Below are 143,172 nucleotides of genomic sequence, written 5' to 3' on the forward strand. Positions count from 1 at the left end.
ATGTTTCTTGTGGGCTCTATTGTAATCCTGTTGTAATGTTACCTCTCGTGATTGATTCCACCCGCATCGCGTGCATGCTTTGGCGTGTACGAGACGCTTGCTGGTGCGTCTCCTAAAATCGATATCGTGCGAATTTTTGGCGGATTCGCTGGGATCCTCATGGTACCGGTTTTGGGATCCTAAATTTTATTGCTGGTAATTCTGCTTTTAAATGGTTTACCTTGCCTGCTATCAAGACTGCTGGTGGGATTTTACTAGGCGTAAAGGAGGAGATCTTTGATGTTATTTCTGTTTCATATGGTCCTTCTCACATTTCTGTTATTTTACGGAATAAAAGCGATGCATTTGTTTGGAATCTTATTGCTATTTATGGTACTGCTTACGCGGACCAAAAATTAGATTTCTTTACGGAACTCCATGAGCTGTTAGAGAACAATTCCTTGCCTGTCTTACTAGGAGGGGATTTTAATCTGATTAGAAATGCTCAGGAGAAAAACAATGGGAATTTCAATCCCTTGTGGGCTTTCATGTTTAATGACTGGATTAATAAGTGGAGTTTGATTGAAATTAAAACGGCTAACCGTTTATTCACTTGGTCCAATAATCAAGTTTCCCCCATTCTTGCTACTCTTGACAGATTTTTTGTGTCTACGGACTGGGAACTCCATTTTCCTTTATCTTCTGTTAGAGCTCTTCCTAGATTGAGCGATCATACCCCTTTATTGTTAGATACTGGTAGTAAGTATACTGCTATTCCTAAGCTTTTTCGATTTGAAAAATGGTGGCTGCAACATGATGAGTTTTCTGAAATGGTTCACAAAGTTTGGAATACTAAATGTAATTGCACTACTGCAATTGACATTTGGCAGTTTAAGCTTAGGCTGTTGAGGAAAAAACTAAAAGGGCTGAATATTAACTTTGAGGCTGCTTAAAAAAAAAAAAAAAAACTCTTTTGCAAGAGTTTGACATCTTGGATGTGTTTTCAGAACAAAATCAACTTGATGCTAGCGATAAAATGAGAATGGAAGAGATTAAAGCTGAACTTGATGAGATTTGGTCCCAAGAGGAAACTAAAGCTTGGCAACGTTCTAGGGATAGGCAAGTGGTCGAAGGTGACCGTAATACTTCCTATTTTCATACGGTTGCTAACCAGAGAAGGCGTAAAAAAATCTTAGTGTCCTCATTGGCCCTAATGGACCTGTTGAAACTACTGAGGAGATGCTTGATGTAGCAGCGAATTTTTACAAAAATCTTTTTGCCAAAGAAAATAGACAAGATATTTCCTTAGACGATGGTTTTTGGGACATGGAGGATCTTCTCACTGATGAGGAGGCCTCCTCGCTTGATACCCCTTTTTCGGAAAAAGAGATACATGATGCTATCATGGGATCTTATGCGGCTGGGGCCCCTGGGCCCGATGGTTTTTCCTTTCTTTTTTACCAAAAATTTTGGGATTTGATTAAATTTGATTTCATGGCCCTTGTGAGGGATTTTGAATCCGGCACTCTTGATGTCTCTAGACTAAATTATGCCATCATTACATTAATTCCGAAGGAACATGATGCTAAAGACATGAAGAAATTTAGGCCTATTAGTCTTGGTAATTGTAGTTTGAAAGTTATAACTAAAGCTATTACAACCAGGATTGCTCCGATTAGTAATAGGATGATCGCTAATAATCAGACTGCATTTATCAAGGGTCGCTACATTCTTGAGAGTGTAGTGGCGGCTCATGAGGTTATCCACGACGTTTATTCTAAGAAGCACTCAGGTCTAGTTTTGAAACTAGATTATGAGAAGGCGTATGATCGTATTGATTGGGAGTTCCTGGATTCTATGTTGCAATCTAGGAATTTCTCTCCTAAATTTAGAATGTTGATTAAATCTGTTTTATATAAAGGTTCTTTTTGTGTTCGTATTAATGATTCTAATAGTTCTTATTTTGTTGCTGGTAAAGGCCTGAAACAGGGGGATCCCCTTTCTCCCATCCTGTTCAACTACATTGCGGATGTGTTCACAAAAATTCTTTACAAAGCAGCCAGGAACAATATTATCTCAGGGCTCCTGCCTTCTGTTGTTCCTGGTGGTGTCATCAGCCTTCAGTATGCTGATGACACCATTCTTTTTCTCGAAAAAGATGTGGAGATGGCTAGGAATTTAAAATGGCTTTTAACTTGTTTTGAACAAATGTCGGGCATGCGCATTAATTATCATAAAAGTGATCTTCTTACTATTAATGTGGAAGAAGATGAAGCTAGAGTGTTTGCTCAAATCTTTGGGGTGTCAATTAGGAGATTTCCCTTTTATCTACCTTGGTGTGCCTTTGCCTTTCTCAAAGCTAAAAAAAGAGGATTTACAACCCATCTTAGATAAGATCATTAAACGGATTGCCGGTTGGCGAGGTAAGCTGCTTTCTTACAAAGGCAGACTGATCCTTTTACAAGCATGTGTGGCTAGCATCCCTATGTACTTGTTATCTTTCCTCAAATTTCCTAAATGGGCTATTAAAGCGATTAACTCACAAATGGCTCATTTCTTTTGGAATAATGTTGGGGATTCTCATAAATATCATACGGTGAACTGGGATTTTGTATCCCGTAAAAAAGAATATGGGGGCCTTGGTATTCAAAATATGAGAGATTTTAATCTATGTCTGTTGTCGTCTTGGATTAGGAGATATCATTTTGATAACAATAAAATTTGGAAAATGATTGTGGATTATAAGTATAATCTTTCTCCTAATATCTTTAATGCTAAACCTGTACACTGCTCCCCTTTTTGGAAAGGGGTTATGTGGGCTGCTTCATCAGCTAAGGTTGGGTACAGGTGGAATGTTGGTAATGGTAAAAAAGTTCTGTTTTGGGAAGATACATGGATTGGTCATTGTTCACTTGCTATTCTTTTTTGGGATTTATATGTTATAGTTAATGAACAGCAGTGTACAATTGCTGATGCATGGGACGGTTCTAATCTGAAGTTTACCTTTAGAAGAACGGTATCCCAGGTCCTATATGATAGGTGGCTTGATTTGGTTGCCTTGGTGCAAACTGTTTCTTTTTCCGATTATGATGATTGCCCAATTTGGATGTTCCATCCCTCTGGTTCTTACTCGGTTCGATCTTTCTATGGTATTGTTAACAATGGTGGTGTGATTCCGATCCATACCCCAGCGGTTTGGAAACTTCATATTCCTCCTCGGATTCATATCTTCTTGTGGCTGCTTGCAAACGACAAACTTTTGACAAGAGATAATCTTGGAAAACGTAGACATGTGGATGATTCCACCTGCTTGTTTTGCAATGAGCTAGAATCATCTTCACATTTGTTCTTTGAGTGTGTAGTAGCTAGATACTTGTGGGAAATTATTTCTGACATATTTGGCAAGAAAATTGGGGACAATTTTGAATCTATTGCTAGATGGTGGATTAGTGAAGATAATAACTCTGTCTTAAATATCTTCTCCTCGGCTGTGCTGTGGACCTTATGGTCTATTCGTAATGATATGTGTTTCCAGGGACTGAGTTGGCCAGGTGTCAGAGAGCTACTAAGAAAAACTGCTGTGTTGATCGGAAGCTGGCGCCTGTTGTGTTTGGACAAACACTCGTCCCTTCGGATGCAAACCTCGATGCGGTTGGATCATCTTCGTGGGGAGCTCTTGCGGATAGCTTGGATATGAAATGTCTGCTTTTGGGGATGTACGGCAAAGACCTTTCAAGCCTCGACCGCCACGAGAGCCGTTCCATCTTTGGTACTAGGAGATAGCTCTGTGAGAAGTGTTTGCCATTTGGTTCCCCCGGTTATGTAATGCTCATGTGGCTATCTCCGAGATGGTGCCTCCCAGTTTTTCTTTTTAGTTTGTAAGACTATGCCTTAACTGTTGAGTTCATAGCTCGCTGGATCCTTGTGACTTTGGTTGCATTTTAATGGAACCTGGGGGTTTCACCCCTTTTTATCTAAAAAAAAGTTATAATTGTCCAAAACAGAAAGATTTCACCACAGCCCAATAAAAGCATCATCTGTGATTGGTCCCTGCAAATTAAATAAACAAGTGAGATTTTATAAACAGCTATGATCTCTACATTTGTAATATAACTATATTAACAAGATTACCGTTAATAATTGAGTGAAGCTAAGATTGGCATTGTAAACTTCAGATTCCTTCCCTTTGCCACTAGAAAGACTATCATTTGTCCCTTTGCCACTAGAAACACTATCATTTGCAACTTGCTCTTGTGCATGTGCTTGGGATTGTGCTTGTGCACTGCCACTACATGCCTCTTCCCCAACCTCTTCAATCTGTAATGGAAAAAATAGGAGGGTTATGACAGACAAAATCATAACATTGAAAATGCTCTTTTATTTAGCAACGTACCTTTTCCCTCTTTTTTCTAATCTTGTGCTTCTTATCGAGCCAAGTTCTCTTTCGTTTTGAAGTTTTTGTTTCGACCACCTTTTTCTTTAGGCGTGCATTAATTAACACGTCATCTGGTGGGCTAGCATCTGTGGGAATTGTACATGGATATCGAGGTGTGCTTGTGAATGCATTGATCTTTTCTTCAATTTGCTTACCAAGGATGTCAAGTGTGCTAGCTACCAAGACAACACATTATGGAAAGTTGGAAGCTCGATCTGCCAAATTGTGAAATTTGCGGGACATATATCTATAGCTAAGCATGGCATCCATATTTGGATTTTCGATAATATTTCTTCCCTCGTTGTCTTGTACAGTTCCACTCCGTGCTTCCCGTGTCCATCTCTTTAACACATATTGTGCTGGTAATGACTTGATATTCATTAAATCAAGAACTTTAAGAGCATGACCACACAATATCCCAATTCTATCAAATTGCCGGCAGCTGCACTCCACTGTATGTTTCGAAGGATCGCCAATAACTTTGTACTCCTCCTCAAAGGTAAAATCTCCTACTAGATATTCATGACATCCATCCAATATCTTGGTGCAAGCTGACAGTGATCTTTCATATTCACCTTGAAAAACTTCAAATATACCAGGTGTATAGAGCTTGCTAGCCTGCACCAACATAGGTGGCGGTCTCCTCATACATAGTTTAGGCAACTTTTTCCTCGAGTCAAATTCTGAATTCAGTTCGGTATTCCTTTTTCCTTGCACCACCCTGTCAAAATGCTTAAAAAACCGGTTGATATCAAAATCAGATTTGAAATGGATTTTCAAGTCGTTGTTTAGGCTCTCACTCAATTGTGTGCTTCTCATTCCTAATGTGAAGACATCCTTCATATAACATTCCGCCCATTTTTCTTTAAGCTTATATATGCTATCCAACCAAGTTTGCTTGCTCACCTTTTTCCTCATCAGGTCAAACTTTTGTTCAAATTCTGCAATATCTTCATACTCAAACATGCAAGCACTAAAATCCGTTAGAACGCTTGTTTCTTCATTCTCCTTTCTTTTCTTTTCTTCATTTTTCTCTTTCTTCTTATCTTTTTTCTTCTCCTTTTTATTATCTTCATCCTTCTCTTCATGTAGATGCTTGGCAGCATTTTGCATAATGTGAAATGTGCATAATCCATGCCATGCTTCTTTAAACACTTCTCCAACTGCCTTTCCCATTGCAGCATCTTGATCTGTATAGAATGTTTTAGGAACCTGTCCTTTATGAGCATTTAAAAAGGCCTCAAACAACCACTTGAAGGATGCAAAGGTTTCATCATACATGAGAGCAGCACCAAAAACTACGGTTTCTCTAAAGTGATTGAATCCGACAAAAACACCGAAGGGCCTGCTCTCCTTGTTTGTTCCAAAAGTCGTGTCGAAACTAACAACATCACCAAAATGTGCATAGTCCATGATCATTTTAGCATCAACCCAAAATATGTTTGCTATTTGCTCTTCACAATCCATTTGCAATGCATATTGGAATGATGGGTTTTCAACAATCTTATCTTGAAAATACTTAAGCATGCTACCTGCTTGGCCATATGCCATTTCTCGTTGGCGCTTCGTCCGCAAATAATTCTTGTGATCACGGAGGGTATAGCTAAGATTGGGCCGTCCATCAACTTGGCGACTTGCCAACTCATGTGCGGATTTTGGCCCAATACCTGCATCATCTGCCATTCCAATTTCAAAAGCTTGTAACTCTGAAATTTTCCTTTGTGACACCATTAAGTGTAAAGTTTCTGGCAGGTGTAGTGTGTGGTTGTGTTCCAAAACCACCTCTGACACTATGAGACTTCCATTCTTTCGATCCGTTTTAACATTCATGCGGACTTGGCAATCGGTTCTAGTTTCAGCTCGAGGGAACTTGGTTAAATGATCCCTTTTGTCTTCAGATCGAAGACCCTCATTTGCACAAACAAATTTACATGATGTAACCTTGCCATCGGATGGCCTTTTGTTTGTATACCTTTTCCTGACCTCAAAGCCTTTCTGCCCACTATAGCTCAGCCAAAATGCCCAAGCTTCATCTGAATTTTTAAATTCCATGCCAACATGAGGTACCAAACAAGGTAGTATCACTCTGCAATGTATAAAAATTTGATAAGCGTGAGAATTGTGCAAATGCGAAGAAAATGGTGGAAACACTAGTGTAGGATAAGGAGTTACCGATTAAAATGAGGATCATGGTCCAATGTGTGCGTCTCTTTTTCCATCTGAGTTTCTTCTTCCATGGAATATGCACCAGAGCTTCTCAAACCTGGGGAGCAAGCCACACTTAAAACTGAATCAACCTCCAAACCATCTAACAATGGCCCTTAAAATACTGTTGGACATAATCTAGTTTGGGATTAAACTGTTCCTCCACTCACCCAAATCATGCAAATGAGGTACCATTGGAAAGTTATGACAATGCACTACAACATTTATTTTGTGCCTAATTCAAAATTATGCACGGATTAAGAGCAGTTTTAGGGTTGATACTCTGTCTTTCATAATATTCTTCAGCTGGACAGAATCTTGTTTGGACATAAACTATTCCTACGCTGATCCAAATAATGAAAATTAGGTACCATTGGAAAGGTATGACGATTCACTACAACTTTTATTTTGTGCCTAAGTCAAAATTATGCACGGATTAAGAGCAGTTTTAGTTTTGATTCTCTGACTTTCATATTATTCTTCAGCTAGACAGAATCTTGTTTGGGCTTAAACTATTCCTACACTGATCCAAATCGTGTAAATAAGGAACCATTGGAAAGTTATGACCACGTACTACAACTTTTATTTTAGGCCTAAGTCAAGATCGTGCAAAGATTAGGAGCAGTTTTTAGTTTGATTCGCTTTCTTTCATGTTCTTCATACTAATTGCATCTACCTAGCACTAATCCTTTCTATTTCGTTTTCTAATCCATAGAGAGAAACGAAGAGAGGCAGGATAGTGAGATTTACCTCAGATTGATGAGGAAAGCAGCGCATTGACGAGCAGAGCCGCGCGTCTGCCCGCGATCTTCTTCTGGCGCCGTTTCTTTGCGATCAGTTTCTCGCGCGTGTTTTGGTTTTCTGGCGCCTTTTTTCTAAGCGAGCGCCCGATTTCCATCTCAGCTTTGTTAAACTGGGCCTTGGGCCGATCTCGTTGCTCCGTTTCCAACGCCGTCGCTGCGTTTTCAGAGGGTACCGTCTGATGCTCAGCGAACGAACCACAGTAATCCATGTCCCTCTGCAGTACCAAGCGAGTACGTCAGAGGATCTCGTTCCTAGGTGGGATGATGCTGAGCGTGATGACTCACAGAGATCACGAGAAATATGGGCCGATGCGGTTGAGCTGCGGGCGCACGGAACAAGGGAAGGTGAGCGATAGAGGTTTCCAGACACGCAAGGTGTCACAGCACGACACGCACTTATCATGATTGCACGACGCGCAAGGTGACCTTTACCATTGTTCTTTCTTTATAATTTCTCCCATCACTTGTTGCTTTGGTGGGATTTGAGTGCGAAGGATTTGAACATCCTTGGTGTTCTTGCTTTTCATCCTTGCATAATGTTGAGCTATCTATTACGATTAGTTCGAGTGAGAGACCGTGAGATTGTTACTTTTGGAGGGTGACCTCCTAGTTGACTTAGTGGTTGGTGTCGTGGTGACCTCTTCGTGAAGATTGTGAAGAGACTCGGGCTTTCTCTTTCCTGGATTTTGTGAAGTGGTTGTGGACCTTGTCATCTCTGAAGTGGAGGAAAAACTATCTACAATAAAAGGGCCCTCGTCTTCGTGAGGAGGCTTCACACAGTGCTTAAAAGAAACATCTCCAATAGTAGTTACTGATACCTTCGATCCAGAATACCAGATGTAGTATAGTTGCTTTTTCTCTAGAAGATCTTGGTTTATATCAATCCTTGTGAAGCAACTATTGTGGTGATTTACTCAAGCAAGGCCTTGTTAACTTGTGAAATATTCGTCTCATCGGACCTTCGAGTTTACTTGGGGTTTGTGATTCAATGGATGGAGATGGGCCAGGGCTAAGATTTTACTTGCAAGTATGCATACATAAAATGGGATAAAAGATAATAATAAGTGTAATTGTGCATAATCAATTCAGATTAAATTCTTGTGGGCGATGTGTCCTTATGTACTATATAATCCAGATGTGATGGTTATCTACATACTAATGTCCAACCCAATCACTCCAGTCGCGCTGGTTATGAAGGATTATTAAGTGCTAAGCACATACCAAAACATTGAGATTAATGACGTCATCAATTATTCCCTAATGGATCTCAAACTACCACCGTACTCCCCCTACTATCACTTGGTTTCACAAGAAGTAGCAGATTACCACTAATTTCACCTCATTGCCTTTATCAATCGTCAGGGTCTTGGGTACCTGACAAGTCCTATATTGAGGTAGGAGATAGAGATACAATCATATAAATCTTAAATGAAAATTAAGCACAACACCCATTTAAAGTTAGATGCACATGATGTTGCGAGGATAGGCCTCAACCCTTAGCCCGTGAGGACTACTCACACATGTTAAGATCAACAATCATAAATCTTGTATAGGAATTCTTAAGATCAATATCAAATAGTCTTACAATGCCACCAACTGTGATGAGATCAAGAGTACAAGTAGAATCTATGGCTAAGGAGGGGGGAGAGGGGGATGTAGATGGTGATGAAGATGAAGATGGTGATGGAGCACCAGTTCCCCTCTCACCAGATGTGATTTGGTGAAATGGATCTTAAGTGGCTTCTTTGTGTCTCTGTCTTCTGATTTATGTGTGGATCTCTGTTATGCGGTGGCTGTGATTCCCATTATATATAGGCCCCTTCAAGAAAGTTGTTTCGTTTCATGAGGGGAAGACGTTGGCGCATGGTACGGCCGTGCTGTGCGGGGCCGTCCTACCAATGCTCACCAAACTCTCGGATGCTTCACCTCATGGCCTCTTTGACTTGGGGAAATATGCAACTTGCAAATCTTCATTAATTTCCCTTCATTTTGTCCAAAAATGTCAATATCTACACACAAAGAAATAAAAGAAAGGATTTGCACATCTTTGAAATAATTAGTCATTAGTAGAAAGTTGAGAGAGGTATTTCATTAATTACTTGACTAATATCAGATTTAAACATGAATAAATATGGTTGTTTTTCACAGCCATTAGTTACCTCGAATTAGGCTTTCGCCCCGATATATTAATATAGCAACCAACCGATACAACAACACGCTAGGGACGCAACACAACCAAGCCCAAAAGGAACAAAAGAGAAAGAACAGAGAAAACAAAGCCGACACCGACAGCTCGACAAGAACGAAGATAGCTCGCAATCGCTGCACCCCCTGGAGAATTCCACCACACTCCTAGCACACCGAAGCGCCGCATATCAGGGAACACCTTCAACAAGTAACGCGACGATGATGCCGCTGCTGCCCGAACTATCCTGTAGGTGGGGGTTTCCCCCGATACGCCCCCCGGTACGCGAAAAGGATTGGAGAGGAGGAACAACCGACGCCATTCAGGAAGGCAAGGCGACACCCGCAGGCGTCACCACGTCAGTGTCGGGCACGCCGACAAGGATTTCTCCCGTCCACCAAACCCACAAACCCAGACGATTCGACGTGCTACACCTAACTTGCCGCCCACCAGCACACGCCACCGCGGTCTGCACAATCCGCAAAAATGGTTGATTCTTCACTCCACCATCGGTATCCATGTGTACATGCATCAATTGTTTCTGTATATAGCCCTGAACAAACAGGTACTCCGTACTAGTTTCCTTCAAAAGTGCAAGACGTTTCTTGTGGAGGTGGTGTTGTGGCTCATATATGCATATATGAATTTATTATAAAAAATGCAATGTTAAAAAAATTTAAAATAAAATTTCACGTATACATCCAGATATTCTATGTTCGTACACAAGTTTTTAGAAAAAAAAACAATTTATGTGGCCTATGTTGAAAAGATAAAAAAAATCAATGAATAGTGAGGTTGAAGCATCAAAATTTGTGTTTTTTTACATGAGACACAAAAATTGGTTCTGTTCTCTTTTGTAATCTGGAACAAACATAAACTAATTGGGTAGAAAAGGAGCGGAAAAAGATCTGTGGATTAGACTCCCTTTCTTTCCAGGGTTTGTATTCAAAAATACCCTGTTCTGACCATATTCACACATGAGAAAACGATGGAGGTATAGGCATCTAGTCTAGAGAGTAAATGCTGGACCTTTCAATCTCTGAAAGAACAAGCACCGTATTCAAACCCAACGACGGCAAGAGTACAAGATAAGACGTGTGGTCGACGCTCTCTTTGTCAAGCTCACATCCTCCGTGCGTAGGTTACAGCTTAGATAGCACACCTCGGTGGAGTGGAGTACAAGTCAAATTTGCAAGACAAAAAAACTTGTAGCGCGGGTAAATTGGACGAGAATGCTCACCTATATGGACACAAGTTGCACATTGTTCAGACTTCATTTTTCATGATTGTTCACATATAAAACTGTGCTTTCCGGAGTATGGTTACACAGAGCCATATTGCCTGCTACTTCGTCGTCAACCCAAAGTACAGTTTCGAGGACGGGGCTTGCCTGCTCCGCAGGTTTGCTCCCATCTGTGCTCCCTTTCCGTTCATTCACCATTGTACGGCCTAGACTAATTTCCTTGCCAACCTTTTTTTTTTCAGCAGCCGTATTTTCCTCTTCCTCCATGCGGAGCAGTGTGATCCGTTTTGGAAAGAAACAGTAACACGAAGAGACAAACACGGAGAGACGTTTGATCTTGGTGATTTACATGCAGAGCACGGATGGGAGCAAATCTGGGGAGTAGGCAAGCCCCTATATTATTGATCGCATACCTACCTAACACGAAGAGATTTAACAAATGGAGCAAAATCGCGGAGCGAAATATACCGTAAACAAATGGATGCTATGCGTGGACGATCGATCAGGATGTTGTACATGGTGTACTGAAAACGGGAAAACGGAGAGCCAGTCAGGCGATATATCTCCAATCGGCGGATCGAGCGGCCGTCACGTGCAATCTATTCCTTTGTCTAATGCATGGTTTCTTATCACGTCATCGTGTTAAAATTAACTGGTGGTTAGTTTGAGTTGGTGGCTATATATATCTCGCAACCTGGATTTGAGTCTCTTCATACGCCAGTTTACAGCTTGCGGTTCATAGTTTTTTCTATAAGAATATACCTAGCTGCTAGTCCAAACGAGTATTTTTTTTAATCACGTTATCGTGCAAGGGGAATGTGGTTCGGAGGATCATGATGCTGCTGTCATTGGAGTGGAGGGGCCCGTCTGTCTCTAGTCCAAGATCACACGTAAAATAACGCCGAGAGAAGGAGAAAATCCGTTTTAGGTTAACTCTAAATTATTAGGCCAGGCCATCTTTAGATCTTAGACGACTTAAACTTAACTAAATATCGGTCACTTGACATCATCCAAGTTTCAATTACAATCTAGTTAGTTACAATTTAGTTGCAACTCACGTGCAATTCATAGGGTAGCACAAATCTTAAAACACATTTAAAAGTATGGATTTTTTTTCTAGTTACAACTTAGTGTAACTTAAAAAATCTCAGTTGCAGCCCACATGCAAATAGGAAAATCTCAGTTACAACCCACTTACAAACAATCATATTAGCACGAATCACGAGACATATTCAATGGCTAAGAAGTAGACCCCGAGATATAATAAAAACCAGCCGCCTAATTTCTAGCAAATCGGAAATCATTCATGTCCGTTTTAGGTTAACCCTACACAAGTCTAACATGTATATTATTACCTATATAAAAGTTGAACCTCTTCGTTGCAACCTCGGCTGTTCTCATAAAACAGCACCACGTGCATGAAGTGTCTCGTATACTTTAGATCTTTAGATTTGGTCGAACAACCAAAATAGCACTATTTTTTTTTTGATACAACATTAAGAGGGCGCATTATAATAATTTTTACTAGTTATTTTATAGCGGTACAATTATCCGCAGATATTTCGCAACGATATATCTTCAAAAAAGTGACAATATTCCGCCGAATATTTTACATTTTCATGGCACAATATGAACAGTACGGTAGTTTCTCGGTTCAACATGAATAGTGCGTGCCCCTGTGATTTTCGACAAGTAATTTCCTCGTAGAAATCTTCGGCTCAAACAGTAATTCTCGACGATAGTTGCTAAGTAGTAATTCTTCAACGGCGTGCAATTATCCGATGATAATTTCACAACATTATTTCTTCATGCACAAATGGTAATTATTTGTCGGGAACATTCAGCCATTAGTAATTCGTCGGTGGTAATTAGTACCAAGCAATAGTCCTTGAACGGTGCATAATTCATTGACGTTAATTTCACAATAGTATTATTTCGCCGGTACATGAACATAGATCTCCATCAGTGATTTTTCAACGGTAACCTCCTTCTTCTATATTGGCTTTGGGGTTCTACACTACCTTTGGAGGTCTATGACAATGGTGGTCTGCGGGAGCACTCTTCACATGCGAGGAGCCTTAGATGAGCCCTTTGGTGTTTGCTCATGGGGTCAGAGGGGCAGATGCACGTTCTCAACCTTCGGGCATGACCTTACTCTCTGGCATCGTCGAGGTTCGCGAAAACGCTCATGACAGATTAGATCGATTCAACCGTGAGCACCCTCTCTGCGGAGAGCTCGGGTGCCCAACTGTGTGTCAAGTGGCTAGCCTTACCGGCGTCTTCTATGTCGTGTGGTGTTGTAGGTGTGTTTTTGCCGTTGCTTAGGGTTTCACCTTTTTTCTGTCATATAAATAGAGCAGTTCGGGTGTCTTGGCCACCTTGGGTAGGACTCCCTCCTTGAGTAGGTTTCCCACATATGGGAGGTTTTAGTGTTGGGGTCTTATTCGAAGACTTGGACTAGAACTCTTGGTGCTTCCACCTATATAATGAGGGGCATAGGAGAGGGGGCTGACCACTTCAAGCCTCAGCCTTGGCCGCACCCCTTAGAGGGCCGGCGCCCAACCCCCTCTCTCCCCAAACCCTAGCGGTCTCTCTCCTCCACCACATCCCGCACGCTTAAGCGAAGCTCCGCCGGATTTCTCCACCACCACCGACACCACGCCGTCGTGCTGTCGAATTCAAGAGGAGCTACTACTTCCGCTGCCCGCTGGAACGGGGAGGTGGACGTCGTCTTCATCAACAACCGAACGTGTGACCGAGTACGGAGGTGCTGCCCGTTCGTGGCGCCGGAACCGATCGTGATCAAGATCTTCTACGCGCTTTTGCAAGCGGCAAGTGAACGTCTACCGCAGCAACAAGAGCCTCATCTTGTAGGCTTTGGAATCTCTTCAAGGGTGAGACTCGATACCCCCTCGTTGCTACCGTCTTCTAGATTGCATCTTGGCTTGGATTGCGTGTTCGCGGTAGGAAATTTTTTGTTTTCTATGCAACGTTATCCTACAGCCGGAGCTCACTCGAGAGCGAGCCATTTTCACGCACGCCTCAACAGAACTCCTTTGTCGCAGAAACGCCACCGGAAGCCGACCACCACCGGGGGCCAACCCTCGTTGCTCACAAACCGAACAACAGCGCCAAGTAAGCTCGACAAGGGAAGGGGCGCGGATCAAGCCTTGCCGAAGATCGCCGAAGAATCACCTCCGTCACAACCATCGGAGAGCCTCGAGTTGTGGGCTCCAAGATGGTGTCTTCAAGAAGAGCACGACACCGGAGTGCCGCCACCGCCCGATCCGGGGATCTTGGGTTTTCACCCGGAGCACGAAAGGGGGCACGGAGAAGCCAGAACGACACCTTCAAGAAGGAAGCGACGTCCATGGATGCCGCCGTCGTGGCCCTAGAAGGTCCAGGGCAAGAGTTTCCTCTCGGCATGATCTCTCCACCACCCAAACATGGCAAGGGACGCCACCGAGGTGGCAGCGGCCATGCCCCCACAAACCGCAGCCCGCTAAGCACCATGACAGCCCCCTATCCATGGCCCCAGCCAACACCAGAACCTCGGGCTCGCCCGCCAACCCACAAGGTTCCCACCTTCCAGGCCCGCCCCCGGCATCCATGATCTTGCCACCGCGCAGAGAAAGGCACCACCTTGACAGGACTTGAGACACCCCCGAAGATGGCCGAGGCTAGTAGACGGCAGGTGAATGGCACTCTGACAGACACAGCCCTCCGTGCCGCCGGCCCAGCTAGCCAGCAGACCCCCCCGTGGGATGGCATGGCAACCTCCGGGCAGGTGCGGAGCATGGCAGCCAGATCCAGATCGAGCCCCCTGGCCCAGATCTGATCGGCGCGGCCGCCCATCCGCACCCTCGCGACCCACCATGAAAACATGTTGCGCCAAGGCGTTCACGTCGTCGTCTCCAGTCGTTGTCGCCGGGAGAGCCGACCGCCGCCGGGTCAGACCACGTCGGGGGAGGCACACGAGCCGCCAGCCTCCGCCCCCCACGGAGACGGCGTCCGCATCACACCCCCAGGCCGCCTCGAGACGCACGAGCCTCGCCGGCCGCTGGCCAGCCTGCCCCGGATGCGCCGAGATCCGCGCGGAAATTGCACCTCCGGCCACGCCGCCCGCGCCTATGACCAGAAGCGAGGAGAGGAAGGTCCGTTGTCGCCAGCACCGGCCGGGCTTTGCCCGGCGGCTCCAGCCGGCGGCGGCGGCGGCGGTGGGGGAAGGAGGGGGGGGGACCTAGGCGGGGGAGAGTTTAGGGTTCGCCCGAGCTCCCGCGGGAGCGCTCGAGGCGAACAGGATCTCAACAAGGTATGATTTCCATACAGAAGTCCACGCAGGGGAATTTGATATACTTGGGTTCTATCTTGTGCTGTCAATACAACATGCAAACCATCTAATTAAGCTCCTCTAGTAGCAAGCCACAGTCACATGTCAATGGTCAATCATCTCGCGACAGTGTTGGCCATGCATATATGCATGGTTCACTCCACCAACACATGCTCGAAGTAGCTCCATCAAAACATGCACCAGTATATTTAATCATCGTGAATAAACAACAAGAGAATTCCTTATTTGATGCTACTTCTAAATACGATTTCTTATATGGCCTTGGAAATTTTTGACCTCCTTATTTGCCACTAGATGTAAATTTTGACGCCTTATATGACACTTCCGTTTGTTCCGTTGCATGGTTCTGTCAGTTTTGTTTCAGGCTGGCCAAAATATGAACCGTGGCATAGTTGCTATATATCCAACAGTCTAACTCAAAAATATCCTTGCCCGATGAAACAATACTAGCCCATCCCTTCCATGTACTGACTACCGAGTTCATTCCGCTCTGAACCCTAGCACCGGCGGTGGTGGCCTACTAGCTCGCAACGGCGTCGACGTGACCTGAGGCGCCATGGACCAAGCTGCGGGTGGTTGTGCAAGCTCGGTCGAGGACGATGGCCAAGACATGGATCTCGAAGGCGACTCAGGCACGGTGGATGTCGGGCAAGGTGGGGCGGCATAGAGTGGACAACTAAGTCCCAGCGGCGCGAGGGAAAGACATGGGTGTGGAGCACCCGTCGAGGAACTCTACTGCAGCGCTCTGATCGTGGGGGCACTAGTAGAAAAGAGGGCTTTGGTTTTTTGCTCCAAAGAGCATTAGCACCGGATTTGGCACGAGCCGATGCTAAAGGGGATCATTAGCACCGGTTTGTGCGGTCTAGTTGGGCTGCAGGAGGAAGCTTGTAGTTTTTTCACGTCTCGCCCGCTTTTCCCGAATGTTTTAAGCGGTCATGCCATGAAAACGTACTTGAGAGATATCCTCGTTTCGCTGGACGCCGTACAAGACTAGAGCGTGTCGCCACCGACACCGAAGAAGCGTATTGACAAGCGCCCAGCGAGGGAGAATACACTAGTATGTTTGGCGAGGCATCTTCCTCACGTAGTCCCGCCGAACTTCCCAGGCTACGTCGGACCACTCTCTCCCCGGTTGCCCTCTCGCCCAAACTTTTTGAACACGATGTTTTACCACCGAAACTTTGGTACACCTTTCATGGGCAGTTCTCTAGAACCAATTTTTCATCCAGGTTTGGTTTCCCGCCCATTTTTGGCATGGGCTGCTACACACGTACTTCCTGCATGGGAGATGCATGCCAAACTTTAATGTTCCCGCCAAAAGTTGCACCTGCCCACCTAAGTGCCCTAACTTTTGCATACAAGCTCCTATCTGGATGATTCTGGTGGCGTTTGTTAGCTCTCGGGGAGCTAGGTTTTTCAAGGATGCATGCAATACGAGTCTGCTGCCGCTCTTGCTTCCTGGCATGGCTGGCCCTAGCTAGTCCCCCTGCTAAAATTATATCTTTGAGGAGTAGCATAATGAATTTTAAACAATTGGATAATGAACATGTTGCTCAAGCTTGGGAAAGAATGAAATCTTTGGTTAAAAATTGCCCAACCCATGGACTGACTACTTGGATGATCATCCAAACCTTCTATGCAGGACTAAATTTTTCTTCGCGGAATTTATTGGATTCAGCTGCTGGAGGTACCTTTATGTCCATCACCTTGGGGGCGGCTACAAAGCTCCTTGATAATATGATGGTTAATTACTCTGAATGGCACACGGAAAGAGCTCCACAAGGTAAGAAGGTAAATTCTGTTGAAGAATCCTCTTCCTTGAATGATAAGATTGATGCTATTATGTCTATGCTTGTGAACGGTAGGACTAATGTTGATCCTAATAATGTTCCGTTAGCTTCATTGGTTACTCAAAATTCTAGGCCATATCCTGCTAATGGTAACTCTTATGGTAGATATGTTTCACCTAATGAGGAAAAGATGTTAGAAATTGAAAGATCCACCAAGAGCTTTATGCGATCACAATATGAGCAAAATAAATTGTTTACTAAAACTATGAATGAACAATCTACCTTGTTGAAGAATATAGGAAATCAACTTGAAAATCTGAATATGGAGATTTCTGGGTTACAAACTAAACTTGCAAATGCTGAAACCCGAATCTCATACATGTCTGCGTCACAATCTTCTTTAATTAATAAAATGGCTGCTAAACCTGAGGATATTGAAAATAAAATTGTTACTACAGCAAATGCCATCCAAGTTAGAATTAATGAGAATATAAGATTAATGGATGAACTGCGTGCTAGGTGGGATAGAGAAGAAAATGAAAAACTAGCTAAAGAGAAAATTGTAGCTAAAGTTTGGACTATTACCACCACTAGCAATGCTAATGATTCACATGTTGCTGCACCTCCTACTATTAATGGTAAAATAATTGGTGTTGGCAATGTTTCTACTCCTAGTGCAAAGCGCGCAAAATTACCCGAAACTGCTAAAACTGCTGAAACTGCCTGTGATAAAACTGCTGAAATTTTTTCCAACCTTGGGGATGATAATCCCATTGCTTTAGATTGTAATGATTTAGATTTTGATGATTGCCACATCTCTGAAGTTATAAAGTTCTTACAAAAACTTGCTAAGAGTCCTAATGCTAGCGCTGTAAACTTGACTTTCACAAAACATATTACAAATGCTCTCATAAAAGCTAGAGAAGAGAAACTAAAACTTGAAACTTCTATTCCTAGAAAGCTAGATGTGCATCAAATATTATGTTCTCACTACACAAATTGGGACATGCATCAAATATTTTGTATGCTTTCTCTGCCTAATGTGCATCCCTTTTTAATACATTGCACGGATACAGATAATTATTACTTCGTGTACACCAAGAATGCTTGATTTATCCCATTTGTTGATTCATACTTCTGCATACACATTCATATTCTTAGTCACGCAATCCTCGTGTAGTTTAGCTGTTATATGACATAATTCATATTGCTAGACGTTTTCAGTTCCATGCTTGCTACTTTCGGATATTCAGGGTGCTATAACTGGCAGCTTATTTTCTGTTTATCTTTTCAGTCACCATCACCACTTACATTTTATTTTTTGATAAAAAGAAGTAATCAGCATGACAACAGCTGGGATTTATCATCCTCTCAGATCTAAATCACGAGCCATATTTGAGAAGTTAGCTCTTGATTGTGATTTATGAAACAGGCCGCTGAATCCTGGACCGTGAGATGGGAAACTTGCATCGGACAGAATGAATTCTGAAGTCACTGCTTTCAGGTTGATGTCAAAATTCCATGTTGGTCCAGTGATACTGAATTACTGATAAACCTGAAATTAGGCTATAATATAGATGTCAAGTCAAACTGATAATAGTGTGGAAGCTGAATAGCTCAGTAATTCTTCAATGCAAATGATATGGTACTTTGCTCATATAAAAGTCATTGACTGCTGGCCTTGTGTTCCTGTTTTACTTTCGGCACAATATGTTCCAGGCCAGACTGAGCCAATGTGAAAAACGAAAAAGGATCAAAGCAGTGAGTCTGAATGCTACCGGCAAGTGAAAACAATCTGGAGCAACATGATAAACAATGTGTTTAGTCTAATACCCTAACTTGTATATACGGTTTGGTAGTGTATAAACTAAACCGTATACGTGTATGCTTGTACTTGTACCCCCTATATATATTACCATACCAGCCCCTATGAGGCGCACGGTTCTTACCCTACACACATACGTTTACCCTAGTTTTCATGGTATCAGAGCGAAGGTAGATCCCTCGCGTCTTCCGCATCGCCCTACCCTAGATCGATGTCGTCTACCTCCGGCAATTCGATCTCTGGCCCGATCGCCTCCCTCACTACCTCGCTGAAGTCCGCTGCTACCGGATCGACAAGCAGAGGGGATGCTATTGCATGGACGGTACTATTGCATGGAATACATCCAGGTCATCTGATCCAACAATGGTTCACTCTGAACCACTTGACTACCGGGTTGCTCTTTCTTCTCCGCATTGGCGTGACGCAATGGAGGCTGAGTTCGAATAGAAGGAGCCCTCGCGCACTCCTCCTCCGCCCTCCCCGCCTCGGCTCGTCTCATCACGCACGTCGCGTTTCGTGACTCGAGTTCGAGTTCGAGACACACTCAAGGAAGCCTAAATTTTTGTTTGGTGCACCAACTGAGTTGGGTACATATCGACCTGCATGTGCATGTTCGCCGCGTGTCCCTGGCTTCCTACGCGTGGCAACGCGGTCGGATCGGCTCTCCTCCCAGACTATACCAGGAGACAGGTCGGATCTGGAGAAAACAGCTCTCAGAACTCTCTAGTCCGTCTCTCTCACGAAGTTCCTTTTGCGGCGGGAGGCGGCATGGTGTGATGGCCTGATGGAAGCTAGGTGAGATGATGCTGGGCGTGAGATCACGCGAAATATGGGCCGATGCGATTGAGCTGCGGGCGCACGGAACAGGGAAAGGTGAGCGACAGAGGTTTCCAGACGCACATTTACTCCATGTGACCATGTAGGCTACTGGGAGACGCTTGGTTTGAGTCACGAGAGTTCAGCTTTATCGTGGTGGTGCTATCAAATCCATCGCTGGCCCACTAAAATGGAGGCCCATGAATAAGACCGAGGCAGGCCTAGAACTTCATCCAACCTCGAGGCGTGGCCGGAAAAAAACCCAGAAAACTACCCAGATTTAGGTAGAAAACAGCCCATTTTCGTCGTGTCTAAAATACGTGCGATTTAGGCTTGTTTTGCCTGGTTTTCCAAACATGAGGCCAGAGTTTGGCAGGTCATGCCGGTTCACCCCATTGGAGGTCAGTTTCATGCCAGCTTTTCACGTTTCGAGGCCGGTTCCTAGGCAGGGGCGGTTCCGAATAGACGGCTGCATGCATGTCCGCGCTTTTTATTGGCGTGGGTCGTGTCTCGATTGCTTATTCCCTACCAGCGTTCTAATTAACCAATTCAGTTTACTTGGTACCAACTAGCTAGCTACCTATGATTTGCTTCTATTTTTTTTTGCGGAATATGATTGCTTGTATTTTGGGGCTCTCGCTTTAATTTGGAGTCGAGTATACATGTACGTTTGACTACCGCCGCTGTACACAATTCAGGACTACACACCTAGAATCGTAGACGTTTTAGAGAGACTGCTATCGTCCAACATTCGACCGTTTTTCTTATGCATCACTTGTCAGGTATAAGTATCCTTGTATACGTACACGTATATACTTAGTTACATTATAAGCACTAGCGTTGAATAAATAAATCGACCTTATGTTTGTGCTCGACTTCCTTGGGTCAACAGTATATCCTGTGAAGAGTATACTGCGCTGCGCGCCCACTGAGTTTCACATCAACAAGGTCTTCCAAGGTACACCCAGCAAACAAAATTTCGAGAGTCTAAGATGTTGTCTCTCCTTCAAATTTGAACCATTTTTAAAATGTTGAATTGCCTCGACTTTCTTGAAAGCAAACAAAGAACGGGATTCTCCCTTTATTTTGAAATGCATCTTAGATATGTTTTAAAATGTTAGAAAATTTAAAACAAAAAATTCACACGTACATGTTCACGTCCTACAGGTTCACAAAGTCGTTTCATGGAAAATCGACTTATCGTGTCGCGTGTATAAGAAAGACAAAGTTTGGTGCTAAAAATTAAAATTAGGCTTTGCACAAGATAATTTTTCTCTTTTTTACATAGAGCATAAACAATATAGGTTTTTCGCGAATTTGACGAACGCACATATATTATGGAGATTTACATGTAGAATTTTTGTCAAAAAAAAATTAAAACTTCAATTTTTTTTTTTTTGCTAGAGGAGCATATGCACCCAGAAGCCAAATTAAATATTGTAGAAAGAGCCATAAATAACACTACTGGTGTGTATATATACAAAAGCGCCATTGCATTTTTCTTTGTGACGTGTCATGATCAGCTAGCTATAGCTAGCATGGAGTTGTGAGCTGACGAAGAGTGTAATGTGGCAAGCAAGCAAGGGCTACCGCACATCGTCGAATTGATGCGGTTGTTTTCTCCCCGTGGAAACCATGCAATTCGTAACCTAACACATCTCCATGACATCATGCTGAGCTTCTTGCAGTGAAAGCCATGCAAACTCCATCTTGGTCCTTCTCTTTCATGTATTCATACACACTCACAACGCCCGCTTGCTCCGCCCTCACCGCCAACCGGCACACACGGCAAGTGTTGCAATCGTGTCGCCTCTCCGCTTCGTCCTCTCCAAAAGTTAAGTAGTTCTTCTATCCCCATGTTTAGTGAAATGAAATCATGAAGGGCCAAAGGCATGGAGGGGCAAATAGGACCAAACGGCAAGCTTGCGTCATCGGCCGAAGGCAAGGAAATCCGGCCCTAGTCACTTAGTGTTGCAGTGTTTTGATATTCATTTCAGAATAAATTCCTCTCAAATTTAAACATAGTGTTGCAGTGTTTCGAAACTCATTTCGGAATCATTTCCTCTCGAATTTTAAAAAAGTTTAATCAAAACTTTGAAATAATTAAAGTTTAGAGCTCACCAAAAATACATTGTAGTTTGAACTCTTGTAATTTTGGTTCGTACTGTGCGGGCTACAGTTCGGTGTAGTTGAGCTAGGCTGCTCAGAGAGTAGTTTTTTTTTCGAAACGGGGGCAAAAGTTTTGCTCCATTCTATCAATTAAGGAGAAGTTTAGCAAGTTTACAAAACCGATACAAGGTTTATGAATACACGAATTACTCTCCCGGCATCAAGTCTCCCAACCGTTTCGCACGCGCGCTAAAACCCAAAGCTTAGCCTCACGCCTAATCCTATCAAAGACAACATGTGTGGGTGCTTGCTTGTTGCGGAAGACCCTAGTGCTTCTTTCGCACCAAATATCCCAATTATGAGTAAAGTAAGGGAAGAAATGGCCTTGCAGTTGGGAAGACTCCCAGCCGCCATCATAATCCACCAATCTTTTATGCTTAGGCTGGTCCAAAGGGAGGTATCCACTTGGTCATCCCAAGCCATCCCACAATGAGGTTCCAAAGTCGAATGGAGAAGCGACGTACACAAAGAGGTGATCAACCGATTCGACGCATTGTTTGCTAAGGGGGAAAAGACCACAATTAGGTCAACCTCGTTTGGCTAATCAGGCGGCCGTCCAAACTCTATTTTCTGCGAAGAAATTAGCTTTGGGCGAAGCCTAAGCCTTCCATACCATGCCAAACATAGCAGACTCAGAGAGCAAAATTGGTAGACGCTTGGGAGCCAGGTTTAGCTAATAGTAGTACTCCTACGTGACTTTTCAGGGACTGACGAGTACGCTAATACTGCACGGTTACCAACACACCTCTTTTTTTTTTTTTTTTTTTTTGCTTCTCCCGCCCAGCTCTAGGAGATACTCGCTTCGTTAGGGATAAAGCTTTATTTCCATATCATCAAGTTGATCAGCATAATATGAATTGTATAACACATAAATTATATCATTAGAAAGTAGAATCTCTGAACTTTGTAATATATACCTTATGTTACGTTGGTCAATTTTACGACTTAGGAATACATGCCGGCCTTACAATCCCTAACGGAAGTAGTACATCACAATGTTCCCGCTCAAATCTGAGTCTAATTTTATGTCCCCGGCTGATTTCCCGCCCATTTTATGCATGTGCTGCATCGCACGTGTTCTCCACCTGAACCATGCATGACCAACTTTACATTTCCCTTTTCCCGCCAAAAGTTGCACCACACCGCCAACCCGTGTGCCCTAACTTCTGTATGCGGGCTTTGATGGGGACGCCGGTGTGTTTGAAAGATCTCGGGAAGCCATGGCTTTCAAAATTGCACGCAATACGATTTTGCAGGGGTGCCAACTACTTAATGCAAACCAACAGTCGTGATATATGGGGGCGGTAAAAACCGCCATTTAGCGCGCGGGAGGGGGAAGCTCCAGCAGCGGCGGCAAAAAACGCGCGCGCTAAAACTTTTCACATCTGCAGGATATTTGGCGTGTCTCATCCAGCGCGCGCTATGAAGTCGCGGACGTGTGCTCTCCAGAACCTGTTCCCGCACCGCCACTTCGTCGTGCTTTCACGTACCGCGGTGTCTGCGTCCGGCCGGCGAGGATGTTCTATGCGGAGATCCTCCCGGAAGCCGTGTCATCCTCGGGACCTTCTCCACGACGGAGGAGGCCACGCGCGCCTACGACGCGGTGGCATGGTAACTCCGATGTCCACGCCACAACATGAACTTCCGCGACTGCGAGTCACGTGAAGAAGCCAGGTTCCTAGCGGGGGCGGCGAACGTCTTCACCGACTTGCAGCACCGCCGCTAGCGCGCACTCAATCGCCGTCTAGCCGTTGAGGAGGCGGATGAACGAGCCATGGAAGTGTGGGGCCAAGCTTTCCCGTAGGACATCACGGACGAGCATGCCTTCTTTGCGCAGAAAAAGGCCAAGCACTGGCGGAGAAGGAGGGCGTACGGCTGGTGCAAGGCCTTCATCCATGCGTAGAGGGAAGGCCCCAAAACAATCAACGACAACGATGATCGCTATGTTATTTTAACGCGTTTGTAATGCTTATTGCATTAGCATTTTGTGTTGTTCTTATGTTTTATCGTATTTTGTAATAAATCTAGCTTTTAATTTTATCCTGCTAGCTCCATTTGATCTCATTTTGAGCAACTTTATCACCGAATCCAATTTGTGGCGCGCTATTTTGCAGCGCCCGGTAAAGATCCGTTTTCGCTACTTTTTGCGCGCTGCACTATACCGCCTCCGGTGGAGGACGCGACGATGTTGCGCGCTAAATCCTATTGCAGCACACTGTAAATACGATTTGCAGCGTCATGTTTTGGCACGGCTGCTAGAGATGCTCTTATAGTGCACATGCAATGATAGGCATGCATTGCGACGCGCCATTTCGGGCTCGAGAAGCTAGGGTTTGTGGCATATTCTTGTTACGGTGTGGCAACCAAGTATTGGGCTGCTATACATCGTTGAATTTTGCAGCTGTTCTCCCTATGAAAACCATGCAATACCTAACATGACATCACCATGACATCATGCTGATATCAGTTTGAGCTTCTTGCCATGAAAGCCATGAAGTATGTAACCTAGAGATAAACTCCATTTTGTTCTTTCCCTTTCATGTATCCATACACGCATAGCCGCCGACTTGCCCTTCCCTCTCCGCTAACCGGCACATGCGGCAACTGTTGAAATCGTGTCGCCTCGCCGCCCCGCCCTCTCCAAAATTTAAGGAGATGTGCTTTTCTATGTGGTAGATTCCAATATATGGTTATGTAGGGTCAATGACTTCCTCCCTGCTTCTTCTATCCCCATGTTTAGTGCAATGGAATCATGGAAGACAGGAGGTGAGGGAGGGGAATGTAGGGCCGAACGGCAAGGTGGCGTCATCGGTCGTAGGCAAGGAAATCAATAGTTGCCAACTGATGTCTCAGTGTTGTGTGGTTTTGGAGTTTCAGGTTGAAGAAAATATCGAGACCCACCAAAATTTTGGAATAATGTCCTCTCAAGAGATTAAACGGAGTGTTGAAGTGTTTTGAAACTCATTTACAAATAGTTTCCTCTCAATTTTTTGAGATAAGTATAGTTTTGAGATGAATATATTTTACAACCCAACGTAATTCCTTTGCAATTTTTAACATCGAAAATCTTTGGGTTTGTATTGTGCGGTCTCCAGTTAGTTGTAGTTAAGCTGGGATATTCATTTTGGCTCATAGGAGCATTTGCTCCCGTTGTGCGAATCTATATTTCGAAGTGTCAAAAAAAATTAAAATAAAATTTTCCATGTACATCTACACATTTTATGTTCGTACATAAGTTTTCAAAATAAACTAAAATACTTTGTGGCTCCTGTAAAAAAGACAAATTTTGATGCTATAACACGAGTACGTAGAGGACATTTTTTGATATTTTTTGTACATGCTACAAAAATGTTGTTTCTCCATGAAAACTTGTGCACTAACATAGAATGTCACGATGTACACCAAAATATTTATGTCAGAATTTTTTAACATTTTTAAAAATTATTTTTAACTATTTTGTATAATATGAGCATTTGCTCCTATAAGCCAAAACACCACCTCCTAGTTGAGCTAAGCTTAAAAAAATAGAAGGAAATAATGAGATGGCCCTCTAGGCTACTGGCTGCTGAGAGAGCAGGACTAAGAGATGGTTGGGTGAGAAAACGACTAGTTAGCAGCCTAGCAGTGGAATATGAGACTTTCTAGGGCCTCGTGAGTACTCTTGTAGAGATGTGCACAGTTATCGAGACACCTTTCTCAGCTTCTCCCGCCCAACTCTTGGGGATATGTCACACCGTTCCTTCTCAGCTCTAAGACTGGTTTGTCACCTCATTTGTCCGCTTCCGTACGAGTCCCATGTGCTTGACGTCGACTTTGAAACTGGCGCGGTAAATCCAGCGCCGCTACGACCGGGCTACGGAACGGACCCCAGCGGCGAGCTCTGCAGCCTCGGGGAGTCGCGAGCAGGGGCAGGCAGGGGTGGCCAAGGAGTGCCAAGAAAGCTTGGGCTTGGAGCAGCACGCATGAAAGCCACGACAAGCCGGAAGAGCGGATTGCGGCGCGTGGCCGGCGGCTGAAACGCGTGGCCACAGTGGGTGGCACTCGTCCAGAGCGAGAGGTGCGCGGCCGGCGGCGACGATTGTGGAGTAGGTGGCGGCGCTGTTGAGCAGTTGCGCGGCTGGGGCACGCCGACCGGAAGTTGCGTGGGCGGGGTGGCAGGAGGTGGTCGTGGTCCGGTGGGGGAACGAAGAAGGAGAAGACCCCTTAGTCACAGTCAGTTTTTATTTATTTATTCTATATTTTACTATCAGATTCCGTGTCAATTCATGATAAATTCATTTAGGGTTTTGGGGGACAACCAGAATAAAATATGGTGGTTTTTTATCCTGAAGTGTAAAGTGGTGCAAAATAGAGTGTAGCCCAAAAAGTGGTTGTTTAATGCTATTTTCTACGGTGGATTAGGTCAAATTTTTGGGTCTAGGGTGAACATCGTGCAAGACTAAAGCGTGTCACCACCGACATCGGAGGAGCGCTATTGACCAGCCTCTAGCGAGGGAGAATACACTAGTGCGTTTGGCGAAGCATCTTCCACACGTACTCCCACCCAACTCCCCATGCTACGTCGCACCACTCTGTCTTCGGGTGCCCTCTCGCCGAAACTTTTGAATACGACGTTTTACGGCCTAAACTTTGGTACGCCTTTCATGGGTAGTTCTCGCCAAAAGTTCCACCGGCCAACCTAAGTGCCCTACCTTTTTTTGCGGGTACTAAGTGCCCTAACTTTAACGTACAGGCTCCTATATGGACGATTCTTGTGGCGTTTGTAAGCTCTCGAGTAGCTAGGTTTTTCAAGGATGCATGCAATACGAGTCTGCTGCCGCTGGTGCTGCTACTTGGGCCGTGTTGTTAGCATGGCCGGTCCCAGTTGGTCTCCATCCGAACGAGGGTCCCTACTCCAGTGCCCCGACGGTGGCTAGCTCATCGCCATGAGTTTTTTCTTCTCTCTTTTGTTTGTTTGTTTCTTGGCGTAATTTTGCCATGCGCGGGGCGACATCTAGTATAAATTAATAAGTTACTGTGTGTTTTGCCTCTGCTTAATACTTCGGAATCCAGCATTTGCGTACATCAGCACTTATATCTAACCCCACTCTATACGTTTTCACTTCTCTTGTGTTCTCTTCGACTCCGATCAATGGCGTTATGTGTGAAGTGAGTGGGCGTGAGCTCTCACGAAATATCTAGCCGCAATGATCCTTGCCGCTTGCCGCTTGTCATCGCTAGCTTCGGCCCCTTCAAGTGAGCCAGGGATCACTCCTAGTGCTAACTGTAAGTCAATCACACGGTATGACTTTTTTTTTTAGATAAAAGGCACTCAAGTGCCCAACTTTGAATTAACAAAGCCACCAACGACGAGAATGATACAAAGTGCTGAAACCAGCTTACAGAACGACACCACACACGAACTACCGAAGAAGCTACAACCGGAAGCGTGATCAACGAGCTCAGCCAAAGCGCCTACGAGACTCGGAGAAGAGCTGGAGTCTACAGTGTCGGGCCGGAGCTCACTCGAGAGCGAGCCATTTTCACGCGCGCCTCAACAGAACTCCTTTGTCGCAGAAACGCCACCGGAAGCCGACCACCACCGGGGGCCAACCCTCGTTGCTCACAAACCGAACAACAGCGCCAAGTAAGCTCGACAAGGGAAGGGGCGCGGATCAAGCCTTGCCGAAGATCGCCGAAGAATCACCTCCGTCACAACCATCGGAGAGCCTCGAGTTGTGGGCTCCAAGATGGTGTCTTCAAGAAGAGCACGACACCGGAGTGCCGCCACCGCCCGATCCGGGGATCTTGGGTTTTCACCCGGAGCACGAAAGGGGGCACGGAGAAGCCAGAACGACACCTTCAAGAAGGAAGCGACGTCCATGGATGCCGCCGTCGTGGCCCTAGAAGGTCCAGGGCAAGAGTTTCCTCTCGGCATGATCTCTCCAGGGAAAGGCCCATTGCCGGCGCACCTAAAACTCCCATTGCCGGCGCACCACGAGCCCGCCGGTGCGAACGCGCCGGTGATAAATGGACACTGCCGGCGCACCATGTAGTGCGCCGGCGATATCGAAGCTACTGCCGGCGCACCACGCTAGCTTCGCCGGCAAAGATACATTCCACCGGCGCACAATCAGGTGCGCCGGCAGTAGTGCTTCCAGCACTGGCGCATGCCACGTGCGCCGGCAGTATATCATTTAGGTGCGCCGGCAATTAATTCGAAAATTCTTTTTTCCAGCTTTTTTCCAGCATATTACAATACATATTTGACAGCAGTATATATTTACAACGCAGTTCATATTTATACGAGTATTACATGCAATATGAGAAGCACATAGAGAGCCAAGTTTCATTTCGGTATCAGTACACAAATACGCAAGTCTCGTTTCGGAATGTGTTGATTCATACAACACATGTGCATATGCAACACCGAACGACGAAGTTTCACAAAGTTAGAAGTCTTGGTACATAGTCGTCACAAGTATCGTCATACACCTCACAATGTAGGTCCTAACCTAAACTAGAATCACATAGAACATGACCAACATGGTCATGACCATCATCACGAAGGCCATGGTCTTCATCCGGTTCCTCCTCATGTCCCTCATCTCTCCCGCTAGATAACGGGCGTATCTTCCTTCCGCCTCCACCCTAGTGGGGTATCCCTTGTAGCTGTTGCCGCTGAAACGGTGCACCTGTCTCCGACGGTCCTCCCGACCGTCGTAGACTCCAGGAACCCTCCCCTTGTACACGACATATGTCGTCGGCATCTCCATTCACAAGACAAGTAAAACGTTAGTACCAATGCAATGAACAAGTGCCAACTCAAATAAGAGACAAGTAGTATGAACTAAATAGCATGTGCCTCATACTTTGTTGGTCGAAATAAATAATAACATACAGGGATGGGGTCGGTGAGGCTAGGTAGGATGCACAATAGATTGATATTTGTGGCCATCACACCAAGCCTCACCGGCCCCACCCCGGAGTGTACAAGTGACCGAACATTTTAATCATCGGCCAATGCAATTAAGAAGTGCGAACTCAAATAGAAGACAAGTAGTACGAATTAAATAGCGTGCCTCATACTTTGTCGGTCGAAACAAATATTAACATCCAGGGATGGAGTCGGTGAGGCTAGGTAGGATGCACAATAGATTGATACTTGTGGCCGTCGCACCAAGGCTCACTCGGCTCCACCCCCGAGTGTACGATTGACCGAACATTCTAATCATCGGCGAACTCCAAATACGAGGCAAGTAGTGGTCGAGTAAATGCAAATAATTATTAAGCTATGTACGCCATAATCTTGAAATATATAGCAAAGTAAATGAAACTACAGTACACATGTTCACATGCACATTCATACAACTAAATAAAAGCAACTAGTCGATTCTATGGGAATATATAGCAATTATTACAGTACGGAAGTTCAAGGACATATCGTTCAAGCTTTAGCAAGTGTTCCCATCGTAGGATCAGGTTGTACGCCTAGGGGGAATGGACGGCAGCCCTCAAGCGAGTTGAACGGCCTCTCATCACGCGACATCTCCAAGCGGAGTTCTATCTCGTCATTAGGTGGTAGACCGTAGCCGTAGAAGAACTCGCCAGACCTATTGTTGACATCCTGCAGGATTATCGTGCAAATGAACTGCTGGATGCGACCCCGGTTCTTTCTAATCTCTCTATCGGGGACATCCGCCATGTTTGCAAACCTGTTTCCGAGATTATCCGGCAGCAACATGTCATCTGCGTACTTTATGTACTCCCGCATCCGAAGGATGACGTACCACGCGTCCATCCCATTGTCGGGCGTCGACCGCCCGAGGCAGGGGAAGTTGGTTGTGTGGGTTAAGACGAAGCCTCCTCGGGATTTCCTCTCTACTTTGAGGGGGCCTGCCTTGTTGGCGAAGCCGGTGAGAGCATCATTGAGAAGGGCCCCGATGTGGGAGTAGTCTTTCTTGCGGTCCCTACCCGAGTCGAGATAGACCGCATGCGAGTGTTGCGGGTGCACGACGATGAGGGTGCGGAACTTGTCTCTGCGGAAAACACACGGATTAACCTTTGGAAATGCAAATGGAGATATAGGATAGAATGGTGATGGGGGACTAGCGAGTGATTACTTACTCGGGGAAGTAAGGGATGAGAATGGCGCCCTTCTTAATGTTCGCCAGGCATGAAATCCTCGACCTGCTCGGGTGGCAATCGCACGATCCCCGGGGTTGCGGATGATGCTCTCCCGCATATAGAAGGGGTCCATGATCGCGATGGTCGGCGTCCCCTCCTTAACAATCGGGGAAGACATGCTAAGAGCAACTAGGCGAACCACACTAAAGTGGAGCGCTTGCATGCGATAGATGCTGAAGATGTCGTTGAACCGGATGAAGCACAAGTCCGCGGGGTACTTCTCGACGAAGTTCATGCCAGTTGGCACCTTCGCCACGAAGAGAGGGTAACAAGGATCTTTTGATTTGAGAAGAAGGTTCTCCACATGCAAGACAGTCTCATGCAAGCTCCTCATATCCGGGGTGAGTTTCTTCACGACATGCTCCGGCAGCATCGGTTGACCCAAGTGATGCGAGAGGTCGCCAATTGTTTGGCAACTTGTCAAGGAGTGGGACCTTGTCCTTGGATTTGGCCGCCGCCGCCTTGTCTTGGGCGTCCTTCTTATTTGCCCTCTTCCTCTTCTTGGGTTGTAGTGCTGGACCATCCATCGCCGTAGTGGCCGTAGCACGGAGTGTGTTTGGGCTCAACATATTTTTTACGGCGGCGGTGGCGACCTCCTCAGGATTTTCCTCCTCATCAGCCGTTTCTTGAGAATCGAACAGCTTCTTGGAGCACACATATTTCAAGCCCGGCGCATCCTCATGGACAACTTGTGAAGACGTAGGAATATCCCATTGGAAGTTGTCACGTTCATATTCCTCGGCCTCTGGCGCAGCTCGGCTGTTGTGGTGGGGCGCCGACCTCCGGCGCAGCTGGCCGTTCCGGTGGGGCGATGACCACGGGCGCCGCCGGGCTGTCGTGGAGGGACGCCGACATGTGGCGCCGCAAGGTGCTTGTCTTTGCTTGCCGTCGACCCCGAGTAGGTGTTGATCCGAATTAGGGTCTTCGGCCATAGCGAGTACCCAACCCTTCAGTGAGGCCAGATTCAACGGGCTATCGTCATCAGCACCATGCGGTTGATTAGGAGGAAACAAATCCTCATAGCCCGGTAACGCCCGATCCATTTCAACCCGGTAAACGTCATCCGCCATATCTCGTGTGTGCCACTTCTTATCCAGGGGCCGAATGATGGACCCCTCGCGACGTCTTTGAGTTCGTCGTTTACTCTCATCAAAAAGGTGCATGGCGTCGAGAGCGCCTGCGACAACATGTGTATGGCGTTAGAGAGAGGGCAAGGATGACGAAACTAATATATTAACTTGATGTACACATTAGTTAATTACCGTGAGGGCGTTGAGCTCGGCTAATGTCGACGGGCCAGCACATGCGGCGGCGGGCGTGCAAGTGACGGAGGGGCTGCTACCCGGCATGGACGGTGAATCCCTAGCACCAACGACATTGCCGGCGGCCGGAGGAGTCTCCATTATAACATTGTCATTGCCGGCGGACGGCGGCACCATCGAGTTGCTGCCGTTGAAGCTAACCACTTGCATTTTCGGGGGGGGGGGGCCTTGTTTGCCACCCTCATACCACGCTTGTAGAGCGTTGAAATCTGCTTGGAGACAGATTTCCCAAACACTAAAATAAAAATGGAAATGCTGACATACAAAATTTCATACAACATATAAATGGCAGAGAGCATTTTCTCTGGTTAAGGGAACATATAAATGTTGAGAATAACATGTATTTTACAATAGCATGGACCATTTTCTCCGGTTAAGGGGACCATTTTCTCTCGCAATGGCATTTTCTTTTGTCCGAGAGAATGAATTGAACCACCATACCACCATATCTCAAATTCTCAAACAAGCATAAATGAATTGAACCAGAGAATGAATTTAAAAGAATGAATTGAACCAGAATACATTCTCAAACAAGCATAAATTCTCAAACTTGCTACTGGTAGCATTTGATGCTTAATTAGTTTTTATTTATTCAAAAAATAAGAAGCAAATACCAATGAATTTTCTTGCTACTGCTAGCATTCTTAATTCAGTAGCATGCATTTTATTTTCTTTTTTCAACAGCACTTGTTCTTTTTATGAACTAAACCTACTGCTAGCACTTGTTCTTTTTAAATTAAGTAAACCTACTTCTAGTGAACATCAAAATTCATCTAAACCAACTAAACCAACATATATAAAGTTCATTTTCAACTTTATTGCTATATCATTTAAAGCTACTACATCATTTTATTTCTAGTTGAAAAATTACAGAGAGCATTTCATATATATAGCATGAACCATTATTAAACCAGAGAATAAATGCAGTAGCATTCTTTTCTCCTATGAACTTTATATGAATTGGCAGTACCATAACCAAAATGCTAGCATTTTTAAACCAGAAGAACACCAGTCAAGATGCTAGCATTTTCCGGGCATTTTATAAATGGTTTGGTGAGCTAAACCTGCTGCTTCTTTACCTAGCAAACCAGAGAATGCATTTAATCAAGAACTAACATACTTGCTAGCATTCATTTTCCTTTTTCAAACCAGAGAACAAATTAACCTATGAATTTCATTCATATTATTAGCATGAGCATGCAACACCTACACCGGCAGCAATTCATTTTGTATATCGAGCATTTCATTCTTGTTATTAGCATGAACCGGAGAATGCATTTCATTAGGCATTTAAATGAACCAGAGAATGCATTCTTGCTATATATGAACCCTAAAAATTTAATAAACATGAATCAAGAATGGCTAAACCAGTAGTAGCATTTGCTACTGCCAACTAGTGTTCATTTCATTTAAATGAACCATGTACTGCTAGCAAATTTTATTAACTAAACCAACATAAGTTCATTTTCAACTTGATTGCAGTAGCATAAGCATGAGCATTTTATTTTCATTTAACCATTTAGCAAAACCATTTTCATTTTCATTTTCATTTTCATTTAATGAAGAACTAACATACCTGCAACTAAAATCATTTTCTTGTTTGAACCAAACCTCTGTTCATTTTTCTTTTTTCATGTTTTAACCAAACCTCTCGTTCATTTTCTTTTTTCCTACTGCAACCTCGCAACTAAATCAACTCTGCAACCTGCAACTTCCTTTTTTGCTATCGCTAGCAATTAACCTCCTTATAAGATGATATATTTCAATGAACCAGAGAATTGATGGACAGAACAGGAGGGGATCGAGCATACTGCAAGCATTTAAATGAACCCTAAATCATCAATTTCATAGCAATGCAGGGTACAGGAGGGGATCGAGCATCAATTTGAACCAATTTCATAGCAATTGGAAGAAATTTGAACGGGAAGGGGGAGGGGAGAGGGAAGGGGAGAGGGAAGCTCACGGTGGCGGCAGCGTGGTCCTCCTCCAACGGCGGCGACAGAGTGTTCCTCCTCCAACGGCGGCGGCAGCGTGGTCCTCCTCCGACGGCGGCGGCGGCGTGGTCCTCCTCCGACGTCCCCTACTCCAACGGCAGCGGCGGCGTGTATGGGGCAGGTGGTGGGGGCTGGTGGAGGGGGATGGTGGCGAATGGTCGAGGACGGCGTGGCGGGGCGGTGAAGCTCACGGCGGCGCTCACGGTGGCGGTTAGGGTTCGTCGTCGATGAATTGGGAATGGGGAGGGAGAAAGGTGTCTCGCGTGCGGTTAAGTCCCAAGTATACACGGGGTACACTTATTGCCGGCGCACCGGGGCTTTGGTGCGCCGGGGACAGATGGACCCCGGCGCACCAAAGCCCCGGTGCGCCGGCAATAAGTGTACCCCGTGTATACCTGGGACTTGGCCCAGATCACATGCAATGACCTCCCCAACTCATATTTTCTTTTGTTTTTCTTTATTTCTTTTCTGGCCTTTTCTATTATATTTATGTTCTTATCTTTTAAAGATAATAGCCAAGAAATATGCATGAGTTATATATGCAAAAACAATTTCAAAATCTTAATTAGGCATTACAAAAAAATATGAGTTATATATACATACACAAAATATTGACCAACACAATATTAATTAGTCATACATAAAATATTGGCCATGACCATATGAGTAGTTATGAATTACACAAAATATGAGTTATAGTTTGCAAATAAATTTTTACATCATCGATTGAGAAGAGTGTTTCGCTTTCTTCTTGCTTTTCTTGCTTGTCGTTGAATAATTTAGCCCCGTGTCGTGACTTCTTCTTTTGAAGGGTCGACTCGACCTCGGTAGCGTGGTCCTGCTTCTTCTTGTGGTGTATGTTGTGTCTTCATCCTCGGATTCTTCCATCATTGGGTCTCCGACTTGTCCTTCGAAGTCTTCCTCGTTGGCGACTCCATCCATTCCGACGATGGTCCTCTTGCCTCTCCTCACGATAACACGGCTAGGCCTCGGATGGGTCGGTTATGAAGAAGCATTGGTGCACGTGTTCGCCGGCACCCATGGCTCATTCTCGCGCGGTGGCGTTCGTGGACTTTGATTTGTTGGCTTCGGGTAGAAACATGGTGGTGAAATACCGGTCTTCTTTTCGACGCTCTTAGCCCATCCGATACGGAACATCAGCACTTTCTCCCCAGACGTAGCTAAGCTCCCAGATTTCCTCGATTCTTCCGTAGTATCTAGTCTTTACGTCACCCGTCCAGGAATCCATCGTTACCCCCGAGTTCCGGTAAACACTGTTCTTGTCTTTTTCTTCCGTGTAGAATGTGTACCCGTTGATATCGTACGCTTGGTAAGTCATGATGTTGGGCGCGGGGCCATGTGACAAGGCCAATACTAGTTTATCCTTGTCAGAATCCATTGGTGGGGGATTAGCATCAATGTGGTCTTTGAACCAGCCCGCGAAAGAGGAGTTGTGCTCTTTGTATATTTCTGCTTCCGTCATCATCGGCTTGCCACTGTTCTCTATCATGGTTTTGTGCTCTTTCAACCAAGGATCGATCAAGTCAATGTGTTGTAGCGCTACTAAGTTGGCCCCTGTCAAAGTCGGAACTCCGACCGGACATGTGCACGTGCAGCTTCCTTCCTTCCATTTTTGTGGCCTACTCCCTCGAACCTACAGAGGTACTTGTTTTGAGGCAAACCAACGAGGTCCTCGATGTCTAGATAATTCGTGCGTAAAGAGATGCACTCTTCGGTGAGCCAGCCTCGTACGATGCTTCCATCCGGATGTGACCTGTTACGAACGTATCCTTTAATGACCCCATTCATTCTTTCAAACGGCATCATGTTGTGTAAGAATGCCGGCCCTAGACTCGACGATATCATCCATGATATGGACCAACGGATGGACCATCACGTCAAAGAATGCGAGCGGGAAGTACATCTCCATCTCACATAGGATCACCACGATCTCTTCCCGGAGCCTTGCGAGTTTCTTCACGCTTATCGACTTCCGAGTTATGACGTCGAAGAAGTTACGGAGCCCGATCAGCGTTGCACGGACATGGTCATCCATTATACCTCGGATTGCAACCGGAAGAATCTGCGTCATCATCACGTGACAGTCATGAGACTTCATGCCGCTGAAGTTTCGTTTCTTGGGGTCCAGTGTATCCGCTTATTAGCCCGGAGTAACCGAAGGGCACTCGACTCCTACAAGGCAATTGAAAAATTGATCGACCTCGGCCGGACTAAAAGTGAAGCAGGGAGGGGGACGAGTAATAGTCCGGCTGCTTAATCCTTTTGCGCTTCGACCGCCGTCCGCCTCCTCCTCCGATCGTCCCTCTTGGGCCGGCGGGATCCGAAGCTCTTCCCCGATGCCCAAAACTTTCAGTGTCCTGTCTTGCTTTCGGCCCATCTTTGGTCCGGTCCGGCATGTTGAGAAGAGTGCCAAGCAAGCTCTCGCACACGTTCTTTGTAATATGCATGACATCAAGGCAGTGAGGTGTATCGAGAATTTTCCGAGTACGGCAAGTCCCAAAACACGGACCTCCTTTTCCATACACCAATGAGCGGCGTCGTTTCCTTTTTCTTCTTCTTCTCTCCCGGCTTTTGACGAATCTTTCCCGGCGCAGGGCACTCCTTCCAACCTTTCAGTAATGTATCGACCTCTTCGCCGCTCTTCTTACGTGGAGGTCCTCGGGGTTCATTTGTACCATCGAACGCATCTCCACGCTTTCTCCACGGGTCAGTTTTCCGTAGCCACCTTCGATGCCCCATGTAAACTGTTTTCGAAGAGCCATCCTTACCAAGCTGCAAAAACATCGTCTCTTCCATGCACCTGACACATGCCTTGTGTCCATGGCACACCTGGCACGAAATGTAACCGTATCCGAGGTAGTCCTGCACCGTCGTGATCAACGCGGCCCTCAAAGGGAAATATTCTTCCGCGACGGCGTCCCATGTATCTACCCCTTCCTCCGCCCACAACGTTTCAAGCTCCTCCTTTAATAGTTCGAGATACATGTTGATATCGTTTCTCGGCTGTGTCGGCCCTTGAATTAGCATACTCATCCGTATGTACTTCCTCTTCATGCACAGACCAGGGCGGGAGGTTGTAGATCCATACAAACACGGGCCATGTGCTATGTGTGCTGCTCTGGTTTCCGAACGGATTGAATCCGTCCGTGCTCGCACCCAACTCCGATGTTTCGGGATCTGCCCCAAAACTTCCGAATTCATTGTCTAATGCTTTCCACCGGCTTGCATCCGAAGGGTGCGTCAGCACCGGGTGCTCAATCCGCTCTTTATCATTCAACACCGCCTCCTTTCTTTCTGCGTGCCGGCGCATGAGCTTTGCTTCCTTGCGGTCCGCGTAGAACCGTTGAAGCCGGGGCGAGCGGGAAGTACCACACCACTTTCCGAGGAGCTTTCTTCTTCCCTTTCTTGTACCGTTCAGCTTCACACACGGGACATTTGGTCTTTTCCATGTGCTCCTTGCGATACATGATACGATCGTTGATGCGGGCGTGATACTTTTCGTGGGGTAAGTCGAGAGGGCACGTGATTCTCTTGGCCTCGGCTAGACTACCGGGACACGTGTTCCCGGCGGGAAGGAGATCTTTCACGTATTCCAGGATGTCGTCGACGCTTGTGTCCGTCCATCCGTGTTTCACCTTCATCTGCAGCACATCGAGAGCTACTCTCAAGCGAGACTCCCCCAACCCGCGACCTGAGTCGTACAACGGAGTATTCGAGTCTATCTCGAGTTGCTCAAGCTTTGATTTCCGCTTGGCGCCTTTCGTCTTTTCGAGAAGCGGATCTTGAAGATGAGGGTCCCGCACGACCGAAGCTAGCGGCACCTCTTCGTCGTCGTCAAGGTTATTGTCGTCGTCAAGGTTATTGTCGTCGTCAAGGTTATCGTCATGTGCGACAAACTCTTCATCGTCATCGGTATCATGATGCCCTCCTTCTTGCCGGCCATTTTTACCAACCGCCGCCGTCGCCCCATTGACCTCCGCGCCATCATCACTCATCCATTGAGTGTGTCCATGCATGAAACCATTAGTGAGCAGGTGCCCCCGCAATTTGCCTCGAATACGGGTCAAACCATTTCCCTCGTTTGCATCTCCGGCACGGACACAATACCTCCGTGCGGTTATTTTCATACATGTCGATGATCGCGTGTTTCAGATATCTCATCACGATGCTTTCACTCATCTCGATAACCATTATCGCCTGCATGGTAAGATTACATAATTCATTAGAACCATGCATCCGTCGGTAGTTTTCACGGAAAATTTCGGCATGACCTTCCTACACGGTAGGACATAGGAGCGCCAGAAATGTGCCGAAACGGAAACTTGAAGAATCAACATTTCGGCGCAACGTTGGCAACTCATTTTCAACGCCAACACACACACAAGCACAAGCACAACATATATATATGCCACACACGAGAGCTTTTCTTCAAATTTCAAACATACATTGATTACATTCCTTAATTTGTTCATTAATCACCTATTTGTTTGATATATTCGTCGATAAGATCGAGACGACGCGCCGCGACAATGGCGTATGGAAGCCGACTTTCTAGATCTAGATCTAGATTGAGCGGTCAATGCGGGATAGTAGATCTAGATCTACATAGGGGGATGTGGGAGATGCATGTAGGAAGGGAAGATTTGCGCAAAAAATATGATTTTGTTTGGTCAAATTGGTGAAATTGGGGATAGAAATGGGCAAAAATGAGCTGGGTTGGGAGAAGGCTCGGGTTTGTGTGGACAAGTGGAGTGTAGTGAGTGTGTGAGTGAGTGTGCTGGTTGGTGGCTGAAATAACTCCCAGGTTATTGCCGGCGCACCTGGACCACGGTGCGCCGGCAACATATACACCTTTCGGCTATATCACCCCCGGGCCAGGTGAAAGTGCATGGAGCCCCCATGTGTGGTTTTGGTAATTAATGACAATCCCTATGGACTAATGTTTGCATTGAGTTATATTTGTAGGAGTTGTCCATAGGCAATTCTTGAACCATATGTTGGCTTCAAGGTTGCAATAAGAAGAAATTGATGAAGGATATCAAGTGTCAAGTATGTCTTGAAGATGAAGATGTAGTGAGCCCTCAAGTTACTTCAAGACATCAACATGATGAAGAATGAAGAAATGTAGTGCAAGTTCAAGATGAGCCAACTCGAAGAGTTCATAAGCTTGAAGCTTGCCATGGAGAAATGATGTGCAAGTTCAAGATGAGCCATCTCGAAGAGATCCTTTGCTTGAGTCTTGCCATCCATATGGTGATCATGGATATGTGAAGATGCGCCAAAGAAGAAGATCTCCCATGATGGATTATGGGGGAGCAATCCACATGGTGGTCATGGTTATGCGAAGATGCGCCGAAGAAGAAGCTCTCCCATCGTGGTTTATGGGGGAGCAATCTACAAGACTTCGTCAAGCAAGCACAAGCAAGAAAGGCGTTCCATCTTGTTGAGGTCAAGATCGTCGTCATCAAGCTCAAGTGGAATGCGCAAGTATAAGGTTTGCTCTTGATAGGGTTTCTTTCTCACCGGTCTCTTAGTGTAGTTGGAGACCGGTTTATAGTTTAGTTGCCGTACTATCAAGAGGGCTCTCGAGTGAGTAACTCGATCGTATCGTTCGGAGAGAGCTCAAACCTTTGCATCCTTGCATCATCTTTCTTGGTTGTTATTTGGACCTTATCCATGTGATGTTTTAGAGCTTGTGCTTATTCTCATGACAAGCTCTAGTTCATCGAAAACGGATTTCGCATAGATCACTTGTTGCGTTTTCGAGTTTGGTTCATCATCTTTCTTGGTTTTATTTAGATCTTATCCATGTGATGTTTTAGAGCTTGTGCTTATTCTCATGACAAGCTCTAGTTCATCAAGAATGGTTTTTGCACGGGCAACTTGTTGCATTTTCAAGATTGGAGGTTTTACCGGTATGTCTTTTTAGATAGGTCAAACCTTTCATCATTTGTTTCTATCCTCCCTTGTTGGACTATGATGGTTTCCTGCATGATCTTGTAGAGCTTGTTCCTAGCTTCAAAACAAGCCCAAGATCATCAAAATCGGAGTCCGGATGCAAAAGTTATGCCCGTTTTAGTTTTGGTGATTCTGCAGTTTTGGGGGGCGGATAATCCGGCCCGAAGGCCAAAACATGGACAATATCCGGCCAAATATCCGGCCCGAGTCCAGGGGCGATTTCGGGGGGCGGATTATCCGGCCCGGGGGCGGATTTTCCGGCCCGGGAGGCCCCAAACGGTCATATTTCGTTGGGAGGGGGTATATAAGACCCCCTTCTTCCTCCTTGGGCTGGTTGGTTCACTTTCTCTCTCTCCCCTCCATTGTTATACTTCAAAGCTTGCCCTAGTTCTTGATTCCTCCCATGATTCTTGCATATTCTTGAGGGAAAAGAGAGAGGAGATCTAGATCTACATTTCTACCAATCAAATCCATCTCTTTGTGAGTGGAACTCTCTAGATCTTGATCTTGGTGTTCTTTGTGAATTCCTTTGTTCTTCCTCTCTTATTCCCCCAATAGCTTTTGTAGCTTTGTTGGAATTTGAGAGAGAAGGACTTGAGCATCTTTGTGGTGTTCTTGCCATTGCATTTGGTGCATCGGTTTGAGTTCTCCACGGTGATTCGTGGTGGTGAAAGCAAGAAGGTTGTTACTCTTGGGTTCTTGGAACCCTAGACGGATTCTACGCCTTTGTGGCGATTTGTTGGGAGCCTCCAATTAAGTTGTGGATGTGTGCCCCAATCTTTGTGTAAGGCCCGGTTTCCGCCTCGAAGGAAATCCCTTAGTGGAACCGTGACCTAGGCCTTTGTGGCGAGGGTCACCGGAGATTTAGGTGAGGCGCCTTCGTGGCGTTCGGTGTGTGGTGTGAGTACCGCATCTTGGGGTGAGGCCTTTGTGGCGTTGGTGTGCATCGAGCAACCACACCTCAAGGTGAGCCTCTTGTGGCGTTCGGGAGCACTAAGCAACCGCACCTCTCCACCGGAGATTAGCACTCGCAAGAGTGTGAACTCCGGGATAAATCATCGTCTCCCGCGTGCCTCGGTTATCTCTATACCCGAGCTCTTTACTTATGCACTTTACCTTGTGATAGCCATCGTGCTTGAAGTTATATATATCTTGCTATCACATACTTGCTTGTATTGCTTAGCATAAGTTGTTGGTGCACATAGGTGAACCATTGCTTAGAATAAGTTGTTGGTGCACATAGGTGAACCATAGTATATAGGCTTTGGCTTGACAAAGTAAACGCTAGTTTTATTTCGCATTTGTTAAGCCCATCTCGTAAAAGTTTTAAATCGCCTATTCACCCCCCCTCTAGGCGACATCCGTGTCCTTTCACCAGGCCCAAGAATCATTGCCGGCGCACCGGCCCAGGGGTGCGCCGGCAATAGCAAATTTTCCACCGGCGCACCTCTGGGCCGGTGCGCCGGCAATGATTCTTGGGCCTGGCCCGAATCGGCCGGGGCCATGCCAGGAAATAGCGCCGGCGAGCCTTTACCCGAGGTGCGCCGACAGTAGTGCTTCATCGCCGGCGCGTCTGAAATGAGGTGCGCCGGCAATACTTTTCACCGGCGCGTGTCCAAGGTGGTGCGCCGGCACCACTTGCCTCCACCTATAGGCTTTTCCCTAGTAGTGAGCGGCCATGCCCCCACAAACCGCAGCCCGCTAAGCACCATGACAGCCCCCTATCCATGGCCCCAGCCAACACCAGAACCTCGGGCTCGCCCGCCAACCCACAAGGTTCCCACCTTCCGAGGCCCGCCCCCGGCATCCATGATCTTGCCACCGCGCGAGAAAGGCACCACCTTGACAGGACTTGAGACACCCCCGAAGATGGCCGAGGCTAGTAGACCGCAGGTGAATGGCACTCTGACAGACACAGCCCTCCGTGCCGCCGGCCCAGCTAGCCAGCAGACCCCCCCGTGGGATGGCATGGCAACCTCCGGGCAGGTGCGGAGCATGGCAGCCAGATCCAGATCGAGCCCCCTGGCCCAGATCTGATCGGCGCGGCCGCCCATCCGCACCCTCGCGCCCCACCATGACAACATGTTGCGCCAAGGCGTTCGCGTCGTCGTCTCCAGTCGCTGTCGCCGGGAGAGCCGACCGCCGCCGGGTCAGACCACGTCGGGGGAGGCACACGAGCCGCCAGCCTCCGCCCCCACGGAGACGGCGTCCGCATCACACCCCGGGCCGCCTCGAGACGCACGAGCCTCGCCGGCCGGCGGCCGGCCTGCCCCGGATGCGCCGAGATCCGCGCGGAAACTGCACCTCCGGCCACGCCGCCCGCGCCTATGACCAGAAGCGAGGAGAGGAAGGTCCGTTGTCGCCAGCACCGGCCGGGCTTTGCCCGGCGGCTCCAGCCGGCGGCGGCGGCGGCGGTGGGGGAAGGAGGGGGGGACCTAGGCGGGGGAGAGTTTAGGGTTCGCCCGAGCTCCCGCGGGAGCGCTCGAGGCGAACAGGATCTCAACAAGGTATGATTTCCATACAGAAGTCCACGCGGGGAATTTGATATACTTGGGCTCTATCTTGTGCTTGTCAATACAACATGCAAACCATCTAATTAAGCTCCTCTAGTAGCAAGCCACAGTCACATGTCAATGGTCAATCATCTCGCGACAGTGTTGGCCATGCATATATGCATGGTTCACTCCACCAACACATGCTCGAAGTAGCTCCATCAAAACATGCACCAGTATATTTAATCATCGTGAATAAACAACAAGAGAATTCCTTATTTGATGCTACTTCTAAATACGATTTCTTATATGGCCTTGGAAATTTTTGACCTCCTTATTTGCCACTAGATGTAAATTTTGACGCCTTATATGACACTTCCGTTTGTTCCGTTGCATGGTTACGTCGAGTTTTGTTTCGGGCTGGCCAAAATATGAACCGTGGCATAGTTGCTATATATCCAACGAGTCTAACTCAAAAATATCCTTGCCCGATGAAACAATACTAGCCCATCCCTTCCATGTACCGACTACCGAGTTCATTCCGCTCCGAACCCTAGCACCGGCGGTGGTGGCCTACTAGCTCGCAACGGCGTCGACGTGACTCGAGGCGCCATGGACCAAGCTGCGGGTGGTTGTGCAAGCTCGGTCGAGGACGATGGCCAAGACATGGATCTCGAAGGCGACTCAGGCACGGTGGATGTCGGGCAAGGTGGGGCGGCATAGAGTGGACAACTAAGTCCCAGCGGCGCGAGGGAAAGACATGGGTGTGGAGCACCCGTCGAGGAACTCTACTTGCAGCGCTCGATCGTGGGGGCACTAGTAGAAAAGAGGGCTTTGGTTTTTTGCTCCAAAGAGCATTAGCACCGGATTTGGCACGAGCCGATGCTAAAGGGGATCATTAGCACCGGTTTGTGCGGTCTAGTTGGGCTGCAGGAGGAAGCTTGTAGTTTTTTCACGTCTGCCCGCTTTTCCCGAATGTTTTAAGCGGTCATGCCATGAAAACGTACTTGAGAGATATCCTCGTTTCGCTGGACGCCGTACAAGACTAGAGCGTGTCGCCACCGACACCGAAGAAGCGTATTGACAAGCGCCCATCGAGGGAGAATACACTAGTATGTTTGGCGAGGCATCTTCCTCACGTAGTCCCGCCGAACTTCCTGAGCTACGATCGGACCACTCTCTCCCCGGTTGCCCTCTCGCCCAAACTTTTTGAACACGATGTTTTACCACCGAAACTTTGGTACACCTTTCATGGGCAGTTCTCTAGAACCAATTTTTCATCCAGGTTTGGTTTCCCGCCCATTTTTGGCATGGGCTGCTACACACGTACTTCCTGCATGGGAGATGCATGCCAAACTTTAATGTTCCCGCCAAAAGTTGCACCTGCCCACCTAAGTGCCCTAACTTTTGCATACAAGCTCCTATCTGGATGATTCTGGTGGCGTTTGTTAGCTCTCGGGGAGCTAGGTTTTTCAAGGATGCATGCAATACGAGTCTGCTTGCCGCTCTTGCTTCTCGGCATGGCTGGCCCTAGCTTTACCCCCCTGCTAAAATTATATCTTTGAGGAGTAGCATAATGAATTTTAAACAATTGGATAATGAACATGTTGCTCAAGCTTGGGAAAGAATGAAATCTTTGGTTAAAAATTGCCCAACCCATGGACTGACTACTTGGATGATCATCCAAACCTTCTATGCAGGACTAAATTTTTCTTCGCGGAATTTATTGGATTCAGCTCGCTGGAGGTACCTTTATGTCCATCACCTTGGGGCGGCTACAAAGCTCCTTGATAATATGATGGTTAATTACTCCGAATGGCACACGGAAAGAGCTCCACAAGGTAAGAAGGTAAATTCTGTTGAAGAATCCTCTTCCTTGAATGATAAGATTGATGCTATTATGTCTATGCTTGTGAACGGTAGGACTAATGTTGATCCTAATAATGTTCCGTTAGCTTCATTGGTTACTCAAAATTCTAGGCCATATCCTGCTAATGGTAACTCTTATGGTAGATATGTTTCACCTAATGAGGAAAAGATGTTAGAAATTGAAAGATCCACCAAGAGCTTTATGCGATCACAATATGAGCAAAATAAATTGTTTACTAAAACTATGAATGAACAATCTACCTTGTTGAAGAATATAGGAAATCAACTTGAAAATCTGAATATGGAGATTTACGGGTTACAAACTAAACTTGCAAATGCTTGAAACCCGAATCTCATACATGTCTCGCGTCACAATCTTCTTTAATTAATAAAATGGCTGCTAAACCTGAGGATATTGAAAATAAAATTGTTACTACAGCAAATGCCATCCAAGTTAGAATTAATGAGAATATAAGATTAATGGATGAACTGCGTGCTAGGTGGGATAGAGAAGAAAATGAAAAACTAGCTAAAGAGAAAATTGTAGCTAAAGTTTGGACTATTACCACCACTAGCAATGCTAATGATTCACATGTTGCTGCACCTCCTACTATTAATGGTAAAATAATTGGTGTTGGCAATGTTTCTACTCCTAGTGCAAAGCGCGCAAAATTACTTGAAACTGCTAAAACTGCTGAAACTGCCTGTGATAAAACTGCTGAAATTTTTTCCAACCTTGGGGATGATAATCCCATTGCTTTAGATTGTAATGATTTAGATTTTGATGATTGCCACATCTCTGAAGTTATAAAGTTCTTACAAAAACTTGCTAAGAGTCCTAATGCTAGCGCTGTAAACTTGGCTTTCACAAAACATATTACAAACTTGGCTTTCACAAAACATATTACAAACTTGCTAAGCCTCCGGCGACGGGCCTCGCTCCGCTCGTCAGAAGTTAGCCTCCCTTTAGTATATGAATTTGGATCACAATACAACACCATACAACCCCCTCCCAAACTCAGTTTGGGCTTTCGGGTAATTAGCGAAATTAATTAATTAATTAACTGTGAGCCCTCCAAAGCCCATGTCCAAACCTGGTATACCCATACGTTGATATACCGTATACAGAGAGCAGACACGATCTCCATCAAAGAAAGCACGATCTGAACATCCTCTACTAGCTGGGCCGTTGCCGATCACGTTCGCCGCCGCCGGACAAGCCGCTGGACATGTCAGCGCTCCTTCTTCCCTAACACCCCGGACTGGCCGGCTGAAACATGGCCGGCCTGTCTGTCCGAACGCCGCGCCGCCGACCTGGCTTCACGCTGCCGCCACCAGAGAATCGCTGCCGTGGCTCTTGCTGGGCAGTGCCTCGTGGTAGGCATGGCGCCGCCTCAACGTGCCTCCTGCCCGTGGTGGAGCCAACAGGGTGGAAGGGTGGGGTCGGCCCCACCCTAAGATTTGGCCCAACCCATATGTCTTATATAGAAAAAAATAAAAATAAATACAAAAGCCCATCTAAGTAAGGTCTGCCCCACCCTAACAAAATGGGTTGGATCTCGCCACCGCCCGGCAAAGTCGCCGTTGTTGAGTCGGCAACGGCATACGTACACCCGACCATACCTATGTGTATGCTACATATTTGTATAAATAAGTTGGATCATACGGGTTTTATACAGGGCTACGTACGTATATCTGTTTAGTTTTCTAAAAAAACCATGGTAGCATTAATTATGAATGGGTATCGAGCGATCTCAGCCGTCTTTGTGTTTGAGCCCAAACTAAGTTTGGAGGAGGGGGTTGTACCGGAGCAAATGCTGTGTTTTCTTGCATGCGAGTTGTTTGTGTTTTTGCCCAAACGGCTGAGTAGACCATAAAAGGAAATGGTATGTGAATGCAAATGAATCCAGGTCACTTTTTTTCTTGCAATTTTTCTCTGTCATTGCAACCTACTTAATACTGAAAACACCGGAAGCCATCCAGCAAGATGGAAGGCCATGACCCTTTCAGGGATATTACAAATTTCATAGATATTACTAATGTTCACTCCGCAGCTTCACCAAAATGGAATCAGTGTATATTTATTACGATTTCTAATAGTATCGTTATTGATCTCTTACATAACAATTTCTATGCTTTTTATTTATTTGATGTTCAAACAATAGTTGGCGTTGAAGAGCAGAATACTCCTTTAACTAAAAACAGAAGAGGCCCGTGCAATGAGATGTTGGGTTTCACTTACATATACTGTATGTACCATCTTTCGGTTTCACATGCATATGCATCATCTTTCAGTTATAGCATACAACAAAAACATCCTAGCAGGAGGCTCGTGCAATAGGCTTGAAGCTTTTCAGTGATTGTCTCAGGCCCCTTCTGTTATGTAATATGACACCGCAACTGTTCTTGGTGTCATCAGAAGTTGCAGTGCACACGTAGGCAAGCTATGGAGCTTGTACTAGGAGATCGACTATCTGAAGAATTACTAAATAGTTTAGTTACGAGGAAGATTGGAAGGGAGTGTAATAGAGCTGCTCGTGAGTTTAATTAGCTTCTTTAATTTGGCCAGATTTGAGTGGATTAATGAGACCTATACATTGAGCGATTGGACTTTACAGGTCATTATGCTGTAAACACCCACATTCTTTCACTCGTGTAATCATGTTGATCAATCAATCCAACGAGTACATTTTACACACATTCAACATCACATAGGTTCACAAGATAATATCTGAGAATATAAGTATAGTTTACTGAGATTAAGAGCATCTCCGACTGATTTCCTAATGTGGCCTTAAAGGCCTTTGAGACTAGCGCCTAGACATAAAACCGCGCACAGCCGCGTGGCCTAAAGGCCTTTTCTGTCTGGCTATCCGGCACCTCGAGGCTGTCCCCGCTACACTGGGATCCTTGCGGTCACGCCGTACAAAACACGAAGACGACGTGACAGGCCCTTCGTGTAATTGGCACAAACCCCGCAGCGGCAGCTTTTCCATAATGGTAGCGAATGTTCTCGAGGCTGAGGCGGGCAAGATGTCACGTCATTGTTGCGCCTTCTTCACACGTCGCTGCGGTGTTAATGAAGGATCGCTCCTTCCCGTCCTTTCTCCGTCGATTCCCGCGTCGCATCCGCCGATAAAAACCGCCCTCCTACGAGTCGTTGAAAAGGCTCCAAGGCCACTTATGCGCCCGAGAAGAGGTGTTCGAAGTCACGTTGATGCGGCGCATCCTAAGAATCTCCGTTGAAACTTTAATTTTCGCCTTGGTAGGCCACGTTTAAGCTAGTGGCGCGACTGGAAAATGGGCGCCTCCCAAATGCGGCATGAAGCGGTGGCGGTGGCGGCCCGGAAACGGTGAACCCAGCGCGCTTTGGCCGAGCGTCGTTTGGTGGACAAGATTCTCTAACAAGCCATACATGTTTTTCTTCAATTCCAAATTTGTTGCTTCTGATGCAGAAGTAAGAAAAATGTATAGCAATGCACACGTGCAAAGCACGTCCCTCCTCCTACTTGTATCTTTAGGGACACTCGGCTGACTCTCCATGTAGTATTACGTATTTTCTTGTGTGGAAGAAAGAGAAGAAGAAGAGCAGCGGCATGCATGGAGTATATATTTGCGTGGCATATATTCTGCGTGCTGGAGCCTGGAGGTGCCACTGCGTCAGGTACCCAAATTGCCGGCACAAAAAAGTGCCGGCAAAGGCACCAAAAGTGCCGGTAAAGATTTTTCAAGGCACACAAAAAAGTGCTGCGTTTATTCCAGTCGAGGTAGGTCTTTGCCGGCATTTTTAAAAAAGTGCCGCTAATTGTATTTTAAGGCACTTTCAAAAATGCCGCTAGTTAGTATTGCCGGCACTTTTGAAAGATACCATGGAATCTTTTTGATGGCACTTTTCGAAAATGCCATAGAATCTTTTTGCCGGCACTTTTCAAAAAATGTCACGAAATCTTTTTACTGGCACTTTTAAAAATGCCATTGAATCTTTTTGGTGGCACTTTTCAAGATGCCATAAAAAAAATTGACTACACTTTTCAACGATGCCTTATATTACACTTGAAGGCTGTTTTCAACAATGCCTTTGATTATGTTTACATGCACTATTCAAAACAAAGCAATAATCATAGTACTTGCACAAATATATGCACTTATCATATTGGCTGGTATTTTAATCAAACACAGTAACCTGATCATGCATTAAAATTGTAGCCAGGCATCTAAATTATAGGATATGGAACCAACATTTGCAAGTAGCATCTAAATTACAAAATCATTACATGATCTTTAACCAGCAGCTCGTCCCCAACCTCGCCGGCGAGGTCTCCTCTCCCAGCAGAGCATCTCGCCATGATCTCCGGCAAGCACCACCACGGCAACCTCTGGTCTCTCCAACGGCATTCTTCGACCTCAACTGCATTCCACCTGAAGAAGAGAAGGATCAGAATCATCAAGCATGCACATATCTCATCACTAAATGCGCCGGGGGCAACTCAACTCAGTGTGTGCTGTGAGTATGGCTGAGTAGTACTCCCATACTAGATGGACCTAGCACGCTTTGCCGTGCCGTTCTTTGCAATTGTCGCTATGTAAATAGAAACGCTCACTTTCTGAACACCCGTTATTTTTCGCTATCTTGATGGTAATGAAAATTGATCCCATGTTGGTTCGCTTGGGGAAAAAATAGGAACGCTCAATGGATGGAAGTCCAAAATATTCTATATTTCTTGTAATTAAGAAAACGTAAGTAATAACCCAATGGAGTTGCAAAGAAAATTCAGAACAGCGGATGACGTGATACATTGACAATTGTGGTATATAGCACAATTATTTAAGAGATATAGTGACAATTGTGGTATATATAAATGAGGCAATTAGGACCTCGATGGTCTATACTTGTAATCTGGACTACAGACAGTTGTGGAAGGCATGCCCCTCCCTATTCTCAGATGACCACTAACCATAATAAATCAACAATGACCACGAAAAAAAAATCATGAACTTAACTATCTCCTGGGAGCTCGTACTGCTGGAAAAAAAGTGTTCTCTGGCTGAGAGCTGATTTTCACATTAGTCTCATGAAGTCAGGTACACAAAGAATTGCAATAGAAGTTAGTGGCAACATAAGATCTTGTTGCTCCAACCAACCTCAGGACAGTGCCCATGGTGATCATGTAGGAATCCCATGTGACTAAAACACACAAAATAGAGCACCTTCATCCAGACTTTCATCAGATCGTGGAAGAAAAGCATTAATTACCTCTTGGTAGAGAATAGAAGGCATTGAGGATGAGATGAATTCACTCACGGGTGTTACCTGACATCTATGGCACACATATATGCATATGAGAAGTCAGTGCCTTGGCTCGGTAAGGTAAATTCAGTTCTTGGTATATAAACTTATAAAACTACATTTAAACAAATAATATCTATAGTGAACAAATCTTTGAATGTGTAACCACTTCCAAAAAGCGCAATCAAAGCAAAAGGCATTGTCTGATACAGGATATGCTAAATCAGACAGCAACATCAATTTATCTCAAGTATGATTTTGAGCTAAAAACATATAGGCACATGCAATTTTCTTTGTCAGCAATAACCTTTTTTTTACTAATAGCTATCCTGGCAATCGGAGATTTAGATCACGTACTACTTCCTAGCACAAGTACTTCCTATTACGTGTAAACTGATCCCCTTGTCCATTTCTTTCCAGCGAGTAAATGGATCTGATATGTATGATTTGGTCCTTAGCAACGAATGGAGTTTCTTTTCCACAAAAGTGGTTTGTCGTCTCAAGAGAGAAACATTAAATCATGAGTGAACATCAGAAGTATTAAGAAGAACATAATTCTGGACCTTTTATTGCATTCCTACTCCAGTGGCAGCTTACATCAATCATCTATCACAGATTCGAGGTAAATATACAAGTATCCTTGTGACCAAAATTTATCATAGGAAGAAGCAACAATAACATGGTTTGCACCATTAGTTTTCATAAGCAATGAAAGTGTGGAATGAACAATTCTGTTGTAATGGTTCTAAGGATCTCTGCTGTGCTCGATATCTATGCAGGATGTACATAATAAAATATATACAAAATGCTATGAGTTGGTAAAAAAGGTATCAAGGGTGATGACTAATTTGCACACCAAATTACCTACATTGCTTGTAATAGATCTAGTCGTAGGTGAAGAGAACTCCATGGGCACCATGGCCTTAATGTATTTTGTCATTTTACTCCATGAAAATAACAGTCCCACTAACAATCTGGGAGCATAAACATGGTCACTTTACAACATTCATGGTGCGGGAATGGAAATAGGATTATAGCATACACTGTTTTGCAAGATCATAAATATAAAGGGAAACAATGTGCTATATAAAATTATCTAGTTTAAATCTCAGTGACCACTTCAAATTTTCTAGCCATAACAATCTTGATATCTAACAGAACATGTTAACTTTTTCTTCAGGGTAATAAACAACTTATGGACAATGGGTTACCCAGCTGAATTCATTTATATGTAGGTACTAACTTGCCTTTTACTAATTGGAATGTCTTATAGACAATCAAATGTAATCACCACAGACTCCCTTATGGAGGTGTCCTGATGTGAATGGGACAAACAATGTCTGAATCTAAGCTCTTTAAAATGTAGATGGTAGGAACGAAAGAAGGGATATACCTCTGAAGATTTTTCAGAGTCATGCTCAACAGCCGGTCAGCAATTCACGACAGGGCCTCTCTCAGCAGCTCTCAAGGCTTTTTCTCATATAAAAACATGACCTCATCCTGTAAAGTTTGTAGAAATTAGCTTACTGAATATTTCTGCCTTGTGAGAAATGACACTGCAAATCAAGCAATAGTCCAAGTGGAGTCCATCAGCATTATATTCAGTAACCTATAGACTCATGGATGGACCAACTTACAGCGAATGTTGTCTTTGGTGGCGATCACTCAGTCTCATTTGTCATGATACCATCGTAATTCAAGAAATGTAGATTCAGTGTTCTGTAGTGCTTGTGTCACATCAGGAACTGTCCAAAGATAGATGGCAGACGCACAAATTGAAGGATCTGCCCCGTGACATCCTCTCGTCAAGGCAAATAGATCAATATTTCTGGGACGCAAAAGCAATACTTTTACCCTTGTGTCCGAACTCCAAACATGCCCTTCTGAAAAGGAAATTCAGAAGAAAAGCCTAACTGGTTACCTAAATAACTTAACAGAGCCATGCCGTCGTCGGCACCATACCACCAAAAGATCCTTGAGGAGTATGACGCTAAACTGGTTACCTAAACTGGCATTCAGTTGTCCCAACCAAAAAAATGATATGGTGTATGCGTGTAGAAAAAGGAGCTGAACACGCCAAACCAAATTGTTCTAAATTATAAACAAACTGACAAGCTTAGAACAGGAAGTCATGAAGTTTTAAACGCTTAGCCCCCAGCAACCTAAAATGCAATGGAAGCACGAAATGCAATGGGGCTAGATAACATTTTACATCACTAAAGCATATATTCAGTAGGGCTTAGTTCAATGGAGCAATCAACTTGTAGTACAATACTTCTGTCCTATATGCTCAACTAATTGTATCTTCAGCTAGCCATCACAGCAAGGTAAGACTACCGTATAAAGTACCGCATGTAGAAATTTGGAGCACTACCACCAATAATGAAGGAATTGTATACTCCTTGAATGGCTCACCTTGGTGCAGTGTCCTCTCAGCACAGAAATACCATTGTTCAAGGTCCCCTGGCCTGAGGTGGCTGAACACCATGATGTGCGCCGCAGAAGCGTCGGTGTGACTCATTCACGTACGCCTTGGCCTTGCCAGCGAGGTACTTGACTATGTGTCTGGTCGTGGTTGTCATGCCGGGCTGAGTAAGCTCACCTGCATAGGCAATATCACAAACACATACTGGACACCAATTATCCAGATACCACAATTGAAGTCAGTTCCACACACTTGGCTGTAGAAGGTAGATTAAACATAGCTGGTCCATGGGGAGAAGGCCACGCACCTCAATTCCTCAAACATCATGGCTCGTCGAAGATGTGGCCGCGCGGGCGCCTACCCCGGTGATCAGCGTCCATCGAGAGGGCCCCATCGAGCAGTTTCTCCCGAGGGGCCAAGGTATTGCTGCCACCATGGCCGAAGCTGCGAAGGGGCCGATCCGCGAGGTGGCGGAGGACCGCGACAAGGGGGCTCCCTTCTCCCGGTTTCCACCCGTGGCCGCCCCAACCACACGCGGCCGGAAGACGACGGAGAGGTGGCGCAGAGGATGGGGGCGGCGATCATGATGCGGCCAGCTGAGGACCCGCGGTGGTGGTGGGCGGGCGGGTACGCCGCCTTCCTTCCCTCGCGGTCGGCGGGCGGAGGACCAGCGATGGCGGCGGGCGGAGGACCAGCGATGGCAGACGGGGTTGAGGGGGCCGGCGGTCGGTGGTGGCAGACGGGGTTGAGGGGGCCGGCGGGACCCCGTGGGGACTGGGGATCGACGAGGCCGCCGCCGCCAGGAGAGACGAGGCCGCCGCCGCCAGGGTTCCGTGTCGAATGGAATGGGTGGTTGTGTACAAGCTGGGACTGCGGATTTTTTTTTACATGGACTGCAGATTAATTAATATAATCTAAATGGGCTTATGTGCAAAACAGTCGGGTGCGCATCAGCTTTCACCGGCACTTTCGCATCAAACTTTTAGCGGCACTTCTCCAGATCGCCAGCGCACTATTATCGGCACCAATTATAACTGCCGTTGACCATCAAAATTTAGTGGCACTGTGCCAAATCGCCGGTAATTACTGGACCATTAACGGCACTAGTTTATAAACTGCCATGCAAAACAATTATTACCGGCAGTTGGCTAAAACGCCGGAACCAAAATGCCGCGAATCATGGGACGTGGGGTAGTGTGCCGCGAACGAAAGGCAGCAGCCAATTAATTGAGTGCCAGCGGGAGCGCGACGGACTAGTGGATGGTTGGCTACCAGTAATAATTAATTAAGCGTCTCTTTTTGATCTCAAAAAAAAAATTAAGCGTCTCTTTTTTTTTTGACGCGAGATATATCCATCCATGCATGCCTCTTCGTTTTTTTTTTTGACGCGCGCGCGACGAAACAGGGACGCGGCCGGCGTCCGGTCGTAGTACGTCCCGCACATGCTGCACGCGTGGTCGATCAGATGCCCGCCCGCCCCCGCATTTATTTCCCTGTGCCGCCTCTTGGAGCTTGCTGCACGATCCAGGAAACGTCGCCATCAGAACCAGCTGTATTGCATCGGCCAAGAACGCCCGCTTCCCTCCCGAACGTCGCGCGCCTGGCGGCCGGACCCTCTGTGCCGCTCAAGGACGTCGCCCCGAGGCGACGGGATTATGCAGAGTCGCGGAGAGTTCAGTTCAAATACTGTATTTAGCTCGGATGGAAATTACAGAGCTCGCCGTTCTGTTCGCACTTGACTTCACTTGCCCTTCCCGAACGCCGCCTCCAGCCGCTCGCAGTCGACGATGTAGGCGAACCCATACGCCATGTTCAGCAGCGTCGCCTCGTGCATCTCCCGGCTCGCCGTGGCCGTGGCGTCGGCCGAGAAGAAGGCCCGGAAGCCCCTGACGAACGCGTCCCGCGCGGTGGTCTCGCAGCACAGGTTGCTCATCACGCCCGCCACGATCACCTCCTCCACGCCCATCCCGCGCAGCGCCTCCTCGAGCCTGTACGTGCTCTTCTCCACGACCAGGTCCCCCGCGGCGCGGCCGGCTCCGGGGAGCAGCTCCGCGGCCGGCGTTCCAGCGCCGATGTGGTCGCCCGGCCACCACTCCGCGAGCGGGCGGCTTCGCGGCACGGGGTCGACGTGGCGCGTGTAGATGACTGGGATGCCGGCGCCGCGGCAGAGCGCCACGGTGGTGGCGATGGCCGGCATGGCCGGCGCCGTCAGCGACGCGAAGTGGCCCTGCACGTCGATGACCAGGAGCGCGGCTGCGTGGGGGTTGGGGTCCCGGCGGCGCGTCTCGTACCTGGTGTACGTGGACTTGGAGGAGGCGGCGGTGGGCGGCATGGTGTGATGGCCTGATGGGAGCTACTGTAGGTGGGATGATGCTGAGCGTGATAACTCACAGAGAAGAGATCACGAGAAATATGGGCCGATGCGGTTCAGCTGCGCGCGCACGGAACATGCGAAAGTGAGCGAGAGAGGTTTCCAGACGCGCAAGCTGTCACAACACGACACCTGATCCAAGACAGACGATCCTTCCATGGGAGATGGGACTCCTCCCCTATGATTGCTTTGAAAAAAAAATCCTCTTTTTCATTTGAGAAACATAACATATTACAATATGCACGCGTATAAACCCACTCATATGAATATACGATATTATCATGTGACCACCTGCAAAAGACCATGTTGGCGGGTCGTGTTTCGTGTTTTGAAACTGAAGAAACAACTATCGATGAAAACATCTCCTCCAGTAGAATTTTTTTTCACGAGACACATGAATCAAAACTAAGGTATATACTTTCATGGACTGGAGGTATAACAACTCTCCTAATACTCCTAGTTAATTAAATGGGATTGGAGGGAGTATGATATATTAGACCAGTGATGTGCGATGCAACGCCCACATCAAGTCATAGTCTATGAAAGAGATCATCCGCAACTAGGATCTTATTTGGTTTCATGACAACAGCAGCTTCCGCTGCTAAACATTCACCCGATGGACATATACAAAACAAACCTTAGTATAAAATAATAGTATCTTGAAAATAATTTTGAAACTAACCAATTTTAATGACTCTCATCCTGGAGGAGTCATTCTATAGCATGACTCCGTGGTCTAAGAGCTCATATTAAAAGATGGCTCAGTGATCCAAGGGTGTCGTGGTCTAAGAGCCATGCCGAAACGAGAAACCATGACACCTTGTACCATGGATTCATGTTGTAGAGCATGATTCTCTTGGACAAGGAGTTACGAAAAAGTGTTAGTATTGAATTATTTGTGTGCCCATCTATTTTTATGCTGAAGTTTACAAAAAAAAGGGGTAGTTTTGTTGCCTTGTACCATGGATTCATGTTGTAGAGCATGATTGCTACTCTTTTTCTTTATTTGAGAAACATAATACAATACACGCTCGCTCATATAAACGCACGCCCACACGCACACTTATACTATCTTATGACCAACTCCGAAAGACTAGGGTCTCGAAATTGAGGAAGTCACGCAACGCCTCAGTGTCGATGAAGACGTCATCGCTGACTGAAAGAATACTTCGCCTTTGCGAGACACACATGTATCAAAACATGTGATTCAAAATGTGGTGGATTGGAGGTACAACCACCCTCCTAGTATGATCTATTGGACTACTGATGTACGACACAACGCCTGGGTTACATGGACGAGGCAGATCGAGTTATTGCTGATGAAAGAGACCGTACGAATATGGGATCTTATCCGGTTTCATGACAACAACAGCTTATGCTCCCATACCTTCCCTCGATGGATTTATGCAAAACTAACCTTAGTATAAAATAATTGTATCTTGAAAACAATTATGAAACTAGTCAATTTTATGACTCTCATCCTAGGGTGTCATTATATAGTATAGCATGCCTATGTGATCTAAGAGCTCATTGTAAGGGTACATTGTTCTTATGTGTGATTTTGGTAATTAGTACAAATCTAAAATGTTTGGATGTATATGCAGATTTTGTTGATATTTTAAAATATATGTTTCACAACAGGTTCATGAGCCCAATTGGATTTTTGGTTTGTTGTATGCTATCTTGTACCTAGACACCTAGTACATTCAACAGGTGCAAGATCAGAAAACGGTGGCAGACGCAAGTTCAGAAACAAGTGCACACATGAGAAAACGATGGAGGTATAGGCATCTAGTCTAGAGAGTAAATGCTGGACCTTTCAATCTCTGAAAGAACAAGCACCGTATTCAAACCCAACGACGGCAAGAGTACAAGATAAGACGTGTGGTCGACGCTCTCTTTGTCAAGCTCACATCCTCCGTGCGTAGGTTACAGCTTAGATAGCACACCTCGGTGGAGTGGAGTACAAGTCAAATTTGCAAGACAAAAAACTTGTAGCGCAGGTAAATTGGACGAGAATGCTCGCCTATATGGACACAAGTTGCACATTGTTCAGACTTCATTATTCATGATTATTCACATATAAAACTGTGCTTTCCGGAGTATGGTTACACAGAGCCATATTGCCTGCTACTTCGTCGTCAACCCAAAGTACAGTTTGGAGCGTTGGGCGTATCATCCACACTATATTATTGATCGCATACCTACCTAACACGAACAGATTATTTAACAAATGGAGCAAAATCCCGGAGCGAAATATACCGTAAACAAATGGATGCTATGCGTGGACGATCGATCAGGATGTTGTACATGGTGTACTGAAAACGGAGAGCCAGTCAGGCGATATATCTCCAATCGGCGGATCGAGCGGCCGTCACGTGCAATCTATCCCCTTGTTTAATGCATGGTTTCTTATCACGTCATCGTGTTAAAATTAACTGGTGGTTAGTTTGAGTTGGTGGCTATATATATCTCGCAACTTGGATTTGAGTCTCTTCATCCGCCAGTTTACGGCTTGCGATTCATAGTTTTTTCTATAAGAATATACCTAGCTGCTAGTCCAAACGAGTATTTTTTTAAATCACGTTATCGTGCAAGGGGAATGTGGTTCGGAGGATCATGATGGTGCTGTTATTGGAGTGGAGGGCCCCGTCTGTCTTTGGTCCAACATAACACGTAAAATAACGCCGGGAGAAGGAGAAAATCCGTTTTAGGTTAACTCTAAATTATTAGGCCACCTTTAGATCTTAGACGACTTAAACTTAACTAAATATCGGTCACTTGACATCATCCAAGTTTCAGTTACAATCTAAGTTTCAGTTACAATCTAGTTGCAACTCACGTGCAATTCATAGGCTAGCACAAATCTTAAAGCAAATTTAAAAGTATGGATTTTTTTTTCCACTTACAACTTAGTGTAACTTAGAAAATCACAATTGAAGCCCACATGCAAATAGGAAAATCTCAGTTACAACCCACTTACAAACAGTCATATTAGCACGAATCACGAGACAAATTCAATGGCTAAGAAGTAGACCCCGAGATATAATATAAACCAGCCGCCTAATTTTTAGCAAATCGGAAATCATTCATGTCTGTTTTAGGTTAACCCTACACAAGTCTAACATGTATATTATTACCTATATAAAAGTTGAACCTCTTCGTTGCAACCTCGGCGTTTTGGAAACTGTTCACATAAAACAACACCACGTGCATGAAGTGTCTCATATACTTTAGATCTTTGATTTGGTCCAACAACCAAAATAGCACCAATGAACAGTCTCCAATAATTCCTAATGTGGTAATTTTTACAGTTGTTTTCACAGTAAATTTTTCCATACAACATTAAGAGGGCGCATTATAATAATTTTTACTAGTTATTTTATAGCGGTAATCTTTCGGTACAAATGTTCTGCTTGAACATTAGTTCCTCAGCTATAGTTACTCAATAGTGATCCTTTGATGATGATGTGCAATTATCCGCCAGATATTTCGCAACGATGTATCTTCAAAAAAGTGACATTAATTGTTTAACATTTTCATGGCACAATATGAACAGTACGGTAGTTTCCCGGTTCAACATGAATAGTGCGTGACCCTGTGATTTTCTACAAGTAATTTCCTCGTACAAATCTTCGGCTCAAACAGTAATTCTCGACGATAGTGCTAAGTAGTAATCCTTCAACGGCGACGCAATTATCTGATGGTAATTTCACAACATTATTTCTTCATGCACAAACGGTAATTATTTGTCAGGAACATTCAGCAATTAGTAATTCGCCGGTGGTAATTAGTACCAAGCAATAGTTCTTGAACGGTGCATAATTCATCGACTTTAATTTCACAACAATATATTTTGCCAGTACCTGAACATAGATCCCCATCAGTGGGGTAACTTCCTTCTTCTGTATTGGCTTTGGGGTTCTACACTACCTTTGGAGGTCTATGACAATGGTGGGCCGCGTGAGCACTCTTCGCGTGCGAGGAGCGTTAGATGAGCCCTTTGGTGTTTGCTCATGGGGTCAGAGGGGCACATGTTCTCAACCTTCGGGCATGACCTTACTCTATGGCATCGTCGAGGTTCGCGAAAATGCTCATGACAGATTAGATCGATTCAACCGTGAGCACCCTTTCCGCGGAGAGCTCGGGTACCTAACTTTGTGTCAAGTGGTCAGCCTTACCGGCGTCTTCTATTTCGCGTGGTGTTGTAGGTGTGGTTTTGCCGTTGCTTAGGGTTTCACCTTTTTTTCTTTCTCATATAAATAGAGCAGTTCGGGTGTCTTGGCCATCTTCTTCCTAATGAATGGATTTAGAGCCCTCACGCTAATATTAAAAGGGTGTCTCTAACGCTCAGTTGACTTAGACTTAAGTCGAATTACATCAACGTGTTTCAATGCGGATCTAAGTAAAGTGCAAACAACAACAAACACGAATCTTCAAGCCGAAACAAAATCCGACGCTTGAGCACGTGACTGAGATATAAGGCTGAAACTTACCAATTCCGATGATAAAAAGGAAACGATCGATCTACTACCGTTTGTCCAAGATCACACGGAAAATAGAGCCCGGAGAAGGAGAAAATGCGGCCCTATATTAAATTATGAAGGAGGCTGTGAGGAGCGTGATCCACACTGAGAATGGGAGATGCCTTTGTGAGCCGGGCCCATCAAGAGGCATGGCGCATGGCTCCATCCATCATGGCGCGAGCACTCTTTTCCGTAAAACGAACTCGCGGCCTCGCGGGCGTCTGGAGGGGATGAAACCGTCGAAACGAGCGTGTAGGCCGGGAGGAGAAAAAGGCTCTTCTTCCTTCCAGGAACAAAATCTGATGGAGGCCAAGTGCGCGGAAAAGCAAAGAATTGTCTGTGGTATATCCTCGCGAAAAAAGTGTGGAAGAGCCGAGATCTACTGAACCAACTGTTGTAAGAGCAATTCCAATAGTGTAGCCAGCTGCTAGCTATAAGCCAAGTGCCATGTCATCTATAGCTAACTTAGAGCCAACATATACAATAGTGAGGTATAAAAGTGTAGTACTTTTACAATACATGGCCCACCTTTTAGTCTCACATAGTCGCTTAGGAAGACGTCTTAGAAGCTTGCTACAAGATAAGAGCCCACTCCTCTTCTCTCTCCTAATCTCTCTCTTCCAACTAAGCAAATTTATAATATTTTATCTCTTATAGCCAGCTGACTGTACCTTATTGTACTTGCTCTAAACGCAGATAACCACCGGCAGCTGCTTTCCAGGACCGAACAATCAATAGCATCTCGGGGAGCGATACCACAGTCCGTGTAGATAAGCCAGTCCACCAACACCAGGTCCACAGGCCGCCTCCAAAGCGGCGGCCCTACCCATCCACCATCACCTGTCGCCGCCTTTCCCCGCACCACGCCGGAGCCGAGATCGCCACAGGGCCGTTGCAGCACTCTCCAGGCAGGACTAGGCTAGAGAATCTCGCCCCAGCCTGCGGCCAAAGCAATCGTCGTCGTCCTCCTCCGTCCTCTGCCAGTTCCTCTACCAGCCAAAACCGGCGACGTCGCCTCAAACAAACATCACCTTGGCCGAACGAATATTCAGTGCCCGCCCGCCAGCCCGCCACCTACCGATAATAACAAGCAACTGCCAGGCCCATATTTATCCGGCCGGGTTTCCCCTGCCTTCCCCCGCCTCGCTCACAATCCTGGTAGGGCACGGCTACTGCTGCTGCTGGGCGCTGGCTGTAAACTGATCGCAAGTCAAACTCGAACAAAAATCCACCCCTGCAGTATTATTTTCTCTTATATGGGCGGATCCGACGCGGCCACCACACACGCAAGGGACGACGCCCAGGTCGTGGTGGTGGTTGTGGGATCCCCCGTCGCCGCCGACTCCACATCCGACCCCCCAGCGCCACCGCCGCAGGCCCCAACTCCACCGGCCGAGGCGGCGGAACCTAAGCGGGACCTCTCGGCGGCGGCGGCGGCGGCGGCTCCGGCCGAGCCCGTAGTAGCGGTGGAGGGCAAGCAGGAGGCGGCGGCGGGAGCGGGGGTGCAGGCCATGGCCGTCACCTTGGCGCGGGACGTCGAGACGGGCCCGGAGGCCAGCACCAGCGGCTCCGCGGAGGACAAGCCGTCATGGTTCACCCCAAAGAGGTACTCCTACCACCACTAACCCCTAGCAGCAGCATAGTCGCTGTGGTAGGTTTGAACTTCTGGGTCGCGCGATTTTTTCGCGGAGCTCGAAATCGGGGCGATTTGGTGGTTCGTTTCGAAGAATCTGGGTTCCCTTGATGAATCTGGGTCCTCCCGAGCTCCGGTTGAGCCGCCATTGCCTTGATTCGAGCTGTTTTTTTTTTGTACTTTGAGTCTTCAGCGATGCCAGGTTGTCCTGAGATGGGAGCATAAACTTGCCAATTTGTTGCTTCGTTGCAAATCATCGCCTGTAGTGCACTAAAAAAAGGGCAAATCGTTGGTCATGCGTGCCTTTAAATCGAAAGTTCGTTCGAGTCTCTAGTTGTTCCAATCGTGGCTTGTAGGTTTCGTATTTGTCTGCTTCTCCACGCTGGGTCTGCTTTTGCGGTGTGGACCTGCTTTTTGTACCAGTTTGGTGCTGGCAAATTGCAAATATAGAAGTATGTCTAATTCCCCTTAGGTCTATGTCTATCTTCCCTTGGATTTGGCCATCTGCCCCGTCTGTGTAATGTTTGGTATTGTGTATGATTTTTGTTCTTCATGTCGGCGACATGGAGAACCGGAGAGTGCTGATTTCGCTCGAGTTAAGTTGCTTTTCTTATGGCTGCAGATTACTTGTCATGTTCTGCATCATCAACATGCTAAATTATGTTGACCGGGGAGTAATAGCAAGCAATGGTGTCAATGGCAGCCGTGGCACTTGCTCGGGTGGCACATGCTCATCAGGTTCTGGAATTCAGTAAGTCCGATTCCAAACTTTCCTACAAAATGTGATATCTCCTTTAAATATGACGTTGTGTAATTGCATTCTTTGCAAGCTACACAGTAATTTTTTATGTAAATTCTGTTTCTCTTATGCATCTTCTCCTGTGTTTGATTCCTGCCTGCTATCCTGGCCTGTCTTCATTTTATTATACTCGTATTTTTTTTATTAATTTCTCCCAAATCACCACTTGTTGGCCATCTTAATCGTTCGTGACATCTTTTCTCATAAATCTCATGTTCTCTACAGAGGCGACTTCAATCTGAACAATTTTGAAGATGGTGTGTTGTCCTCGGCATTTATGGTTGGATTGTTGGTGGCTTCGCCGATATTCGCGTCACTGGCAAAAATGTTAGTGTTAATACTATAAATTTAATTTTCTGTTTCTGTGTATAGCTCGCTGCAGTAGTAAAAGGTAGTGCAGATGGACACACGTTCTTCAAACAACAGTACACAGTGCAGATTAACAATTCCTTTTGTTAATATGCACTGATGCAAACCATTCAGGGTGCTATCTTTCAGCATGTAATAGATTTCCCCTCTCCCTGCAGACACAATCCTTTCAGGCTTATTGGTGTTGGATTGTTAGTCTGGACAATTGCAACAGCTGGTTGTGGGTGCTCGTTTGATTTCTGGTCAATTACTATATGCCGCATGTAAGTACTTTCTGCTCTGCTGCTGTTTCACATCTGTGTTACTCCGTATTATTATTTTCAAATATACACTTCTAATCATGTGATCTATTGCCCGACATAGGTTAGTTGGTGTTGGTGAAGCTTCATTTATAAGTCTCGCAGCTCCATTCATTGATGATAATGCACCAGCAGCACAGGTCCTGTTATTCTTTTGATGCCTGAGTTGTGTGTATATGTGAACATATCTTATGGTTTCTTGGCTTTGTTTCTATACTCAAGTCCCAAACACGCAGCAACATTCTTCTGGGAAATATAATATACATATTCGCACACATAATTATTTTCTTCAGTCTTCTTTTCTGTTAAATTTGAGATAATTATGTTCATTACAGGTCAAGGATATACATGATATTACCCCGAATCATTATATCTCACAGTAGGAACAAACTGTCAAACCCATGTAATTGAGGCTAAATTCAACATGGGACTATGTGTTAAATTGATACAGCACGTAAGGATCATGTGATCAAGAATTATAATGGATTACACATCAGCTCATCGCTGTATTGACCTGGCTAGTTTAGGTTAAAAAATTATCAGCAGTTGCTTCTAGTTGTTAAATTAGGTGGATGAATTGCTCCCTTAATAGTGCTGTATTATGTTTATCATAGTACTGTTATTTTTAATTTCTCATGTTAGTCAACAACTAACGTTGCTACTAATCACGTTACCAGAAAACTGCATGGCTTGCTATGTTCTACATGTGTATACCCACTGGGATAGCACTCGGCTATGTTTACGGTGGGCTGGTAAGTCTTATGCTACACTCTGTTTTTTTATTGCTACTTAGTTTTGCTTGAAGTTATAGAGTGCATTACCCGTGTAACTTGACCCTCATATCGTTCAAAATTACTTTGCATCTCATCAGGTTGGGGATCATCTGCACTGGCGTGCTGCTTTCTGGGGAGAGTCAATTTTGATGCTTCCTTTTGTTATTCTTGGCTTTGTGATAAAGCCACTAGAGCTCAAAGGTATAGTTTTATTTTATGTATTGTGTTGCTTACCAGATTACAAAACACTGCTATTTGTATTTTAGTACTCCATGGTCCTGACTTCCTTCCATTCGTTTACTATTTCTTTTCGGGTGGTGATTTGTTTACCAGGATTTACTCACAACAAGAAGGCAAAAGAGTATGGTCAAATGCTCAATCCTGAGCTTCAAGATGGCACAAGTACGTCCTTCTTTATCAGTCTTCATTTGACAAGCTGTTCCTTTGCTATCACTTGGTTTGATCCAGGAAGTTTTTTTTCTTCCGCTATATATTAAAAAGTGCTTGAATACTCCTCTAAAAGGTTAAAACCTGGCCCCAACCAGCCAACCACCCACTACACGCTAACAGTAGTGTTATGAGATTTCTGCAATTTGACTTGTAGGACAGCACAGAACTCACTCTTCTGTACACTGATTCTCTCACAGGAGTCAAAACCACATCAGATGACATCTTCCAAATTCAAATTCCTTTTCCTGACTTGTATCGCTCTATATCTTATGCTAATTTTTGAATTACAGGGCTACTTCTGTGATGAGTTGAACCATGATAATGTGCTTCGCATTCATTAGGATCTTAAGCATTTTCCATACGCAAACAACCTAAGGACAGAACTGATGTTTTGCTCAGCCTGCTGACTTGTTTCAACATCCCTTATATTTGAAATGCACGATAGCAGTTTCGGAAGAAAACTGTAACTAAGTTGCAATCGTGTATGCTAGATAACCTTGTTAATTTGCTTAGAGCGTGTTTGCCAAAGGTGGATAGAACATCATATACTGAGTTAAATTTGCCTTCTCCTGGTGCTGGGGTGTGTAAATTCGCAGAAGCTCAAGCGCCAGTCAACACAACCATGTTCAGTGTCTCACTTTTTGGTTTCCAACTATTCCAGATAATAGTGGAGTAAAGCAGGTTGTGCCTGGTGGGGATGATGACCTGGCAGAAAAGCTCCCACAAAAGTCTTCCTCGTAAGCAACTCCTCCGCAATTTTTTTTCATTTGCTTGTTAGATCAGTTTCTTAATTTTATACCCGCATACTGTATCATTTCTCTCCTTTTTAGCGGTATGCAGTAGCTTTTCTCTGTTGTTGATCTAGGTAAAAGTAAATATTTTACTCCCTCCGATCCATAATAAGTGTGTTGGTTTTAGTTCAAATTGGGGTATACTAACCTATTGCAATAGATAAGCTCACCTGCATTTTCTTAATAGAAAACCATTTGAATATATAAATTTTTCATCATGCAGTTCCAGTTTCGTGAAGAAAGTTATGGTTGAAATCCGTCATTTTGGGGAAGATATGAAAGAGCTGCTTCAAGAGAAAGTCTATGTTATCAATGTATTAGGTCAGATCTCCTTTTTATGCAATTGTTTTAACCCCATTATATTGCGTAGTTCCTTTTTGTATTGAACACAAGGGTTTTAAACTCTGTACTTTGCCCTTCATTATCATGTAGAAATTCAGAAAGCTGTGTTCAGTGCACAAGAAGGTTTTCTATATAACGAAGGCATTAAATTGGTTGGAAACTTGTATTGTGACCCACTGTAGTTTTATCGCTCAATTTAAGATAAAAAAACCATTCCTAATGCCTAGTTCTGAACATAACTATTGTCTTGCAAAAAGCAATCAAGAGGCTGCACTCCGCCAGTGCTGATCAATTAAGAGGCTGCACTCCTCCAGTGCTGATCCCGTTTTGTTCAAGACCAAATAGCCAAGCCAAGAACTAGTTTTGAGAGGAAGAAAACATATTCTCTAAACGAATTCCAGCACTTTCTAGATTCTTCATTCAGCATTCAAAATTTCGGCAAATAGCCAGTAAAGTTATTTGGTGGTACATTGGTTTGAATTGATCCTTAAGAGTAAGTTAGTAACACATCTTTCACATCAAAATTTGAAGTTTGATAACTGCAATGAATGTAATGCTTACTTCCATTGACGAGTGCAGCCTCTTCTGAAATACATTCCGTTTTCATATTTTCTTGCGAAGTATATAGTATTCTGTTCAGAATTGGAGTTCACTTGCCTGTGCTATTCCAGGTTACATCTCCTACAACTTTGTTATTGGTGCCTATTCTTATTGGGGCCCTAAGGCTGGTCAAGATATCTACAAGATGGTAATTTCTTATAATCTGATTTCTGATTCACAGGGACATATGCCTTGCCATGCGATTATTTGGGCATCGGTTTTTATTTTGTTACCTACTCTCTTAGATGTACAACCATAGGTGTTTCTGTATCTTCATCTACTAGAATTTAGAACACCCAGTCTGTTTGGTGTCTTGTATGAAGTCCTGATCTTCTAGTGTAGACCTACCACAATAGATATCTACTATCACACTTCAATGCATTGCTATTTCATTGGATAACCTTTCATGTCAAATTTATTATACCAGGGCAATGCAGATCTAATGTTTGGCGGAATAACAATAGTGTGTGGGATATTTGGAACCCTTGCAGGGGGGTTCATCCTTGACAAAATAGACTCTACAATTTCTAATGCTTTCAAGGTATGATTTTTTTTACAATGCAATATTTGGAATTTTTTTTCCTTCTAACATATTACAACATAAAACCCAGCTTTAGTCCAAAGATATGCTTTCTAATAGATTGATTTGTGTGTGGATATTGTATAAGCATGAACATTTACCATCATCTTATCTTGATGCTTTTACTTTAGTTCTCTTTGGCCATGTGCCTAGGATTAGTTCGTTTCATTGCCTGTTGCCTTATTTTGTTGTTTAGCAGATTGATGCTGGCACCATTAAGTATACATTGCCAGTTTTCTTGTTCACAAAACAGTCAACATGATGCTGAGCATGGTTTGTGTTATACTCGTGTGTACTGAGTAGTATATATATGCCAGTCATATAGGTCTGGAGGCTGGATCAGTGAATTTAAAGGGAGCTGATGCTGCTTATTACCACATAATAACTGCAATGAATGTAATGCTTACTTCCATTGACGAGATTTCTTTTCATGCAGCTTCTTTCTGGCGCGACTTTCTTAGGGGCAATATTTTGTTTCAGTGCTTTTTGTTTCAAGAGTCTCTATGGATTCATACCCTTCTTTTCAGTGGGGGAGCTCTTGGTTTTTGCAACTCAGGTAAAATACTTCATTTTGCTTAACGACTTTCGCGCCACTTCAGATTCTGACTCCTATTACGTAGCAGTGCACTAAGATTATTATTGCTAACTCATTGAACACAAGGAAATGCTTATCTCAGTTATCACTTAGAAGATCTTTATAAGGACAACATTTTTAGATCAGTTGCTTCCATTTTTGTGCACTTGTCATGCTGATAAACATTTCAGTATGTGGTATATGCATGCATGTGCGGAGTTAATTCTGCACGTATACTTATTCTTTGAACCTACACAGGCTCCAGTAAACTACATATGCCTTCATTGTGTGAAACCAAGTTTGCGGCCATTATCAATGGCCATGTCTACTGTTTCAATCCATATATTTGGTGATGTGCCCTCTTCACCCCTTGTTGGGCTTCTGCAGGTACTTGCTCTTTCTGTCTGTTTGCAATGAATACTTGCTCGGTTACGTTACTTATTGTCACGATGGATTCTTTTTGTGAATACATTATTTTAGATCCCAATATTTCTGTGGTCTTTAATAGTGACCTAGCAAATGTTGGTGTAGCATTTTAGTTGCATCCAACACCACTTGGATTGTAATTAGTTTTGATTATCGTTGCATCATTGATTCTTACATTGTTTTTTTACTGTTTGAACTTTGATGCAGGACAAAATCCATAACTGGAGAGCAACAGCTCTTACGTTGACATCCATCCTCTTCGCTGCAGTTATATTTTGGTTTATGGGTATGCTCTCATAATATAGATAATTATGTTATGTTTTCACATACTGATTAAGAAGACTGCATGTGCTGTTTCAACCTCTCAAGGCTCGCATAGAACCAAAACCAAAGCACAACCATGCCTTAATATGTAGATTGAATATGCTTGCCCTTCAATAATAGGATAAAGCATGGGATTTAATGGCACAAGAAGAGCTGTCTGCATAGAAGTAATTAACACAGTATATTAACTCCACTGCTACTACATGAAAATAATCATACAAACAGTGCGTTCTGTACCAGAGAACTATTATAATGTGTATTTGTGATACTTAACTGAAGCTGAGATATATTCTTGTTTGCAGGCATATTTGTCCGCAGCGTTGATCGTTTCAATGAACAGAGCGAGCATGGTGTTCCTGCTACTGAGAGAACTAACCTCAGACCGTTGCTTGATGGAAACGATGAGGCGCGCACGGCTGAATGATCTGTGAGGTCATCAAGCACGATGCCTTTTGTTTCTTTTTTAGCCGAATAATTTCGGCTGTGCCAGCAACATGTGAAATGTAAATTCGCATGTCCAATGGCTGTACCTGTACATACAGAAAAAAAAAATCGTTTCCTTCTTGATCTTCTTGAGTTGTTTTGTGTACAGTTGCTGCATCAGAGTTGCAGAATCCCTGTATCAAAGGTGTAACTTATAGTTGATTAGATAAGGGTAATGTTTGCACATCTCAATGAAAGTCGCTTCCAAAACAGTCGGATCTGTAGCTAGAATTCGCCGTTCATTCGATGTCATCTGAACCTCTCATCCATTGCCCATCTTCGTTCGATATCATCTGAACCTCTCATCCATTGCCCATCTACAATAGACATTCTCCCTAAATCAGTTTAGCTACAATAATAAGGCAAATAAATGCTTATGGTTTATGGAATTGAACAACCAAGGACGCCATGGTCCCAATCATCTCCACACTGTTGGTACGTCTGGTAGGTCAGCGGAATAAAAACCGGTGATCAGTTGCCGACTGAAGAGTGGCGTTGTGCACTGCACAAGGGTTGTAGCACGATGATGGCCCTGAACAACCAATGTGGTCCTCCAGGCTGGGCGCAACTGCAGCATGTCGCGTCTGGCGAGCCGTCAATCCTCCCGATGATCCAGTTGCTTCACCCTCGGCTCCACCAACACATGTACGCCAGCAACAACAATCCTACATGGATGATGGATCATGTACGTACAGCTGCGTACATTGTCAACGAGTCCATCTCTACTTCTTGCCACTACTCCCAATCTGCTAGTCTCTCCTCTCCGATTCATAATGAGTTTCGCTTTTGCTTGTCAGCTACACTTGTTACGGATAGGAGGGAATACAAATTCTGGCACATACTCGCTGCACTTTTATGTTCTCGCACCATTAGGTGCAAGGGTAAGAGCATCCGCGTCCCTTAAACCAGCATTTAAAGGGATTCGAGGGACACCAGATCAAAAGCCTCGCCGAGTAGCGCGCCTCAAATTGTTTTCTGCCCAGCGTGGCCCAGTACGCGGCCCAACGTCTCCAGGCTGCCCTCGACTCACAAGGGGGTTGGGCATGCCGGACACGAGCGGTAAGGTGGGTACCAAGAGGCAGGACACCCCTATCGTGACACAGTCAATCATATCCGACTTGCAATTTTCTCTCCCTACTTCATTTCTCCCACCCATGCCACGTCCACGCCATCGCCGCCAATGCAGTCCACACCACCATGCCGCCGAAAAGCCTTGAAGGGGAAGAAGGCGGTGAAGGGGCGAATGGCGCGACCGTGGCCTTAGTCAAGCCACGGAGGCAAGCGCCGCTGAAGAGGAAGCCGCTGGAGTTGACGGATGAAAAGTGGGCAGACATCGGCCTACGTTGTAGATACTCCACGGTGGAGAGGCAGGAGAAGGCAAGCATGAAGAAGGAGGCGGTCATGAACCATGCCTTGTTCCAAGGTATGTTGGCTCCGGGTGCCACTCACGAAGGTAGGCAAGGTAGCACCACGTCGGTGAACCGTGCAAGGGCTGCGTGGCCGTCTTCCCTTGTCTTCTTCAATGAAACCCTAGACACTAGACGAAAACGTCGAGCACGACGAATTCAACCCGAACGCCGTGCTTTCCCTGAGAACCTCCGACCAACACCCCTTCGACCTTCACCACAACTACAATGGCTCGTAGGGGATGCCAACCCGAAGGGGGGCCTCTGGATTGTGGCACACATGTCACGTCAAACATAGCGTTTAGGGGCCAATCTGGCAACATCGACGATGTGTTTGACGAAACACTGCCGACTGGCTTCATCTCCTTTGAGGTTTGGGAGCCCCGTCTTTGACTTTGTGTTTGCACAAAGATTAAGCCGAGGCCGCCGGCCATGCTCGCCCTTGTCTTTGTGCATAGATGGATAGGAGCACCACCATAACCAACATGATAAAGGCCACCACCGATGCCACACATTACGCCATCGATGATGATGATGGGGGGGGGGGGGAGTAAGAGTAAGAGGGGGATGATAATGATAAATAAGAAGATGAAGAGAACACCGACAATGGTGGGAAAGGACGCAAGAAGAAGGCCGACGGTCACCGAGGGCCCAAGTGGAAGCCTTTGGAAGACCAATGGTCATGCGATTGATGGAAGTCAACCAGTGTTGATCCCATCACAGTGCGAATCAAACAAGTGAGGATCAAAACCAAGTTCAACAAGCGCAAGATGCACATGAAGAGGATCCAAAGGCCATGTCAAGCCGATGGGGAATCACTCGACACGCCATCAACCAATTCCATGGGTGTGCGGAGAACATCAACGCAAGGCTAGAGAGTGGCTCAAACGCCGAGCTCCAACTTGACCGTGCACTAGATTTTTTTCAATAAGGAGAATATATTAATATAAAAAAGATACCAATTATATGCAGCCTCTACCCTAATGGTAATACAGATGCACCCAGCCAAAAAATAAAAATAAAACTAAAAAGACAAAAAAGTCCCACTAAACTGAACCGTGTACTAGATATGTACCGATCCCATAACAACGGAAGAGGGTTCAACTTGATGCATTGGTTCACAAAGTCAAAGGCTGCGAGAAATGGTGTGACTTGATAGGCATTTTGGTGGCGGGAACTCCGAATTTCGGAACCTAAATGGATGCTCTAACCTGGCCTTTTGGTTTGAAAGTGACTCGTGGCAACGGCCTCGTTTTGTGTATCAGTTTGGGTCTTTTCGAGTGAAAATGACCTGATGTGTAGCTTGGTCTCCATCACGGCATCACCGTTCCAGAGTACTAGCGTACACCCTAGCAGTCTATCTTTGCACACTGACTAACATGAGGTGGGCAACGACAGATGAAATTTCAGAGGCGCTGCCCGCTTTGAATCGCGATGCCAGTTTCTCTTTCTCGGCAGATGAATGTTTGACCAGGGTCCAGCCTTCCAGGTACTATACGCCATCCCGTCTGTACAAGCACGGTACAGGCTCTAGCGAGGTGACGAAGCCGTAGACGGTAGTCCAGGAGAGCTACGCTACCAGACGCATACCAAGCTCCCCACCCCATGACCCATGTGGCCTGCCCCCCAGTGCCTACAGTGCACAGTACGCTCCTGCTCCAGTGCAGTGCTCCATGCCTGTCCCTGCGAGGCTGCAGTGCTCCTGTGTGTCCTGTGCAGGCTTCTTGAGCCAAGTGCTACATTTCAGGTCTTCAGGGTCGGTCAGACTGCAGATACCTGGATCTAAGAGCATCTCCACTCGTCCCCCCGAACAGGCCCCCGGCGAGCGTTTTTTCCATCCGGACGGCGTAATTCGGCCCAGTCGCGCCCCCGGTTCCTCGTTTTCGTCCGGATTTGGGCCTAAATTCATCCGGCGATCCCACGACATCCCTGACCCCCCGGGGAGCGCTCGGGGACTCCGGACGAAACGAAAGCGCGCGAAACGGCGAGGCAACTTCCCGCGCATCTGGTGGCCCCAACTTGTCGGCGAGAGAAACCGATCGTCGTCCTCATCGCATCGTCTTCCGCGCGCCGTAAAGCTCGCCGCCGGTCCGCATTCGCCGGCCACGCGGCGAGTTAATGTCGTCGTCTTCCGCGCACGCATCGTCTTCCGCGCGCACTAAAGGCTGCCGCCGGTCGGCTCGCCGCGGACGCGTCGCATTCCACGCGACATTTAATCCCCCGCGCCGGCCCACGCCTATATACGCCGCTCCACTCGCCGCGAGGCGTACCCCGTGCTCCACTCTCCCTCCACTCTCCCTCTCCTCTCCCGATGGCGTTCTACGACGACGACGGCGCGGCCAACAACGGCTTCCCGCGCGGTCGCTCCACGCGTGGGAGGGGCACCTCCTCCACCGAGCGGGTACCCCCGCCCGCCGGATACGAGGCCTCCCGGCGGCGGGCTGGCGGCTAAGTGCGCGGCGTACCAATCCCACCACCGCCGCGGGGCCACGCCTCGACGTCGCCATCGAGGAGGCTCGGATGACGATGACGGACGAGGAGCGCGCCGAGCCACGCCACCACCCCGACAACTACGGGCGTGGAACTCGTTCTTCCTCCGGCGGTGGGAGCGGGAGCCGGCGGCCTACGACGGCCCGCCGCCTCCGCTGCGCGCAACAACGCCGCGGGCCGCCGACGGTGGTGGAGCGCGCCGGAAAGGACGTTGGCGAACGTCCTCGCGCACATCGAGGGCGGCAACTTCCGGTGCTCACGATGCCCCCTCTATCGGCATCGAGGGCATCGGCGAGCCGCCGTCGGGAAGCGTCCGGCGGCCACGGCGCATGGCTGCCGGCTCGTCGTCTTCGGATCGGCGTCAAGGTCATCCTTGGCGCCGGTGAAGAAGGAGGAGGCGACGTCGCCTTCGACGCCGGTGCGCGTCAAGAAGGAGCCGGCGTCTCCGCCGGCGACCGAAGGGCGCAGCGGCCGGCGCCCTCGTCATCCGCGAACGGCCTTCCGCGCCGCAGAGCGGCCGGAAGAAGACGAAGAAAGAGGCCGCCGCAAGCCGGCTCGCCGAGGAGGAGGCGAAGCGCGCGGAGGACGCCGCGATGGCGGAGGCGATCGCCAGTGTCGCCGCACGACATGGAGGAGGAGAAGCGCGCGGACGACGCCGCACCTGGGCCGGGCGAGGCGCGACCGGGTGCGCGAGGAGGCGGAGGCGACAGCGGCGGCGCTGCTGGACCCGGCCGCCGCACGCCAACTCGCCGCCCGCGCCGCTCCAACCGCCAACGACGATGTCGCGCGGTACCGCCGTCCTGCGACACCTCCATCCGGCGTCGCCGTCCCCGTCGTCGACCTCGAGTCCTCCGACGACGACCGGTACAAGCCATCCCGGGGTGGGGAGACGCGGCCGGGCGACGAGCGGCACGGGCCGCGCAGCCGAAGGCCAACGACGACGGCTCCGACGACGACGGCGGCGACTACACGGTGTTCTACCGCCATTTCGGCATGTAGAGCGCCGTGTTTTAAAATTAGCGTTTGCATTCCCCTAGCCGAATTCGAAATATAGTCGAATTCGGCCTCTATGTATGAACTCCTCCCGTAATGTAATAAATATCATTAAATTTAGTCTATATTCACCCGTTTTTAGCCGTAGTTTGTCAAGTTTCCGTTTTTAAATTCGCATCGTCGACTTCGCCTGGGCACGCGGCTGGGAAACTACTACTCCCCACGCCAAATCTTCCTCCAATCCGGACGAAAATTTCGCCGGATTTGGGCGTGGGGAGCGCCAACGACTGGGGAGGCTCTAAGTATTTACTTCCCAATAATTGCAAAAGTAACTCCTCCAAAGCTGAACCCTCACGTTCAAAACAATCAAAATTAGGTAGTAGTGCCTTCGAGTTCAACTCATAGTTTTCGTCACAACTCGGGTAGAAATAATTTTCATCCAAAAGACTTATCTCAAAGTCTCTGTATATTATTTCATGTGAAGTCTTTGTATAGTAAATTCATGTGTGCTGTATTTTTCTGACATCCAAGCCTCTCTGAAATGTGTTTGACTTGTATGTAAGAAATCAGAAAGGTCGAAGAGGCTCTAAAAAGAATACACACAAAAGAGGCACATGAAGGAACTCCGGCGTCTTTATAAGTTTTCACCCCACAGGGACCAAGGAGGACACACACACGGCCCTATCCATCCATCCCCATCACATCTGTGCGCCACCCGAACGAGAGAGCCACCAGCAAGCCAGCCAGCCAGCCATGGCCTCCTCCGCCTCCCGCGACGCCGCCACCTTCCAGCTCTACCGGCCCATGGCAATGCCGACGCCCATGCCCCAGACGATGGCAATGCCCTTCTCGTCGGAGCCCGCGGACACCGTGGTGCCCGCGGTGCCGGCGCCGAGGAAGGCGGGCGCGGCCAAGGGCGCCAAGGACCGGCACAGCAAGGTGAACGGGCGCGGGCGGCGCGTGCGGATGCCGATCGTGTGCGCGGCGCGCGTGTTCCAGCTCACCCGCGAGCTGGGGCTCAAGTCGGACGGCCAGACCGTGGAGTGGCTGCTCCGGCAGGCCGAGCCGTCCATCCTGGCCGCCACCGGCTCCGGCACCACCCCCGCCGTCTTCTCCTGCTCCTCCGCGCCCTCCACGTCCGCCGTCTCCCTCCTCGGGATCGGGAGCAAGCGCCCGCGCGAGGACCATGACCAGCAGGCGCCGTCGTTCTGGGAGGCGCTGCAGGCCCGGCCCGTGCCCGTGCCCTGGGGCATCTCCCCGTCGCAGGAGGCGCAGGCGTACGCGTCGTCGGTGGTGGTGGCGCAGGGGCACCACCACCACCACCTGAACCTGCTCTCCGCGCTCACCGGCGCCACCAGGCGGCCGGAGGAGGAGTCCCGGTGACCGACTGACGTGATCGCGCGCGCCCGCTGACCGGCCGTGGCTCTAAATTCTTGGAGCCAGCCAAAGCCAGGTGTTCTTGCTGTTGTGTGGCTTTGCCCTACTACGACGTGCTTTCGCGTTCCCTTTGTTAGTTCCTTCCTCCTCCTTTGCGTGCATTGTGGTGTGCTTTCTTTTGCGTGATTTTTGGGCTGGAGAAGAATTGAGAATCTGATCAGAGATTCCTCCAAGGTAGTAGCAACTGTAGATACAGGTCTTTAGATCGCACTCCATTTCGTCAGGTTTGCGCTCGTGTCCTTTGTTACAGTGTGTATGCCACTGCTACCATGGTTGATGGTTCTGTCATTCTCTGCTGTGATTGTAACACAGCGCTGTGCTGCGACGGTGCTCCATTGCTGTTTTGCTTCGATCGAAACTCGTCGATCCGCAAGGTCGTTGGCCATGGAATTGTTAAGCACGTACTACGACACGTTTGATTGGCCTCAGGCGTTGCAGGTGCAGAGAAAGGCGATCTCAGGTGTGTGTGATTGGCCTCTGCCGCAACTGTCGAACAAATGATGAAACGCTCGCCATTCTACTCCACTTTCCTGCAATACTGGTAGATTTACTTTAAACATGAGGAGTTACTTTTATTTCTGCACTGGCCACTGGGACAAAAGCTGCTTCTGCCGCTCTGCTAACGGCCTCTGCCACTATGCCCTGATGAAAGGCTCAAGCTGTTTTCTCTGCCCATTATTGGTGTCAAGCTGTAGGCCATTTGGGCACGAAAGCTGCCCTACCTTACGGCCATGCTTACGGAACTATATCTGTAAGTGGTAACGGCGGGCCACGGTGCCGCCAGCCCAAGCCCAATTACCCTGCTAAATAGACATCCAACAAAAACAGAAAAAACGTGGCGGCCACTCACGGTTCGCCCGCTACAGCCGCCGCGCGCCCGCGCCGCTCCCGAGTCCCGACCCCCTCCATGGCGATGGAGGCTGGCGCCGCCCCACCCCTCCGCTCCCCCACTCAACTACTCGTCTCCACCGCCGGAACAGCTCCACCGCCGCCGCCCCATCCCTCCGCTCCCCCCAACCTCTCTTCTCCCGTCACCTCCAACCCGCCCCTTGAGCAGCCGTCCGGCGAGATCTGTGAGGAACCACATGAGCCCGTCCATGCCCATGAGGAGGAGCAGGACGGCCGTCTGGTGCGGGAGACGGAGCAGGGATGAAGCAAGATTCGTCAGACGAAGAGACGGAAGAAGGTAAGATCTAGATCACGATTTTCATCTTCACCTCGATCTCCTGATGATACAATAGTGTGCACTTTTACTTTCCATGACCTTCTAGGTTACTGAATCTTACTGTCGATGTGTTGCTTGATAAAGCTATCTTTGAATTTCTGGAACTCAATGAAATGAATACTCATACTGAAGTTGTGGATTCCCTTCAGCCACAATTGCATACACATTTTCACTGTTGTTCACTACAGCTTCAGCAGCAACCGGTTTTACTAAAACCTAGCCCTTCTCCCTTCACTTTTACCTCGTTCAAGAGCCGGTAGATCAAGCAGGTGGTGATTTATGCCTCATTCAGCTCTGTTTTTTTTTCTCATCTAATGATTTATGCTCATATCATTATGTTCAATTATCCTGCGAAGATCAATCTATGAATATCTAGTGTCCGGTTTGTCGTACATGATCAATCTTGGCATAGAGTAATTGGCATCCGCTTTGTCTCTAGGAGTAGATAGGGAATGGAGATGAGGATCAATTAGGCACACATGCTGGTGTATAAAAATCGGCTCTGCCAAGAAAAATCATACTCCATCCCACTGTACTACTGTAAATAGCCAAGTATGCTGTCTGGTCATAATCAAAGTACAATAAGCAGTAGATTTAAATCCATAAATCTCTTCAGGACATGGGTTCAGTAGCTGAACCAACTGGTAACCTACATTGAACAATAGGTTTTTGGATCAACTGAACATCACTAGTGACTAACCATGCTACTGTGCTACTGTACATATAGTATGTTGTCTTTCAACAAAGCACCACATTTGGTGAATCTAATCTTTCAAGAAAACATGATCTTGTTTTACTTTTTCTAGCCAGAGTATATGAATTTCTGAATTTGTTAAGTGATAGTTACAGTATATGAATTTCTGAATTTGTCAAGTGATAGTTACAGTATATGAATTTCTGAATTTGTTAAGTGATAGTTACAGTATATGAATTTCTGAATTTGTCAAGTGATAGTTACAGTATATGAATTTCTGAATTTGCTATATTCCTGTACATTCAAATAAAACACACAGATAACATTCCTGTACATTCAAATGGAACAAAGAGAGTATTCAACAATATTTCTGCAGAGGAGTATTCAACAATATTGTTGTACATTCAAATAAAACAATATTTCTGTACTTTCATCTGCAGGTTATTAACTTCCAATGGAACTGAAGAATCAGTACAGTACAGCAGGTCCAGCAGCGGCGGACAGCGGGTTCCAGCATCTGGGGCGGAGCGCGGGAGTCCGCTAGCCCTGCGGCGCGGGGCGCGAGAGGTCGCCAGCGCGAAGGGCGGGAGGCCGCCCGCCGGCACGAGGATGTGAGCTCCACCTGGAGGCCCGCCGGCGCCAGGCGAGCTACATCAGCGGAGGCGCGGGAGGCCGCTAGCCCCGCGGCGCGCGGGCGCGAGAGGTCGCCGGCGCGAGGGCGGGAGGCCGCCCGCCGGCGTGAGGATGTGAGCTCCACCTGGAGGCCCGCCGGCGCCAGGCGAGCTACATCAGCGGAGGCGCGGGAGGCCAGCCGGTGCGAGCCGAGGGAGGCTGCCCGCCGGCGTGAGGCGTGGGAGCTCCACCGGCGGGAACATGCGACCGCGCGCAGGAGTCCGTCAGTGCAAGGCAAGGGAGATCGCCGACGCCAAGGGAGGAAGGGCGCCCGCCATCGCGAGGCGCGGGTGCTCCACCGGTGCGAGAAGCGCGGGAGTCCGCCAGGGCCAAGGGAGGGAGGTCGCCCGCCGGCGCGAGGCGCGGGTGCTCCACCGGTGCGAGAAGCGGGAGTCCGCTGGAGCCAAGGGAGGGAAGTCGCCCGCCGGCGCGAGGCGCGGGAGCTCCACCGGCGCGAGAAGCCACCGGCGGGAAGGTGCGTCGGGAGGATTGGATCGCCAGATCGGAACGACTTGGTGTTTAATTCAAAATAAGAAGGGCATAAATGAAAAAAACATTTTAAACTACACGTCTGACACATAAATCGTGATGAAGGGATTATGTGATGTCACGTTGATTGCAATAATGTGTGTACTTTTTGCAAAACTGATGTAAATAGCAGTTGAAAAGCATAGAGCAGCGAAACAATTGCCTTAAACGCATGAATAGCCAGGCAGCGAGGCATCAATTATTAGCACACTAGCGCAAACTGTAGGAGCAGCGAGGCAGGCAGCGAGCAGAGTGATCAATTGCTGGCGGGCAACCGGCCAGCCACTAATCCTAGCGGGAGTAAACGGCAAAGCTGCAGAGTCCCGTTCAGCTTAAAAGGCCACAAGCGGCATTTGGTGGGCCGCCACGGACGTGTCCGTTTACAGGTATATACGGAACGCAGATCTCTCTGCACGTCGATGGTTTTTACGTCGCAATGCTCGCAGGCTTCTTCAAGTGTTAGCACTGTTCCTCATTTACGTAGTAGCGCAGGTTTCATTGCAACAAGGAGCACATTTTTCACAGAGTGATTGGGAGAAGCCACTGGTGGCACCAGCCTGCTGGCTGTCCTTGGCGTCCGGCTGGTAGGTGGCAGCCAGCTGCATCCTCTGATCTGAGGTCTCTGGACTGGATATACCAGTGGCTGCTAGTGACTTGGTTCTTTTTTTTCTTTCAAGAAGATGAGTTTTTGACTTGATGTTGATAGTATTACGTCGCTTTGGAATAAGTGTCACAACTCTGTTTAGATACACGTTTTAGTGCGTAGATTGTTAAAATACATATAGCATAAACCTTCCAATTAGTTCGGGCTTTTAAAAAAACTTGCCTAGTGCATCAATCAAATATGGTATCACAGTAGGTCTCAATCTCAAATCCAAGCTAACGCACTATTTAATAAAATTAATTGTGGCCTTTCCATCCCACATTTATAGTCTCCCTCCCCGTACGTTGATCCCACGTCTAAGGTTTTCTCATGGCTACGGCCTTCTCACATGATCAACATTACGTTTAGGGGTGTGTTAAAATATATAGCATAGCCATTTCTAACAGCTTAAACTTTTAAAAACTTGGGTAGTGCATTAATTTAAGGAAGAATTTGCTACATGATACCGCTATTTTCTTGCGTTTGACAAAACACACCGCCCTATTGTTTCTTTGCCATGTGCAATTACAATTCCGTGCTACATTTTCCTGAACACACCACCTAGCTAAAAATGGTAAGTTTTGCACTTTATCTTTAAAACCAGTCATAGCATGGTTATCACACGCAAAAGTGTAAAACTTTCCGATTTTAGCTAGGTGGTGTGTTCTGACAAATGTGTCAGACAATTGTGATGGTTGCAAAGATATAATCGGGTGGTGTATTTCAGCAAACCGCGGAAAATAAGGATGTGTTGTAGCAAATTTTCCCCTTAATTTATTATAGATACATTTTTGAAAAATACTTCTGTACTTACACGTATGGGTGTGGGTGTTTCAGATCTTCAGTCTGTACTTACATTTTTTATCTAAAGAAGTATAACGTTTATTTTAGAACGGAGGGCAGAAGAGACATGCCAATATGCAATATGTATGCCACTGGCCTGAACTTCTCCTTGAGTGTGGGAGAAGATCCGACGACTGCTGCTTTCGTGCCGGTTCAGGCTCCAGCGGGATATTTGCTCGGCCTGGGGCGCAGCGCTCTCATGCACATTGTTATTAATAAATACAAATTTACGTAAATCTAATACAACAAGCGGGGATAGCTCAGTTGGGAGAGCGTCAGACTGAAGATCTGAAGGTCGGGTGTTCGATCCACCCTCACCGCATTCTTTTTCTCATTTTTTTAGACTCGCCAGCATTTTTTTTAACAACTCGCGTGCATTTATTTGTTCCTCCTGTCAAACAATTCGGGTTCGGCCAATCCGGCCCAGCCCAGGTGGAGGCTGGACCCTGGTTAGCAGGCCCGGCCCAGCTGTGAGAAACAAGCCGCGAGCGTCTTCTTCAGACGATGCACCTCGCCGTTCTTGTAATAAATCTCAAAAGAAAAAAAAAACTCGCCGTTCTTGTCCGCCGCCGGAGATCTTCAGAGCTTCTGTACGCGCCGCCGCAGAGCCCCGGCACGTGCTGTAGGCGCGGGTGTGGTAAGTCCGCCACTCAAAATCCAGCTCCACGGTTTTCTCTCCGTCGTCCCCATAGCCGGCGCAGCACCTTCAGCTGTAAAGCTCCGCCCTGCTTCATCACCTTCAGCTGTCTCGATTGGTTCCGAGGTCTGATTTTTTTTTTGAGCCATGATTTGTTAAACCCCACTGACCTTGATAAATTTCTGGTGTGCACCGGCACACCAACTAGATCCGCCCCGCCCCTGATGTTCTCAACCATTGTCCGTGTGTTCACAGGAGATGTCGTCGGTTGCTCTCAGTTGCCTATCGCTGTAATTGGAGAAACAGCGCATGGCGGCCGTACCACATCATCATCTGCTATATGAATTCGCCAAGGCCGCACTCATCAAAATATTCGCCTTTCCTTATGCCACGGTCTGTTGTACTGTATCCCTCCTCTATTTTCTGTTCTTCAGTTTCATTCCGGTCTGGGAACAACTGTGTAGCAGAGACTTGATGCTGACTTGCTTTTACGCATTGCAATATCTTGAAGGTATGCGACATGTACTGCAACGGTGGAGCTGATGCAGAAAAGTGGGGTGACGCCCAAATTGGTCGCTACATAGGAATCGGTAGGCTTATCCTGTTACTTCACTGTAACTTGAGCCCCTTCTTGGCTACTCTGCTTTGACTATCTGAATCTTAACCCGTGGTCAATCGACTGATGTCTGTGAATAGATGCTTCTGCACCGGCTGTCAGTGATGCTGTGCGTGAACTATGGGAGAACAAATGGAAGCATTTTACCACCGAGTTCATTTTGTTGAACCCTTCTGCTGTAGGCTCCTTTCCTCCAGCCATTCCTACTAGCACGAAACCGAAATGTTCAGAACTGACAGTTACGGCGGTTTGTATAACAGGAGGACTTTGAAACTCAGTTGCATGAAAAAGGCATCCAAGCGGATATAGTTTGCTGCATGCAGAATTTACAGGCAAGTTTGTCCCTCTCCACCTATATGACATGCCATTAAGCCTTGCTAATCGTCGAGTTGGTTTCTCTCCACCTATATGACAGTACTATTATTAAGCTTTGCTAATTTTCAAAGTTTATCCATGTTGAAAGATAGTTATGCTTTGAAACTGAGGAGCACGCAAAGAGGCTTCTCAATAACGTATCATCATTGCTCAAACCTGGAGGCTATTTCCTTGGCATAATTCCTGATTCATCCACAATATGGTATGGCCACCTCATGGATTTTTCTGTTTCGTCGTGGTGTAATTTTGTAGGCCTGAGCTTGCTATCTAATCTTTACTATGTGCTCTCCGATTGAAATTTGGCTCAAATAATTCAATTCTGAATCTTTATGATCTGCATCATATTTTAAATTTTGTAGGACAAAATATCAAAAGAACGTTGAGGCTTCACATAATAAGGGTCTCAAAACTGTTCCAAATAGCATCCGCTCCGAGAACTACACAATTACCTTCGAAATCGAGGAAGAAAAGTATGAACTCAACTTGTGTTTCTAAGCCCGTCTGAAAGGGTTTGGTATCTTGAGGTCTCACGGTCACAAGCCGAATGGTGCAGGTTTCCTTTCTTTGGAAAGAAGTACCAACTCAAATTTGCAAATGAAGCGATGTTTGAGAATCATTGCTTGGTCCACTTTCCCAGCCTTATGAGGTTACCATTTTCTCATTCATTTCTAACATTTTGTTGTATACTTCTGTTAATGTTAACTCAAAATAACTTGGGTCATGAAATTTTCACAATACTAAAATATATGTTGGAGCAGATTAGCAAGGGAGGTTGGACTTGAATATGTGGAGATCCAGAATTTGACTGAGTTCTATGATGACAACAGGTGCTCCCAAGTCCTATCTTATTAGATGTCTCTGTTATTAACATGAAATCATTTTATAAGTGATGCTTCATAGTATTTTGCTGTTTATTTACACGAGTTACTTCATTTTCTCCTCTTTTACAAAGAAATGGAATGTAATTACTAATACTAATCAGTGGTGGGGGTATCTGATGGTTTATTCTGGTTCTGACTGGCTGACTTCCAGAACACAGTTTGCTCCAATGCTTGGTAATTGTGGTGCCAATTTGGTGGATCCTCGTGGAAAGCTGGTTGCTCGCTCCTACGATATTTTAGGTGGTGTATCCTTTTTTTCTTCTCCTACATTCTGTTCATTCTGAAATCCCAATATGCTCAGTGCTTAACCTGATTTATGCAGGCTTGTATTCTACTTTTGTATTCCAGAAGCCTGACCCAGATGCAATACCACCTATTGTAACACCTGACTTGAATGATGCTGATGACGCTCATGAAGAGGTTCGCTCTTCCTTACCAAGCAGCTATAGACAATTTTTCCCCTGTTTCACTGGGCAATAATATTAGCTAACACTTGATTGACAAAACAGGAACGGCTCTGGAGGCAGCAGGCAGCAGTGGATGATGGGAGGCGCTCACAGGCAGATGTCATTCCTCTTGATCCTGATCAGAAAGGCATCCTGGGTCCGGGACCTGCAGATTTGAGACTTTAGTTTGCCAGAAATTCAGTTGTAAATGTGAACTTGCAGTGATGATGCGCCCTCAGTCGGTGGTGCATTGTAGTACTCTGTTTATGTTGTAACTTCTCCTGGTTTACTAGGTTGATCTTAAGCTTAGCTGGTTAGGTTAACGCAGGATTTGGATATTCGTTGAGTCCCACCAGAGTCCAGACCAATGGCTAACCACTGGCGCTGCAATTTCAGTTTTTCAAGTCAATGTTATATCAGTCACTAAAACGTGTTTAACCTAGAGGACAAACTTAAGTCTCATGCACTTTTCAAGATAATGCTAAGACTTAGTTAACTCGCAGCGCGTCATTGCTTGTGCGTGGTGTATCTTTTGTGCAGGGCATGGATCATCTCAGGATCTATGGTTGTTAGTTAGCTTTGTTTCTTTATCGAAAAAAGTTAGCTTTGTTTTAAGAGCAACTCTAGCATACCCCATTCAGCCCGAAACCGGATAATAACCGGGCGCATATTGCGTCCCGAACCAAACAGATGCTGGAAAAATGAGGCTATTTTTTTTTCCAGCAATACCCATTGCGGCTCGCGATGCTCCATATATGTTGATTTTGGGCCAATGTTCGCTGCATTGTTAGCACAATTTCAGGCAGTTCGTTTCCTTTCGCCTGGAGCCTGCCAAATTCCTGCAAACCTCGACCAAATTCCGGCGAAACCTTTGTAGCAGGAGTACCACACGACCGTGTGCGAGCATGGGGGCGCTGGAGAGGCTTGGGGCGGAGCGACGCGAGCCTGGCAGGCGGCGCGAGCGGAGCGGGTGGCACGGTCGGCGCAAGCGTGCCGTGCAGCGCCTACGAGTAGTTGTGGGAAGAAGATGGAGAAACTAATAAGGAAAAAAGAATATTCTGAAAATATGTTTTATTTGCAGTATGATTATGGAGTAGCGTTCGTGTTTTTTCCCCGATTTTTGCTAATGCAGTTAACCCCATTCACGCGATGCGGCAGTTAACCCCATCCACACAATGCGGTAGATACGGATGAGGTATTTGCTAGAGATGCTCTAAGCAAGAGTTCATAGTTCAGAATAGCTCGACATCTGCCATTCTAACAGCGTCGTGGCTTACCGGTCAAGCATCCATCATTGAAATAACGTTGGGATTCGTGCGTATCTGTGTGTGATATTAAAGTTAAGTTACAAATATTAAAACCTAATTATTCAGTCTATGTATCTTGTAGTGCGAAATCACAAGTAGAAATAGACGGTGCGGCTAGAAAAATCGCTTACCTCGACATGTGTGTATTGGCTGATTCATCGAAAAAAGGGAAATGTACTTTTGATTACACCAAGTGGGCCTTGCATAATGCCGGGCCAGCATCATTGGTACCAACTACCAACCGTATCTCGTCAATTCGATATCACTCAAATAGTATACTCCCTCCTTCACAGTTTATTAGGCGCACGCGTACCACTAGGTCATCAATTTAACCTATATAATTTAAATTATATAATACAAAAATTATATCATTAGAAAATAGAACATCTGAACTTTCTAATGATATAATTTTTATAACATATAACAAATACTAACTCCATCAAATTTACAACCTAGGAGTACGCGCGTGCCTTATAAACTGTGAGAGAGGGAGTAGCATTCGCGCTTTCCACGTGAAAGTTTTGTTTAATCCTTACCAATCATACTTCGCACAATTACGATTGTTTAAACATATAAGCTGTCTGTTTAGTGGTACGACCAGCCACAGCGCCCAGACAAGGGGTTGCCGAGAGAGTATATGAGCTACTCTTGAGTCTTGACAGGCTTTGTGCTACCGCAACTATACCTCGATCGCAGGCTCTCTGCTACACAATGTCATCCTCCGCCGGAACCTATCCCCAACAAGAAGGCCATGCCGAAACCAACGAAGAGCTCTACCAGCGGTTCACCAAGCTGGTGTCCTCCTGGCCGTGCTCCCAAGCCCTCTCCAGTTTCCAGCTCTACCGCCATGATAACGGCTGGCACGGCAGCCTGGCTCCAATGGTCGGCACAATGGTCGCCGACGCATGCTTCGCGGCGCGCCCCTCGGACGTCGTCGTCGCCACGCTGCCCAAGTCCGGCACAACGTGGATCAAGGCCCTCCTCTACTCCACGGTGCACCGGGCGGAGCACCCCGTGGACTCCTCCGACCATCCGTTCAACTCCCTCGGCCCGCACGAGTGCATCAAGTTCTTCGAGTACCAGCTCTACACGAGGAACAGGATCCCGGACCTCGACGAACTACCGGACCCGAGGCTCTTCGCCACGCACGTTCCGTTCGCGTCGCTGCCGAGGTCCGTCCTGGCGTCGGGCTGCAAGATCGTCTACGTGTGCCGCGACCCCAAGGACCACCTCATCTCGCAGTGGAGCTTTGCGAACAAGTTCAGGGTAAGGGACGGGCTGGAGCCGCTCTCGGTCGAGGACGCCGCCGATTTCTTCTGCGACGGCCTGTCGCCGTCCGGGCCATACTGGGACCATGTCCTCGGGTACTGGCGTGCGCACTTGGCGCACCCTGAGCAGGTTCTCTTCTTCAGGTATGAGGAGATGAGTCGGGACCCTGCGGCACACGTGCGGAGGCTGGCGGAGTTCGTCGGATGCCAGTTCAGCGTGGAGGAGGAGGAAGACGGCGTGGTGGACGCCATCGTCAGGCTCTGCTCGTTCGAGAACATGACTGGGCTTGAAGTGACCAAGCGCGGCAAGACGGAGCTCGTGGTCGGCGCCGTGGAGAACAGCTCCTTCTTTCGGCGTGGCGTGGTCGCTGACTGGGTGAACCATCTGTCGCCGGAGACTGCAGGGAGAATCGACGCCGTCACTGAGGCCAGGTTCAGAGGTTCCGGTCTCCGTATCTAGATAGATCGATCCGTCTATTGCACTCAGCAAATTGTGCAGGTAAGCACGGTCAGATTAACTGGCGCTTTTGGTTATGTAGTAGTTTCGATCTCCACAACGATGTCAGTGCTTTCGTGTCTTGCAAATTCGTAAAAGTGGTAGCGTAGGTTTTTTAATAAAGGATCGGTCGAGGTATTCTTCATCCCGTGGGGCGCGTGACATATATTTTTGCACCGATAGTGTGTGTATGGCTGAACAAACAATGCTACTGCTCACATGGCTAGAGATAACATTCACGGCCTATCCAAAGATGTGTGTTGTGTATAGTACTATCTCCGTTAGGGATTATAAGGGTATCTTTCGCAGTCGCGTCTCCCAAAGGTTTTTGGGGCGCGCCGGATATTTTTTCGGTCCCAGTCGCGTGTCCCAAAGTCCTCTTCGCCTGGCGCGGCCTAATACGATGTCCGGCGCTCCGAGGCTATCCCCGCTCCACAGGGGACGCGCCGGACAGAGTGAGAAACGAGGCGGGCGACCACTTGTCGGCGACCAAATCTAGAACCTTCGTTCCCACCTTTTATTTCTCGTCACGCCTCCCACCCCTCCGCCGCCACTCGATTTCCCGGCCGTCTCGACGGCCAATCTCTCCTGAGTCGGGCACCGTCGTGACGGCTGGCTCCCTCGCCATCATTTTCCCCGCCGCCGCTTCGCCAACGCGTCCTAGAGTGCGCCGACAAATCCGCCCCTCCTCCATGCACATAAGGTGTTCGGCGGCTTGTCTCGTAGGTGCGACATGTCGCTGTTCGACGCCTCCTCTGCCGCGGATGAATTTTAACCATTTGTTTTGTTTCAGGCATTGATAGCAACCAAATGTGGGAGGTGATGCAGTCTTGTGTGATCATGCACACCATGATCATCGAGGATAACCGCAAGAATCGGGTCAGGACACATGTTGGTCCCTATGAGTGTTAGGGCTCTGTAATTTACGTCACTCTGCCACCGACAAGTGACTGAAAGGTTACACACGTCTTATCTCTCTTCTCCCTCCTCTCTCGGGCATGTTTTTAGTATCCAGAATCTTCCATGATTTAACTTCACCACTCACGTATGCCGCCACCGAATCGAGGCTGCCGACGAACAAATTGACGTACCTTCTGCCAGAGTCAAACTTATTCGTCTCATTCTCGCCACCACGCAAATTGAGCTATAGCTTCCTGCCGCCGCCAGCAGGAGCTTGCTTTCGCCACCTAAACTAGTTCTTGGATGAAAAAATTGACCCCGCCTCCATAGTCATAGCTTGAAGCTGTGGGAATCGAACCTGGCGCCACCCCTGCTCGCAACCTAAGCCATGAGCTCGTCGAGGCTGTTAGCAGCTTGACGCAAGTCCAGGAGCCTGACCTCCACAGTAATGGCGTCCCGAGATGACCCAACCTTTGTTCGCTTTGTTTGGCGAAAAAAAGGCAAAACTCACATTTCTACCACACTCCATCCGGCCTAAATGGGTTTATCGTATAAAGCGATCATCCCAGGGAACTAATGATTATTATAAGTAACGTATTGTTGCAAAGGGTTTCAACCAACACTACAGGCTTTATTATGAGGATACCTCCAGTTCTGTAGTAAAATTTTCTACTATCTGACTTGTGTAGGCCATAAATGTATCCAACGGGTGGAGTTTACAGCAGTTAGATGTCAAGAATACGTTTTTACATGGCGTTCTGGAAGATGGAGTTTATATAAGACAAGCACTTGGTTTGAAGATCCACGTCTTCCGCATTATATCTGTAAACTTGACAAAGCTCTCTATGGTTTGAAGCAAGCCCCCCCTGCTTACTACTCTCGTCCCAGTTCTAAATTAACTGAGCTTGGGTTCACTCCCTCCAAGGTGACGCCTCTTTGTTCCTCTATAACAAGTCATGTATTACCATATTTGTTCTCATATATGTTGATGACATCATTGCCACTAGCTCCTCCTATAATGCTATCTCTGTGTTACTTTGGCAATTGAGTGAAAACTTTGCTATTAAGGACAAGGGGAGTTACATTTCTTCCTCGGTCATGAAATGCTACTAGTCTTGTTCTTACTCAGGCCAAGTATGCTACTGATTTGCTGACCCAAGTTAATATGATACATTGTACTTCTACATCTACACCTTTGTCCACTACATATCTATTGTCCTTAACTAATGGTTGCCCTCTTGGATACGAGGATATTACAAATTATCGCAACATTGTTGGTGCTCTTCAGTACTTCATATTGAAGCGTCTAGACTTGTCTTTTTCAGTTCAAGAAGTTTGTCAATATCTTCATGCTCCTACTACTACTCATTGGTCGGCGGTCAAGAGTATATAAGGAATTGTCAAAGGGGACTAAGACAGGGGGATCTGTTGTCCCCTACCTCTTTCTCTTATGTGTTGATGGCTTCTCATCCTTGTCGCTGAAGGCGCAAGCTGAAAATGCACTCAATGATGTTAACTTCGGTGCTCAAGGTCCTCACATCACACATTTGCTGTTTGCAGACGACATCATTGTGTTTCTGGAAGCATCAGATGACAACTTGCGAGCACTCAAGAGGGTACTCCAACAGTATGAAGCCAGCTCGGGCCAGAAGGTAAACTTGCAAAAATCGTCGATCTTTTTTGGTCTGGGCTGCAAGGATGATCGAAAGGATGCCCTTAAGAAGATAGTTGATATTGAGCAGGAGGCGCTTTCTGAGCGCTACTTGGGACTACCTACGGTGGTTGGTTGATCTAAGGAGGGTTGTTTTAAACATTTGCGCGAAAGATTAGGGGCTAAAGTGACGGGTTTGAAGGGGCAGGGCCTATCAAAGGCTGCTGGAGAAGTGCTAATCAAATCAGTGCTGCAAGTTGTGCCTGCCTATACTATGTCTTGTTTTCAGCTATCAAAGAAAATGTGTAACCAGCTTAGATCGATCTCGGCTGGTTTCTGGTGGGGTGCACAGAAAGGGAAACGGAAGGGTCACTGGATTGGATGGGAGAAGATGTGCGCAGCGAAGAGGGAGGGAGATATGGGCTTCAGAGATTTGGAGATTTTCAACCAAGCCTTGCTCGCTAAACAGGGTTGGCGGATTTTAACCCAACCGGACTCCCTATGCGCACATGTTCTTCGGGCAAGGTATTTCAAAAACGGTGGTTTTCTTCATGCTACATGCCCACGTCGTGCTCTTTTACTTGGAGGGGAATTATTCATGGTAGAAACCTTCTCAAAGAAGGCCTGATATGGCGTGTTGGTAGTGGGAGGAACATCCAGATTGACAAGGACAAATGGATTCCGCGGGCTGGTGCTCAATGTCCCACTGGTCGTAAGCTAGAAGGAAGAACCGAGACGGTTGCTGACCTCCTGGACAGTAATGGAAAGAGCTGGGATGAAAGTAAACTTCGGGAGAATTTTTTTGATGGATATGTTGCAGATATACTACAAGTCCCTGTTAGTGGTGTCGGAACTGATGACTATCTTGCATGGAACTATACAAAACAAGGCTTGTTTTCAGTCAAATCTGCCTACCATCTAAAAGTTCAACTGAAGAGAGTTTCAGTTGGGCGTGCGGAGTGCTCAAATACGTGTAGTTCTCATAAGGGCTGGCTCAGCTTTTGGGGTGCGGACATCCCAAACAAGGTAAAAATCCATGTGTGGAGGCTAGCCCGGAATGGTCTTGCAATGGGAGATGAGTTGCGGCGACGCAAGGTGAAGCAAGGGGTATTGTGCATTGCATGTGGCAGGGAAGAGACAGCTCTTCATCGCTTCTGGCAATGACCACACTCATCTTATTCCTGGGAGATTTTGTCGCAACTGTCGGGGTCTTCTTTCCCCAGACCACCAGATCCTATACGCGGCCATGAGGATTTAAAATGGTGGCTGTTGGATTGCTTCAACAGCACAAGCTAGAAGGAGTTGGAACTAATGTGTACCATGTTGTACCAGTTATGGCTGGCACACAATGATGCCAGGGACGCAGTCATGATAGAGGGACCTGAATCTATTGCTACACGAACACTCGCCTTGACTGAGGAATGGCACGAGGTCCATGCTAAACAGCTGAATGTACCTACCGCCAGACCAAGGGAGCGTTGGTGCCCTCCGGAGGAAGGTTTGCTCAAGTTTAATACTGATGGTTCATACTCTCTCACCGCAAAATATGGCAGTGGTGGCGTGGTGGTAAGAAACCACAATGGATGCTTTGTTGCAGGGGCATCTCATTTTTCCCCAAATGCTATTGATCCAGAGGGAGTTGAAGTCATGGCATGCAAGCGTGCGGCAGATCTGGCTAAAGAGATTGGGTGCCGAGGGTTCGTACTTGAGATATACTGCGCCAACGTAGTGAAGAAACTGAACGGGGAAGGAAGAGATAGGTCAGTGCTGGGACCTCTGATTGAAGACCTGAAGTCTACACTTCGTGACTTCGATCAGGTGAAGATTCAGCCAGTGCGACGCACAGGAAATGTAGTACCTCACAAGCTAACAAGGGAGGGCTGTAGTAATAAGGTGTGTAAGACTTGGGTTAGTCAGGTGTCGGATTGTATTGTCTCGGGGTTGTCTGATGACTTGATTGATGCTTAAATAAAGATGCAGCATATTCCTCTAAAAAAAAGTATATTAGGAATTGTCAAAGGTACACTCAATACATGTATCACATTTCAGAAGTCATACTCTACGCTGCTTAGTGCCTTTTCAGATACAGACTAGGTTGGTTGTCTTGATGAACACCACTCTACATGTGGCTTTGCAATATTCATTGGTCCTAACTTGATTTCTTGGAGCGATCGCAAACAAGTCATTGTCTCTCGCTCGAGTACTAAGTTGAGTATAAGGCTCTTGCTAATGCAACTGCGGAGTTAATTTGGGTTGAAACATTAGTTCGCGAACTTGGTATATCTTTCATAGCAAAACTATATTGATGGTGTGACAATTTTGGTGCAACTTATCTCTCTGTAAATCATGTTTTTCATTCCCGCACCAAGCATATTGGTATTGATCATCTTTTATTCGTGAAAGGAAGATCAACTTGCTGATGGATTTACAAAGATATTATATTGCCTGTCAAATTATTAAATGAGTTTAAACGTAATCTCAACATTTCCCCATGTTAAGATTAAGGGGATTGTTAGACATGTCATTTGTACCCGTGTAGGATATGATATTGAGAACAAGCAAGTGCGTGGGTACTTTCCCTATATGAGAGCATCCCACGATAGCGCAGAGGCGGGCACAGGCTGGGCGAGGCGCGTATCAACTGGGTGTTGGGCTACCACGTGTCAGCGTTGGATGGGCCAGGAAAAGAAACCACGCCGAGGCCGCGGTAAGACCAGTCACAATGGGGAGTATCATATAGTAGTATCATGCATATGTGTAAGGGTACATTGCCCCTATGTGTGGTTTTGGTAATTAATGACAACCCCTATGGACTAATGTTTTCATTGAGTTTATATGAAGGAATATTCCATAGGTACTACTTGTATTCCATGTGTTGGATTCAAGTATGGATGCCATGAAGATAAAGATACACCTTGTGTATTGGCATCAAGATCATTGTTTTAAAGATACATATGTGACATGATCAAGAAGAAGAAATGAAGATGGAGTTCTTATGTGGAACTCAATATTAGCCATGCTCTATCTTAAGTGAGTATGAGAAGATAAAAGGTTGATTTGGGCAAGTTCAAGATGAGCATCTCAAGTGGATCACATGCTTGAAGCTTGCCGTCCATTGGTGATAATGGACATGTGAAGATGTACATCTATGGAGCTTTCCCATCATGGTGTATGGGGGAGCATTTGTGAGTCTTCACGAAGCAACGATGATCAAGTTGTGGCATACCGGCTTGTATGGAGCTTGAAGAGCTATCATCAAGATCAAGCGGGATGCGCAAGACAAAGGTATGGCTTTGCTAGGTTTTCCTTTTACCGGTCTCAAGGTGGTTGATGGGAGACCGGATTATAGGATAGATAGCCGCACTATCAAGAGGGGCTTTCGGTTGGGTAACTTGATCACATCGTCTTAGGGAGCTCAATCCTTTGCATACTTTGCATATCCTTATTGCTTCTTGGAGTTTCTCCGTGTGAGGTTCTTGAGCTTGTTGCTAGCTTTACAACAAGCCCAAGTTCATCGAAAACGGAATCCGCATGCATCTTCTATTGCGTTTTCGAGTTTGGACGTCTTTACCGTTTCTTGACGGTGGGAGACTCCCTCTCTTAAAACATCTAAAAATATCCTGTGGGGTTCTATTCGTCGTTACCTTTCCAACAAAATTGGTTTCATGTCATTCGGGGTTCGGGAGCAATAGTTATTAAAGAAAAAGGAAAAAGGAAAAGGAGAAAAGAATAAAAGAAAAAAAAGGGGGAATGGGGCAGCCGGCCGGACCGGCCCAGCCGCCGGCCTTCCCGGTCGAAGACCGGCCCTGGCACCGGTGCCATCCGGCCGGGATCCATGGGCATTTTGGCCTGTGACCGGCCTCGGGCCCGGTCAGCAACCGGCCTACCCGGCGCCGCCTCGGCCCAACCGGCGCGCGGCCCGCTCCACTCCGCGCCGCCCACGCGCTGCCCCCGCGCGGCCGCTCGCCCCCACGCGTCGCGCCGCTCGCTGGGCCGCATCTCCCGCGCGCCCACTCGCCCGCACCGGCTGGGCCGCCTTGCCGCGCGCGCGGCTCTGCCCTCGTCCGGCCCCGGATCCGGCTTCGGCCGGCTGCCGACCGGCCGCTCCGGCTCCAGCCCGGCCGGCCGGCTCGTGGGCTGGCTGGGCCGACTTTTCTGGGCGTTTTTCACTGTGCATTTTTCTGTCTTTTCCCCCAACGGTTATTTTGCCCCCTTTGCTATAAATAGCTCTTCTTCCACCTTGAGCCAACCAGTTCTTCCTATTCTCTCACCTCCATTGTTGCTATTTGAAGAACTTGCTCTCCCCCTTGATTCCTCCAACCATTCTTGCTCATATTTGAGGATTTGAGAGAGGAGATCTAGATCTACACTTCCACCAAACCGTTTCTTCTCTAAGTGAGGGAATCTCTCGGGATCTAGATCTTGGAGTCTTTGGTTGACTTTACCCCTTGTTCTTCCTCTCCAATCTCATCCTAGCATTCGTTGCTTTGGTGAGATTTGAGTGTGAATGACTTGAACACCTCCGGTGTTCTTGCTTTGCATCATTGCATAGTGTTGAGCTCTCCACCACGATTTGTTCGAGTGAGAGACCGTGAGCTTGTTACTCTTGGAGGGTGACCTCCTAGTTGGCTTGGTGATTGGTGCTCCGGTGATCTCTTCAAGAAGATTGTGAAGAGGCCCGGCTTCTCCTTCGTGGAGCGTGTGAAGTGGTTGTGGAGCTTGCCATCTCCGGAGCGGAGGAAAAGCTAACCATAAGGAAAGGGCCATTATCCTTCGTGGGTGTGGTTCGGAGAATAGGGTGAGCCTTCGTGGCGCGGGGAATCCTTCGTGGGACCTCCACTCCTCCAAACGTGACGTACCTTGTTGCAAAGCAAGGGAACACGGGAATACATCCTCGTCTCCGCGTGCCTCGGTTATTTCTATACCCGAGCTCTCTTTCCTTGTGATAGCCATCGTGCTTGAAGTACATATATTTTGCTATCACTTGTGCTACATATATCTTGTGCCTATCTTGCTTAGCTCTAGTTGCTATTGTTACACTTAGTTGAGCTTAGCATATTTAGGGTTTGTGCTTGTGAATTAAACGATAGTTTAATTCCGCATTCTTACAAGACAAATCCACAAGAGTTTGTAATTGCCTATTCACCCCCCCCTCTAGGCGACATCTCGATCTTTCAATATGATATTAGTGTACGATACTATCTTCACAATGCATAGTATCATGTAGTAGTATCATATGTTACATGTATTTAATGATTTGTAGAATCTCAATGCAAAGTGTGTACAAGATTTGTTTGTCATTAATTTTTCTAGTTCTACCTGCTATGATCCGGTATCTACCTATGATACCACTATCATCTCTTTCATCATTAATTGATGTGACATATCAGCTTTTTTGCATGATACTAGCTATGATACTTCTATTGTGAGTAGTCTAAGGAGAAAAAGAAGTCACGAACCCTATCCAAGTCCATCCACATCCAGGTTCCCTTCCCCTGCTGCCACCGCCTCTTGCCTCCACGAGAGTCCTCCCGCTGCCGCCACCGCTCTCTCTCATCCTTGCCCCCAACCTCATGGCTCCTTCCCATCACAACAGCGGCGGCCTCTCCCTGCCACAAGGTTGAGGGTGGCGCAAACACCAGCGCTCTCGCGAGCGCGAGTCTCACAGCTGTGGTGCTAGCGATGACTTCTATGGAGGAGGCCACGTAAGAGCTGGGGACGCGGCGACTCGCTGGTGGTGGATCTTTAGAAGAGTGAGACTAGGGAGGCCTTGGCTAGGGCCACTCAGCAGGCACCACTGCAGGGGCAGCTCTCCATGTGTGGAGAAGCTCCTTCTCCTCCTCGGCTTTTCAGTTGCTTCAGTGGGATCCCAAGAATGAATAGAATATGAAGGATTTAGAGGGAGAGCTTGATGACACCTATAGCCTGTCACGCACATGAACAACAATTCAAGCCAGGTAGCATACTCTCTTCCGATCCCCAAATCCTAGCAACTATTACTCTTATTTTCTTGCTCAATCAATTGCTTACCTTGTTTACTCTCGCATGCTGCCTTGCAATCAATTCTAATCGAACTTGAGAAGCTGAGATTTATGTTGATCTGCTTACCTTGTTTACTCACTTCTAGATCTCTAGGCCAGTCATGGTTTTGGGAGTTGGCTATTACTGTCAAAATCTTTGTTGTTTGTGAAGTGTCCTGAAGTAGGATTATTATGGTTTAGATGTCACGGGCTTTTTTTATCTTTTTATTGCAATTCTTCGAGTAGATTGAAACTGTAGTCCTCTTTTCTTTTATCTTGATATGGTTAGTGTTTAATTTTTGAAATCTGCATTTGGATTTGTAGTTCTTGCGAGGTACCGGATATATTTCATATCAAAATTTAAATGGTTATACTTTATGGTTTCTCTTATTTCTCGTCTGCCTTTTAGTATTCATCATTACTGGTAAATAATTGCTACCTTTCCATATTATAATATAATATCTCATTCTGCTTGTGCATTAACATAAAATTTTCCTTTCAGCAGCAGCGATGCAAGCAAGAACTCAGGTCACAGATGTAGCTTTATCTCCCCTGTGGACACCCTATTATACATTTAATAAATATATCAGTGTCGATTGACAATTTTTCTCGTATACGTTTGCTCTTTATTTGTGGACCAATATTACCATATGCTGCATGAGACACCAGATCAGGTGAATAAGTTTTATCAAGATACCAACAGGATTGGCCGGCCAGGCTGATGGAGTCATGGAATATGTTGCAATATTGCCTGTAAGTTTTATCAAGATACCAACGGGATTGGTCGGCCAGGTTCTGATGGAGTCATAGAATATGTAGCAATATTGCCTCTAAGCTCTACTATGTGAATTTATTGCTACAACAGGTTCAACTTTAATCTTAACTAACTCTCCGTATTTCCATCTCTTCTGTGTTTGAATAGGAGATTGACAATATCCGTATCAGCTGTATATGAGTTTTCTCAAGTCTAGGCTATGTTTCTCAATGTAAGCCTATTATATGTGTGGTCTCCTTGATTTGGTGAATTACTTTTTACTTGATTAGTTGCAGTTGGATGGTCTGGAACATACTTATATATACTCTGAACCTTCCTCACACCTGTTTTTTCAGAAATTCTATCAACAACTTTGCGGGAAGCTATGGAAGTATCCTATCATATTTAAACTCGTTTTCTTAGAGGACTTCTCAAGTGTTTAAAGCTAAATTACTTGCCCTTGTATTGTATTTAAGCACTTAAAGTTATTTTTGCTGCATGAACTTTTCCCAAAAGCTGATTCCTCATTATCTCCATTTCAATTCAATGCTATCTAGGAGTCAAAGAAAACTAGAGCGAGGTATGTATGAGTGCATAATTACATGAGAACTAACCAGTCATAACCTTATGGATTCTTAGAGGAAACTCCAGAGTTGATATTCCATGTGAAAGCTAAAAAATTCTAAATGGTAAGATTTATATTTGTCAGATGCCCTTTTCTTAATGTTACCCTCCACATATCGTAGTGTCATCTCTGCCGATAATCAGGTGGTGTTTTGTTGCTTGACAATCATGTAATTTATTTAATTGGTACGCTTTCTTGGTACATGGTATATCTCAAAGTGAATATCACCGTATAAATCTGTTGATAATATTATGGTTGTTTTCTGGAGTTGTCAAAAATAGATCATTGATGCTGGTTTCAGGCTTGTTTGCTCCTGTATTAATTGATTTCCTATGATGTCAATTGTTATGGTGATAAATTTGCTGTGGTGCGATATCCGAATAATCTTTTATCTTTCACAAGTAGAAACTATTACGCCACTTTATTTTTGTTTTTTTCTCATCTGTAGTACACAATAGTGTAGATATTTGTTTGCACCGAAACTTTGTTTTTCGTAGGATTTAATGAGTATGAAACAATAGAGGTTATGGTGATCCCTACCCTAATATGCTTTTTGGTTTCTTGTGAGCTTACTTCCACTTTAAAAATCAGGTAGTATAACTATTGTATTTTGTTTCTTATTTCTTATGCTGAAAGTGATTGAAGCATATGATTTAGTCTATTGCTGATTCACCATGTTGTGTGAGGCAGTTCCTTCCCATTGCACCATAATGATCTTTAGTTCCCACGTAAGCAGCCAATAACTATTTTGTATATTTGGTAGGACGTAAAGGCTATTCTAATATTTCAGCCATGCTTATTGAAAATGTAATTCATTCAAGCCGTGATTTTTATTGTTAGCCTGCTACCTTCCATTTTAGTTATGGATTATCGTAGGTGCAAAGTATGGCTTCCATAGTGACTATACTCTTTCCCTGTCTGTTAACCTAAGGTTGCATTTACTGTTTACAGTGGAAACTATTTATTGTAAATCTAGTATAGTTGTTGATCTTTGAATATTTTTGTCCATTGACCACTTAATTATGTTTTATTTCCTCTTTTATCCATTAAATAGATGTACCCCAAATATGATTTCTTTGTGCTCGTTTATTCTTGTTTGACATTGATGCAAATATTTTTGTCCATTGCTCACTTAGTCATGTTTTATTTCCTCTTTTATCCATTAAATAGATATACCCCAAATACGATAATTTCTTCATGCTCGTTGATTCTTGTTTGACATTGATTCAAATATTGCTGGTTGTGACTGTCTGTGAAACATCATTCTTCAAATCATGCGGGTAATTGTGATTTATTGGATTTTTCTTTAGCAAGATGTGGCTCTGGTTGTGTGGCTTGAGATAATTTTTTATATCAAAATGGACAAGAGAGCAATCAGCTTAGTTCCTGCTACTGGATTTGCTCCAGTGATGCTTTGCACTCCCATCATCACCATGTCAGCATTATCAACAGGTCCTCTAATTTCTCCGGGGCTATCTCTAACCGATGAACACATGTTACAACTAATGATGATATTGATTCGGTGCAGAGTTTCTTGTTTCAGGTTGGAGCAGGAGTTGCTGGAACCTTAATGCATGAATATAAGTGGGTTTTATTTTTCTCTTCAGATTTACCCATTGAGTATACCCATATGGGATGCAATAATAAGAAGGATTAGCTTTTACTTGGATTTTGTAAAATGACCAAATGTTTGTATTATTGTTTACTACCTGTTAAGATCTGTTCATACACAAAGAAATATGGATCAAGGTTCCTGCATGACTGGGACGTTGATTAGGATGCACCTGACCAGCTAGGAGGCGCCCCAAGGGCCGCCCCAACCACTAGTAGTATACCAATCCTATATGATCTCTCTATGTAAGGGCCACATGTCCTGCCTAATATAAAACGTAATGGATGCCCTGATCGGGGCTATCCTTCCTTCACATCAACAAGTGTATGTAGATATTTATGAGTGTTTGCCTCTATACTGTGTTTTGCAAAAGTAAAAAGTTATCCATCGTTCTACTGCACTCAACAAATTGTGCTGGTTAAAGCACGGTGATATTGATTGGCACCTTTGATTCTTTATTAGACAAAGTATGGTTTATTTCTTTAAAGTTTAAGTATTACATCCGACATCTGCATAATTGACGTTTTTGATTATGTACTCCATTTCATACATAGTATGTGTTAGGATCTTGGTTCAAATTTATACTACTCCCTTAGTAAAATCCTGATACTTTTTGGGAAGTAAAGTTTCGATCTCCACAACAATGTCAGTGCTTCCTTTTCTTGAAATTTCATAAAAGTGTTCTTTAATAAGGATCGATTGAGACATTGTACTCAAACAAAGATCGTTGTTCAATAGAAGATTCATTTATTAAAATACACCTAGGAAACTAAAAAAAGTTGGAAACAAAATCATAACATGCAATTAGAATAAGAGTATATATGTCGATTGAAAAGCCTTAGTTTTTTGCATCTTCCGAACTGACACCTGTTTGCGTGTGATGGAGACCACATGAAGCTTGACGGGTTCCACGAATAGTCTTCCATCTTTGCTCTCCACCACCTCGATGAGCCTCACATTCTTCGGTCCTCTTATTACCTTCATTATTTTCCCAAGGAATCGTTTGGTTCATGAGGGGGGTCACCCTACATCCATCTATCAGTTCAAACGACTACAATTGTCCTTTATGTACGCTGTGTCTATTTTCAGATAAAGTGGGGATGGTGCGCAAATTATATTTGAATCCAAAGCTGAAAATTGCAGTCGTCATTTGCAAACATGTCAAAGTTATCTCATTTTCTACCGAATACCTTTTTTAGAGGTATCAGATGCCTTCTCATGTAGTCATGTCTCCACTCTCCACCAAGCTTGCACTATGGCAATCTGGGCTTGGTCCTGCATAAAACTATAATTCTTCTAATGAAATTTTGACTTTGCCACCACTTTTTGTTCCGCAGATAAAAATCTACCATATCTTTTTCAGGTTGTGTCATAGAACATTAAAGACAAATTGACAATGTTTCTAACCGGTGGGACCCACTTGTTAGGCCCAATTTGTTGACATGGACTAGGACCCACTTGTCAGCCCACATAAAAATCCATGTTTCCACACACTATCTCCCATTCTCTCCCATTTCGTTGACTCCCGAGCGTAAACAAGTCGGAGCGCCACGGGAGATGATCTATGATGCCATGAACCTGCACGTGGCCCCGATCCCGTGGCTCCATATCCGGCGTGCCTGGCGTTGGCGACTCGTCCTTGTTCACGGGGAGGTGGGTGCGGTGGGAATCTCGGGGTGAGCAAGGTGTAGCTCGAGCAGCGATCCCTGCCATGGTCGAGCTCGAGGCGCGGCGGAGGCACTCGACGAAGAGCCCGGTGAGGTGTGGGGGTGGGGCAGGGGGATGTGGGGGGCACAACGGTGAAGGCCTCCCGGCCTTGACTGGCCTCCACCTGCGCATCACCGGGGAGGGAGAGGGGGGAGCATGAGGAAAAAGACAAGCTCTAACCGGAAGGAAGGAGATGGCTGATTTTTTTATTGCGTTGACTAGTGGGATCAGTCCACCTAAGTCTGACGTGTAGGCCCTCCCTGTCAGAAACTTTGTGTCTAGTATGAGACAACCTAGAAAAAAAGTATGGTAGATTTTTATCCATGGAACATAGTTAAAATTTCGTTTGAAAAGTGGTAGTTTCACGCTAACAACTTGCTGAGCCTGGTTGACACTTTGGTAGTGCGACAAAATACAAAGTTCATTTGCATTGGGCTTAGGCAGTTGCCGAGTGGCCAGAAGGAACCCTTTCTCAGTGCTCATGTCGCACGAAGACAACTAAGAACTGAACAAAACCACACTTCTAGAGCCACCTTATTATTCATCATGCACGCTGAGCACGAACACGCAAAAGAAAAGGGAGAAACTTAAACGGTGGACGGCGCCTTCTTGAAGACGACGACATGGTACGGCTCGGTGGCGCCCAAGAACCACGCGCCGCCCTTGCCGTCCCTGAACACCCCCAAATCCTGGCACGAGTTCCCGTCGCCTCCGCAGGACATCAGCTTGTACTCGCGCGCCTCCGAGCTGCCAATATACTTCTTGATGCGGAACACGTTCTCCCTGCCGCTTGGGCTCGGCTCCCTGACCGGGCCGGTGATCACGTGCCGGCGGCCGAACAGCAGCTCGCTGTCGATGTGCCACTCCGTGGACTGCACGCACGTCGTGTAGGCGCGGAAGTGGATGCGGACGTCGGTCGAGAGGCGGATGATCTGGTCGGACGGCGCGCCACCGTGCGGAGTGATACGCACGGGGAGCCCGTCGCCGTGCCCGCTTGGCTCCTGCGCGACGAAGAGCGGGCAGCGGCGGCCGTGGCCGGGCGCCATCTTGAGCCCTCCGCCGTGTGCGCGGTTTGCCGCGAGCACGTAGTAGTTGGCGTCGGCGCGCAGCTCGTGCCCGTCCGTGTCGTAGACCGGTGAGGTATCAGCGCTGCTGCACGAGAGGGTGGAGATGGCTAGAATGGAGAGGAGGAAGAGGAGGAGGGGATGGACACGGTGGCTACCCATGGCTGGCTAGATTGTGTTCGAGGACAAGAGCCAAGAGTGTGGTTTGGTCGGCTTTTGAGTGAGGCATCACGGGTGCTCCATGTCTGTACTTATAGTGATCCCAACGTGGAGTCGCTAGCTTGCGTTTCTGGTGAGTACTATTTTTTTTTTTTTGAGTACTAAGGAGAACCATTGGATGATTTAAAAAAAAAAGGACAACCATTGGATGAAATCGTTGCATTACTACTGGCCTACTGCCCTACTGGGAGTCTGCAGGGATACATCCTCCGTGTAATTTCTGCCAATAATTGCGACTTCCTACTGAAAAGTATATTGCTCCCGGAAATCTCTCAAGGATTCCATTCCGCAAAGGTCCAACAAGTTGTCCCATGCACCATCTAAAAAAAAAAAGTTGTCATCTTAAATTTTACCTGGCGTCAACGGAGATGTCATCATCTAAAATAAGTGATTTTTGGGTTTTCGTTCGATGATGAGATCTCCTTACCGGCGTTAATGGTGTTGGAAGCTTAAATTTGTCTAGGTATGGACCTTTAGACCTTGTTTCGCCATATCGATTCTGGCCATTTTTTCATGGTTGCCGTGAGGAGGATTTTCCTTGAAATACGTGTCTCAGCTGCTACATCCTGGTGATTCGTACTCTCGGCTTCCAACGGCGTTGATCGGAAAGTTTAGATGCTTTTCTCTGTAATGCTGGTGTATGTGCTCTTGTCGTTGTTGATTGATTATTTTAATAGTTGAGCGTGTGCATGCAGCCTTAACATTGCAGCTTAAATTAAAATTGTGGGTGAACCTTTGTTGGCAATCATAGGTATGCGGTTTGATATTTTGTTATTTATCTTCGGTGCCTTTAGAAAAACACGAGGTTGTGTCATAAAAGAAGAAAGAGTTCAAATACCACGAAGATTTGCTCGTTGTAGTTTAAAATAGGACTTAAAATCCAATGCAAGATCGATGGGTTGACATCTCTCGATGGTGCAAACAAGACGATACGCCGGTTGTGTGACTAGCTTTTCGAAAACAGACCGTTCTACTTTGAAATTCATTCAGTCAATCAATCCACACAACTCACAAGTTCAAAACGACGTTACTTCGGGATAAGGCCCTATGTACGCAACTCAACGCGGCGCGGCGTATGCGGCAAGCTTTGCTGCTCCCCAACCAACCTAATTTGGCTACTCCATGCTCCGGCTACGTCAAGCTGCGAAAAAGTTGAGATCGATCAGGACACGCGTATCGGCTCCGATCGTTCAAGTTCTGCTAACGCCACGTACGAGGCGAGCTGGAACTGGGTTCAGTTCGTTTGCATCATGAACCAACCGCTTCTTCGATCGGCCGCTTTAGGTGCATTTCCATGTCTTCTCTTCGTTTTTGCGGCAGGCCATCGGAAACCACCAGGTGTTCTTTAACTCGACATGCCGCTAACGTCGTGCCCTTGCGCGATATTCCGTTCAAAATGTTTTTTTTGTATTGGCTTTTTTGGCTTGTGGCACATGGGCCGGTGATCACTGCAGACTGCAGTGCACGGTAGGTCTCTATGTCGTTTGCCGCCGTGTGGCCCGAACATATAAATTATGTCTAGAAGAACAGCCCAGCTATAAGACCTCTGATTCCAGCCCATCAAAGATAAAAATAGGTTGGTTTAATAATCATAAATTAGGGCGGGCTGAAGATTTTGTGGATAGATTCTCAAAGTCACTTTTTATTTACGAAAATAAAGGGGAAAATCTAAAGGCGCCGGCTGAGCATCCTCCAGAGGATGAGGGAGAAGAGTATGATGGGGCTTAATCATACATTCCAACGTTTTGCTGAGACAGTGATGAATAAGGGGGAAAAGACTGTCTTGAGATCGCGTGGTACACGTGATAAGCTACTTTCAAACAAGCAAACAAAAAAAACTGTCTTGGGAAGATGTATGGGTGAATTATTCACCTCTGTCATTGCAATTCATGTGGCTGTATATGGTTTCTTTAACCAAACTGTCTACCGAGAAGAGTGATGTAAGAAGGGTGGGGGTGCATCAGGCTTAGGTGAACCTTGTGGGGAGACACTACCGAGCAATTAATATGGGAAAATCTAGAAAGTTTGGTGGATAATATCTAGCTGAATGGTGAGCCTAATAGAGTGCATTGGAACATTGGAACCTCTTGTCAGTTTAAAGTTACATAGTCGTCATGCAAGCAGGTGGTGGTGGTGTAATCTGCAAAGTCTCAGGATTGTGATGCCCTTCGATAGCGCCGTGGCACTCCTCAATGCAATGTTTATGCCCGTCTTCCTGGTGATGGTCGTCATGCGAGCACGCCCGGTTGTGCTTCTCAAGTGCACCTGTAACCCACTCCCTCCTCCTTGTTGTGTTTGTGTGTTGGTGTGTTGTTTTTGTTTTGTCTTACCTCAAGTTCCCCTATGTAAAACTCTGGTTCACTTAAACACATCTTGTAATAGACTGCATAGTCTTATATGCAAAAATGAATAGAATTCAGGTGGAGGATCTTCTCCCTCCCCAGTGACTATTCAAAAGAAGTTTAAAGTTAGAAAGGCCTATATTTATGTCTTAGGTCGAATGGAGGTTTCCCCTACAATTTTCTTTTTAGAAAATCAAACTCTCTCTGGAAGACAAAATTTCCATGTGGCCGATGCGAAGTAATAGTGTCCTTACCAAAGACAACTTGGAAATGATATGTTGGACATGCAATGAGAAGTGTCACTTATGAGCACACATAAGGAAATAGTTGATCATCTTGTGTTTCAGTGTTCGTTAGCCAAGCTGGTTTGGCAAGTTGTTATGTGAGCTTTGGGCCTGGTTAGACCACCAAAAAAGTGCAATAGACAAGGAGACTGGATCTTCTATTTTTCAATTTCTCAAGGAAAGCTGGTGCTCAGTTGGTGCCACAACAATCCGTTGGACTATTTGGGAAACAAGAAATGATGCTTGTTTTCACAAATATTTCATTCAGATGATCTAGCAAGGTGTGATCTACTATCTCTGTAACATGATTAACTCTTGGGAGATATTGTATAAAAGCCAAGGACTAAGAAAATCTTGCGGAGATTGTGCAGCTGATCAAGATGGTGATCGGTGAGGTGTATTCAAGATCAAACGGATGGGCTACGGTTATTTTTTACGATATTGATGAGTTAATTTTGTCAGTTAGTTAACTCCCTCTTTATGTTTTCCTTGATTATGTTCTAGTCTCAGTTGTTGACAATTTGGCCCGTTGCTTCTTTTTGTTCATTTCTTTATTTTCCCCTTTTTGTTCTTGTTTTTTTTGCAAACTAAATATAAACAGGACAATTTTTCTAATGAAAATTGGCGAGGGATCGAGGGCTCATTTGGTAAAGAAAAATAATCACAATTCATTAATATTAGAGAACGGAGGCACACAGTTTTGTATGTGGTAATACCGACAAAAAAATATTACAGATGTTATATACTACCTCCATTCTGAAATATACTAATTTTGACGACGTAGGCTTAGCCTAATGACCAGAGTTCAATCCCTGTCGGGGATGAATTACTGGAATTGTCACGCCAAGTCCCGCTACTACTATATCAATAGTGTTCTAGATCCTCCTAGACACTGTTTCATTTAATTTTGTCGACGTGGGGTTAGCGCAGTGTTTGGGGTCGCAGTGGCGCACCCTAACGACCAGAGTTCAATCCCTGTCAGGGACGAATTACTGGAATTTTCACGCCAAATCCCGCTTCTACTATATCAATAGTGTTCTAGTTCCTCCTAGACACGGTTTCATTTCTTTTTCAAATATACTAATTTAGCCTTCTAAAAAACATATATCTCGGAACAGAGGTAATATCTTTGATGGTCCACATGTCATATGCAATAAATATATATATTTATCTAATATTAATCAAGTGACCAATTGGTAAACTATGGGCATGAAATGGTACCCTGCCCAACCCTAATTAGACGCATAACCTATCTATGTGGTTCGGATATCCATGTATATCCAAACCTATGCTTCCGCGTGAACTTTGAGGGGATACAATTCGCAAAATTAATCTTTGGAGGAATACAAATCTACTCTTTCCGTCCCACGAAGAATATCTTAGATTTGTTAAAACTTAGATGCATCTGGACACTAAATAGCATCTAGATACATCTATTTTTTGAGAACTCTCAGACATTCTTTGTTGGACGGAGGGAGTAAAACTAATTCAGTAACAATTTGGAAGAAGTGCATTTCCATTCATTCACATGCAGCACGGTCAATATCTTGGTCCATCCAAGTACAAAGAAGAAAACAAAAGGCAATCCAAATCGTACGCGGAAGGATCTACTAAGCTGCTCCGATCCGAAATAAGACGGAGCAATCCTAGCCGTGGCAATTGCTACTCCACAGCAAAACATGGCGTAGCAGCAGCCCACGGCTCCTCTTCTCATCGTGCCGACGGAACAAACGACGGGCCTCGTATCCAGGCCACGCCGCCCTAGTCATTGCAGGTCGGAGCAAATGAGCTGCTGCATGCACTTGAAGGACCTCTGGTAGCTGACGAAGCCCATGAACCAGAACTCGAAGCCGTCCACGGTGGAGACGTGGATGTACTTCTCGTCGGGCCTCTCGAGGTTCTCGCTCGGCCGCACCTTGCCGATCCTCTTGAGCGGGACGACCACCTTGTAGGAGACCCGCGCGACGTCGCCGGTCGGGGAGGTGACGGCGACGGGGCGGTCGCTGCGGAAGGCGACCTTCCTGGTGGAGACGAAGAGCATCCCGGCGATGGGCCCGCCGGTGGTGTAGAGGTAGCACTGCAGCGCCTTGACCAGCCGCTCGCCCTTGTCGGCCGGGAAGGCCTTCCGGAAGACGCGGTCGACCCCGCCGGCGCGCAGGATCTTGGCCCCCAGGCTCAGCTTCCCCTTGACGGTCTCGGAAATCTTGGGGCCCAGAGTCACTGCATATACGGTGAACCATGAACGTTAGAACAAGCTACTAGGTTCAATTAGGTCCACAAGCCGCAACTGAAATTGCTACTCACCATGCTCACGGAAGCCTTGTGCCCTCCTGCTCAGGTTGCTCACCCAGTGGACGACTTGACCCTTGCTGCCTGCAGAATTAACATAAGCATCAGTATGGGCTAGTTATCAACTGTTTACATTCACCTAGCTAGCTAGCTAGCGAGGTGTTGCATGCATGCATGATCGGAACTTACTGTGCTTGTAGCCGAAAGAAGTGTAGGGGCTGGGGTGCGTCAAGGAGACAGCAAGGTGATCCTTGGCTGGCACCTTCTCCTCTATGCCATAGGCCTTGGAGGTCACCGGGACTCCCACGACATGGCCGCCGCTGCTCGACTTCATCTTGGCTGCAAACTGAGGTGAACGAAGAGCGAGTGAGCGAGCGAGGGCGTACGCTGGCTAAGCTGCGCTGCTGTGGTGAATGGTGATGGAGTAAACTTAGCGAGTAAGGTATCGGGGATTGGTACCGGAGTGCAGCGGTCGAGGGGAGGCTTTATAAGCGCAGGGATGGTGGATCCTTTTGACAAAGGCAGTTGCTCTGCGGAGTCAGCATGCGGGCCGGCCGAGTCACCGGTGTATCAGACCACGTTCTTGCGTGGCCGCGTCATCCGTTACCTAGTCCGCTAGCTTTCTGGAGAGGCGGAGAGGCAGCCGCTTGGCCTTGGCCCTTCCGTGTGAGGGCCAGGTGCAGCGGGATATTCATTTGCTCGAAAGCTCGATTCGAGCTTTCTTTCTCCATGGGATCGAGAGCTTGGCCAGATGGCATGGCTGCGTGCGGTGGGTTCTCTGCCGCTTTCCAGGAAGCGCCCCATGTGCCTGCACATTCTCGCGCACGGGTTACAGGTAAAGGAGGGTGGCGCCGTGTCGGCCGGGGCCCCGACGATGTGCATCCAGGGACCACCATGCAAGCTTCTTAATTTTAGGGATGTCATGCCTCTCTGTACGTAGATCTCTTTCGTGCATTGCACTCGGACAGTGTATAGTGCATGATGCATGTAGACAGGATGCACGCATCCTCTTATCGAGTTGTAATGCACAAGGTGCAAGGAGCAAGAGTTTTGTTCCCGAGATCGCGGACACAAGGTATCCAAAACTAGAGCTGCGCATCCTTGAAGGCCTAATTATGTATGCAAGTGAAGCTCGAGCCTCGTGAGCGGCTCGAGATCGACAAATTTTTCAGCTTGACTCGTGATCGTTTTGAAAAGAAATGAGCCAATTGTGAGTGCTTTATATAGCTCGATTGAAAACTGAGCTGACTTTGAGCCGAAATTCGATAGCTCGAAAACATATTTTTGTGTATAACAATTATGTTATATATTACAAATAAGGGTGTGACTAGTTCTTAGTCGGCTAAAAATTAACTTAGCTTTAAATTAGTTGTAACCCATGTTGCAACGCATGACTAGCATGAATCACGCAACGTAAAAAAAACTTAGTTGCAAGAAAAAACTCAGTTGCAACACCACTTGCAATTCATATGCATGAGTCATGATGCAATCTAACGGTGTGGGACTTGACAGAGCAATAACAACTAGCAAAACCCTTCAAATAAGGTAGTACTCCAAACCGTGTGAACTTTCACTAAAGAATTTTCTGGAAGTCAAGCTGTGTGAAGTTTGACTAAAGTTTGTACAAAAAAATATTAACATCTAGAATACCAAATCAATACCATCAGATTCATCATGAAGTATATTTTAATATGATACACATTTGGTAGTGAAAATATATAATTTTCTCAATAAATTTGATCCAAGTTAGTGAAGTTTGACTTCTCGGAAATGAATGTGCACTATATTATGGCATGGGTGGAGTATACATTATCATCTGTTATGATGTGGATGAGGGACGAGATTAGATAAAGAAAATCCGAAAGGTTAGTTTATTCCTTCTATATATTGTGGATGGGGATTTTCTTCTTCTATATGCAAAATATTGATAAAATAAATCATGTTTTGTATAGCCCAAAACTGGCTCGAGATCGGCAACTAATTATGAACTAGATTTTATAGCTCGACCATTAGCTCGACGCAATCCAAGCTCACTCAAATTTTAGTATGAGTTGAGCTGAGCCCAGCCTAGTTTAATTCGCTCGAAGCTCTATCCCCAACCATGATAGGTCCATTGGTCGACCTGAACACCTCTCTAACCTAGGCGTAGCGCAAACAATGGTTGTTGGTTCGGTCCATTGGCAGCTCGATCTAGTCCAAAAGCTAGCTCAAGCTTCTCCCCATGTCGAAGTCTCCGTTCGTGCTCTACCCTACCCAAAATCTCAACGTCCTGCTCAGACCCCACGCAGCACCGAGTCAGCATGTTTCATTCATGCCTCACCTAACGCAGCGCGTAACCGTCGACGCTCGCGCGGGGGGTACGTACGTGTCCACCCGGTTGCGGTGCTCCGCCTCCGGCACGGCGGCATGGGCGCCGTGCCGTCCCTGTCTCCCGGATTTAAACCGGCAACCGCGGGGGCGTTGGGAGGTCGGCCGCCGCGGCGTTTCCCGATTCTGCCAAGGGTTGGTTGCGCGACGCCCTTCGTGTTGCTTGCTGCGTCGGCCGCGTTGTCACATGGACAGCCCGCCGCTACCTACTCAGAAGCAGATTTTGAGGTTTCAGGTGGGGCTCGCCGTCGCTTCAGTACTGCCTGGATCGATCACCGTATCTCCGCCGCGGAGTACGTGTCGAAGCCGAGACGGAGGTGTGGCCGCTCGAGAAAGGGAGATCTCGAGACGAGATCGTTTTCAGTCCAGACCATGCTGTCTTTCTGAAAAGAGGGGAAATGGCACAGCGAAATAAGCTTGATCCTGCCTGCCATTGATACTCCTGCTCAGCTGCACATAACATGTAGACGGAACTGTGATGTGTTGGCGTGGTTCATGAATATGGGCCGGCCCTAACCCACCGGGCCAATTATAAAATCTATTCGATTTTGAGCCCAAGGAGTGCAAAGCCACTGTTACCTTCGATCGATCTGCATACAAATAAAATCAAGAAGGGAACGCAACGCACGGACATATTTTTCATACTAGTGACATTTATGACTTTGACACAACCAAGAAACGAGTTTAATAAAGAAGTTACTAGAAATGAATCCATTGAAAACACCTTGTACACTCTAGAATTCAGTTTACCTACACGTAGAATAAACATAGGACATACTCGATCGTCTATTTGTATTTAATTATACCCTGACAACCATGTAACTCTTAAAACCACTATGGACGTATTTCTTATTTCTTAGATAGAACTAGATCTCTCTGCTAACATATTTAAGATCATGGGTATGAAAACAAACACATATGCATTGTGGTTCATTTCAGGCGCGCGTGATGTTGCCTTATTTTCCCAAATCAAGAATTATTTGATTGAATGAAACTCTTTTCGAGAGAGTTTATCATCAGGACTATGATATACATAACTTCCTCACAAAATACCTGTAAAATTTGATATAATTACATTCATATATCATAATCATTATATTTAGCACAAACATCATGTCTCCAATTTTTTGGAATAAACAAGTTAAGGTCTTATGTCAACTTGACTGGTTACAAATAAGAAAGTTCAATATAAATAAATAAAAATGGTTAGAAGTGATTATTTTCTTGCTATATACTCGAATTGTAATATTCTCCACTCAAGTGAAAGGTCAACCAAAATCCAGCATCCAGCAGTGTGGTGGCAAGAATTGCGAGATGGCAAGAATTTCTCTTAGTGGAAAAAATTCCAGCGTAGTCAACAAACGTCAAGATGGCGGTAATGTCGTGAACGGACATAAACTGTTGGAGATAGTTTTATATGTCAAATATTAATGATTAGTTTTGTGGTACGCTATACCTGTATTAAGCGGAAACATTAATACACACGTGTAGTATTGTAAATAAACAAGGAGTCCCTAGTTAGCACACAAGTGCATGATTAGTTCATCATGGTCAATCGTTGATAGAGGTTTTCCCGATCATGGACATACACGTCATTGACAATTAGACCATATCGATTGGATGAAAGATATGATGGACATACCCAAAACATAAGTATTGTAACATGATCAAGTCACATTGAACTTCAATGTTACGATGTTTATTAGTGCATAGTAACTTAATCCTTAGACAGTGAGATCACATCTAATCGTCATCACTAGAGACTGCCTTGGTTGCATCAACCGTCACACCGTGACAGAGTGACCATAAAGGTGTAGTTAGGTATTCCAGTGGGATGATTGAGGCGTATGGATAAAGAGCGGGATTTGTTTATCCACATTACAGAAAGATACATAAGGGCCCACTAGGTGAGATTACATCCATAAATCTGCATAGCGTGTGACTAGGTCATGTGGATGGAATTGCACACGAACGAGTTGAAATAGCCATGTCGGAAACGAGACCGAACTAGGTATTGGGATTCCGATGATCATGTCTTAGACGAGTGCCGGTATTGAATGAACATAAGGAATAAGACTCAATGCAATGGTTCAAACGACGGTTACATCTTCGTGGAATGCATAGACATCACCATTGTTATCCAGACCCCCTAGTGATCATATTGAACGGTGGCATCGTCTCAGATGGTTTGCATCTTCCCAATGCAATTTTCTCGATGCAATTTTCATTAACTAAAGAATTAAAGAGGAGAGAGATATCGGTTTACATCTTCCCAATGCAATTTTCCCTCCACATGATAATCTGACACGGAAAACCCGCACATACACTTATTTGTGAGCGGAGGGAGTAGTCCATAGAGGATTGTCATTAATTTATAAAAACAATCTTAGGGTTAACAATGTACCCTTACATAGGATCACCCACTTAAAGGTTTAGTGACATTCAGAATGTGAGCGCGATAGAAAAAAATGAAGAAAGTGGTTTTGAAAGTTGTTCAGAGAGTCTTGAATTATTCTAGATGCGTACGAAATATGACCGAGAGGGTCCGAAATTATTACAGATGCAAGGTATCACAAGATTATAAAAACATCCCAAAAGGTATGGAATGTTGCGTGAAAGATTCAGAAGGATCTGCAAGTTAATCTTTAGAGGAGATGAACTTGATTTGAAGAAGCTTCTGAGCAACCAACGGAGGATTGTTTTCATAATCCAAAATTTATTTGTTCAACAAGCTAGGGGTTCATATCAACATGTTTGGATCAGAGACACAATGTAGATGATCAATAACTTCTCTCGAATTTTACTATCGGTGTAACCACATATATCCGAACACATAGGATCGCACACTTAAAGGCTAAGCGACATTTAAAATATGAATATGATAGAAAAAATGAATAAAGTGGTTCTGAAATTTGTTTGCGGAGTCTCCTATTATTTAAGAGGTGTCCAGAATGAATGTGAGTGTCCGAAATGGGAATGTGCGTTTATGGAAGACATCGGAAGGTGATACAAACATCCCGGAAGGACTGAAACATTCCAGAAAAGGTTAGGAAGGGACCGGAAGGCCAAACCCGAAGAGGCCCGCCAATGGAAGAAAGAGTCCATGTAGCTTTGGTGGCATTTGCTAATTCATATTACATGCTTTAATGAATTTAGCCAGCTCATTTCTATATCTAAGCATATACAGACTGTTTCGGCCTAAGCTTTAGCTGTGGAGGCCCTCGATCGTGGACATGTTTTCTTAGAGAAATGCTGAAAGAGAGGAGCTGCACCAATAAGCAGTTGAACAAACACACTTCGTGATTTTTGCACTGAACTAGTGCACACCACATGTATATGATGCCACTTTTGCCGTGGCGGTGCAACATATGCTTCTCAAACATCAAGAATATCAAGCCCTAAATTAAATTTCTGCTAGTACGTACCACCATGTACATACCTACCGGACTTGCTCCAATGCCAAAAACGACAAGCAATCCACCCGGAAATTAACCTACTGTACCACCTATGCACAGGCGCACCTATGCACAACAGATCAATCAGACCACACGACACGAGGCCCAACCCGAACGAACACATTGTGTTTCTGGTCAATGGGATCACCGCAGCTGCGCGTGCGCGATGGCCTGCTCGAGCTGTTGCAGGGCCGCCTGGTAGCCGACGAAGCCCATGAACCAGAACTCGAAACCGTCCTCCGTCACCAGCTGCACGTACTTCTGCTCCGGCCGGTGCTTGTTCTCGCTCGGTTTCGCCGTCTTCACCTTCGTCAGCGGGACGGACACCTTGTAGGGCACCCGCACCGTGTCGCCCTTGGGGGAGGTCAGCGCCAGCGGCCGGTCGCTGCGGAAGGCCACCCTCTCCGTCGACACGAAGAGCATCCCGGCGATCGGGCCGGCCGTGGTGGACAGGTAGCACTGCGAGGCCTTGAGGAGCTTCTCGCCCTCCTCGACGGCGAACCACCGCCGGAAGACGTTCTCCACGCCGCCCGCGTGGAGGACTCTCGTAGCCAGCGACAGCTTGCCTCTTATTGTATCGTACAGCTTTGGGCCTAGAGTCACTGCAGAAAGGAAGACATGTTCAGTGTTTGGTTCGTAACTGGAGCTAGCAGGCAAGACTAGAAAGATTGTTTGATCCAGACGGATTGAAGAAGGAACTCACCATGTTCTTTGATGCCTTTAGCGAACTTGTCCCCCGCCCTGCCCGATTTGCCGCTGGCACGCGTGTTTGCCGTCGAATACTTTGCGTTGCCATGGCAAGTAGCCCCTTTGCTTGGGAATTCCGGCTCCTCGATACCGAAAGCCCTGTTGCTCACTGGGATCCCGATCACATGGTCGCACCGCCCTGCCTTCTCCATTTGCTCTTGGGAATGAGGAACTCAAGACCTCCTTTAAATTTTCTCGTAAGAAAGAGAATGACTTTGCGCTGCTCCCTTCCTTTCCGCCTTAGTATCCGGCCTCTGTCTGAGGTTGCTGGTGACTTGCTGGTGCGTGTGTTTGTTGGTTGTTGCTCGAGCTCGGTGCTCTAAATGGGAAGGAGGGGGTGCCTTTTATAAGCTTTGGAGCCGCGGCCTGTAAAACCTCTCTTCTCAACCGACGATTCAAAATCCGGGTGGTGCCTATCCATCCAAATTAGCTTTTGAATGGAACAGTCATCATCGCCCACATGGATTCTGGATAAAATAGGTCCTTCCTATGCGTTGTGCTGCATGTGCAAGGGGCCACTGCGAAAACTTTTGTGCGTCTCACGAGTGACATCTAGTCATCGACCATGCTTGGACCATGATCCCTCGGCCCAACCAGCGGCTACATGCACGCATGCAATTGGAGGATCTGGTGAAGAAAAATCAGGCAGGCAAAAAAGTCTCGGTAACTTTGTCGCCGGCGAGTCGCCGATCTATCTCTGTTTGCGCAAAGGTGCAACACAAACCGGATTTCCACTTTCTTCAACCTCGATTAATTAACACATCTCCATCGGGCCGACCTATTTTAGATATAAATTGTGTCTTTTCTTTGTCCGTTTGAGACGGCCCGCGGATAAAAATTAGGTCGTGTTCTCCTTCTTGTTTGGTCGGGAGCAGATTTCACGTCCGGATCCAAAATTTCTCGTACTATTTGATACATTTAAAACTTACTTTCCATAGGGTAAAGGAAATAAATAAAAATGACATAAAAAGAAACTAAAGAGATAGAAATCTTGGTCCTATCTGGGGTTTTCGTCGACGCGCCACCTAGTCGTTGTTGGTGAGGTCAACGAAACCTAGGTGCCGGAGCTGGGGCCACTGCCGCTAGAGGGGTTGTGCAGGCGCAGGAAACGTTGGAGGGACCGGCGTTGGCACATGCAAGTAGTCCCATGCCAACATTGGAGGGTCCGACGATGGAGTTGCTAGTGTAGATGCAGCCAGACGTTGTGGAGTCCCCGACGCGTGGCAGGGCGTCCCTGCATCGTGGAGTTATTGCTAGGCGGGCCCGGTGAGAAAGCGGGTGGACACACGGGCGGTGCACGAAGCGTCTACACGGACGTATTCCAAGCTCAAATTTAGGTTTGGAATTGGCCCATCTGCATAGATCGGTTCATTTGCATCGGGTTGCTAGGTTATATTCTTAGTGTTCTCTTATCCAGACCGCCACACGGACCATGCCTTTAGACTTCTGCAACGTGTTAGTATTCAAAGCCAAAGCTTGGAGCAGATGCAATGCCCTCAAGCCACGAGAAACCGCACGTTGCCATACTTTCCCCGTGAGCTCGCTAGCCGATTCGACGATGGCGATGGCGTGGCAATGTAGTGGATAAATAGAGCAGCCCCTTTATGTAGGAAGTAGTACTGGATTAGCACGAAGAAGGAAGAAGGTTCGAGCTCGCATGGAATGGAATCCACCGTCACACGTTCGGTCACTGTGTTCTCTTTTCTTTTTCCCTCTCGGCGACTCCAAGCTAGCTTTCGCCTCCGCTAGCTAGCTTTTCCACGGTGGCCTGAGTCAGCGTCGCGTCCGACTCCGCGCCGAGTCAGCCAACCATCTCGGCCTCGTGGGTTCGGTGGCCAGCCAGATGGCTCCCGAATTCCCGATCCACCAGCGCAGCTGTCATTTCCTACCGGACGGCGAGTCGACGGCCGGTGGTGTGACCCGCCCCAAAGCAGTTCCTTCACATACATTGCCTCCATGTGCACATTGAATATGTGCATGTGGGGGCGTTAAGGCCTCCCTGTCATCGCCGATCCATGATCGTCTAATCTGGATTGTTTATGCCCCATTATGATCTGATTTCCCCCTGTTTTACGATGCCTGCCCCGGACGGTGTCGCGTGGGGGCGGGGATGGAGATCGATCGCTATTCCTGGTTGTTGGGGTAACGTCGTTCTAATTTTTAAAAGGGTCAAAATGGATAAGTTTGAATCGCCTAGTGTTGACCATGCATGGACTAAATTAGGCTTTTGCTTACGCGAAAAGATGAAGGAAGCAGGAAAATGCGGGGAACCGAGGAGGCCGGGCAATGTGCGTCACTGCGTCAGTGGCTCAGTGCATGTGTGAGGAATTTCTCTCCGCTTCGTTCTAATACACATAGACACCGACGAGGATAGATAAACATGCGTGTGTAGTTTCTAGCTAGTACTCGCAATGTTTGATTATTAGTGTCGAAGCTGCAAGAACCGTGTATCAGGTGTGAAAAATAATCAGTCCATACAGCGTCCGAAGCTAGTGCTTACCATGAACTAAGAAAGAAATTCGTGCAAGAGAACATACAGTACCAAACCGGCCTAGAGGCAGCCTTTAAAAAAACTAGCGGTGCCTCCACCTCCGCCTCCTTCGTAGGTCGGTTCCCCCTTCTTCGGCAGCCCTCGCTGCCGTCGAAAGTGATGGGAAAGCCAATCTATGCATGGAGCTTTTAAATAAAGCAGTGTTTTTAATATATTAGGTTAGAGCTTTGATATCCGTTTTCTTTTTTTGCCTCTCTGTCTTAATGGAGATGGTATCGTCTACAATAAATAATCATCGGCCCTTTATTTGATGACGAGATCCTTTTCCCAGCGTCAACGGTGTAGATGGAAGACTAAAATTCTCTATATTTGGACTTTTAAACCATGCTTGTTCGGATCGGTTTTGGTATTTTTGTTCTCATGGTTATCCCTAGCAATATTTGTCTCGGCTGCTACATACTAGACAATAGTGTTTTGTACTCTCAGCTTCCCAGTGACATCGACCAGACAATCGGTTGCTCTTCTCTGACATGACATATTTGTGTTAGTATTATTGTTAATGTTGATTGACTTATTTAATAGCGACGCGAGTGCACGTAGTCTTAGTATTACGGTTTAAACTAAAATTATGGGAGAACATAAAATCAGAAACGCCTGCACGCAACCTTAGCATTTAAAGTCGGGTTCGCTCGAGCCTTCGTCTACCATGTACTATTTGCTACCCCTAGATATACATGGTATTGATTGTTAAAAAAGAGAAAATCGAGTAGCACAAAGGAGAGAAGTTTCACTGTTTAGATCTCTCTCTAACCAAATCTGGCTGCATACACCACATGCATTCAGATCTATGCTGGCAACTTGCAATTGCTTCAGATACTAAACTTTGTATATGACCCACTAGAACCCCACTACTATGACCCAATAAGATCATACCAATATGGATATCCATGACCCATTAGTAACCCAGACATTGTTGGCAAGCTCTTTTACTGTTCTTTCCTTACTCAGTGGCTGCAATGCGAGCATACGATCTAGAGCAACAGCACAAACCACTGCACTCCGATCGACTTAATGTCGACTGTCCAAATGCCCCTAATAGTATCAATCTGCGCTCTCAAGCTTTTGGGTCGAGGAGGGCTACAAAGGTGCCGTATCGCTCATCAGAAAGCAACGGGACAGAAGATATAGGCCGTGCTAGATTACGTGAAATCAGGGGCTGGACCTCCACCATGTGGCGGATAAGGATGCAACGCAATGGCTGTGCATGCACGACTCGCAATGTCGACGTAAAAGGTTTCTGATGCGAAGCTTTTTGTTAGGTTATTACGGGTGTCCCGATCAAGAGCTTCTTGGGAGCCTAAAAACAAATCGGATCAAAGCGGCAGGTTTCGCGTCGTCGGCAAGGCCTGGTGGGGCTGCTGGTTTAGGTTTCACCGGTGCTGCCGTTTGTGTCACCGGTGAATCAGCCAATGACCCAACTAACTTATTGTTTAAGCTAGTAGCCAGCTCTCTGATTTTTGTGTTCTTGCGTTGTCCACATTCAACGCACGCTCTCGGCGGTTTGTGGGGCTCCGGTTTACTTTAGCCCTGGCCCAAAGGAAATGTGAGTAGGCCATCCGTGATCTCGCATGATTTTCCAGTGATTAGGATGGCTAGGGTTGTTTCTCACCTCCGGGCCGACTAAACTAGTCCCTACAGCTAGAACGATGTAACGGCATCTCCAGCGCCGCGACGCATTTTAGCGTCCGCGCGCGTCCGTTTGCGTCGGCCCTTTTGGTCGAAATCGACCGCGCGTCCGTTTCCGTCGGGGTGGCTCCAGCGGCACGACGCACTTTTTTTAGGACGAATCATTTTTTTAAAACATGAAACATAATTTAAATACTTAAAACATTTAAAAAAACCTAAACGTCTACTGCTGCTCATCGTCGCTGTGCTCCTCGTCGCTGTTGACCAGGATGAGCTCCGGTATGACCCACGGCCAGTTGCCATCCGGGGGAGCGTACGCCAGGCGCGCCTCCGGTGCTCGAGGTTGAGGAGGTTGCGGCTGTTGCGGCAGTGGAGGCGCCCAGGGCTGCGGCTGTGGCGGCGGTTGAGGCGCCCAGATCGACATAAGGCTGTGGCGGCGGTGGAGGAGGCACCCAGGGATAAGGCTGTGGCGGCGGTGGAGGAGGCGCCCAGACATAAGGCTGTGGCGGCGGTGGCGGCGGTGGAGGAGGCGCCGCCGACTCCAGGAGCGCCTATCGAAGTGCTTCATCCACCGACAGGCCCGGCGGCATGACGGCGGTGGCGTAGCGGGGCAGCGGCGGCTGCACAGGCGCGTCGTACTCGGAGACGAGGACGGCGACCTTCGTCATCTCGTCGTCCATCATGTTCTCCGGGAAGTCGAAGTTCCGGCCCTCCGTCATGGCCTGCTGCCATTCGTGGAAGACGACAGCGATGTAGTCGTCGCTGTCGTCCTTCACCTCCTCGCTATGGTACGCGAGAACCTCGATGTAGTCGTCATTGTCGTCGTACGTGGCGTAGGCTTTGTCGTCGTCGTCCGCGGTCGTCGGCGTCGTTGTGCTGCGTCTGCTGACGTCGCGTCGGCGCCTGCTGTCGACGAGCCGGCGGTGCAGGGCCGAAGGGATAATCCCTATCGCCCATGAAACCTGCCCTTCGTCTCCTATCCGTCTCCGTGGACAGGTACGTACGCCAAAGCTCCGAGTCGATGGCATACGCCGGATCGGCGCGGAGGTCCGCCGGCAGATATCGCCTCCTGCGCCGGATCTCCGCGGTTCGCTCAGGCTCACGCGCAGGTACTGGAGGGATGGGCACCCGGCGGCAGCTGAGCCGCCAGCCGCCAGGCAGCTGCACGTCGGACCAGGCGTCGTCGCACGGCATCCATTTGCCATGCATGAGCCTCCCCACCGTGACGGGGAGCGGGATCTTCTTGGTGCCGCTGCCGGAGGCCTCGAAGTCGTTTTTCTTCCCCATGGCGCTGCGGCGGTGGTGGAGCGAGTGGAGGTGTGGTGTGGGCGAACGAGCAACGCGGCCGGTGGACTTTTAAGGGCGGCCGCGCGCGGGATACGATGCCATTGAAGGCGGCGTAGAAGGCCAGCCGCCGCCCGCCAGTGCGCGCGCAGAACAGGCAGCCGCGCCATTGATGGTGAAGACTGTGGCGCAGACGCGGAAGCGCTGACCGCCGAAGCGGTGCCCTCGGTGCAGACTCGCTGCCAGGCGGGCCCGGTGGAGACGCGAGCGGACACTTTGCGCGTCTGCGCAGCGTCCGCAGAGACGCAAACCTGGCACATATTTGGGCCAGGTTTGCGTCTCCGCGGACGGCCCGGTCACTTTGCGTCGCGCCGCTGGAGAGGGTGCCAGACGCATTTTCGGTCAAAGCGGACGCAAACGGTCGCTCAGCGTCCGTTTGCGTCGCGCCGCTGGAGATGCCCTAAATAATGCAATCCGATCAAAAAAAAAGGAACGTCATGTACAATAGACTATCCCTATGTTTCATATGATGTAGTAGATGTTTATATTTTATTTTTTACGTTCAAAATGAGTAAGCTTTGATTTTTGGCTAAATATATAAGCCTTATTCACTGAAATGGATGTAGTACTAAACATGCAACATAGCTCCCGAAAGCATTCATGCGCTTCCAAGATAAACATTAAATAGGATAAAATATATTTATATATGTGAAAATGATTTCAATATCCTACACAAATGCATGCTATATTTTCCACTATGCCATCATATATTTTGCTTCGGAAGTCTAGGCCAGAGAAAATAAAACTATTTTCATGCTCTAGAAATTCAAAATCCTAAATACTCCCTCCGTTCTTCAATACAAGGCCACTATGAAAACTACATTTTTCATATATACAGAGCCACTAACACTCATCGAGAAAAAAATGATTAGATTTCTACCTCGTAGGATGTTGCTTATTAATGTGAATGTTGCATGCATCCATATAAAAGGAGGCACCACATGCAACATATTTAATTAACCCGCAACACAAGAGCATTTTAACATAATTAATGTTGCTATTTATTAGTTTACTTTGTCTTCTTGGTATATAAACTTTGAGTTTGTGGCCATGTATACGAAGACGGAGGGAGTACTATTTTTCTTTGAGTAGGAGGCAAGAAATAAATTTTTCACAATAATTTTTCAAGCACGCATATTGATACGTCGCAAATGTATCTATAATTTTTGATACTCCATGCTTGTTTTACATCAATTGTTATATGTTTTGTTTACATTTCGTGATATTTTTATGCATTTTCAGAAACTAACCTATTAACAAGATGCCATAGTACCAGTTTCCGTTTTCTGATGTTTTTATATTTCAGAAAAATTGTACAGGAAATATTCTCGAAATTGGACGAAACAAAATCCGAAGTTGTACATTGGATCTCTGAAACACTATGGCAGCCAAGATAACATTGTTGACACTGCCGGTTGAGAATTCATCAGTAAGAGATAGAAGATGACTGCACCAAAACTTAGAGGATCATTTAGACATCTCTGGAAAAAAAAAGGAGATGAAGAGGAAGAGACACCACCCTAGATCTTGCCAAACGGACTAGAGAGACCTTGTGATACGTCCATAAGGACCATAAGGTATCTATATGCCTTTTCAAGTTCATTATTATGGTAATCCATTTGTTATTTGCAATTATTACTATGTTTCCTTTAATGATTTACTTGAATGTTTGGACTTTCTATTGAATCTCATTTATATGTTATTTAATATTGGAACATAGAACCCTTATTTTCTTATGTTTACTTTTCAAGAACCTTCTGAAACCCAATTAAATTGAAGGAAACCCCTATATATGTTATTATTAAACAAAACAAAGAGAACACACACCGAAAACTCGTGAGAAATCAAACTAGGGAACCATAGGGCCCACGGGTCCACAACTTTATCAAATACCGCCGGCCATTGTCCGAGGACTCCATATTGACCTAAAATTCCTATATATACGCGCTCAGGTTTTTCGGGACAAAGGGAAGGTGACTCAAGATAGAACATGAAACATAGAAATAAATTGTTTCCAATGGAGGAGGACCATAGGGGAAAATGGAACTCTTGCAGGTTGCATCTCCACCTTATCCATTGATTTCTATTCTGCCACCACGATGAATAGGGAGTAGACGCCCATGTAGGTTAGTCAAAGCTCTCTATGTGTTATCATTTTTTTAGAACCATATGAAACACCCTACATGATTATGGTTATTAGTGTATATCCTTGAAAGGGTATCTTTGGCCCATGAGATGATTTATTCAAATAAATCTTTCTTTTACCTTTGTCTTCGATGTGTTAAAGGCTCATATAAATACCCCATTCTTTATTCTTGACTCTATCAATCTAGGAGGTAAGAACATGTGTGGGGAAACACATGTTTTGTTTGGAGTGGATCTTGTAGTATTATTATCTTGATGACAGTAATAGTAATGGCAGTAAGGCAGGTTGGCAACCTTCTTGAGATACCCCAGGAGTGAGAAACATGGCTAGAAACCATTTAGTAGTGTCCAATACTCAGCTTCATGCTAAGAAACTTAAAGAAATACAGTGTATTTTGTGCTTAATTTATGGGGTAGAACTACTCATACACCATGTGGAGTATTAGCATGCATACAAACACCCCATCCTGTTTTATATTTGGACGTGATGCCTATATACTTGTTATCAACACTAAAAAGACATAAACTTGCATTTTGTATTTATCATGTGTTTTCTCATATATGTGCTTATTATTTTGTGCCACCATATTTTTCAAGAGTGGTCAAATGAACCCAACCCATTTTATCACATGACAAATAATGTTTCCTTCTGGTTGCTAGTAGGTAAATTTCTACCATTAACTATAACGAAAATACATAAACACTTATGTTATTGTCTTCTAGTTGTCTAGTTACTTTTCTTTCACTATTGTTGTACTTGACACCAACTTCGGTGGAATTGGGCACATTAAGGTAGATTTTAGAACTTTTATTGGTTGTTCAAAGGAGTAGATCACTAAATAGTATTTTTTGAGATCGGTATTAAACCACGAGCCATCCTTGTGAAAAAGGATGCTTGCAATAACATTATGCACTTGGGGTACCAAGTCCCAATGAATTGGTTGATGATATAGCCGTTGATGCCACCTTGCAACACTAGCTTCCTGGCAAAGATGAAGCTAGCCATGCTTCCCCGAACAAAGAACAAGCTAGGACACCAAAATGCACAACATCGTCATCCACCCCAGCGATCAACTTTTTGCAAGACACCCTACACGAAACAAAGACATATATGGGTCTCCCGATCAGGCCATGGATAAAGCTATATGCGCCCTTCGACGCCGCCAAACAACACCAACAAAATGAGGACATGATAGGAGACCTTATTCCACGCCACCAAGGACCCATCACTTTGCCACCTCTAACTTAACACCTAAACTGAGCCCTACCCAAACCTAGGACGGCCAAAACTATACGGAGAACCCTCCGCTTGCAACCCTGATAGGTTCGAGGGCCACTCACTACAGGAAAATGTCAAGGTGTCGACGACCTTTTCTTCTGTCGACGGCTATTTTCCGGTGCCATCAACAAAATGTTCGAACATGACAGACTGCGAAGCAAGTCATCGGCATAGGACCGGTCTGGCCGTCAGCACAAAAAGTCGTCGACACAGCGGTCTACACTGCGACAGGTAGGCAACGTTGTTAGGACTGTGTCGACGATAAAGTTTTTTTTCCCTCTTCGGGCCTATGCCGACGGCCTTTTCAGTTTTCAAAACTATGTAAGAAAATGTTAAAGAATTTAAAAAATAAAATTCTTTGAGATGATCATTGATACGTCTCCGACGTATCGATAATTTCTTATGTTCCATGCCACATTATTGATGATATCTATATATTTTATGCATACTTTATGTCATATTTGTGCATTTTCTGGAACTAACCTATTAACAAGATGCCGAAGAGCCAGTCTTTGTCTTGTCGCTGTTTTTGGTTTCAGAAATCCTAGTAAGGAAATATTCTCGGAATTGGACGAAATCAACGCCCGAGGGCCTATTTTCACACGAAGCTTCCGAAGACCGGAGAGTCAACGAAATGGGGCCACGAGGTGGCCAGGAGGTAGGCGGCGCGGCCCCACCCCTTGCCGCGCCGACCTGTCTCCCGGGCCCCTCGTGACGCCCCCGACCTGCCCTTCCGCCTACAAATAGCCTTCGTCGCGAAACCCCCAGCATCGAGAGCCACGATACGGAAAACCTTCCGCAGACGCCGCCGCCGCCAATCCCATCTCGGGGATTCAGGAGATCGCCTCCGGCACCCTGCCGGAGAGGGGAATCATCTCCCGGAGGACTCTACGCCGCCATGGTCGCCTCCGGAGTGATGAGTGAGTAGTTCACCCCTGGACTATGGGTCCATAGCAGTAGCTAGATGGTTGTCTTCTCCTCATTGTGCTTAATTGTCGGATCTTGTGAGCTGCCGAACATGATCAAGATCATCTATCTGTAATGCTATATGTTGTGTTTGTTGGGATCCGATGAATAGAGAATACTATGTTATGTTGATTATCAATTTATGTCTATGTGTTGTTTATGATCTTGCATGCTCTCCGTTATTAGTAGAGGCTCTGGCCAAGTTTTTGCTAGTAACTCCAAGAGGGGGTATTTATGCTCGATAGTGGGTTCATGTCTCCGTGAATATGGGGGAGTGACAGAAACCTCTAAGGTTATGGATGTGCTGTTGCCACTAGGGATAAAACATTGATGCTATGTCCGAGGATGTAGTTATTAATTACATTACGCGCAATACTTAATGCAATTGTCTGTTGTTAGCAACTTAATACTGGAAGGGGTTCGGATGATAACCCGAAGGTGGACTTTTTAGGCATAGATGCATGCTGGATAGCGGTCTATGTACTTTGTCGTAATGCCCAATTAAATCTCACAATACTCATCATATCATGTATGTGCATGGTCATGCCCTCTCTATTTGTCAATTGCCCAACTTTAATTTGTTCACCCAACATGCTATTTATCTTATGGGAGAGACACCTCTAGTGAACTGTGGACCCCGGTCCAATTCTCTATACCTGAAATACAATCTATCGTAATTGTTCTACTCGTTTTCTGCAAACAATCATCATCCACACTATACATCTAATCCTTTGTTACAGCAAGCCGGTGAGATTGACAACCTCGCTGTTTCGTTGGGGCAAAGTACTTGGTTTGTGTTGTGCAGGTTCCACGTTGGCGCCGGAATCCCTGGTGTTGTGCCGCACTACATCTCGCCGCCATCAGCCTTCACGTGCTTCTTGACTCCTACTGGTTCGATAAACCTTGGTTTCTTACTGAGGGAAACTTGCCGCTGTGCGCATCACACCTTCCTCTTGGGGTTCCCAACGGACGCGTGTCGAACGGAAAGATAACACATCAACCACGCGCATCAAGCAAATTTCTGGCGCCGTTGCCGGGGAGATCAAGACACGCTGCAAGGGGAGTCTCCACATCGCAATCTCTTTACTTTGTTTTTGTCTTGCTTTACTTTATTTACTACTTTGTTTGCTACACTAAATCAAAATACAAAAAAATTAGTTGCTAGTTTTACTTTATTTGCTATCTTGTTTGCTATATCAAAAACACAAAAAAATTAGTTACTTGCATTTACTTTATCTAGTTTGCTTTATTTACTATTTCTAAAATGAGTAATCCTGAAGTTAAAGTTCGTTCGTTTAAGCAACAAGGGGGAGAATGTTTAAGAGATGCTTGGTATAGAATTAGTGATGCCCATAATAGGTGCATTAAGAAACACTCCACCACTATCTTACTCAGGAATTTTTATGTTGGTATCTCTTGCTGGAATAGGTATGTTCTTGATTGTCTCGCGCGAGGTAACTTCCTAAGTACTCCTGCTTTAGAAGCTAGTTGCATTATTAAGAGCCTATTTGGAATACCACCTGTTAATGAAGTTAAAATTGAAACCTCTCTTGAAGATGTCATGAAAAAGTTGGAAACCATAGAGAAAATTTTTCCAAGTGTTGAAACTAAATTGGAAATGTTACTTGATAAAACTGATGAACTTGACAAATCCTTAGGAGGAATTGATGAAAGAATTAGTATCCTAGGAACTTGTATTGTCCATGATGATCAAATCAATAGGATTGGCGAACTTGAAAAAGCTATGGGAACCTTGGGTTCAACTTTTTCTTCTCTTAAACATAAGGAGAAAGCTTATGTGGGTAAGGAGCAAAAATTTATGTATGTCTCTAAAGTGCCTAAACCAAAAAAATATTATTATAGGCCTAAAATTGACAAAGCCCTTAGTACCACTACAGATGGGGGATCTTATGGTATCGATGCTTCATCTCTTGATAACACTTGATACACACTTTCTGCGCCTAGCTGAAAGGCGTTAAAGAAAAGCGCTTATGGGAGACAACCCATGTTTTTTACTACAGTATTTTGTTTTATTTTGTGTCTTGAAAGTTGTTTACTACTGTAGCAACCTCTCCTTATCTTAGTTTTGTGCATTGTTGTGCCAAGTAAAGTCGTTGATAGTAAGGTTCATACTAGATTTGGATTACTGCGCAGAAACAGATTTCTTTGCTGTCACGAATCTGGGCAAAATTCTCTGTAGGTAACTCAGAAAATTATGCCAATTTACGTGAGTGATCCTCAGATATGTACGCAACTTTCATTAAATTTGAGAATTTTCATTTGAGCAAGTCTGGTGCCTCAATAAAATTCATCTTTATGAACTGTTCTGTTTTGACAGATTCTGCCTTTTATTTCGCATTGCCTGTTTTGATATGCTCGATGGATTTTTCGATTCCATTGACTTTCAGTAGCTTTGTGCAATGTCCAGAAGTGCTAAGAATGATTATGTCACCTCTGAACATGTATATTTTGATTGTGCACTAACTCTCTAATGAGTTGTTTTGAGTTTGGTGTGGAGGAAGTTTTCAAGGATCAAGAGAGGGAGATGATACAACATGATCAAGGAGAGTGAAAGCTCTAAGCTTGGGGATGCCCCGGTGGTTCACCCCTGAATATATCAAGAAGACTCAAGCGTCTAAGCTTGGGGATGCCCAAGGCATCCCCTTCTTCATCGACAACATTATCAGGTTCCTCCCCTGAAACTATATTTTTATTCCATCACATCTTATGTGCTTTGCTTGGAGCGTCGGTTTATTTTGTTTTTTGTTTTGTTTGAATAAAATGGATCCTAGCATTCTTTGTGTGGGAGAGAGACATGCTCCGCTGTTGCATATGGACAAGTATGTCCCTAGGCTCTACTCATAATATTCATGGCGAAGTTTCTTCTTCGTTAAATTGTTATATGGTTGGAATTGGAAAATGCTACATGTAGTAATTGCTATAATGTCTTGGATAATGTGATACTTGGCAATTGTTGTGCTCATGTTTAAGCTCTTGCATCTTATACTTTGCACTTATTAATGAAGAAATACATAGAGCATGCCAAAATTTGGTTTGCATATTTGGTCTCTCTAAAGTCTAGATAATTTCTAGTATTGAGTTTGAACAACAAGGAAGACGGTGTAGAGTCTTATAATGTTTTCAATATGTCTTTTATGTGAGTTTTGCTGCACCGGTTCATCCTTGTGTTTGTTTCAAATAGCCTTGCTAGCCTAAACCTTGTATCGAGAGGGAATACTTCTCATGCATCCAAATTCTTGAGCCAACCACTATGCCATTTGTGTCCACCATACCTACCTACTACATGGTATTTCTCCGCCATTCCAAAGTAAATTGCTTGAGTGCTACCTTTAAATTTCTATCCTCTACCTTTACAATATATAGCTCATGGGACAAATAGCCTAAAAACTATTGTGGTATTGAATATGTACTTATGCACTTTATCTCTTATTAAGTTGCTTGTTGTGCGATAACCATGTTCCTGGGGACGCCATCAACTACTCTTTGTTGAATATCATGTGAGTTGCTATGCATGTTCATCTTGTCTGAAGTAAGGGAGATTTACCACCAAAATGGTTAGAGCATTGCATAATGTTAGAGAAGAACATTGGGCCGCTAACTAAAGCCATGATCCATGGTGGAAGTTTCAGTTTTGGACAAAAATCCTCAATCTCATATGAGAAAATTAATTGTTGTTACATGCTTATGCATAAAAGAGGAGTCCATTATCTGTTGTCTATGTTGTCCCGGTATGGATGTCTAAGTTGAGAATAATCAATAGCGAGAAATCCGATGCGAGCTTTCTCCTTAGACCTTTGTACAGGCGGCATAGAGGTACCCCTTTGTGACACTTGGTTAAAACATGTGCATTGCGATGATAATCCAGGTAATCCGAGCTAATTAGGACAAGGTGCGGGCACTATTAGTATACTATGCATGAGGCTTGCAACTTGTAAGATATAATTTACATAACACATATGCTTTATTACTACCGTTGACAAAATTGTTTCTTGTTTTCAAAATCAAAGCTCTAGCACAAATATAGCAATCGATGCTTTCCTCTTTGAAGGACCATTCTTTTACTTTTATGTTGAGTCAGTTCACCTATCTCTCTCCACCTCAAGAAGCAAACACTTGTGTGAACTGTGCATTGATTCCTACATACTTGCATATTGCACTTGTTATATTACTCTATGTTGACAATATCCATGAGATATACATGTTATAAGTTGAAAGCAACCGCATGTATCGATAATTTCTTATGTTCCATTCCACATTATTGATGATATCTACATGTTTTATGCATACTTTATGTCATATTTGTGCATTTTCTGGAACTAACCTATTAACAAGATGCCGAAGAGCCGCTTCTGTTTTCTCGCTGTTTTTGGTTTCAGAAATCCTAGTAAGGAAATATTCTCGAATTGGACGAAATCAACGCCCGTGGGCCTATTTTCACACGAAGCTTCCAGAAGACCGGAGAGTCAACGAAGTGGGGCCACGAGGTGGCCAGGAGGTAGGGCGGCGCGGCCCCACCCTTGGCCACGCCGACCTGTCTCCTGGGCCCCTCGTGACGCCCCCTGACCTGCCCTTCCGCCTACAAATAGCCTTCGTCGCGAAACCCCCAGTACCGAGAGCCACGATACGGAAAACCTTCCGCAGACGCCGCCGCCGCCAATCCCATCTCGGGGGATTCAGGAGATCGCCTCCCGCACCCCGCCGGAGAGGGGAATCATCTCCCGGAGGACTCTACGCCACCATGGTCGCCTCCGGAGTGATGAGTGAGTAGTTCACCCCTGGACTATGGGTCCATAGCAGTAGCTAGATGGTTGTCTTCTCCTCATTGTGCTTAATTGTCGGATCTTGTGAGCTGCCGAACATGATCAAGATCATCTATCTGTAATGCTATATGTTGTGTTTGTTGGGATCCGATGAATAGAGAATACTATGTTATGTTGATTATCAATTTATGTCTATGTGTTGTTTATGATCTTGCATGCTCTCCGTTATTAGTAGAGGCTCGGCCAAGTTTTTGCTAGTAACTCCAAGAGGGGGTATTTATGCTCGATAGTGGGTTCATCTCTCCGTGAATCTGGGGAGTGACGTAAACCTCTAAGGTTATGGATGTGTCTGTTGCCACTAGGGATAAAACATTGATGCTATGTCCGAGGATGTAGTTATTGATTACATTACGCGCAATACTTAATGCAATTGTCTCGTTGTTAGCAACTTAATACCGGAAGGGGTTCGGATGATAACCCGAAGGTGGACTTTTTAGGCATAGATGCATGCCTGGATAGCGGTCTATGTACTTTGTCGTAATGCCCAATTAAATCTCACAATACTCATCATATCATGTATGTGCATAGTCATGCCCTCTCTATTTGTCAATTGCCCAACCGTAATTTGTTCACCCAACATGCTATTTATCTTATGGGAGAGACACCTCTAGTGAACTCGTGGACCCCGGTCCAATTCTCTATACTCGAAATACAATCTACCGCAATTGTTCTACCGTTTTCTCGCAAACAATCATCATCCACACTATACATCTAATCCCTTGTTACCAGCAAGCCGGTGAGATTGACAACCTCGCTGTTTCGTTGGGGCAAAGTACTTGGTTTGTGTTGTGCAGGTTCCACGTTGGCGCCGGAATCCCTGGTGTTGTGCCGCACTACATCTCGCCGCCATCAACCTTCACGTGCTTCTTGACTCCTACTGGTTCGATAAACCTTGGTTTCTTACTGAGGGAAACTTGCCGCTGTGCGCATCACACCTTCCTCTTGGGGTTCCCAACGGACGCGTGTCGAATGGAAAGACAACACGTCAACCACGCGCATCAATCATGTATTATGTGTCCTAGTTGTTAGGAAAATTAACATACATGAACTTTGATATATTATGCAAAATGGCGTCATGTTTCGGTAAAACTTCTTTTCTGGTTGCATACGACCTCCGATGAAAACGGTTTTTATATGAAAATATATGTACGGAAAATTTTACATCTAATTTCAACGGACTACGGTAGTTTAGTTATTTTTTAGATTCCTCAAAATCAAAAAAGGAAATAGGGGATTTTTCTGGTTTTAGACTTTGATGAAAAAATTAAAAAATTTATTTTATTGTTTATAAATATATTCAAATAATAATTTATTTATTATTCTTTAGTCAAATAATTGTTTGGAATTCAAATAATAAAGAAGTGTGATGTCATGGCCCAAGAGTTAATAGGATTGATAGGGACCTTGATACGTCTCCAACGTATCTATAATTTCTGATGTTCCATGCTTGTTTTATGACAAAACCTACATGTTTTGTTCACACTTTATATCGTTTTTATGCGTTTTCCGGAACTAACCTATTGACGAGATGCCGAAGGGCCAGTTGCTGTTTTCTGCTGTTTTTGGTTTCAGAAATCCTACAAAGAAAATATTCTCGGAATCGGACGAAATCAACGCCCAATATCTTATTTTACCCGGAAGCTTCCAGAGCACCGAAGAGGGGCCAGAGGGGAGCCAGGGGGCCCCACCCCACAGGGCGACGCGGCCAAGGGGGGGCGCACCCCCCTAGTGTGTGGGTCCCCCGTGGCCCCTCCGACTCCGCCTCTTCGCCTATTTAGGCCTCCCTGACCTAAATCCTCGAGACCGCTTGACGAAACCAGAGAAAACCCTCCAGAGCCGCCGCCATCGCGAAACTCCAATTTGGGGGACAGAAGTCTCTGTTCCGGCACCCTGCCGGGACGGGGAATTGCCCCCGGAGTCATCTCCACCGCCGTCTCCACCGCCATCGCTGTCTCCATGATGAGGAGGGAGTAATTCACCCCGGGCCGAGGGCTCCGCTGTAGCTATGTGGTTCATCTCTCTCTTTATGTGATCTAGTTGAATATCATCTATGTGCTACTCTAGTGATGTTATTAAAGTAGTCTATTCCTCCTCCACGGTGTAATGGTAACAGTGTGTGCATCGTGTAGTACTTGGCGTAGGTTATGATTGTAATCTCTTGTAGATTATGAAGTTAATTATTGCTATGATAGTATTGATGTGATCTATGCCTCCTTCATAGTGTGATGGTGACAAGTGTGCATGCTATGTTAGTACTTGGTGTAATTGCAATGATCTATCATGCACTCTAAGGTTATTTAAACATGAATATCGAATATTGTGGAGCTTGTTAACTCCGGCATTGAGGGTTCGTGTAATCCTACACAATTAGTGGTGTTCATCATCCAACAAGAGAGTGTAGAGTGGTTCTATTGTGTGATCATTGTTGAGAGTGTCCACTAGTGAAAGCGGGATCCCTAGGCCTTGCTTCCAAGCATCGAATCTCCGTTTGTTTACTATTTTGTTGCATGTTTACTCGCTGCCATATTTTATTCAGATTGCTATTACCACTCATATTCATTCATACCACTTGTATTTCACTATCTCTTCGCCGAACTAGTGCACCTATACATCTGACAAGTGTATTAGGTGTGTTGGGGACACAAGAGACTTCTTGCTTTGTGGTTGCAGGGTTGCTTGAGAGGGATATCTTTGACCTCTTCCTCCCCGAGTTCGATAAACCTTGGGTGATCCACTTAAGGAAAACTTGCTCGCTGTTCTACAAACCTCTCGCTCTTGGAGGCCCAACACCTGTCTACAAGAATAGAAGCACCCGTAGACATCAAGCACTTTTCTGGCGCCGTTGCCGGGGAGGAAAGGTAAAAGGTACTCACACTCCGGATCTCGGCTACTAAGCTATTTTCCGGCGCCGTTGTAAGTACTCGAAGCTATTTCCTTTAGATCCAGCAATTGCATCTTTTTGTTTCTTGTTTTACACTAGTTTGGCATAATGGAAAGCAACATGGAGCTTTTTATTCTTTTTCCTGAGTTAAGACATGGATGGTTTGATTCGAAAATTAAAAAACCCATGGAACATATTAGTATGAACACTTTGAACACCATTGTTGCTAATGATATGGAAAATTCTATGCTTGGGGAAGCTGGTTTTGATGAGCATGATCTTTTTAGTCCCTTGGGCATTGAGGAGAAAATTTACTTTGATGATACTTTACCTCCTATTTATGATGATTATAATGATAGTAGTCTTTTGGTGCCGCCTGTTATGGAGATAAATTTGATTATGATTACAATATGCCTCCTATATTTGATGATGAGAATAATAATGATAGCCACTTTGTTGAATTTGCTCCCACTATTACTAATAAAATTGATTATGCTTGTGTGGAGAGTAGTAATAATTTTATGCATGAGACTCATGATAAGAATGTTTCATTTTATAGTTATATTGTTGAGTTTGCTCATGATGCTACTGAAAGTTATTATGAGAGAGGAAAATATGGTTGTAGAAATTTTCATGTTACTAAAACACCTCTCTATATGTTAAAAATCTTGAAGTTGCGCTTGTCTAGTTTTCTTATGCTTATTGCATTATGCCTACATAACTTGTTTATTTACAAGATTCCTATTCATAGGAAGCATGTTAGGCTTAAATTTGTTTTGAATTTGCCTCTTGATGCTCTCTTTTGCTTCAAATACTATTTTTTGCGAGTGCATCATTAAAATCACTGAGCCCATCTTAATGGCTATAAAGAAAGAACTTCTTGGGAGATAACCCATGTGTTTATTTTACTACAGTACTTTTGTTTTATATTTGAGTCTTGGAAGTTGTTACTACTGTAGCAAACTCTCCTAATCTTAGTTTTGTTGCATTGTTGTGCCAAGTAAAGTCTTTGAAAGTAAGGTTCATACTAGATTTGGATTACTGCGCAGAAACAGATTTCTTGCTGTCACGAATCTGGGCCTAATTCTCCGTAGGTAAGTCAGAAAATTATGCCAATTTACGTGAGTGATCCTCAGATATGTACGCAACTTTCATTCAATTTGAGAATTTTCATTTGAGCAAGTCTGGTGCCTCAATAAAATTCGTCTTTACGGACTATTCTGTTTTGACAGATTCTGCCTTTTATTTCGCATTGCCTCTTTTGCTATGTTGGATGGATTTCTTTGTTTCATTAACTTTCAGTAGCTTTGTGCAATGTCCAGAAGTGTTAAGAATGATTATGTCACCTCTGAACATGTGAATTTTGATTGTGCACTAACCCTCTAATGAGTTTGATTTGAGTTTGGTGTGGATGAAGTTTTCAAGGGTCAAGAGAGGAGGATGATACAATATGATCAAGAAGAGTGAATGCTCTAAGCTTGAGGATGCCCCGGTGGTTCATCCCTGCATATTTCAAGAAGACTCAAGCATCTAAGCTTGGGGATGCCCAAGGCATCCCCTTCTTCATCGACAAAGTATCAGGTTCCTTCTCTTGAAACTATATTTTTATTCGGTCACATCTTATGTACTTTACTTGGAGCGTCTGTGTGCTTTTGTTTTCATTTTTGTTTTGTTTGAATAAATTCATGCTTGTGTGGGAGAGAGACACGCTCCGCCGGTTCATATGAACACATGTGTTCTTAGCTTTTAATGTTCATGGCGAAGGTTGAAACTGCTTCGTTAATTGTTATATGGTTGGAAACGGGAAATGCTACATGTAGTAATTGGTATGATGTGTTGAATAACTTGATACTTGGCAATTGTTGTGCTCATGATTAAGCTCTTGCATCATATACTTTGCACCTATTAGTGAAGAAATACATAGAGCTTGCTAAAATTTGGTTTGCATGATTGGTCTCTCTAAGGTCTAGATATTTTCTAGTAAAGTGTTTTGAACAACAAGGAAGATAATGTATAGTCTTATAATGCTTGCAATATGTTCTTATGTGAGTTTTGCTGTACCGGTTCATACTTGTGTTTGTTTCAAATAGCCTTGCTAGCCTAAGCCTTGTATTGAGAGGGAATACTTCTCATGCATCCAAATCCTTGAGCCAAACACCATGCCATTTGTGTCCACCATACCTACCTACTACATGGTATTTCTCCGCCATTCCAAAGTAAATTGCTTGAGTGCTACCTTTAAACAATTCAAAATTTATCACCTCTGATTTGTTTCAATGTTTTATAGCTCATGAGGAAGTATGTGGTGTTTATCTTTCAATCTTGTTGGGCAACTTTCACCAATGGACTAGTGGCTTCATCCGCTTATCCAATAATTTTGCAAAAAGAGCTGGCAATGGGATTCCCAGTCCCAAATTAATTAACCTTAATAGACACTCCTCCATGGTATGTGATTGTTGGACAGCACCCGAGGATTCGGTTAGCCATGGCTTGAGAAAGCAAAGGTGGGGAGGAGTGTCATCATAATAAAACTAAAATAAAAAGGCACTCCTTCATGGTATGAGATTGTTGGCAGGCACCCGAGGATTCGGTTAGCCATGGTTTGTGAAAGCAAGGTTGGAAGGAGTGCCACCCAAAAATAAAATGTTTAATGGGAGCCGCTCTTTGAAGGTTTGCCTGGCAAGGGGGTTAGAGTGCCCACTACCATTCGTTGACAACAACAAACACCTCTCAAAACTTTACTTTTATACTCTCTTTATGTTTTCAAAATCAAAGCTCTAGCACAAATATAGCAATCGATGCTTCCCTCTGCGAAGGGCCTTTCTTTTACTTTTATGTTGAGTCAGTTCACCTATTTCTCTCCATCTCAAGAAGCAAACACTTGTGTGAACTGTGCATTGATTCCTACATACTTGCATATTGCACTTGTTATATTACTTTATGTTGACAATATCCATGAGATATACATGTTACAAGTTGAAAGCAACCGCTGAAACTTAATCTTCCTTTGTGTTGCTTCAATACCTTTACTTTGAATAATTGCTTTATGAGTTAACTCTTATGCAAGACTTATTGATGCTTGTCTTGAAAGTACTATTCATGAAAAGTCTTTGCTATATGATTCATTTGTTTACTCATTGCATTACCATTGCTTTGATCGCTGCATTCATCTCATATGCTTTACAATAGTATGATTAAGATCATGTTGGTAGCATGTCACTTCAGAAATTATCTTTGTTATCGTTTACCTACTCGGGACGAGTAGGAACTAAGCTTGGGGATGCTGATACGTCTCCAACATATCTATAATTTCTGATGTTCAATGCTTGTTTTATGACAATACCTACATGTTTTGTTCACACTTTATATCGTTTTTATGCGTTTTCCGGAACTAACCTATTGACGAGATGCCGAAGGGCCGCTTGTCGTTTTCTGCTGTTTTTGGTTTCAGAAATCCTACAAAGGAAATATTCTCGGAATCGGACGAAATCAACGCCCAATATCTTATTTTGCCCGGAAGCTTCCAGAGCACCGAAGAGGGGCCAGAGGGGAGCCAGGGGGGGCCCACCCCACAGGGCGGCGCGGTCAAGGGGGGGCGCCCCCTAGTGTGTGGGTCCCCCGTGGCCCCTCCGACTCCGCCTCTTCGCCTATTTAGGCCTCCCTGACCTAAATCCTCGAGACCGCTTGACGAAACCAGAGAAAACCCTCCAGAGCCGCCGCCATCGCGAAACTCCAATTCGGGGGACAGAAGTCTCTGTTCCGGCACCCTGCCGGGACGGGGAATTGCCCCCGGAGTCATCTCCACCGCCGTCTCCACCGCCATCTTCACCGCCATCGCTCGTCTCCATGATGAGGAGGGAGTAATTCACCCCGGGGCTGAGGGCTCCGCTGTAGCTATGTGGTTCATCTCTCTCTTTATGTGATCTAGTTGAATATCATCTATGTGCTACTCTAGTGATGTTATTAAAGTAGTCTATTCCTCCTCCACGGTGTAATGGTGACGAGTGTGTGCATCGTGTAGTACTTGGCGTAGGTTATGATTGTAATCTCTTGTAGATTATGAAATTAATTATTGCTATGATAGTATTGATGTGATCTATGCCTCCCGCATAGTGTGATGGTGACAAGTGTGCATGCTATGTTAGTACTTGGTGTAATTGCAATGATCTATCATGCACTCTAAGGTTATTTAAACATGAATATCGAATATTGTGGAGCTTGTTAACTCCGGCATTGAGGGTTCATGTAATCCTATACAATTAGTGGTGTTCATCATCCAACAAGAGAGTGTAGGGTGGTTCTATTGTGTGATCATTGTTGAGAGTGTCCACTAGTGAAAGCGGGATCCCTAGGCCTTGCTTCCAAGCATCGAATCTCCGTTTGTTTACTGTTTTGTTGCATGTTTACTCGCTGCCATATTTTATTCAGATTGCTATTACCACTCATATTCATTCATACCACTTGTATTTCACTATCTCTTCGCCGAACTAGTGCACCTATACATCTGACAAGTGTATTAGGTGTGTTGGGGACACAAGGGACTTCTTGCTTTGTGGTTGCAGTGGTTGCTTGAGAGGGATATCTTTGACCTCTTCCTCCCTGAGTTCGATAAACCTTGGGTGATCCACTTAAGGGAAACTTGCTGCTGTTCTACAAACCTCTGCTCTTGGAGGCCCAACACTATCTACAAGAATAGAAGCACCCGTAGACATCAGACCTATTGTCAACAAAGTTTGGATCATCCACCGAAAGCTCATCTGGCAGGAATAAAGAAGTTAAGCGTGCTAGGGTGGAAGCAATTTGTGGACGGGTTATCGAGTGGAAAGTTTAACTATTAATATGTAATTTGATCTAATATTAAGAATTATTGGAGATTAAACTATCAAACAATTCAAAAACTGCCTTGATTTTTTTTGAAAAATGATGCTTCCTAGGCTCTAACGGCCGTTATGCCTCCGTTGGGCTCACCTGGGGCTGTGCCAAGAGAGAATTGTGCCAACAGTCCCCATCGGTACCTTGACTGTTTCCTATAGTGACTTGACGGGAAGGAATGTAGGGTATCCAACAAAGGGGGGAAAACGCTTGATATGTCATGCCAATGGAAGCTAAGTTTGAGTAATTAGTTCCCGTCGACAGCGAGGCGCCTGTGGTGACTTCGTCAATTTCAAGATCCAATCCGCCGGCTCAGTCTTCCGGAGGTGCTCATAGGGGTAGGGTGTACGTGTGTGCGTTCATAGGGGTGAGTGTATGCGCGTGTATGTGAGCGCCTGCGTTTGTACCGTGTTTCTAAAAAAAAGTGTGCTCTGGCAAATCTTGCATAATACAAAGAAGAAAAAATCAAATGTAGGGAGACCCATGGCTATTTTAGTTTCGAAAAGAGAATTTTAAGGAGCATGTGGGAACAAATTGGTTGAGACCGAGTGAACCAATTGGATGGATATCTGACGGGGACCTAACTTTGACACTGCACTAGAACAAACAACCTTTTATCTGACAGTTGGCCGTTGGCATCAATGTACTATCTATATTTGAGCACCGTCCACAATGATCAGTCGCGTAGAGTCAGGTCAGAAATAATGCAGTACCAACTACATCTTCCTGAATAAATAGTACTACAGACGATATATCATGCAACTTTCTACTTCTTTTTTCTGAGAAAGAATTCTCCTACACCCCCTTCTTCCATAATGTATGGGAAGGATTTGGAAATGGTACTGGTAAAGATGAGCATGACAGCAAAACGCCACCTACAAAGGGCTCTTCCTCATACTTTGGAGTACAAAAAAACATAAGGGCCGGCCGGCCGGCCAACCAAACTACATACCAGAAATCAGGACCAATCAGTCAGTTCGCCCGTCGAGCTGTCAGGCGAGAAGTGTGTACTGGTACAAAACCCACGCAAAGCAAAACCAATCGGCATACATGCACGCACCGACTGGAGCGGACGCACTGACTGCTGACGATAACGCGGGAAGCAAGCTGGGTCGGAGAGTCATGGCGAGTGAGTAGGTCGTCGAACTAGAAAAGCTTCCGGCAGCCACCCATGCACGCGTGTTCCCCTTTGTCTCAGCCGGTGGTCATGGGACTCGCGGCGCGCCTGCACTGGGACACCTGTGGCGCTCCCCGTCGCTTGCAGCTCGGAGTGGAGTGGGAAGGTAGAAGAAAGCTGGATCTTCCCGCGGCTCCGGATCTTCGCTCCATTTGCTGGAATCTGCTATGCTCGTTCCTGTTTTCAGTTCAGTTGTTCATGTCTTGTCAGCTGGCATGTCAGAAGCCATTTTGCTGGAGCTTCGATGCTTCGTTGCTTTTTTTTTTTTGAACAAGCTTCGTTGCTTTGATATGGTCGATCGTTGTCATTGGCAAATACTCTAAGGCTGGTGCCAACGCGGGAGAGAGCGGGGGCGGTACCGCCCGGCGCGGGGCGGGAGAGAGGCGGGAGGCGGGCGAGACGAGAGGGAGGGGCGACGGCGGGGGCGCCCGGCGCTATCGCCCGCTCCCGCCCGGCTGCCGCCCGCGTTGGCGGCGAGAGCGAGGCGGGAGGGAGGCGGGAGCGGGGCGAGAGCGTTGGCGGCGCGGGGCGATAGCGAGGCGGGCGAGAGTGGGGGCGAGAGCGGGGCGAGAGGCGGGCTGTAGGCGGGCTAGAGCGGGCGAGAGCGGGGCGAGAGCGGGCGAGAGCGGGGCGAGAGCGGGGCGAGAGCGGGCTAACGGCTAGCTGACGTGGCGCGCTCTGATTCGTCCACGTCAGCTAGCCGTTGCTGGTTCAAAAAACCCTAAAATTTGATCTCCACCCCTATAAATACCCCCCATATGTTTCACTCACTCCACACCCATCTCATCTCCATTCATCACCTTCCCTCTCTCAAAACTTCTCCACCATGTCCAGTTGGACTCCACCAGATTTCACCACGTTCACGGATCTGATTCAAGACGGGTCACCAATAGACCTCGATGGTGTCTCTCCGACACATCATCGCACCAATGTAGCTTCTTCGCCGATTCCCCGAGTTTTATGGTCCCCCGGCGCACCACCTCCGGGGCCATATGGCCCATACGCTCCACCTCCGGCGCCTCCGGCGCCATATGGTTCATATCCTCCGCCTCCGTATCCATACCCCCAAGCACCTCCAAATGCTACACCTATAGGTAGCGGGAGTGGCACTGTACCTCCGTACCCACCACCTTCGTATGGGTCATACCCTCCACCTCCGTATCCATACGCGCCATATGGTCCGTACCCCCCACCACCTTCCGAAGCTCCAAGTTCCGAGTCCAATGTCGCGGAAACAATCGTACCACCGCGTCCAAAGAGGCTTGACTGGACTGTTGAGGAAGAGGAGAAACTGGTACTTTACTTACCCATCTCATATTTATTTCGGGGTTGGTTGTTGCTTGGATTTGTCACTAACAATATCTATTTCGTGGTAGGTTAATGCTTGGCTTCTTAACTCCAAGGACTCTGTCGTTGCCTAATCGACGGTACCTCGGAGGAGGGATCCTCACGAGGGGGAGAAGAAGTAGGGGCCATAGGGCGGAGTGCACACGGGACGGTGGTACGCGAGTTACCCAGCTTCGGAACACCTGCACGATGACAGGGCCTACTGCTGCTTGTCTGGAATTATCTGGGCGCTTTCGCGTTGTTACAATGAGTTGTGGTTGTCTCGCTTCTAACTCGAGATCTCCCCTCAGGGCTTCCCGGATCCGGCTTATATAGGCGCACGGATCTAGGGTTTACATGGAGAGTCCTAGCCGGATTACAGGTCGCCTAACTACGGTACAAGGTCTTGCCGTGTACGTCAAGGATCTGCCTTCCTCCCTACGTCGTACTGGGATCCGGGTTCCACATGGGCCTCCATGGATCCGGGTTACTCTCGGGCCTCCATGGATCCGGGTTACTCCTGGGCCTCCATGGATCCGGGTTACTCCTGGGCCTCCATGGATCCGGGTTACTCCTGGGCCTCCATGGATCCGGGTTACTCCTGGGCCTCCATGGATCCGGGTTCCACAGGGATCTTCACGGATCCGACTTCCTCCGATGGTTGGTTGGGATCCGGCTTCCCTATCCTGGGCTGGACTTCATCCTTTAGGATCAACAGCAACTGGGCCGCCCGACGGGCCACACGCCACATCGCCATCTATGGGCCACCCGGGCTTGCCGGATCTAGGCACTCGTCGATGGTACACCCATGAAGTATACCCACAACAAGTAGCCCCCGCAGTTCTCCGAGTTTCACCCGCTCGTTTCCGCCTCACTAGTCCATCATGGTCTCCGGCAATATTGGTAACGCGGAGAAACTTGAAGAGCTCTAACTTCATATTTTCTTCTTTCCCAACTTTCAGTCGGAAAAAACCCTCATCCTGCGGGACTTCATCCATCGACAGTACATAACATGTCTCCGGGTTACTCCCCTGCTTGCGGACAAGAATTTGCTTATCTTCACGCCGTTACCCGGAACCTTAAAAGATTCAAACGGTTCCGCCTATCTTGGCGCCATTTTCGCGTGATTTGAGCGGTAAGTTGAGGTGCGGATCCGACTACCAAAAATTAGGTGCGGATCCGGCTACCAAAAATTAGTTGCAGATCCGGCTACCAAATATATAGGTGCGGATCCGGCTAGTTAGCCCCCGAGCGTTGAGCCGGCTTGCTCCAAGGAGACTCGATGCTCAGAAACTTACCCCCCAAGCGTCAAGGTGGAAATTTTCCGGCTTGTTACTCGAGAGAACTTCATCGATGTAGCCCCCGAGCGCCAAGGTGAATTTTCTTGAAAATCCGGCTTGGTGCTCTTAGAGTAGCTTTATCTTTATATGTGACTTAGGAATAGCATAAATCCCAAGCATCTAGGCGGAAATTTCCAAGCACCGATACCGAAAAGAAACACACTTTTCACCTAAGATCAAACCGCAGCCCCCGAGGGTTGGTTCCGGCTAAGCATAGCGGAATCAAGACTCAAGCTGCTTCTCCAACTGTGCACGCCATGGATCCGCCTAACCTTCTCTCATTGGATCCGGCTAGCTTCTCCGGGCTTCGCGCGATGCTAGATCTGCTTGAAAACACCTTAAATCGAGGACCGTTGTACGTCCAAGTGTCATGTACCTGATACATAAACATAAAAACATATTTGTATTAAATTGTTTCTTTGATCATGTTCAACGAACAAATGTAAGGCGGAACAAAAACGGCCTTTGAACAAATGTTTTAAAGCTGAAACTATGCAGCAGTTGAACAACATAAACTCGTCAAGGCGGAAAAACTCGACTATCTTGAACAGTTAATGTAATTTACATGTTTTAAGCAAGTGCTGGTTTATCCGTTCTTCCGGTTTATATGCTTGACTTTTCGCGAGACGGCAAACTTTAAACACGGAACATCCGCCGAGGCGATAGCGCTTAATAGCGAAACAATCAAGAACCTCGTAAACAGAGGCCGGCTTTAAGTACCGAGATGTCACTACTAAGGAATCCACACATAAAACAACGGAAAACGTGTAGGCCGTAAAACTCAAGCTAACGCCCGAAGGCGGAAATTTTGCAGCGACTCGGAGCCTTAAGCGGCAAAAACAAGTACAAAGTTTTTCACGAGCGCGAGGCAAATCGTGGGAAAGATATGACCAACAGCGAAAGCGGTAAAAGACTCAGGATATGAGTGAACCAATCTTAATCTCATGATCATAAAATTTTAAAATTTAAATATAAATAGGGACTTAGCTGTTTGGAGCGGAGTCAAACGTCGGACGTGGCGGTTTTTCTTCGGCGTTCCGTCGAGCCGGTGCGAGATTGATTGTCGCAGTGGTCCTGTAGGTGCGGATCCACCTACCAAAATTTAGGTGTGGATCCGACTTCCAAAAATTTAGGTGCGGATCCACCTACCAAAACTTTGGTATGGATCCGGCTACAAAAACATAGGTGCGGATCCGACTACCAAAAACGTAGGCGCGGATCCGGCAACCAAAAACATAGGTGCGGATCCGAGTACCAAAAACGTACGCACGGATCTGGCAACCAAAAACATAGGTGCGGATCCGACTACCAAAAAACGTAGGCGCGGATCCGGCAACCAAAAACATAGGTGCGGATCCGACTACCAAAAACGTAGGCGCGGATCCGGCTACCAAAACCAGAATTTGAAATTTCCGAGTCTAAGGCGGATTCTTCCGTGGAAAGCTCCGGCGACTCGGATCGGATATTTGCAGCTGCGTCCCGCTCGGCGGCGGTCGTAGCTACATTACTTACCGGTGCGTTTCCGTCGAAATCAACGGTCTCGCGGATGAAGATGTGGAACCCGCCCGGTTCCGGCCTCCGGACGCCGCCGGCCCCACGGTGGGCGCCAACCGTCGTTGCCTAATCGACGGTACCTCGGAGGAGGGATCCTCACGAGGGGAGAAGAAGTAGGGGCCATAGGGCGGAGTGCACACGGGACGGTGGTACGCGAGTTACCCGGCTCGGAACACCCGCACGATGACGGGGCCTACCGTCGCTTGTCCGGAATTATCCGGGCGCTTTCGCGTTGTTACAATGAGTTGTGGTTGTCTCGCTTCTAACTCGAGATCTCCCCTCGAGGCTTCCCGGATCCGGCTTATATAGGCGCACGGATCTAGGGTTTACATGGAGAGTCCTAGCCGGATTACGGGTCGCCTAACTACGGTACAAGGTCTTGCCGTGTACGTCAAGGATCTCGCCTTCCTCCCTACGTCGTACCGGATCCGGGTTCCACATGGGCCTCCATGGATCCGGGTTACTCCTGGGCCTCCATGGATCCGGGTTACTCCCGGGCCTCCATGGATCCGGGTTACTCCCGGGCCTCCATGGATCCGGGTTACTCCCGGGCCTCCATGGATCCCGGGTTACTCTCGGGCCTCCATGGATCCGGGTTCCACAGGGATCTTCACGGATCCGACTTCCTCCGATGGTTGGTTGGGATCCGGCTTCCCTATCCCGGGCTGGACTTCATCCTTTAGGATCAACGACAGAATCGGGCCGCCCGACGGGCCACACGCCACATCGCCATCTATGGGCCACCCGGGCTTGCCGGATCTAGGCACTGTCGATGGTACACCCATGAAGTATACCCACAACAGACTCTGTTGCCGGTAATTGCAAGACCGGGACAAGTTTTTGGGATGGGATAGCTGCAACCTTCAACTCTACCTCGGATCCTGCCCGTCATCGGACCTCGAAGCAGCTGAAGGATCATTGGAACGCCTACAACAAGGAGGTGTCCCTGTTCAATGAATACTACATCCAAGAAGAGCGGTTACGTCAGAGTGGAGCAGACGATGATATGGTCATGAAGTCGGCAATGGAGAGGTACGCGAATGACAAAAGAGTGACTCAGCCATTCAGAAAGCACCACTGGTGGCAAGCTGTTCGCAATGAAGCGAAGTGGAAAGGACAACATGGTCCTGGTAGTGGATCCGATTCCACATCGAAGAGAAGCCGTCTGAGAGTTTCTGGTGAGTACAGCTCTGGCGACGTGACTACGGAGGAGGAGCGTCCACCGGGCCGCGATAGAGCCAAGGCCGCGGTACGTAGTGCAAGGAGGAAGGGGAAGGCAACCTCATCAAGCAGTGAGGTAGGAAGCAAATCCTTCGCCATGAGGAACATGATGAAGGGTTTAGTGAAGGCTAAGCTATTCAAACAATGGAACAAGATGAAAGATCGATCAACCGACGACATGAACGAAGCAGAAAAGCGCTTACATGCGAAGACCATCAAGATGTGTGAAAAAGAGCTTGGTCTGGCAGATGATGAGGAGGAGGAGCAGCAGGAAGAAGAGGAAGAGGAGTAGAATTTTTATTTATTATGTAATTTTTAAAATTTATTATGAAATTTTATTAATTATTATGTAATCGGTAACATTTTAAGTTGAATAAAATATTTTTCTTGCATTATTTTGAATGTCTACGAAAAATCAAGTGAAATAACTTAATGTGAAAAAGAAATAGTGATGTGGAGGAGAGAGAAGTGAGAGGTGATACTATAGCCCGTGCATTGACACCGTGGGATGAAAGTGGGGTGAGAGTGAGGGAAAAAGCTGACGTGGCGGGTGAGAGTGAGGTGAGGCATTAGCACCAGCCTAATAAGTTACCTATTTGTGCTGACATCTGAAGCAGAGTGGTCTGTTTTTGTTTTGGGTGGAAGCAGCGTGATGTCAGGCCTACTGCCAGACAGCACTGGTCCTAAGGAAGAAAAAAATCAAGCAAAGTGGCTAATACAATTGGGCCTGTGAACTTTGTGTTCATCCCCTTCCCATAGTCTAAGACCGCGGGCCTTTGTAGCTACCCATAAGCCTCATAAAGGCCCACACCACCTGCTTATTTGACACACAGCATAGTAAAACAGCAATACCTTAAAAAAACCAATGATAGCATTATCTCTAGTAGTTCTCTACGACAGCCTTTCTTATATTCCATTTTCTTGTAGGTTGGAATATATTTTAAAATTTTACTATATTACATAATTTCAAGCTTATGGATAGATGAATATAAAAAAATCTTATTGGCAGGTGCATAACATAATTAGTAATATAATAAACTACAAAGGTCATCAATGGGGATGTAGCTCAAATGGTAGAGCGCCCGCTTTGCATGCGGGAGGCACGGGGTTCGATCCCCCGCATCTCCATAATTTTGCGTTTCTTCTTTTTGAATTTCGTACCGAAAACCTGAAGCAAGAACAGCATTTTCCGGCAAACACATATCATGTTCTTTTGACAGCAAAATACCTCTTTCCACCAATCTCTGCCCGGACCCGGAGAAAATGAGATCATGATTCTCCGTTCGTCACTCACACCTTGACTCTGATGTAAATCGCTTGAACTCATCGAAGGACGAGCTTGCTGCACCTTTCTGATCTGCAATTTCATTTCCCTGCAGAGAGATATGGCCGTTCTACACTGTCTACTGAAAAAAGAAAACAAGCCTGGCAGCGCTCCTGTGATAAGGAGTAACTCGTATGCTTCCAGAATTTCCACTATAGTACACTTTGCATTCATTGACAAATCCTCCGCTTGTATCCTGCTTCCTATTCTCGCTTCATGTCATTTTCTTTGTTCGCGTGTTCATGTGATAATGCTGGATTCTTCAGCTTCAGGTTGAAAGCCGGGAGCTTCTTTTACACGTAATTCGAGGCCAATTTCTCTTAGAGCAATTCCAATAGTGTAGGCACCTGCTGGCTATAAGCCAAGTGCCATGTCATCTATAGCTAATTTAGAGCCAACATATACAATAGTGAGCTATAAAAATGTAGTAGTTTATCAATGTATGGCTCATCTTTCACTCTCACAAAGTGCCTAGAAGCACGTGCTAGAGCTGGCTCTTGCATAAGAGCCCACTCTCCTTCTCTCTCCTCCTCTCTCTCCTCCAACTAAGCAATAATATACTATTTTAATCCTTATAGTCAGCTGACTAGGACTTATTGTACTTGCTCTTAAGTGATCTCGTTCAGATAAATAAACACAATTTGGCCAAAACAGTGAAAACATGAGGAATAATAAAACTCCGCACACTACACCAAAGACGACTAATGAAAACTAACACTTCTTCATTTTTCTATATAGAATAGAATTGATTCCAATTTCTATAATGGAATTGGATTTCAGATATTTTCAATTTGATATGGCTCGGACGAATAATCTAATATATATATATATATATATATATATATATGGGAAATAGCCACCTACACTCATGGCTACCTGTGCATGGGGTCCTAACCGTTGATATACATACTTGATGATATAGGGAGCCAACGAAACTCTTAACGTCGGCAGTATAAGCCGTTACATCAAGAGCACGCTCCAAAGCCGTATCTACACGTTACAACTACACACCCCTATATAGACCTTTTTTTTGCTGGTAGGTGATTTGATGCCCATCCAGTTACGTTCTCTTTCTTCCAACCTCCAGACCAGAACTCATCTTCCTCTATCCTTCCCCTCTGCCCAAACCAACCGTGCCCCTCCGGAACTTCCCCTCCGATTAGTCGCAGCTGGCCGATGTCCCTGCGCCGAAGTGGTACTGGTGTGAGGGAGAAGTCAGGCCGGAGGGACGAGCGAGGTCGGTCCTTGTATTCTTTTCGATCTGGGGTTTCTTCACATCCTTTTCCCGATCTGGATTTTGCATCACCGTTTAATGGAGTCAGTTTGCTGTTGATTTTTGTTTACATGGTATCTTCCGATCCTGATCTCATGATCATTCAAATAATGGGTAAAAGATTACGAGGGAAAAGTTCTGTTAATTATATAGAAATATATTTAGATCCAGATCCAATATGATTTGTTCATCCTGATTCTCAAGATTTATACGCTTCCGTACTGGAATTTCGTGGATGACCACCTCCGTATCTTCTTTTTTTTCAGATTTTTTTTTTTTGACTTGGATGTGGTAGACAAATCGTGTTCTTTATGTAGATCCATATTGTATATTTTTTGCTGCACGGTTGTACTTGGTGCTCAAGATCCATGCCAGCTCCTAGTCATGTTTCTTCCTATCGTTTTTTCTTTATGATATTCTGCTACCCGAATGTTCTTGAGCAGGGGAAAAAACACAGGCCCTGCTCTGGGCAGCAGACTGCGTCGACCTCCTGGAGTGTGCGTTGTGAGCACCATCCGCTGTGGGCAGGGGCATGTGTAGACTATTTAGCATTTGAGCTTGACCCATTTTTCTGGATCCAGATTTATTTCACCTCGTTATTTTTCATTATCTAAAATTTATTCACCGTTTGATGGAACATGTCTCTGTTGATTTTTCTTTGTCGTGCTCACTTGAAAATCCAAATGGGATTTGTTTGTTTGATGTGTTGTTTTGGAAAAACAAGAATGGGAGTCTGATGTTGGTCGAGCTCCAACAATTTTGGATCCAAATGTGCAGTAATTCCTCTCTCTTACTCGAATTAGTTTTGCTTTTTTTAGACAAAAACTTTTGGAGTTGGGGCCACCTATCGATCTAGGGCTCAACGATGTCCTGCCATGCACCTTCGCAGAGTTTACCATTTTAGTTTAGTTCTAGCACTTTAGCAGTGTGTGGATTTGCTTCACTTTATTTTTTCCGATCAGTTTCTAGGTAACATGTTTTAGTTGCTGTTTTTTGGGATTTGAAGGAGGACCAGCTGCGTGTCGAGAGGCAGCGACGAGCTTCCTTTTTCTCTGCCTATTTGAGCCCCTGCTGACCGGAGCATGGCGGAACGCCGATGGCTGCGTCGATGGGCTAGGCGGGTAGCGAGGGGCACAGAGCTGAACTTGAAGCTCAAGATCCAGTGGCCCCTCCCTATCATGATTCCACATCTACATATTGCAAAACCTTTGAAAATGTCTTAGTCTATGTTGATTTTTCCTTCATGTCGTGCTCATTGGAAAAATCCGAATGGGATTTGTTTGTTTGATGTGTTGTTTTGGGGAAAAACTAGAATGGGAGTCTGATGTTGCTCCAGCTCCAACAATTTTGGATCTAAATCGGCAGCAATCCCTCCCTCTTACTTGAATTGGTTTTGCTTTTCCTGGAGACAAATATTTTTTGAGTCGGGGCCGGCCGTCGATTTGGGGCTCGCCGCTGTCCTGCCATCCACCTTCGCAGGATTGTTGCACATTGTCATTCAAATTAATAGTAGAATTTTTGATTAGGATTTTTCTTCACCGTGTGATGTTGATTTGTGCGTGTAGGGCGTGTTAATCTGAGTTGTTGGTAAACCACGGAAAGTGTGATCTTGGGGAGGATTTTTTTTTCTCATCTTCTCTTATTGATATTTTGGTAGTGGCCATGATCCAACCCCAATCAGCATTTTGGAATCATTATTTGGCATCGTTAATGTCGGGATTTGTTTGGTTTAGTAAGGACGCAATGGTGACCATGAACAATCATAGCGCAGCTGCCTAGAATTG

The 143,172-nt window shown here is 46.0% G+C and overlaps 8 protein-coding genes, 2 long non-coding RNA genes and 2 other non-coding genes across 21 annotated transcripts; 7 read left to right on the forward strand and 5 right to left on the reverse strand.

Annotated features, from left to right (window-relative positions):
• Positions 1-47,781: 47,781 nt before the first annotated feature.
• On the reverse strand, positions 47,782-51,506 carry LOC124677049. Of its 9 annotated transcripts, none has more exons than XR_006993930.1 (5): positions 50,548-51,317; positions 50,304-50,410; positions 49,779-49,884; positions 48,878-48,941; positions 47,782-48,042 (listed from the first exon to the last, which is right to left on the reverse strand). It is a non-coding gene; the product is annotated as an uncharacterized LOC124677049 (long non-coding RNA). The 9 variants fall into 9 exon arrangements; XR_006993933.1 differs by having other exon boundaries at positions 49,775-49,884; XR_006993928.1 differs by lacking the exon at positions 49,779-49,884.
• A 1,570-nt stretch (positions 51,507-53,076) lies between these two features.
• On the reverse strand, positions 53,077-53,667 carry LOC124671551 (nicotinamidase 2-like). Its single transcript, XM_047207912.1, has one exon. It carries the CDS (start codon positions 53,665-53,667, stop codon positions 53,077-53,079), a length of 591 nt encoding a protein of 196 aa, XP_047063868.1.
• Positions 53,668-59,460: 5,793 nt separating this feature from the next.
• LOC124669971 (probable sphingolipid transporter spinster homolog 2) lies at positions 59,461-66,885 on the forward strand. Its single transcript, XM_047206497.1, has 16 exons — positions 59,461-59,838; positions 60,488-60,616; positions 60,890-60,991; positions 61,192-61,296; positions 61,397-61,472; positions 62,010-62,084; positions 62,204-62,306; positions 62,439-62,507; positions 63,217-63,292; positions 63,570-63,667; positions 64,360-64,436; positions 64,716-64,829; positions 65,305-65,424; positions 65,701-65,829; positions 66,076-66,154; positions 66,495-66,885. Exons 1-16 carry the CDS (start codon positions 59,489-59,491, stop codon positions 66,614-66,616), a joined length of 1,824 nt encoding a protein of 607 aa, XP_047062453.1. The 5' UTR covers positions 59,461-59,488; the 3' UTR covers positions 66,617-66,885.
• Positions 66,886-72,317: 5,432 nt separating this feature from the next.
• LOC124671553 (transcription factor TCP7-like) lies at positions 72,318-72,947 on the forward strand. The gene has a single exon (XM_047207913.1). It carries the CDS (start codon positions 72,318-72,320, stop codon positions 72,945-72,947), a length of 630 nt encoding a protein of 209 aa, XP_047063869.1.
• A 461-nt stretch (positions 72,948-73,408) lies between these two features.
• LOC124678761 (cytosolic sulfotransferase 5-like) lies at positions 73,409-83,727 on the forward strand. Its single transcript, XM_047214620.1, has 2 exons — positions 73,409-73,432; positions 82,565-83,727. The coding sequence occupies exon 2, from the start codon at positions 82,580-82,582 to the stop codon at positions 83,594-83,596; it is 1,017 nt and encodes a 338-aa protein (XP_047070576.1). The 5' UTR covers positions 73,409-73,432; positions 82,565-82,579; the 3' UTR covers positions 83,597-83,727.
• Positions 77,856-77,928, forward strand: TRNAF-GAA. The gene has a single exon. It is a non-coding gene; the product is annotated as a tRNA-Phe (tRNA).
• LOC124674354 (mRNA cap guanine-N7 methyltransferase 2) lies at positions 78,510-80,859 on the forward strand. 2 transcript variants are annotated; one of them, XR_006992985.1, is made up of 11 exons: positions 78,510-78,636; positions 78,755-78,833; positions 78,940-79,037; positions 79,120-79,191; positions 79,327-79,436; positions 79,594-79,704; positions 79,788-79,880; positions 79,993-80,061; positions 80,274-80,355; positions 80,438-80,535; positions 80,625-80,643. XR_006992985.1 is itself a non-coding variant. In XM_047210392.1 (11 exons), exons 1-11 carry the CDS (start codon positions 78,553-78,555, stop codon positions 80,745-80,747), a joined length of 1,026 nt encoding a protein of 341 aa, XP_047066348.1. In that variant the 5' UTR covers positions 78,512-78,552; the 3' UTR covers positions 80,748-80,859. The 2 variants fall into 2 exon arrangements, 1 of the variants encoding a protein (XP_047066348.1); XM_047210392.1 differs by having other exon boundaries at positions 78,512-78,636; positions 80,267-80,355; positions 80,625-80,859.
• A 9,277-nt stretch (positions 83,728-93,004) lies between the features above and the next one.
• On the forward strand, positions 93,005-95,261 carry LOC124676678. The gene is made up of 2 exons (XR_006993747.1): positions 93,005-93,223; positions 93,314-95,261. It is a non-coding gene; the product is annotated as an uncharacterized LOC124676678 (long non-coding RNA).
• Positions 95,262-97,425: 2,164 nt separating this feature from the next.
• LOC124671554 (endogenous alpha-amylase/subtilisin inhibitor-like) lies at positions 97,426-98,127 on the reverse strand. Its single transcript, XM_047207914.1, has one exon. The coding sequence runs from the start codon at positions 98,125-98,127 to the stop codon at positions 97,489-97,491; it is 639 nt and encodes a 212-aa protein (XP_047063870.1). The 3' UTR covers positions 97,426-97,488.
• Positions 98,128-102,302: 4,175 nt separating this feature from the next.
• LOC124677330 (GEM-like protein 7) lies at positions 102,303-103,536 on the reverse strand. Its single transcript, XM_047213330.1, has 3 exons — positions 103,289-103,536; positions 103,115-103,183; positions 102,303-103,030 (listed from the first exon to the last, which is right to left on the reverse strand). Exons 1-3 carry the CDS (start codon positions 103,431-103,433, stop codon positions 102,576-102,578), a joined length of 669 nt encoding a protein of 222 aa, XP_047069286.1. The 5' UTR covers positions 103,434-103,536; the 3' UTR covers positions 102,303-102,575.
• Positions 103,537-108,748: 5,212 nt separating this feature from the next.
• LOC124675219 (putative GEM-like protein 8) lies at positions 108,749-109,970 on the reverse strand. Its single transcript, XM_047211289.1, has 2 exons — positions 109,625-109,970; positions 108,749-109,523 (listed from the first exon to the last, which is right to left on the reverse strand). The coding sequence occupies exons 1-2, from the start codon at positions 109,818-109,820 to the stop codon at positions 109,066-109,068; spliced, it is 654 nt and encodes a 217-aa protein (XP_047067245.1). The 5' UTR covers positions 109,821-109,970; the 3' UTR covers positions 108,749-109,065.
• Positions 109,971-139,846: 29,876 nt separating this feature from the next.
• TRNAA-UGC lies at positions 139,847-139,919 on the forward strand. Its single transcript has one exon. It is a non-coding gene; the product is annotated as a tRNA-Ala (tRNA).
• The last annotated feature ends 3,253 nt before the right edge of the window (positions 139,920-143,172 follow it).

Source organism: Lolium rigidum, chromosome 7, assembly GCF_022539505.1.
Source record: "Lolium rigidum isolate FL_2022 chromosome 7, APGP_CSIRO_Lrig_0.1, whole genome shotgun sequence".
NCBI classification, from domain to species: domain Eukaryota; kingdom Viridiplantae; phylum Streptophyta; class Magnoliopsida; order Poales; family Poaceae; genus Lolium; species Lolium rigidum.

Bases quoted from the DNA above. Each gene is read 5' to 3' on its own strand.
- LOC124671551 (XM_047207912.1), bottom strand. From the start codon at position 53,667: ATGCCGCCCACCGCCGCCTCCTCCAAGTCCACGTACACCAGGTACGAG.
- LOC124669971 (XM_047206497.1), top strand. From the start codon at position 59,489: ATGGGCGGATCCGACGCGGCCACCACACACGCAAGGGACGACGCCCAG. The intron at 60,992-61,191 runs GTTAGTGTTAAT...CTCTCCCTGCAG, and splicing joins TTCGCGTCACTGGCAAAAAT to ACACAATCCTTTCAGGCTTA. The intron at 64,830-65,304 runs GTATGATTTTTT...CTTTTCATGCAG, and splicing joins CAATTTCTAATGCTTTCAAG to CTTCTTTCTGGCGCGACTTT.
- LOC124671553 (XM_047207913.1), top strand. From the start codon at position 72,318: ATGGCCTCCTCCGCCTCCCGCGACGCCGCCACCTTCCAGCTCTACCGG.
- LOC124674354 (XM_047210392.1), top strand. From the start codon at position 78,553: ATGGCGGCCGTACCACATCATCATCTGCTATATGAATTCGCCAAGGCC. The intron at 78,834-78,939 runs GTAGGCTTATCC...GTCTGTGAATAG, and splicing joins TGGTCGCTACATAGGAATCG to ATGCTTCTGCACCGGCTGTC. The intron at 79,437-79,593 runs GTATGGCCACCT...TAAATTTTGTAG, and splicing joins CCTGATTCATCCACAATATG to GACAAAATATCAAAAGAACG.
- LOC124678761 (XM_047214620.1), top strand. From the start codon at position 82,580: ATGTCATCCTCCGCCGGAACCTATCCCCAACAAGAAGGCCATGCCGAA.
- LOC124671554 (XM_047207914.1), bottom strand. From the start codon at position 98,127: ATGGGTAGCCACCGTGTCCATCCCCTCCTCCTCTTCCTCCTCTCCATT.
- LOC124677330 (XM_047213330.1), bottom strand. From the start codon at position 103,433: ATGAAGTCGAGCAGCGGCGGCCATGTCGTGGGAGTCCCGGTGACCTCC. The intron at 103,184-103,288 runs GTAAGTTCCGAT...TTAATTCTGCAG, and splicing joins TTCTTTCGGCTACAAGCACA to GCAGCAAGGGTCAAGTCGTC. The intron at 103,031-103,114 runs GTGAGTAGCAAT...CCGTATATGCAG, and splicing joins ACAAGGCTTCCGTGAGCATG to TGACTCTGGGCCCCAAGATT.
- LOC124675219 (XM_047211289.1), bottom strand. From the start codon at position 109,820: ATGGAGAAGGCAGGGCGGTGCGACCATGTGATCGGGATCCCAGTGAGC. The intron at 109,524-109,624 runs GTGAGTTCCTTC...TCCTTTCTGCAG, and splicing joins TAAAGGCATCAAAGAACATG to TGACTCTAGGCCCAAAGCTG.